The 144,179-nt window shown below is 38.7% G+C and overlaps 2 protein-coding genes across 8 annotated transcripts in view; both read right to left on the bottom strand.

Moving 5' to 3' along the window:
- Positions 1 to 72,427: 72,427 nt before the first annotated feature.
- On the bottom strand, positions 72,428 to 113,021 carry EPM2A (EPM2A, laforin glucan phosphatase). Of its 3 annotated transcripts, none has more exons than XM_027634296.1 (4): positions 112,720 to 113,021; positions 97,640 to 97,814; positions 75,764 to 76,005; positions 72,428 to 74,362 (listed from the first exon to the last, which is right to left on the bottom strand). In XM_027634296.1, exons 1-4 carry the CDS (start codon positions 112,979 to 112,981, stop codon positions 74,082 to 74,084), a joined length of 960 nt encoding a protein of 319 aa, XP_027490097.1. In that variant the 5' UTR covers positions 112,982 to 113,021; the 3' UTR covers positions 72,428 to 74,081. The 3 variants fall into 3 exon arrangements, with proteins under 3 accessions (XP_027490097.1, XP_027490098.1, XP_027490099.1); XM_027634297.1 differs by lacking the exon at positions 112,720 to 113,021 and adding an exon at positions 112,349 to 112,614; XM_027634298.1 differs by lacking the exon at positions 112,720 to 113,021 and adding an exon at positions 101,466 to 104,846.
- A 17,204-nt stretch (positions 113,022 to 130,225) lies between these two features.
- Positions 130,226 to 144,179, bottom strand: part of FBXO30 (F-box protein 30) — a 16,025-nt gene continuing 2,071 nt past the window's right edge. For all 5 annotated transcript variants that reach the window (XM_027634292.1, XM_027634293.1, XM_027634294.1 and 2 more), the window contains 3 exons: positions 142,041 to 142,145; positions 133,995 to 136,089; positions 130,226 to 133,152 (listed from right to left, as the gene is read on the bottom strand). In XM_027634292.1, coding sequence (XP_027490093.1) covers positions 132,949 to 133,152; positions 133,995 to 136,073 — 2,283 coding nt within the window. In that variant the 5' untranslated portion in view covers positions 136,074 to 136,089; positions 142,041 to 142,145 and the 3' untranslated portion in view covers positions 130,226 to 132,948. The remainder of the gene's footprint in view (positions 133,153 to 133,994; positions 136,090 to 142,040; positions 142,146 to 144,179) is intronic.

Genomic DNA, 144,179 nt, shown 5'->3' with positions numbered 1-144,179 from the left:
TTTCCTTACCTGCTAAAAATAACACTCTTCAAGACAAATTTCAAATGTGATTTTAGAGATAGATTACTCCACGGGTAATTCCCCAAAGGGCAGGATGGGCAGGACTGCAGAGGATAGCAAGTCTGTCTCTTTCTGCCCAACATAATATTCCAAAATCATCTCCTTAGCCTTTGCACCCATTTCCTCCTGCTTTCATTCCTCTGCATACAACATGACTTACCTTGCTGTTACAAAAATGCCAGCTCTAAATGTTTCTATTGTTAGCTTAGAGAGTTCTCAAAGCAAATGCACATAGCTCCATGAAACTTAATACTGATGAAACTTTGCTACTAAAATAAGGTCTGCTACTTTAGGTCTCGTCTGTGTCATGGGAAACACTGAACGTTTTGAAGGAAGAATCTTGGGGGAAAGTTCCTGAGAAGACTATCAGTTTAATATAATGACAAAAGTTGTGTGGAGATATGATAGCTTAAAGTAATTCAGTGGAAAGATGTCCTTAGAACAAGGATGTGCCTGCTCAACTTGCTCTTTTGGTTTAACAGCATAGAGCACCTCAGAAATGCCCTAAAACTTAGTTTCAGCAAAACCCCTTCTTGACCCAAGAAGTTTGAGATGTTCTGAAGGGCTGAGGCAGCGAAGAGAACTCTGGACTGAACAAATGTAAAGGGTAAAAGAGTAGAACCTAGACTCACAAGTCCAATGATTTAAATGTAGATGGAAGACACTGAGGTTACTTAGAAAAAGGCTAACCCAAAAATGTGACCTTCATAACTTCCCTAAATACTTCTGCCTGAGGAAACAAATTCTGGCATTAGCAATACCAAGGTCATTGAAAGACTAGTGAAATTCAGATGGATGCTTGAGGTATTTTTCAGTGTGTGATCCTCTTTCTACTTGTCTCAGCTGCATGAGATATGGAACTCACATAGGTACAGCTACAAAAAAGGTGTCCCAGTAGCATTAGTTACAAAAACATCACCATTTATAAATGCATTGTGCCCATAATTGAAATACCCCATATTTAAAGTAAAATTTAATTTTTTCACGATAAATACTCCATGAAATGGGTCCTCAAATTCTGTTTCACCTGACTACAAATTATCTTTATTGTACTGTACATAGAAAATGAGCAGAGCTGTTCTTTGTCTGTGTGTTGAATTAAAAAGAGCCAGAGAGTGTTTATCAGACGGTCACCCATTTCATCACTCCACTACTCTTTCTTACAGTGAAAACTCTCTGAACCACAAGTACTGGCTGTATATCTAGTACTGTACACCAAGACGCTCTACAGGGGGAGAAACTTCTAATTTTGTTGTGATACCGAACAGCACCTCTAACACAATTTAGTGATGGCAGTAGTGGTTACCCAGGGGGTTGATGAAGGGAATGCATTTTTCAGCCTCTTGAAAGTTAATCTCAAACTGCTGCATTTGCATGTTATGGAAATTTGTTATTGTCAGATGACTGTAGGCTGTTGGTACAATATGTGGCAAAGGTTGGTTTAATCATTTTCTGTTACATTGAATTCTCTGCTATGGTTAGCAGAGCAGCAGAAATGCCAAGGGCCAAAGAATTATTGAGGAGAATGCCTAGAACCCAGATTGTAGCTCTTCAGTATCAAAGCTGAGCTTCAAAGGAAGGAGCAAAATGAAGACTCTTCCACTGTCAGGTCCTACAGGATGGAGGTTCTGCAACTCACTAGAGTATTATGATGGCATAAGGCATTAATTTGTGCTCTTTGTGCATGGATTTTACAATGCATTTGCAGGTGTCTATGTTCACAAATATGAACAGTTATCCTAGTTCTGTGAATATGCTACTGGAGCTGTATCCTTTAAGCCTTCATTGCCCATATACATGGCTAGATGGCTACCCAGCTTTGTGGATAAGCAGGATGGAAAGAAATCTGTGTGTATGTAGTCCATACCTAACAAGCAAAATAAGAACATTTTTATGATTTAGTAATAGGCTGAGCAGTACCTTTTGCACTCATCTGAAACCTTCAGAAATGCTGAGCAAGGTGTCTAGCTCTCTAGACCATTTTATGCATTATGAAAACAGTAAAACACCCACCTGCTTGCAACTGTCTGCATGTCAGTGTGGAAAGTTCATTTCTGTTGCAGAATCAATAAAGGTTTTAAACACCTAGCTCAGGATTTTTGAGATGCACTGAGAAGATTCAATAAGCGAAACATATTTTCCTCTTTTTTTCTAAATGGAGGAGACATTTTGCAGCCTTCGTTACTGCAGCTGCACTACCACTACTACATGTGGCGGCTATAGTCACCCAATAGAGGATTCTCCAGAGAAACATTTCCATTGCCCTTGTGGCAGCTCCCATTTCATTCTGCATTGCAGAAGAGGTGTGTATCCATGGGGTTCCCCCTGCTTCTCTCCCTGGTGTGTTATTTTTCTGGGGCAATATCTGCCTGGCACAAATAGGAATTCTGAATATCATTACAGCCATTCTGAAGCATCTGCTAAATAATGCAAGGTCTCAGTGTTAACATATTTCCACATGCAGACACAAAAGAGTCTACTACACATATCCATTTTTACCTACTCAGCTGCTTAGAGCCCTTTTTACCTCAGCTCTGTTTGCTCCTCTTTTTCCTGCTTTTCCTTTTCTATTCTTTCCTGTTGCCTTCCTTCCCTTTTCCACCTCCCCAGCCTGGGAAGCATTTCTTTTTGCTCCCTTCACCACACTCTCCATTGTGAATGTCTCTGACTTCTTAAGTTATTGATACAAACATCCCCAATTCACATATTAAATTGTATGTTGACTGCCTTGAAAATTAAGTCCATTCTAAAACTCTTCATAATTTCTGATTTTGCTGTAATTAAATGTATTCATAATGTGAATGTTATTCCCACCATGTTACTTATTTAACATTTTTCCTTCCACCTATTATTTTCCTTCCACTATTATTTTAAGAGGCAGAATGCATACAACTTTAATATAATTAAACATCTAGTTTAATCTGATCTATTTAACTCATGAAAACCCTCCGTTTTCCAGCAAATTGATTATTAGTTATGAAGGTCTCTCTTAAATATTTTCCTTAATAATGCTAGATTGCTCTCTTGAAGCTATTTCAAATCTATCTTTATTCTCACTCTTTGTCGTTCAACATTCATCTTCTACTCTGCTTACAAACATTTTTTTCTGTTGTTGAGACTTGTCAGTGTGAGACAGCTGAGAGTTACAGAAAATACACTGACCTTCTAAATATTACTCCTTGAATTACCTTTCTGCAAATGAACAGTTTTTTATCAAAATTCAGCCAATGCCTTAGCTTCTTACTTTTCTTCTGGTCATGGGGGAAGGGCAGAGACCAAAACCTGTGTCATCTTCTTCATATGTGAGACACAGTCATTAGGTTAGTGGGAAATCCTATCCTACAGACTTCTCACCCTAGGTCCTGACCCCAAAGTTCCTCGACTAGACACAAAAGTAATCCATCTTCAACCAGTTCAGCTGCTCTTCTTCAGGGGAAGAGCAGAGTTTGGCCATGAGACCCTCTAGGCAGACGTGGGATAAGAACTTCAGTCTCCTGTTTCCTACAGAAATTATTACTATCCTATTCAATGCCGGTGGGGGTTTGAAAGAGTCTGTTTCTCTTCTTTAAAGCTGTGTTTTTTAAAACAGCCTTGGCTGTTACTGGTTGCAGTGGGATTGCAGTCCTATCAGTGCATTTCACATCACTTTGAAGATATATTGTGAGAACACGTTTCTCAGGAGATGAAAAATGTTGCTTTTCTTTTAACTCCAGTTCAGATGTAACTGGATGGCATCTCTGATGAGATCTAAAGAGATCATAATCTACACTGGTTACAAGAGACTTAAAAACATGACACAGTTAAGCTGAGTTTCAGGAACAACCTGGGATGTTTCCAAAAGTGTTCTTCTATGTTTATTTGCAAGTAGCAATGAAACCAAACCAAACCAAAATGAAACAAGGTAATAGCAAATCCAAAACTCAGCTCTTTCCTAATTATCAGCCTGTCTTCCATTTTAGGATGCCTGCTTGCAGGAAATTTCTTTCCGTCCTGTTCAAGTTTTCTTCTCCTTGCTGCAATGGACCACTGGTTTGAACATTATTCTGCAAATCAAGAAGAGTTTACAGACATTTTTATAGTAGTTAAAACAAGCAAGAAAAATCACTTTATGAGTTGTACCTTAAATTAAGGAGATACCCCAGAAATTTCTAATTTCCTTTATTAAAGAAGAATAGTATTTTACCATATGGAACAATGAGGAATGATGTAATTAAAGGTATTTATTTCAAATCAATAGGAAAAATACTTCCATAATCATAGAGCAGAAAATAATTTGCAATTATAATAGTTATAGAAACAACAGTTGTAAAATTATACATAAGTTTCCAGCAGTGCATAAACCCATAACCTGGGAATTTACCAGCTGCAGGAGACACTTGTTAAAACTTTCATGTATTGGTATGATACACCATAATTACTTTCAGAAGAACAGTATCTCATTACAGATAATTTCTCACACTGCAAGTAGCTTTAGGCTATTGAAACTAGCAAGAAGAACTCTGTGGGTGCTGAGTGTAACCTGGTGATACTCAGGTTTCGTCACTAACCATGAGGATCTCCTTGGCACGAATGACCTTATGGTCTTTGGTACTCACTACTCAAAGAAACTGATGACAGAAGGTTTGGTGAGCATCACTCACACCAGTTTTTCAGCATGTCAGTTGGTGTTATGCAAACATCTGAACAGTCAGCTTTTGTAACTATATGTTTGTGACAAAAGTGTTGAATTATCTGTAAGCATCTTGTTCAACTAATTGTACTCATAGAGAAAAACAGTCTCTGGAAGCTGTTTTCCATGCATGTGCCATTAATAAGCTATGTCTGGAAGTGCATTATTTGGTTTCATACCATGCAGTCATTCTAAGCCATGTTCTACAAGCATGCCAATGTAAGCAATTAGGTCTTTAAGTCTCTTGTAACCAGTTGCAGACTATGGTCTCTTTCAATCTCATAAGGTTCCAGTTACATCTGAACATCTGACCACAGAAAGCAAATATAAGCATACGGTGCCAAATGTAACAATCCATGAAACTTACCTCAGAGAAGCAGGCAATGCACTGCCACATGTATGCTTGCTGTCACCCTCGGGAGCCCAAAATCCCCCGCCACCTGTGTGGGCTAGGAGGGCTGCTGCCTACAAGAACTCTTTCCAGAGACCAATTTCTGGGAGAGTTGTTACAGCATATTTAAAGAAAAAATTAGATTATGTGCATGGATAGAGTACAGAGAGCTATTCCCTTAGGAATCCTGATTTGTCTGTGTTCATAAAGAATCTGAAAATCCTCTGAGAAAAATTGTAAGAAGCAGTGCAAGATAATCCTTGTAAGCATCAGTGGGGGAAGCAGAGTCACATTGCCCTGATTTCTGTTAGAGTCCAATAGCTTCAGCTCATGTGTCAGAATATTCTGATTACTTACACTTATTTCTGTGTTGTATTATAACAACATAACACTTGGATTATTAAATCTTTTTTTTTCCCTCAGTGTACACCTAGACACATTTCGACAGACTTTAATTCAATGCTTAGTTTTCTGTCTCTGAAAGGAAAGCTTGCTGTATCTTTTAACACATTTAGTATGCTATGTTTAAGAAAGTATACAAAGGGCAGAGAGGTGTCAGATTCATCAATGCAGTAGGCAATAAAAGTACAGAATAAAATGCCTAGTGGAGCAGCTGTCTTACTCTGAGCTAAGGGTGGCTAAATAGGGTGTTGGCAGGTAGTGATAAACTGAAACTGGAACTTGATTTTGTGTTATTATTATCTACAGAAAAAAAACCAACCAACCAAACACCAAAAAAGTGAATCATTGAGACTTCTGAGTCTTGCTGCACTCATTAACTAATCCTGACTGCTTGCTTACCTACAGAAAGAAATGTAGTCCCTGGGAGACTGGGTCTGATCACAGTTTGAGTGCATTTCTATATACCCACTTCCTCTAGGAGAAGCAAAAGTAATATAATTATCACAAAATGTGCTGAAAGCGTTCCTGCAATAGGATAATAGTAAGTGTAGTTTAATTCTACTTCAGTCTGGTTTTACTTGCTATCCAATTCAGATTATATTTCCTCAGAAAAAAAAAAAATGGTTTCCCTGGCAGATCTATTAGAATGGGACACCATTAGGGACAACTTCTTCCTCTCCAGCTGACCAAAATGTGGTCATTTCTCTGGAGCCACAGACCATATTCTGCACCTACTCCCTCCCTTCTAGAGGAATAGAGAAATACATTAAAAAAAAAAAGTTTATTATCATCTGAAATCAGGTGTGTTGTAAAGAATTCTACAGAATGTACATGTTTGACATACACATCCAAAACTGACAAGAAAGCAAACTAAAAAAGAGCAGGAAACAAAGAAACCATGAAGGAAAGAGAGGCGCACCTTCACTTTTCTTTCTGAATTTCAAATTACTGAAGTTATTTGAGATCACAGACTGGAAAACATACTTGCTTCTTTTCCTACTATAATTAAAATTATCAAATTGTAAATAAAACAAAATTACTACTGAACAATTGGAAAACAGTATATTATATTTTAACAACCTAGTCAGTCTGTGTGCTTAATATTTCTCCAGAACAACTATATCACACTGTTATTGGCAATGGAAGGATATCTTTGTAGGGAGCCTAAAATTATAATTTCTCAAGATAATCTTGTATGAACTCATTGTACTCCAAAGAGAAAACTTCATTTTTCGGGGTTAATCAATGAGTTCAGAGAAAGTACACAGATTTTGACAAGCAAAAAGAAAAAATGTGCCGCACACAGAAGAAGAGACTCAAATCAGACAAAAAGTAGAAAAATCAGTTTTGATTTCTCCTTTAATTTGATTGTAGAATTTTGACAGGAAGTTCTTGAGACCTGCGAAGAATATAGTTCAGTTCTGCCAGAAAGCAATGAGTTTTTGCTTTGCTAGCAAAATACTTGTGAATGGTTCAGCTGAAATGACACATTCTCGTGCAAAAGTCCGGGGTTGCAAGAACTACAGTTTCTGCCCCTCAAAAACCTGAAAGAAGTGACAATGCTTGGTCTTTTGTCTAAAAGTGTATTAGGCACCATTGTAACAATTTTACAACATGTCTGACTGAATTACAGGCTCTATTAATCTTCCTTTTTCAATTACTGGTATAGATTTAGCCAAAATGTGCAAGGGTAGAGCAAATTTAAGCTCAGTGTTCTGCAAAGGCAGGCTACAGTTATTACAAGGCTGACTTGGTCTGCTAGTATACTGCAGTGAACTCATTTGAGTTCAACACATCTCTGTTTCTCTTAGTAAACAGTATCAGCAAACTACTAAAGCTGCATAATCCCACTCATGGTAAAAAAAAAATTACTTGCTCAAAATCAGACTCCCTTCCTTTCTCAGACACATACGTAGTTTAAAAAAGTCACGATTTGTTCCCAATCCTCTTTTACATACTGAGACAAGACTTGCTCTGGGTGATTTTTCTGGAATAACAGATTCTGACATTCTAATATCCCGAACTGTGAAATATTACATGTTAACATTCATCTAAGTCTTGAAGAATTTTATCCCATTCATTTTAGATGGGCACTGTTTGAATCGCTCTTCAAGTAGTACAGTGTTTATAATCTTCAAACACTTGGTCTTGCTTCCTTCTAGTAACTGATTTGGTGTTTGCTTATATGAAAGTCTCTTACCCTGCCACTATAAAAGAATGATTTTGTTGCTCCTCTCCAAAACTGAAATGCCTCTGACCTATTGAAATATTTCTCGTGTTAATCTAAAGGTGGAGACTAGGCTTAGATATCTGAAAGAAAAAAAGTAATTTTCATGGGCAATGAAAAAAATGTTTCTGGAGACACTGATATTACACAATTGTGGTTTGGATAAAGTTTAGCAAAATAGCTTTTTCTTACCTAGGTTTATTTTTTCCTCCATTCTATTTCACAAGACTGTTATCTAAGATTTAAAATAAAAACACAGCCATCTGTAAAAGAGAAGCAAAAGGTAATGATACCTTTTCAGAACACCTTTTTCCTTTTCTTCTTCTTCTCTCTATGTGTGGGCTTTATTGACAGGTACCTTTTTCATTCCTGACTATCCCACAAGGAGGAATAACTCTGAGAACAGCAAACTAATTTTACAGTACCTGAAGGTGAGAACTTCCCTCCACATCTCATCTGACCTTTAGCAGGCTATTTCTGTCAAAGAGAGCAACTCAGTCTTCCTTAATTCTAGTGCACAGCAGCCAGAACACTGGTGTTCAATGGGAAGGTCCAGCCATCCCACTGTGTCAATGAAACGGAAGAGACTGAACTCAGTTGTACAATTAGACAAAAAAACTGATGTGAAGGGCAGAGAGAACAAACAGCAACAAAAACTGGTGCCATTCCCCCTTGTTGCAATTCCCCCATTCCCTCAAACCTTCTAAGTTCCTCAGGTTGCTCTGAAGAAGTAACTAAGGGGTAGCTGGCAACCCAGCTGCAACATGTCAAGTGGGGAGTGAGAAGGCAGAAGAGCTGTCAGATATGTAAACAGTGTGCTTATACTTCCTGAGATGTAAATATCATTTATAAAACTTGCTGTCCAGAAGTTGAAAACCTAGCAAAGGACAGTAATGAGTATCTTCAACACTGAACCAGTAAATTAAATATGACATTAATAAGAACCCTTTAATGTATTTCAGATCTGCTTTGATGGTGATTTTAATTAGATTGTTGATGTGCTGCTGACAACCTCAGAAAACCAAGGTTTGAAATACAGAACCTCATAAGATATTGCTGGATCCCAATTTGCATGCATAATTAATGAGATAAGTCTCTCTCTAGACACCTCTTGGAGGAGTGTAATCTGATTCACATGTTGGGCATATGGGTATTCACTGTCAACTCTCTGGACTGTGACCTGAGTACAACGGCCTTTTCCTCTGGGGGGCTCCAGTGGTGTGATTCTGCGACTGCAATTACAGTCTCTCTCTCTGATTATGGGGCTAATAGGTAACTGTTCTCATTTAAAAGTCTGTTGTTTGTCACGGTATATGCAGACAAGGAGGTGAGATGAATTTTAATGGCAAAAAGGGGAAAGTTTACACATACCTCTCATAAGCAATCAAAATTCCAGCTGAACTAAAATCTTCTGTGATAAATATTATCCCACCCAATTTTTTGATTTCACATGTAGGAGGCCATTCTTTCTCTAACTTTTGAGAGAACTAAAGATGTTAAAGTTCAGACGTTTTTGAACTCAAAAGAAAAAAAAGGAAGGAGAGTAATTCTTCTATGATTGCATTACATGGATACTTTTGAATGGCTTTGAAATGTAGAAAAATAAGACTTAAAAGGCTTAATACTTCAAACAGAAAACCACACCATAATCTCCCCATTTCATGTCTGTTCACTAACACTTTAGAAATATACACACATATTGCAACTTACCATGTAATATTTGTCTATCAAAAAGTTTTGAAGTCAACCTGTCTGCAAAAGTTGAGGCATTGAAAAGAAATAATTTTTGCCACTATCTTCTGTTACCCAGAAAATTCTGGCATTGGCAGTCTAATGGCTTTTACTATAAAGCCCCACAACTGCAATAGGCATGATTTAAGGAACTCTATCTTCCTTCAAACATAGCAGACCAAAGATCAGCTCAGTAATAAATGAGACTGAAAATAAAATGAGTAATTTCAAAGGGTCATTGTACCTGTGCTGTGCCTTGTACTTGTCATCCAGCCTCCATAAAGGTTCAGTAGGAATTACGAGCAAAGACTTTTGGAGAATAAAGCTTTCCATGAAGTGGAGGTATTCAAAAAATGTCCTGAATTCTATTTCATGAAAAAGATCAATGAAAATATGGCACAATCCATTCATTCAAATAAGAATCAAGTTCATATCAAATTCAATATAAAGAGTAAGTATTTCTAACTTCTCTTCAATACTATGGAACACAGTGGATAAAATGTCCAAAATCCATAGCAACATAGACTAAAAAAATTCATCTAAAAAATTCCATTAAATCTGTCTCATAAAACAGAAACACAGGCTCATGGAATTGAAAAGCTGGAAAAGAGAGACAATGCGAAAAAGTTGTTGACTTGTTTTTTTAAATAAAATTCTTAAGTTATGGAACTCCTTGTCATAAGATACAAAGAACTACTTAGGATTCAGTTAAATGAATTGAGCTTTTGTAATTAGTAAGTCCTTTAAGTCACATGACATAAATCATATTATCATGCCACACGTAAGGAAAAGGGAAAAAGTAGAATATATGTAAAATCAAATGTGATCTGTACAATTTATAGGTCTGAGTGACTATTGCTCCTTGCTCTTTGGTAAGGTTCACAGCCTGTAATATTATCTTTGTTCTATCCTGCATAATCCTGCATTCAGTGATTGTTTTTATATTGTTTAGTGTTTTATTTCAGACCTGGACTGCATTATGAAGAAAATTCCCACTTCATCTCCAGAACACCTTTGCACACCTCCTTCTGTGACTAGTGACACCAAGATCCCCTCCATTTTTACAGAGTGTACTTGACAGCACTTGTCTGTGGCTATGCACCTATTATACCAAGTTCTCCTATCATGTCAACAGACTTCAGATGATTGGATAATACATGATGAGGGTCTTCAGAGCAGATGGCAGTGGGGTCCAGTGAGATGAAGTGCTTGGCATGCTACAGGCAGCAGGTTAAACACATCCATAGTGGGTTAAGAAAAATAACAATCCTTTGGAGATGCACTGAGGCAAGAGCTCCAGCTTTTTCAAATCCCACATCAAAGATTCTCTGTATAAAAGGCAACACTGTCCTCTTGTTAATACAAGGTACCACAAGTATGGCTATTTAGTCTATTCACCATTCTCATCTACTCTTCTTTCTTCTCCTTCCCCATTCATTGCATTTTTTCTTGCTCATTTTCACACCTCTCTGCCAGAAGACTCCCTCTTTCTGATTTTCTTGCCGCTTTACCACTCATTGGACTTCTGCAGAGGATGCAGAGATGAAGGAGATGTGTGATATACACAGGTCACTACAATGTGACTCTCAGAAAGAAAGGGAAAGAAGTAGTTGTTCACTTCAAGAAGAGAGCAGAAATGATTACGCTATGAGTAAAAATGAAGGTCTTGAATTGCCTTGTAATCTTTAGGATTAAAGAATTTGTGCCCAGCAATTGATATTTTCTTCAGATAAAACCCTAGGTTCTCCATTTATATGTTTTTGCTTTATTTCTTCATCTTCCCAAGTCTCTCCCATTTGAATTCGCCTGACTTCAGATGTGTTGGATAAATAAAACATCTATATGAAGTGCATTATAAGCCCCACTAAATAGGACCTGAATTACTGAAAAGAGTAAGTGGTGTGTGATCATCAGACTAGCAGCTGAAATCAACATTCAGTTAAAAGCTGTGTACATTATTCTATTGATGTAATTTACTTGAACAGTAAGATCCACATTTTGACGTGCATCTCATCCTGGAGGAGGGATTGCTGAAAGACATGAAACAGCATGAGAGCATATTGCATAAATACTTACATTATTGCAATAAACTATTTTAGATCTTAAATAATCTGCCAACAATATTTTAAAAAAGGCAGAGGAAAATGAAACATCAGGCTGCCACACTTCAGCTTTTTCAATGCATAAGTTCGTTACCTAAACTAAAACTTTATTATTATTTAATTTGCTTTGTATGTTTTAAATGACAGTCTTTGCGTGTAAGGGGTAACCCATATCAGTGTTTCAGAAGAAGATTTTTGCACCTCTTCCACCTCCTTTTTCCTGAAAGGATTTCCCTCTGTAGACTGTCTTGGCTATATAACTTGAATTAACCCTATTAGCAACTAAAGGGACAGGTGACAACAAGGTAAATGATGAGACAAGTACACTTGACTAATGCTAAAGAAGGTCAGATAGTATTAATCTAAATAAGTAAAATGACTGACAGCACTGAAGTGTTAATCCTAAAGAAAACAATTCACAACCCTGCATGAGCATGTAGTTAAAAAACAGGGACAAGTGCACTTTCCATGTCTGGAGGAGAATGGAGGATAACAATGTGAACTACTAGAAGAGTTTTTTGTAGCCTGAAGAAACAAACCAAAGATTTCAGAGGAAGCAGGCTGTAAAACAACACAGTTATGATCTGGATGACCCCCTGCAAAAAGCTCAGCAATCGTCCCTGTCAGTGCCAGTCCTGTTTGCAGACAGATATTCCTGCAAAGAGGACTGAAAATTCACGTCAGGAGAAGACGTCCACTTCTCAGCTACCTTTCTTAGCAAGTGCTGATGTGCTATAAACTGTACTCCAATGTTTCCTGAAGAAATACAACAGTAGGTGGCAACTGTTTGTGGGATTTGCACTTTTAGTTTAGTTGGGTCAATTTTGGAGTATTTGCAATAAAAAAGGAAAAGTATCTACATTTGGATCTAATCATCAAACTTTTGCCAGGAGATTGATCAATATATAAATATTTTATATGGCTCAAGGCACGTTTTGGTAAGCTGTTTTGTCACATTGATATAATTAGAGGAATCTGTAAAAGCCTTGAGCTAGGAAATGTCTATCTTCTATATATGCTGCAAATCTGTGCAAAAATCATAGACTTTCCAGCTAATTACGGTGAATTATGAGCATTTCACATCTGGAAAATGCCCTTTAAGCTGAACTGTTATGTAACAATTTCCATCCAAACTATACATTTTTTCTGACCAGTGTTAGCAGACTGGTAAATTTAATGTCCAAAATTGCAAGTAACAGAGAACCATAAACACAGATGTAAACTGTATCCGTGGCCCTGATTACACTTTTCGAGTAACAGCATTGTCATATGAAGTATAATGATAAATAAATATATTCTTTTCATGTACGTTCAACACTGGTTCCAATGGAAGGTCATATCAAAAAACCTCAAAAAATCCTATTAGTTATGAGTACCTAGAAATAATTGCATGTATGGGTACCGAGAGCTTTAGCAAAGGAGAAAGATTGAATAATGCCTGTCATTGGTTCACTACAGCTGATCAAGCACTAAGAGCAAAAAAACATCCTTCAGTTGGATGAATTTCTCTTTGTTCTTCATTCTCTTCTTTGCACATACCTTACACTCCCAGTGGGCTCCTGCCCACAGTGAGGGCATTCCAGTTTGAAGTTTCTATTTCCTCACGCTGCTGTCTTGTACAAAACCAGTGAGAGAGAAGGCAAATCTTCATATTGGGTTGATGGCATCTCAGCAAACAACCAGAAAATCCAGTTTTGGCAAAGCAGGAAGACCACTGAAGCCCTGCAGGTCAGTGTCAGACCATGCTTTCTACACTGTTTGCATTTGTTACAAAACCAAATGAATGGGAAAAACTGGGCAGTGATTGTCTCTACTCACGCATGCAGTCAGTAGCGGGCAAAGGTTAGTAAATTAAACAAATATGTAGCTTATGATCTCTACTCTCTACCTCAGGATAAACCTTACAGAAGGTTTTGGTTGATAGGGTATACGTACACTGGAATGAACTGTCCATTTTGACGTTTCCTTTGAACATCTCAGAGGAACCTACAGATATTGATTAAACCTCATAACTCCCTAAAGTATCCCAGATTTCTGTTCTTTTATCGTAACAGATAAGTAGCTAAAGGGTAGAGAGAAGTTTTGTCCAAGGTCATAAAATGAGACATTGACAGGATTAGAAATAGGTCTCAGGAATGATGGTATGAGTCTTGCTCAAATACAGTGCCTCTCAAGAGCAAAAGCACGTATACAGCAATCATGGTTTACATTTTCCAAAGCTTTCCTGTATGAAATACACTATAACAACTGACAGAATGCAGTAGAAAATGTGCAGTATAATACAGAGACATTTTATGAGATTGTGAGAGAGTTTCCAGCCCAATTGTTTTTATTCCTTTTAAATAAGAGGGAAAGATCAGAAAAGAAAAAAAAAAATAAAAGAAAAACCATCAAGCAGTTCTGCTCCAGCTAATAAATGACAGCAAGAATTGGGAAAGGACATGTCGCTTTCATCTGCCACAATTTTTCTCTTTATTTGCCAAACATCATACCTAGGGAAACATGAACAATATGAGGATATCTATCTTCTGTTCATGATAGAATTACCTTAGGTAATTTCCACCTAGACTGTTAGAGCTGGCTGAAATGTTTTCCATAAAGAAAATGAAAATGTTTGCAGAATATTTTTATATCTGAAGAGAATTAAAGTGGGTGTACTGTTTTTTCCCTTGTCCCTTATACCATTTCCTCCTCCTCTCTCCCCTTTCTACTTGCAAGTTGGATGAGATAAAATGGATGAAAAAAGTGAGGAAAAAGAAAACTAAGCAGATTTGGATAAAAAAGGGGCACAGGATTTTGAACATTATAACAAGCAGTCAGAAAAGAAAAACCTCCAGAAATTAAATATTCCAGAAATTAATGTCTTGACATAATGTTTTTCGTTGCATTTATACCTAAATACGGCAGAAAATGCCAGGCTATATTAATCTCAAGCAAGAAATGTAATTCAGTAATGTTACAAGTTTTTTTTTTCTTGCTATACAATGTTTCCAGAAAAATATTATTTTGATAATACAATAGTACAGTGGAAATTTTGTTATTACACCCTTCAATATTACAGGATGTTTTTCAATTCTTAAATTTAAAAGTAAATTCTTATCCTAAAACATATATTAAAGCTTAATTGAATTGCTAGAAGTTCTACCAATACTTCTAAGTTTTTGAAAAATATGAATATAATAAAACGAGCCATTAAATATCTATAAGTAAGTGGTGGATCAGGCCTGGTGTTTAAAAATGAGATGCTGTTTCTGGAAACTGCAAGTAACTTGTGCAGCTCAGGTAAGTCCAGTGACTTCCATTAGTTTTAGGACAGCCCAGCTTGCAGACTCCTGTGAGGCTGGATGCTGCCCTTTAGGAGGGACTGAATCCTGCTGGGGTCATCTTGCCGTATCTCTTGCTGAACATCAGCTAGAATCAGTGGTCTACTTCTTCCACTGCTTTCCAGCTGTGTTTAGGGTATTAAAAAAAAAGCAAAACGCAATGAATCTGCAGTGCAATATTATGTTTATGGCTTTGTCAGGGATAGTGTAGGTGATCAGAACTTAAAGACTAGTGGGACATAGCGAATACTCCTGCTTCCTCCTTGTATTTTCATGCCCAATTCCATTATTTGTGTTGTTTTCTATTCAAGCTTGCACAAAAGCACTGCAAAAACCATTATCTCTTTATCTTACTCCAACTGGAATGCAACAAAGAATTCCAGTTTGCAATACATACTTATTGTTGTTCCTTGTGATAAATTTTGTAAGTACCTCGAAGAGAGACTACAGATTGGAGCCCACGATGCAGGATCAAAGACTGGAACAGTTGGCCTTGCTTATGTTGGAGAAGAGAAGACAAAGGGAGATCTAATTGCTATCCTCCATATCCTCTAATTGCTAGGATATGGAGGGTCAGACTCTTCACAGAAGTGCACAATGAAAAGAAGAGGTAACAGTCACAAGTTGCAGGGAATTTTCAATTGGGTATGAGGAAAAAAATCACAATGAGGGTGGTTCAATGCAAGAACAGATTGCACAGAGAGTCTGGGTATCTCTGTCCTTGGAGGTTTTCGATTTCCAACTGGGAATGGCTCTGTGCAACCTGTTCTGACATTGAAATTAGCCCTACTTTGAGCAGGGACTGGACAAGATGACCTACAAAGAAATCCTTCAATGTAGACTATAAATAGTCTATGAGAGTGCACTTGAGCATCATTCTGAACCTGAAAATAAGTAAAGGGAAATATTCTTTCTAAGTATGTTTTCCACTTATACCATGAATATTATCTCTTGCAAAGAGTACAGTAGTAAGAGAAGTTATTTTTAAAGAGTTAGAAGGAACAATGAAGGCTTTATAACTTCTGCATTTACTAAGCCCAAGTATTACCTACATGGTTTTTAAAATAGAGACTCACAAAGCAAACACACTGCCACTTTGAAGCTTCCCTAGACTACTATCACCTTTTGCTTCTAATCAACATAAGAAGCTTATCAAAATTTATCAGCAAAACAGGTAATGAACCCCTGTGCAACGTATAATGCAAGTAGGGGTTAATTAGAAAAGGAAAAGGTGAAGTTGCAAAGCTATCCTTATGGAAATCCACATCTCTGACTGTAAATGAGGGCTTTGGAAGCATCACCTGCAATTCTGGCTATCAGCTAAGGCTGTACACTGATTTTCAATTATTGCAAAATGCATAGTCAGAAAGGTTTGAAAGGCAGTGTTCAGCAAGACTTTCTGGAGGAAGAATATTTTAGAATTGTGCAGGCTAGGAGGAAAATTGGGATTTGGATAACTGAGCAACCACCTGTCCCAAAAAAACACCCCAAGGGGCATCCACCACAGCCTTTATCTGGATTTTACTCTGAGTGCTCAGAGTGAAACATTTATTCTGCTGAAGGATTTTTATTGCTATTGCTGGTATCATTCCTGTAGCCAGGAGGAGACAGGGGATATAGGATATTGACAGGGAATAATTGGAATGTGAGTAAACTCAGGAAAATGTGACATTAACTTCAGGTGGGTAATGAGCATGAGATAAACTAAAATCTTTGACAGGCAACTCTGTCAGAATTATTACTTTATATTATTCCTAATCTTAAATAACTTCTAAATGACAGCCAGTGTAGCACAAACTACCCTCATGTGACAAATTCCTAGGCTCTAAAAGCATGAGAAAGTAAGATTCAGTAAGCAATTTTCTAGCTCTAACTGGAGGATTCCAACACTCCTTTCTTTCATTATACAGCAAGCTCGTCTGTTGTACTAGCTAGGACATAAACAGGAATGTCAACCCTGGCTCAGGCTTTTATGTAAAATGATTTATAGGGTGGAATTGGTTGGGACTATTATCAGAAGAAGTCCCAGACTCCTTCTCAGGCCCACTAGAAATACATAAAATTGGGCAGCCCCAAGGGTATATACGTAACCTTAAGTGACCCAGTGTCTGTGATGCTTCTCACTGACATTATCCTACATTAATATAAATCCATAAATGCGGATTCATGATGTGAATTCATTGGTTACATTTACTGCTGTTTATGTAAAGAGGAAGGTCCCCAGCTAGACTTAAATTGCCTCTAGGAGCTCCTTATTGCCTCCTCTGCTACAGGGCCAACAGAGTGAGACTTGACAGCACCTGTATCACCTTCGAGGGTCAGTAAAAGTTAGGGGAATGTATGAACTCACTTTGTAGTCCAAGTGCTTGTTCTTCTGGGTTAAGGACAGAAAACTGTAGCCTGTAACTCTTAGGTTACCTAGGGCTTTCCATACCCATTCAATCTAAAGGCAAGGTTTCAACATGGGAGTCATTTCAATGGGATGTTTCACTACTTGCAGCAACACTGAAATTGTACTAACTGGAATTTTGTTGTGAGTCTTTCCAGCAATTCTACTTATTCAGGTGTATTATCAATGTTTGTTGTTGGCCTTGTTCCAGACACAGCACACCAGTGAGATGAGCTGTTGGCAAAAGAAAGTAAAAATGACAGTTTGAGAAAGACCTGTGTCTCAGAGATATCACAATCTAGGGAACTATGATTTAAAATTAGTATTTTTATGCCATATAAAGTGTTCTATTCCATATATTTGCTTATAAGTACATGAATGTGCAGACATAATGCTTTTTCATTAAAATCGTCCTCATTTAAAAGTCCTATCCCTGTAAAATCCTGCCTCTATGCAGTTTTACTCTTTTTCTGTTCCTCCAGATGACAAAACAAATAGGATTTTTCTAGGCTGATACATGTCACTTTTCAATCACCTGCATGCAGTTGTCTCCATTTCGTGCAAGATAAATAAAGGACTTTGGACTTGTCTTAAGCATCATCAATCACAGGCCTATTCGATTCAGTGCTTTACACATCACAGTCCTCACTTTTTCTGCCCTGGACTGCAAAGTGTTTCTTTCCTAAGGAGAAGCCAATGTTGCCTCTGTTATAATGGAAAGATTGTATGGCGAGTCTACGCCTTGCACTTTAGATAAGTTTTTCCAGAGGATTTAACCTCTTTTCATGTACTTCAGTCTGCCTTTTTCTGTGGTAAACAGCGGTTCAGTTTATCAATTTCCCACTGTTTTTAGGATTTCAGGTGATTTCAAAGGTGATTTTTATTGATTTCAAAGCAAAGGTGTCTTTGTAAGACTGTGTACTCAATACACATAGATACTACCTATGTTTAAAAAATTACAGCTGTCATTGGAAGACAAGCTTTCAATCAATGTTTGTCAGCATAATGTGACAAAACAAGTCTGCAGACATTTATCATTCTAATTACTGCTCAGTAGTATATTATTCTCTGCTCAGTCCTTTTGTACAAGGAAAAATAAGCATTGTATAGTGTGTCTTTCCTTGGGAAATTTAAAACTATTATTGATGGCATATTATTAGAACATGTTAATGGATTTTTCTTTTTTCATACAAATCTTGATTTTGAATACAGATTTCCATAATGAGAGTGTCAGACAAAAATAAGAGTAACATTTCTGCTACCATTTTCTATCATATTGTTGTGACAAAACCATTAGGTTCCTTAGACTTTCTGGGCTAAACTTACAGCATCTTTTCTAAAACTGACTTTGTCCTGGTTGTGCGCTGATTTTAATATAACATTGAACCATTCAGTTCTGGTGTCTCTAGTGGAATTGCATAATTTTACATCAATGGTAAAAGATAAGTCTTTCACTCAAAAAAGGACTTGTATTTAAAAATATGGACATGTTAAAAAATTATTAATAGGAGAAAAAAAAAGAGAGAGAGTTTAAAAACCAGACTAAAACATATAAATCATTGTGTCCGTATGGAAATTTTTGCTTGGACTCCTTTCCCTTTCAAGGCCTCAGTCTCTGCAGAATAAAAGCCTTCCAGAGTAGTCTGTGCTTGTTTCTGTACTGAGTGCACTTAGGGAAGTAATGCAATGCTTGTATTAATGATTACAAAGGTTTGCATTAATTCTACACAGTGCATCCAGCAACACCAAGACAATAAGGAGTCTTCCCGGCTCTAAAGGCCTTTGTATGGGATTTGCAGCACTGTCTTGGAGTTTCGTTTAATAACAATCAACAAAATCTGTTATGAAGAAAGCTCACATTAAGTTTGATTTGATTTTTTTTTTTTACAATGTAGTGCTTCATATTTTAAATAGGTTCACTTTTTCACAAAGATTTTTGGATCTTTATGAATGGAGGGGCTTTTGGTCTATTCCAGGGAAGACTGAATCTGTTTGCTGTTCGAGAGTGATCTTATATAACCCTTTGTTAATATTCTAGGAAAGGTTTTGAGTGTTTATCAAGTTATGCTCATCAGTCTAAAGGTCTCCTTTTTTCCTCCTTTTGAATTAACATAACTAATGACAGGTAGCAATAAAGCTTTGAAGATGGAAGCCACTTCAATCCTTTATAGTTGGTAATACTTCTCCTTTCATATGTTTATGCAGGAAGTTCAAAGAAAATCAGAGCACAAAAAATGTTGGCATCCAAGAGGTGTGATTCATCTGCTTCTGGCTCCTCCACTCATCTACTGTCAGGCTCAGAAGACATTTTCAGCTGCAACTTTCAAGACACAAATTAGCTGCAAACTCTTTACCAAAGACTCCCAGATGAGAGACCAGAAGAGGTGGAGGGGCTGGATAGAGCGTATGGAGAGAGGATCTGGAGAGGTAGGGGAAACCTATCAAGAGACTGGTGGCTTTTAAATATCGCAGCTGATTGGGGGAAATTGTAGATAACAAAACCCTTTTAGATAGTTCCACTGTTCGCTCCAGCAAGCTATTGCTATAAATTTCTCATTTGAAAGGGATGAAAAAAATTTTTTTAAAATTTGTATCTGTTAATAAACAATATCATGTATGTGTATGAACTCTTCAGAGTTGTGCTAGATAGTCTTAATAAGATATGTTTCTCAGTGCCTCTTTTGCAGTAAACATGAGTTATTGACACCAAATATATCCAATATGGAAAGAACTACATAAATTGTCGCTTAAAAAAAAAAGGAACCTCATCTAAGAAATTCAAAGAAGTGGTTTGGAGAAGGATTCTGTAACAGAACAAAGACTTAGATGCTGACTGCATCCTCCTTTGCCAAGCTCTCTGATAAGCTGGGGACACCAGGCAACCTCTGTGACTGACTGCAGAAATATCTTCTGTCACAAGGCTCCCTGGGGCCCACCTTGCTCTGAGACATCATCACGTTTCATCACAGTGCAGTGCCTGGGTAGACAGGGCTGATAGATGCATCAGCTGAGCAAAATTGCTCTAGCACCAGTCTCCTCATAATGCATTTACAAGTTATTTCTCATTGCCCTCAGACACCCACCCCAAGAAGGGGCCTTATGCTTCTTGTCCATGTAGGCTGTATATCTATAACAAAATACACGTCTACACAAGAAAAAGAAATTATTTTGTCTTTTTTTTAAACTCCTTTCTCCCTCCCTGACTCATTTTTCTCTTAGTTGCCTTCCAATTCTTCCTTTACCTTTGATTATTTCTCCAAAAATTCCCATTAATCAAGTATTCAGCATGTGGCTAGTGTTGCCCTCAAAATCCCAAACACCCACACATCAGCAACCAGGTGAAATCAAACGAGGGCTGGCAAGAAAAATGCAGAAAGTTTTAAACAGTGAATGCTTATAGGGAATGCTTGTGCAGAGACATGGACATATTCAGTCTAAAGAAAACATAAAGCACAGAGTTTATGAACAAGTAAATGGGTATTGTTAAAGGAAGTAGAATCTATTAGTCAAATCAGCAGAACTGAAGTTGCAACCTACATCATCACAAAGGAAATGGCTGTCAATATTTCCTCAAAGGCAAAAAATATTCAGGAAAATCATGTTCAGAGCAAACCATTTACCAGAATCTGCCTCATTTCTTAGTGCAACACCTTTTCCCGTGTCTGTTCATGGACTTCTGACACTGACACTAATTCTATGACTAACTTCCACAGTATCAAGATTGGACCCACTTGCAAGTCCTTAATTAGTTTCCTCCTCTCTGTGTCAATCTGCTCTGTCCGAGCAGTAAGGTAGAGCTCACCGCTAATGTTTTCCATCAGAAAGGCTCCCCCATCAGTAAAACCCACTGCTTGGAAAGTTCACTTGGGCAATCAGAAACCCAACCAAACCCTTTCTGTTTGGAAGCTGCTCCTTCAGAAAGAAAGTATTGTTATACCTTTGGAAGGCATCATTAAATATCTATGCTTGTTGCCCTCATAAGGAGCTTTAATAAAGCTTCTAAAAGGTTAGCAGAAAGCATTGACTGCAATTCCAGACTCAGATAAACAGTTCATAGAAGCTTTTATTATGAGTAGTATGCCATAGTTAGACAGATAAGGCAGCCTTGCTGCTTTCAGGATCTGGAAGTTACCACCTAACCACTTGTGTCCCTACATCTCTTAACTTATAAAAAGGGATATAATCCCCAAAACTGACTGGTAATCAAAAATGTTGTACTATGCCACTGTTGAGAAGGAGAGTCCCATGACTACATCTCAACAGATCAAGGACGGAACCCTAATTTCTTTTTATTTTAACACTTATAGATACGGGTCATCTGTAGAAGAATCTTATACAAAGCATGAAAAGAGAAAGGATTTACTATATATAGTGAATATATATTAATATATGTAAATATGTATGTATATATATCCCCTATAGTTTAGGCTTCGTACCATGCATGTTTGAAATCCAAAGCGTGCCACTGGAGGAAGATGAGTTTTCAATGATAGATGGGGAAACAGCTCAGGGACTGACTGAACTTTAATATCAGCACATATGCAGCCTCAGTTACTTGTCTTTCTTTGGATGCTTTCCATTTTCTCACAAGCTGTATGAAGAACTAATTTGATTTCTCTTTCATTGTTCTGGTGCAGACACTTAGGTTTCTGAAAATCCGTTAATTACATAAAGACTTCCTTTTAAATTCTACCAGTTCAAATCACCATGGATGTGTGCAGACAAAGGACAAGAGGCACAAAAGAACTGGCACATCGTACACTGTGAACATATCGTTAGGTGGTATCAACCCGAGGAAAGAACCATTTTGTTCCACAGAGACACTTTAAAAAAAAATTAATTCTCTAACTCTCTGTTTTTTAATAAACTTCATTTCCAGTGCACTACTTACGGTATGCTGTTTCAAATTCATTCTTTCTCTTTTATTTTCACAACCCTAATGTGGATGTTGCTTTCTTCATAAAACTTTTTCCACTGGATTAATTCATCCTCTTTCTTATCTGTCAGAGTTCATTGTAAAAGGTGTTTGAAATATTTAGTCTACTGAAAAATTGGGTGTACAGACACAGCTGATCTCTGCTGCCCCTTTTAGTGCAGAAATTCTTAGGTCCTAGGGGGAAAGGAAAGATGTCATGGATTTGCAGCATTTTCTCAGTGTAACCCTGGAAGCTACTAATGAGGTAGCATCACTACTAAATTTCTAAAAGTGGTCTCTCTGCACTGTTCTCATGTAGTATGGTAGTTGTCTGAGTATCTTACAGAGGACACTGTTGTGTCTTGGTTTGTTGTTTCTCTTTATCTAAAATAAGGGAGTGCAGGCTGAAATTATGTAACTATATAATTATATAATATATATACATAATAAATGAATATAGAATATAGAAACGTATAAAGAGAAGAAACTTCAAGGAAGAGATAAGTTGTTGTTAAGCATACAGATTAGCAAAGTGGAACTGCTGGAAATAGAGGAGGGCAAGAAGTTTAGGAGGAAAAAAAAAGGAAAAAAAGAGGGTTTGGTGGGTTTTTAAGTAGAGCAAGCAGCTGCACAACTAACTCTGGTTGAGACTACACTGTGAAAATGTGTCAAGCAAGACCTTGACCACCCACCATCCCATGCCACAATACCAAAACTTAGGTCACTTTCCCTGTCACGTGGACTTGTACAAACAATTTATCCAGGAATATTATGTAGATAAATGAGCCACTAAACTCTCATATGGAACTTTGGGGTGCACGTGGGATGAGTGAGTGAACCTGGAATGCACCAATGTGGCCGAACTACTAGAAGTGGAAGAAAAATTTAGAAATATATACATGTGCGCAGTTTGTATGTCAGGAGAAAAGGGATGATTGGTGTTCTTTTTCCACTCATATTTTTAAATCATGATAAAGAAATACTGAGAAGATTACATTCAGCTTGAAAAGGAAAGAATCTGTTACTGGGCAGCTGATCAGAGATACTGAGAAGTGACAGTTCTCAAGGATTGAGGAACCAAGTTGCACATCACACTAAATGCAGCAGCTCCACAGGAGAAAAATACCATCCAGAGAGAAAAATGGAAAGTGTGTAAGAGTTGATAGAAAACATTCAAAGGCTTCTACAGATCATTGCATTCAGGAAAAGAAAATAAAAATAAAAACTTGGAGGCTTTCTGAAAACTCCAGAAGTAAAAAGTGTTTGACTTATTGTTATAATGGTGAAAGACAGTGTAACTCATCTTAATCACTTAAGAAAAAGTAACTCTCAGGGATCTAGTGAAGAATTAGTGTAAATATCTAAATGTGCTTATGTGTGTGAGAGAAAAAATTGAAAGAAAAAGAGACTATTTTAAAGGATTATATTAAAGGATCATTTTAAGATCCTTAAAGCAACTTTAGTTTTATTAAAAGAAATTTCTCTCAATGGACCTGACATTTCAGCTTCCAGGTCTGGCATCTCCTGATAAGAGGTACATCTGGGAACATACTTAAGGGGAAGGGGGAGGTACAGGAAGCACCCAGCACAGAAAACAAAAGAACTTCTAAAGTTAAATACCAGCCACACACAATGCTGAAGGAGAAAAAATAATGCCATGGGATGTAAAAGTTTGGTTTTTGTAAGAAGGCACCAGCAAGTTTCCTAATGGAAGTTTCTCCACTTTTCCATGTTACAGGGATGGCTGGTATTTTGTTCTATCTGTACTGGCTCTTGGATAAAACTCTCGCCACTGTGCAGTCACTAGCTAATTCAATCTGCTTTACAAGCATTTATAAGGCTGCCCTTGGGACATTCTGTGGCCCTACTCTGAGAAGGAGGGACTGTGTAGCTGCATGGGCGTGCATTCTTGCTCTAATCACTACGATCCCATGCACAGCAGCAGGCAGCCCTGGAGGTAAGGAGACAGCAGCCTCCTACCCTTACAGGTACGGTAGTTGGTGGTTTTGTGGTTTTCTCTCAAAGGCGTGCCTGAGTGGCAGCTGCACCAGCAGCAGCACCAGCAGCATAGACATGGCAGGCAGAGACCATGTTGGTGACTCACAGCATGGTCCCTCTGCTCTTTGGTAGCAGAGTTCTGCTCCTGCTTGACTCCTAATGAGTTCCCATGAACAGGGCATGTGAAAAAGAACAACAATTTCTGCAAACGCTATTCTCTCACACCTAAGGTATGTTACCTTGGAGGTCTTGGCAGAGCTGTCCTCTGAAGTAACATGTCTTGAAAAAGAGTCTTGAAAAGACATCCCACTCGGGGGTGACTGGCTTTAATTCCGTATTACAGCTGCAATTGTTTAGTGTGCAAGGATGCATACCAGGGTGTGAGAGAGACCCAGGTGCTGGTGTTAGGGGGAGCATGGTAGTATCGGGGCAGGGAGAGCTGAAGCCAAAAGCCAAGGAACTGGAAAGATGTATCATGAAAGGTTCACAATGAGGACCTTGGTAAGAGCGTTCTTATGGCCACAGACAAGGGATCACAGAGTTTGGCATAAAAGGGCAAGGAGAGAGCATGGTCACAGGCAGGGGTGTGAAGCCAGAGGGGTCAATTCTGCCCAGGGGTGGGGGGGCATCTGGCAGGGGGTGTCCAGACCTGGGTGCAATCCTGCACCTCGCTGCTCTTGGGGATGCAGTCAGCAGCTGTGGACAAGTTGCATTCCTTTCCTATACCACTGCTGGGGAGAAAGGAGGGAAAGGCTCGAGATATCAACAGAAGAGCAGGAACCATCATCTGAATTTTATTGTGTTGTCTTCAGAAAGTCACTTCATTCCTCAGTGTCCTGACCTGTGGACTTGCAATGATGCTGCTTACCTTCCTCACTGGAGCGCTGCAAATCTTGATTCATTAGTGTTTGTAGTGTATTTTAAAACCCTTAACTGAAATGTGCTAGAGAAATGAAACACATTAGATGCAAAGCATGTGGATAATATTGATGCTCATAAAAATATGCTTCAATAAAAGCTTAATAACTTACTGAGAGGCAATAAACCTGAGTGTTACCTCAAATGTATTATGCATGGCTCGTTTACAATTCGTGGCATGTTTCTACCTTGGAGAGACAATCAGCACACGCTATTTCAGAAAAGGTCTTTACAGATAAGCAAAATGAATATAGTAGTCTCCTTAGCTGGCAAAACATAAGCATCACTTCTGTGACCACTGAGTCAGTTACTACTACACCTGGGCCCATTTTGCTCAGTGTGACCAAAATGACTGATTTTGCTCACCTCCTGGAATTTTTGGGCATTGGGGCTCAGAGATGGAGCTGCTGGAGGACTGCAGTTCCCCAGACAAATTTACATACTCAATTTCAGTCAGAAAAATTATGTCACGTTTGTAATCTCTTTCTGAATTAAAAGAAATTCTTGGAATGACCCTTAGGAATTGAGGGCACAGTGATATTGTAATCATTTGGAAAACTGCCATAATTACTTTTTCTATAAAAAGAATATCCATATCATACATTGTGCAGGATAGAATTTTTAAAGAGATGAGAAAAACTGACCTGAGTGGATTAAAGCTGAGGTACAGACTTTTAACAGAATGAGGTAGAATTGAATAAAATGATTTTACTTTTGTTGCACTGAAATAATCATTGTAGGCAGCCCTTGTTCATGCAGTGAGTTGAAGACTCTGGGTCCCAATTGTAGAGGTAGTTTCCAAGTCTCTAACTGCTTCTTAATGAGAAAAAATGATGAAAATACTTTTTGGCACGTTCTTGCATGGTAAAATGTCATAAATAATTACAAGTGTATTTTGTGAAGTATTTTCAGCTAATCAGCAGGAAGACATCCTGAAAATTTTTTAACTTGCTTGAGCTAAAAAAACCCACCCAAACAAAAAAAAAGAAAAAACAAACCAAAGACAATTGTGTCAATTACCTCTAAAGATTTTTTTATATTTTTATATTCTTATATTATTTGAGGAAATATGGAAAATTGTAATTTTTTAGGTTTTTTTTATTTTTTTTTTTACTTTTTCGTTACTTTATATTGTCCTGGTTATTGTTAAACTACAATTGAAATAGAGTTAAGCAAGAGAACTTAGAAAATTGTTCCTACACAGAATTTTATATATGTTCTTAATTTTTTGTGCTCTGAGCAAACCTCATGATCTGGTTGAAAGTTAAGCTCATAGGTGTGCTAAGGCCAAGAACTCTCATCCCCCCTTGTCTTTCTCTCATCCCAGCAAGAAATCCTTCCTATACCTTTATAAAACCTCTTTTGAATAGCTGCTTTTCCATACACAAGGATGCCCAAATTCCGCTTACCACAAGCACTTGTTCCAGTGTCCTTGTTTTTTGCTGTCCTGCTCACTTCCCACTCCCAGCAGCTCAGTCTCATGCCCAGTCTATTCACTCCTCGCAGCAATTTTCAGTCATACTGTGAAGTTGCTCAGAAAACTAATGTGGCTGAGAGCAAGACATTTCTTGAGCCATTTTTCAGTGATTTCAGTCGAGTGGCTAGTTCACTGAATGATGGTATAAATTATTTGTCAACCCTAAAGGAAAGGTTGTTGGGAAGTGACTGAGTGGTACAATCTCTTCAGTAGCAGCACTGAATTATGCCATCCTAAGGTGGTTTTCCAGATACCCATGATACCAGTATCAAGGTATTTTTATCTTGTCTACCTATCCAGACTGCCCGGTTTTCAAGGAAGATGAATTCTTATCCAAATTATTGCTCCTGCAATACTGAACAGCTTGGTCCTGGCACATATAGCGGGCTGCACAGGAAAGGGACCATCACCATACCCCCATGATGGGCCTTATTCCCCATTCCCAACTTTCTATTAGATCTAGAAATCTAATATGCCATCTGATGATGGAGACTTACTTTTCAGTCAAATCAGCAAACTATGTATACTGTGTGTTTCAACTGAGGAAAGCTCAGAAATGGAAAGACTGGGCTCAGACTGCACAAAGAAGTCCATTGAAGTCACTTTGGCAAGTGTAAACTGAGGTTCATCAGTGTTACGAGCCAAGAGTATCCAAATGCTACATACTCCTCTCCAAATTCTTCAGCTTTTCCAGAAGAACATATTTTAATCACCATAATTGGTAAAATGCAAGAACACACTACAAAAAGGAAAAAATATTGCCCTCTGAATGTCATATCCCAGCAGGCAAATGAGTAGGATGATATTTAAACTGTGAAGTAATGTGCTCACCTACAGTACAAATGTTCTTTACTGAGCATCATACCATCATGAAGCTGATGGCAGGCAAAATATGTTGTATAATTTCTGACAAGAAGTGAGACACAAATCCCAATACAAGGAAACAAAAGGATAAGAATTATTTTCCCTCAGGGCTGATTTTCTGCTCTTTCCCAAGTGGAAGAAAAGTTCAATCGAAAGTTAAAGAAAACTTGTGGGAAGTTAGAAAAAGTACCACCAAATTAAACAACCAATTTAACTTGGTATCCTAGTCCATTAATAAATATGAACACCATCAGCAGATGCTGGAAAGCAGTAGCGAACTGTTGTGTGGCAAATTGTGTCCTTATATCCCCCTTTATAATGGGGATATATTTACTTTTCACATTGCTTAAATTTTATTCAGGTTGTTTTTTTCAATTCATAGACAAGAAAGACCACAGGTAATAAAATTGGTGACATTATTCACCACCTTCCAGATAAGGGGAGTTCTATTACTATTCATATTACTATTATTATTATTATTATTTGCTATTATAATTACTGTTTATTACTCACCACAGATGTACCAGAAGAACAAGGGCAGTAATTGTTGGTATGCTTATGTGTGATGTCCTCCTAAAAATTAAACTTTATTACATTTTGGGTCATTTAGTTACACTAATAACTTTGTATATAATAACTAAACATGTAAAAAAGATTAAAAAAAAAAGAATAAAAAATTAATTTGATGTGTTTTGTTACAGGTAGAAAAACCAGTTATTAGAGTTACCCAAAAGTCAGTAAGTCAAAATAAAATCATCATGCAAATTCATCACAGTGTGAAGTTCCTCATGACATTGGTGAGCAAGCTCAATAACTTGTTTAATGAACTCAGTCACAGATGGAGACTACACTGGAGACTTTTCGGAAGCAACACTAAGGCTTTCTCAAAAAGTAACTGTGTCAGGCATTTGAGGACTAAAATTCTCACAAGAACCTACTTTGAGAGGACACAGAACTGATTGCACATATCCGTGCCTCATACAGCTGTTTGTCAAAGCGGTGGCAGCAGGGAGGGGGAAACTGGTTTGTACCTGAAAAGGCACTGCTTGTTAATTCCTGCTGGTGTCATTCTGGGGGGGGAGAAAAAGCAATCACCTCTCAGGCAGTGTCCTAAACAGTGAGACAAAGGCAGTAAATAGACAGTGCTATGGTGGTTTTTTGTCAATAATCTAATTTTTTCTCTATAAACCACTTTCAAAATGGAATTGTGGGGAGATGCCCACACTGAGCTTCCATCCCTATGTCAAGCACTTGCCCCAGGGGCCTCTGTTTTCCATCGTGCCCCAGCACAGACAGCATGCTGCTTGCAGTGGAGTGGACATTTTCTGGACTCTTCACTCTAATTCAGGTTTAAGATCCTCTGCAATATATAAGGCACTCCATCACTGGCTGGAAAAGGTGTTCTGGAGTGCTCTCAAAGTGCTCCTATTGCTGGCTAAGCTGCATGAACAGTAATGGAAACAAGCCATCAGCTGTATTTCCTGCATTAGCTAGTCCCATTTAGTGACACATTTTCAGCCACTCCCTGAGCTGCACCCTCATGGGATTCCTGTGCTCCATGCCCTGGTCCTGGCTTGCACAGAGATTTTGGCAGAATCCAGACCAGCACCCTGCTGTCCCCACTGCACAGCTGCTACTGGATCTAAACTCCCAAAGTCAACTGACATCTCAGTTCAGGTTCTCCTGCCTGATACAGTGTTCTGAGCCCAGATTTTCTGACTCCTAGTTCAGCTGTTCTTTCTAATAAATTTTAAACCAACATTTTTATTTTTGTTGTAATTATTTAGAAGGTATCATAGCTCCTCACAGTTCTCCCAGAGACTTCCACATCAATCAATCTTTGAGCTGTTTTTTGGCAGGGAAATTGCAGGGCAATTGTTTTGTTTTTCTTCTTGGGTGAATGAGCTCTGCCTTTTTTTTTTTTATAGGACATTTTTTTTTTTTATAAGGACATTCTACATATCACTGGTGATACAGGCCTGAAGTCCTGATCCAGCACAGAAGAATGGCTCCAGTCCTTCATCCAAGAGGAGGCTTTGGGTGAAGGAACACTCCACCAAATCAAGATGCCCTGCTAAAATTTCTTTTTCTGTGATTTTGCTGCAGTGAAACAGTTTTCTCCCATTAAGAAAATATATGATGAGTGATCAGGTCATTTTTATTCTAAACTGTGTTTTATATCAGGCAGTCGTCAGAAAAGAGAGGATCCAAGAGGTTGGGTGTTTAAAGCCAGAAGGAATCATTAGACCATCCAGTCAGGCTTCTGAAATATCATAGGCCATTAAATTTCATGATGGTATCTTATATTAAATCCAAAGGCTTTAGAAAAACTAAAGATTTTCAGGCACTCACATCTTTTGAGGAGATTAAACTGCATGTTGCAGGCAGAATACCAGACAGACCAAGTCCGTGCTGGAAGAGTTGTGAATGGCAGAGAATTGATTAGGTGCAGGATGTTCCTGGAAAGCAAATAGTGCCCTCACCGCTGAGGAAAGTATAAAACATCTGTCAGTCTTCCTTGGGATTTAAACTGCATTTCTGACTCCCAGCCTGAGCATGTTGTGGACAAGGTAAGCAATGTCTATCAGCAAAATAAGGGATCACAGGTAATCTGGTCCCCCTGACTTGAGCAACAAGGGAGATTCCCTTGGTCAGTCTAACCACACTGCAGGGTCTGTAGCATTTTATTAAGAGGTAGCATTAAAGCCTCTCTTCTAAGAAAAGGTTTTAGATAATATTTTTTCTGTTGGGAAATCAAGTCTGCATGAAGAAAAGACTTGACTACGCTTCTTCAGTGGCACTGGCTGGTGGGCTGGGCCAGCTCCAGAGCTGACAGAGGCAAATGGATGAGTGCACAGTCCTCACTCAGGACCCAACAGTCCCACTACATCTTCCTCCAGCTACAGGTCTCCAAGAATGGTAAACATGGAGTTGAGATCATGCTTGAAAGAAAATCCTGCTTCACATTCACAGCTTTTATGGTATCTGGACTTCTTAAAGTTTAAGAAGTCTGACTATATTTAACAGTCAGCAACCATGAGCTTTGGAATAGAATAAGTGAATGGGAAAACATATAAGAGAATTATTCCCTAGGGAAAGTGGCAGAAGAATGAGCATATTGTTGAAGTGCCCGAAACTGCTACCAATTAAGGTAAATATTTATCAAATATTCACAGACTCCATCCTGCTATAGGCTTGAAATATTTAGCATGAAACTGTCCACTATTTTTAGTTATTCAGAAGGGATTGAAAATTTCCAAATCCAGAAGACCAGATAGACATGGTCGAATCTTCATTATAATCATCTCACAATGAGGTAGCTGCATTCAAGAAAATTGCTGAAGGGAAGAACTGTGAAGAGCTACTTTGTCATCTCACCACATCAAGATACATTTTCTGTGGTTACAACAAAAGTCTATGTGCTCAGCTGATTCAGGAGCTCTCAATGTATTTCTTAAGTGATTCTTTATTATTGAGCAAGGATAAAGTAAACAGCAAATGTTCTTGGAGTACAAAAGACACCATTCTGGATTATAGTTGAGCAGGAGTCACTAAAGTCTGGCGGGTACCCATAGGCTACTTAAAATGGAATATTCAATATTCTGAATATTTCCTTGCCTTCAAGGGATCCTCCTGCAGATTTGCAATGTGTTCTCAGCCACTTTGCTTGCTGTCTTGAAGTAGAGTAGTAACCCATAAAAAACCAAACTACAGCGGGATTTCAGTTCCTGAAAGAACAGAGAAGCAAAGTTTCTACCTGATATATTGAACATCCTGAGTCTTTACTCAATTAATTTCTCAAAGCTGTCAGGGCATCTTTTACGCTAGGAGAAAGTGACCTTAACACCTCTTATCAATACCTCTACAGAGATCAGCTCTTTATTCGTACCTCTGGCCTCGTGTGTCGGCTTTACGCATGTTAGAGGAAATGACTCTGGGCAGCTACATAAGTAGACTGTGGTATCATGTAAATTCAGTCTCCAAGTTCCTTGAGCAACATGGTGCAATGAAACAAGGATGTGAGTGGCATTTAGTTCAGCCTATAAATGAATATAAGTAAACTGTCATTCAGTGCTTCAGAATGAAAGAAAATAATTCCTTTAGACAGACTGATCTAGTTTTATCAGCATTGACTTAAGTGGCAGGCCAGGGTGAAAGTCTTTTGAAATTTCTGTGTTAAAGTAGGAGAGATTTGCCAGTCAACACAGAATAAACTCTACCTGGGATTTATCTTCTCTGACAGATTATTAGGCAATGGAATCCATAAGTGAAATTTCATGGCTTATTGTATCCAAGAGGTCAGAGTAGATGATGAAAATGGTCTCTTCAGAACCAAAAAAAAATATTCGTGGTTGTTATTACAGAGTGAGTCCTACTTTAAAATTGATTAAAAAATTGGTAAATTGAGTGAAGGAAAGAATGTTGCAGTAACAGGGGAATCTTTGGTATCACAGAATCAAAGAATATTCCGAGTTGGAAGGGATTCACAAGGATCATCGAGTCCAGCTCTTAAGTGAATGGCCCATACAGCGATTGAACCCACAACCTTGGTGTTATTAATGCCATGCTGTAACCAGTTGTAGTATTTCTCTATTCTTGCCAGATTTTGTCTGTGTTTTGCAAGAGAAGAAAAGATCACAGTCCATTCCTTTCTCTCACACTTGTTTTGTTTCAACACGAAGCAGAGTGACATCAGCTCTGCACAGCTGAATCCAGAGACTGGTTTATGAGGTTTTCAACCTCATAAAATAAAGCTATTATAGTTGTAACATACACCAAAAAAAAAACCACCAAAAAAAAACCACCAAAAAAAAGAATATATTTGAATAACTGTTAGCATTGTAAAACCTATTAAAACCCTAATCTATTTTTTCCCAGACTTGCTCTTTCATACCCTCCCCCTACCTACCAAAACCAAGTCCTGTGCTGTACATCTGGTTTGCCATGCATGAAAGTCTCCATTCTCTCTTACTGACTCCATCTGCCCTCAAATACAATTGGGGATCCCTTTAGCCTGAAGCATTGACAAAGCAGACTGATACCTTAGTAACAGAGCTGGTGTATATTATAGTTTCCTGAAAGTAAACTATTTTCATGTAAACTTTTTCAGAGTTTCTATTTTGTTAGCAAGCTACCTAAAACTTGAAAACTAACATTTTTTTTGTGTCAAGAAAAAAACAGTCATTGTTTTAAGAGATCCATCCTTCGTGTTCTCATGTGGCATTAAGAGCTAGGGTTATAACAGCATAGCTTGACTCACAGATCACCTCCTATTCTACAGATGATGAGTGAAAAAATAGTTACTAAAATAACAAGTGTAAAGCAATAGCGAGGCGTTAAGAAAATAAGACCAACTCTGTTATTCCCGGCAAATGCACAAGAGAGTTACAGCTTACAATGGTCCACAGTATCCCTCTACCACATATGTCATGCTGGGCACCTCAGAAAACCTCAACAAATTTTGGATCTGCAAGAACAGATCAGAAGCTACCAGGAGAGTGGGTCACAGGAAATCAAATCACCCTCACTGCTTTCATCTCCAAAAGCAAGCTATGCATCAAAGCACTCCTTCTCCCTCCCTCCAGGTGACCAGCAGAAGCCTTGAAGCAATGCAGACAGATGACAGACACTCCAGAGAACAGGTTGATCCAGCTAGAGCCTGAGGAATTCAAAGCCAATTCTATGAGCACAGCTCAGAAAGGCTCGCAGTGAACTTAATAAGAGGCCTTTCTTGATGAAAATTGGCAGCTGATGACAAGTTCAGTGATTTTGAATGGATGTATTGTGAGGGAGTATGCAGACAGGGTTTACAAAAGCCTACATTACTTGTGTCCCTGCCTACACAACAACCCAGATTAGGTAACAACAGATGTTTGTCTTTGAAGGTACACATCTCAGCTGTGGGCTTTATATCCTTGCAACAGCACAGAATAATTTTTTTATAAATTGATTGTCAGTGCTTTTTTTTTAAAGGCAGTATGATATAATACTGATATTACAACCTTAGGCTCCCACTCATTTCAAAGGATCCATTGACCTCATAAACTCAAAGACAAAAGTATCCTAACATACTTCATTTTAGCTAAAGTGAAAAAGCAGTTAAAAAAAGTGATGAATATTACATTCCTAAAATTGGAAATTGAGTCATTTGGACAAACTGTGACACTCTTGTCTCTCTCCCTGGCAATCAGAAGACAAAATGTCATTTATTTTCTCTAAAAAAAGGAACAACAGGCTAGATGTTAATTTTTGACCTCTATGATTCACCAGGGATTGTCTTACCGCATATCACTCACATGACAGACAACTATTATCAGTGCTGACTCTAAATTGTCTTTCAGCAGCATGTTTTTCAAGGACCATGATCAAAATCACACCCTTACTTCTTTTTTCGTCCCAAAGTTATTATGCATTTGCAATATCCTTGGAATAGCCTGCAAATGGTCCAAAGCAAGGTTTCAAAACCATCCAGGCAGAGCTCTCTGACAGTCCGGAGCTTGTTGCTCTCATCGTCTAGGGCAAAATGAATGATAAAGATTAGATAGATTTGATTACGCTGCACCATTTTTCCCAATGAACAGAACTCTCTCTGGTTCACCAGTTCTGCATCTGGAAAAAAAAAAATATATAAATAACTTCATTTGAAAACAAAGTCATGTGCTGCTTTATTCTTTTTTTCCCCCTTTCTATTAGTCATTTTACACTAATGCTGTGAATGTAGACAATTAGTCTAATTTATGTGCTTTATTTTGTGCAGCTAAAATAAGACAAGTGAATTCCACCACTTATTGCTCCTGTTTCCCACTAGCTGCTGTGTGAACAAAGTTAAAAGCCCTTGTATAAAAGTACCAGTCTGGGACCTTCCAAATTGTTGAGGTGATTAGGAGTATGTGTTCTGCTGATTTTCTGTTAGCGTTACACTTCCAGATTCCTTGGTGCTTGTGAAAATCCCACGTAGTTTCAAGCCTGTGCCTAGACTAGACTGATTCTGACAATTTTAAAGCATTTTGCAAACATTAAAAAAACTCCTCCAATTATTATGCTGCTGAGAAAGACTGAAAATTCCAGGTCCAATGTGGGTGACAATTCCAGCTATGTAAGCCAGTGGATTGACACTTGCCTAGCTGAGATCAGAATCTTCATTTTGTCAGAGATGCAATCCTGTTTGCCACCAATTCTCATAATGCCCTTGGTATTTTTTCCTTCATGTGATTACTTAGTATGTCTCACATACCAGAAAGAGAGGGCATTCTGCACTGCCCATAAAAATGTGCTACATTGTTCTGTTGTATTTTACATGTGCAAACTCCCAGAGGCAGAAGAACTTTGGTCAACCTCTTTCTTCTCAGTTTAAACATCATGTCTCCAGTTATCACAATGAGAAATCAAGCACTTATAGAAACTTTTCAATTTAATTACACTCAATAACTGTTCTAATTTCTTTACTATTAATCTTCTTCTAGGCATTAGTGGAAATTCAGATTCAGTGTTGTGACAAAAGTATGACATGAATAAACTCCACAGAAAGTTAAGACTGCAGAAGGCTAAAGTAATATTTTTTGACCTTTTTCTTTTTTTTTTTTTTTTGAAAAATACAAGCCTCAGGCCATTTTATATTTGGCTCTTTCACTAATTTCACCTAACACTCATTTTCTGCTCCTGAACCACAAACATTCCAGCTTTCAAACCATAAGTGTCCTGGCCAAGACTGAAAGCTTTATGGCCATTTCTACCATGTAAAATACACTTACATAAACAGAATTCCAACATCAAAGAAAACTTTACAAAGGTAGAAATGTGAAAGAAGAACAACAGGTGCTTTTCAAATAAAACTGGAAGCTGTTGATATGGCCAGATCATTCAAATCACTGTAACACTAGTCCTGCTGAATCAGGCAGTTGCCATCCTTGGAGAAATATCTTGAAGTGCTCCAGTGTTGTGACAACAGTTGCCTGAATATTTATTGTGAAGTGTTGATATAGAGGGTAACAAGGAGCAGTTATGTTATGAAATGAGCCTCACATGGCAGTATGAGATTTTTGGTCTACGCTACTGTGTAATCAAATCCTGTGGCTCAGTTTATCCAAGAAATGCCTGACATTTTGAACAAGGTTGTTTCTGTTCCAGAGGACCTCAACAGCATTGCTGAACTAGCAATGCTAGTGATCTTCAGGTACCAAGTGGATTTAAGGATGTAGAAGAGAGATAGCCAAAGACAAATTATTTTGAGCAAAAGAAAATTTCAAAAGTGCAACAAAAATAGCATATTTTGTAAAATTATTTTTTGCATTATTCCTCTTCCCTGACTGGCTTGCCATCAGTGATACTGGCCTCCTTATGTGTTTTCCTCATGTGGGAACACAAACACTGCTCCTATTGCCTCTACTTACTACACCAACCCAAAGAACCATAAGCTGCTTGGTGTAAGATCCTGCCACAGAGGAAAATACATGAAGGCCAGAATCCATCCTCTGGGAAAATGACCTTATATTAAAAAGCACAGATTGCCCTCTCTGAGTACCAGACTGCATCTTTGTCCTTTATAAGAAAGTACCGTTCTCTGAAGTGTTGCTTTTGTGCAGAATTGAAGCAATCTCTGTGAAGTAATCAAGAAGACCATGAAGAACTTGCCAAACTTGGGAAAGGTGAAGTGTTAATGTTAGAGACAGAAAAAACTCAGTTTCACATCTACTAACTAGTCAGATGACAGCAGCTGGATAATCAGTTGCAAGAATATGTTTATTGATACCAAGATGTTTTGTCAATTGATGTTCTCTGAGCTTTATCTAAGACTGGAGAATCTACAGAAGAAACTAACAGGAAGAAAAGGAAAGCCTCTCAGTCAGGCTAAGTACACCACTGGAAAGCTGATAATCTCACTGACACACAGAGAAACTTAACAGATCAACCTGTCTTTTTCTACCCAAACTGGAGTTAGGTGAACTGACATTAGCCATAATCACCAACTCCCACATTGGTTTTTAACTCTTCTTAACCTCTAGACTTAAGCAGTAGTCACTTGATGCTGGGTGGTTGCTGTTTGTGAAAACAAACATCAAGACCCCTACTGCCTCAGTGCTCCAGTTACGAAATGGATAACATTGATACTAGTGATGGAGAAGACTTTAGGGATCACACAGATTGTTCTCCCTCTCTGTGCAGATGGCCTCTGCATCATACTGTTTTTTATATCCCTCTCTTTTTCAGAGGAGTGCAAATAGTAGCACACCTGGAGCTGGACTTGCAGATGAAAAGGCAGTATGAGACACTGACATGCTTTGGAATATTTAGGTGAAATATTTTTACTGTATATTTTGGCTTTTGACTCTAACTATTGAAGTGTTTAGATGAAACGTATTCGCTGTTACTTGCTGGCTTGCTCTTCTAAATGAATCAGCTGTTATAGGGCCTCCAGGTCCAGGCACATTTTCCTTCTTGTGTGCAGTAGGTCAGTGCTTAGTTTTGCACTTGGTACTGGTTTAGCTTCCACGTCTTCCTTGCTTGAAGTACCTCTGCTAATTAAGTATCACGTGGTGAGCTGGTTGTAAAACACTTATTGTTACTTCCATGAACGTGTGCTGAATGTGTTCCCATGGCGTTACGTTCGTGTGTTTGGGCATTTCCACACCTGTTTGCTAATGACACAATTTAAGTGTTTTATTCCATTAGTCACTCTACAATGCTTTGAAAGGACAGGCTTTCAGTGCTCTTCCATGGGCATGGAGGGCATGGTGACAGGCACTAGATAATGGCTTTGACAGCTTTCAAACAGGAGTCACTCAGCAGTAACCAGTAAACCCAAACTTCTATGGTATGTCTCTTATTGCAAGATGTCACTACAGCTCTCCTGTACTAAGTAGCTTCCCTTGGGAATTCTCTTACACATTACCATTTTTCTACTATGAAATAATTTTTTTGGATGCTACTTGTCTCTTTTGTTGCAACAAAAATATGACGGAAGACTAATTTTTAGATGTAAAATTACTGCCCACAAAAATCAGAAGTTTCAAAATAAGAAGGCATAGAACAGCACAGTAGATCCATAACTAAATCACGGGAACTTTAACCCAGAATTTCTTGTATTGATGCAAAGTTCCCTTGCAAGTTTCTTCTCCAGTAAACATAGATACTCATGTAGAAAGGACTGGACAGGGCTCTAGTTTGGACACAAGCATCCTCCCTGTACCACATCTCAGTGCTGCTCTTGTTAGTTGTGCTGTATTGGTCCTATGACTATGATGGGAAAAGGGAAGAAAGATGCATGTGTAGGCTTAGGCAGAGCTTGATATTAATCTATGTAAGTATTACAGAGTTCATGCTAAATCCAGGACACCGACAAAATTATGTACCCACTATATAAATAATAAGTGACATGTTAAACCATCCTATAACCTAATGAAAGCTATAAATTTGTGGTGAAACTGTGGTCTGATTTTTTTTTAATGCTAGAAGCCAAGTGGAAAATGCTGATGAGAGAGGAGTTTTCTCTACTATTGTAGCTACTTACAGTACGTGTTTTAATTAATCTCTTCCCTCCATTACCCCATCTTTCATTGCAGAACTGATTTATTTTCTCATTTGACAAAACACAGCCCTCAAGCAGCTCACTGGCCTCTGTAAAAGGATTAAGCCATTTGAAGTCATCACTAGGGGCTTCAAGCAGGTGTCCAGAAGCAGATGTGAACTCCTCTCAGTAATTACTTTCAGCTCTCAATTTGTCTTTCCCTGTCTATTTAAACTCAAAAGAGTCAGATGGCACTTACCCCACATCATTTTCAAAGCATGTAAAACTCAAAGAAAGAAAGGTTACAACACAGTAATTCCTCCAGCTTCTCTTGATACCAAAAGACCTTGCAGATGCTCCTGAGATGTAAGAGATTAAGAGAGGTAGAAGTTTCACCTGAGATGTCAGAGTGCTCTTGAGAGAGGCTGTGACAACATGGGTCCATTTCAGGACCACAGCTGAGGAGGCTGTTCTTGGTCAGAATTTGGCAACAGGGCAACTAGCATCACCTGGCCACAGTAAGATCCAGATGAAAAGGACTTTCAGGCAAGTCATAATGAATCTGTATTTCCTTTCTGTCTCCAGTGGGAATATATCTCAAGTTACTATATTTTAACAATCATACTGCTACTTGTCAGTTACTTCATAATAGACTGTAAGCTCGGACACATTTGCTTACTTTGGCAAATACATTCACATAGTAAAAATTACAAGTTAAAAAAAGAAGAAATTACAGCTCTGAGCAAAGTGATTACATCAAAGATAGACAGGAATAGACCATCCAGAGAATGTAATTTTAAGCTTTAATGATCACAGGTTATATGTTGAAAAATGCCTATGACATTATGTTAATCACAACTTGGCTGCACACAAAGAGCATGGCTGTCTTATCCTCCTGGCCACAGCAGGGTTCTAAACTTTTTCCCACATTAGGATGGTACATTTTTGAGAATGCCTTGGTAATTGTTAAATGGTGTCTTGGGTCTGGATTTCCTTGTCTGATACATTTTTTAAGCATTTTTATTGAAGAAAATTATAAAATTCTCCCTGGAGCCACAAAACTAGTTTTATTGGGTTTCCAACATCCTGCTCTGAAGTCTTGCAGCTTATGTGACTTCTCCTACCTTAAAATGCATGAAATTTGTTTAAAAATCTATCTTTTGCATAGGAAAATGAGGCAGCCTTCATAAGCCTAAAAACACTTGACCAGGTTTCTAACTTAAGAGATCCTAATTCGTCACCATAAAAACCCCCCTGGAACTCTGAATTTTATGCTAAAAGGGTATCTCAAAATTCTTTTAGTTTCCTTACAACAGTGTACAATCCTAAAAAATATCCAGCTAAAATTGTCTTAAATTCAGATGCATTAAACTTTCAAGTTATCTCTTTCTGTGCCCTTTTTTAGAGTTACATTTTCTGAACAGCAATCTGATCAACTGAAAAACATTTGCTGAACAATTTGCTGTTCTGCTTTACCTTAAGTTGGTGACACAATGTCCTGCTCCACAATTAAATGCCCAAGGGGAATTTAAACCAAGCAGGACACAAGCAAACTATCTGACTTTATTGTGCAGTCACACATGTCCATGGCAATCCCCCACCACTGATGACCAAGGCCACGGTTCAGCCATGGGCTCTGCCTGGACCCAGTGTCCAAAAAGACCATCTGTAAAGCTTTAATGTCTCCCTCCTTCAGCAGGTTTTTGAGGAAGCAGTGTTTTATAGTTTTAATAACAGGAGAGTCAAGTTGTACAATATTTAGTACTACTGGGTGACATGTAGGTAAGGTCATTGGAAGTGGAACAGGTGTTTCTGGGGATATGGTGCTTCAGCAGTTAAGGGCAGGTGCTTGGTGGGTTTTGGTTAATTTTTGGATAAATGGAGAGGTTGCTCTTTCAAATTGTCCAAAATATTGTCTGAAAAATGAACGTTATCAATACTAGTAATGACAAGGTATTTGTGGATATATTAGCCAGCACATTTCTTCATCACAGTTACAAGCAGTCAATAGGATGTAATGTTGTGGGATTTCAGCGAGTGAAAAGGGCATTAAAAGAGAGATGGCTAATGGACAGAATAATAGAAAGTAACTGCAGAATGATCACAAATTGATTCAGCTTCTATTGAAAATAAAAGAACACACAGGAGTAGGATTTTAGCTAAGGATTTGGATTTCAGAAAAGTAAATTTAGACAAGCTAAGGAAACTGATTAGTAAAATCAATTGGACTGAGATGATACAGCACCTTGGCTGCAGAAGGAGAAAGGAATTTACTGCCATCTGAAGAGCTGAAAGTAAGAGAAATATTTACCCTCAGCCAGAAAAAAAATTAGAGAAGTGGATTCCACACTTACGTAAATAAATATCCACCTTTAAAGGAATATTTAAAAATATATTATACTCATTAAAAGTATAGAAGCGAAAAGCTTACAAGAAGTAGAAAGGCAAAAAGACAGATATGTAAGTAAAGCTACATTTCACATATTAAGACATACAGGGGTAAAAACAGCAACTGACAAAAAGGGATCTGATCTAGGTTCTGCAATGGATACAAAACCAAACAACAAAATGCCTTTTGGAAATATACAACATAAGGAAACAAGAAAAAAAATTGCCTGCTAGTCCTGATGATTGGGTAACCTGTAGATTAAAGCTCATATCAAGAATCATGACACCAAACAAAGCCAACATCTATCAGACACCTACTCTCTGAGTACAGCACAGTGCCCAAGGAAAAGCAACCTTCAGGCTATGCTGGCTACCATGCAGTCCCCTGGCAGGCCAAAAAATAGACATATAAAAGTAACTTGTGCACACTCTTCTCACTAAAGACATGTGCTCCCACCTGAGCACATAAAGGAACATGAGGAGCACTGCCTGTCTCCCCCCTGAAACTGCCCCGCTGTCCCTGCTTTAGAAAACAAGAAAAGAAAAGAAAAAAATCAAATAAATATCAGATCACAATCTCCTTGTCTCCTGGGATGATGTGTTACAACCAAACAAATGTGAAAGGACTGTTGCCGAAGTGTGTACCCCTGCCTGCTGCTTCTTCAAGTTGGCTGCAAGTGACCTCACAAGGTACTGAAAGCAGACATCCCTTGGGTCTGTGTAACTCCCCTGACAATCCAGCAGTGTACATTGCTTAGACAGATGCTGAAAGACAGCTGAAGAAGCACTACAATACACCCAAAGGTTTTTTTTAAAGAAAGAACATATTCTGAAAGAGACGGTAAATTCTGCTTCCTTCCTTAGAGAAAACTTCAGTGAGTACATTGAGTGAACGCATTCAATGAGAGGTTTCTTGGCTGCATTTCCAAGAATTGGGTGGTCTCCAAGATTTATAAGGTTCCCAGGATTCAGGAAAGAAACAAAGATTAAGATCTTTCTGATAAAGAAGTCCCTGACTGAGTATGCATTAGGGATCTGACTTCTGGCATAGCAAGTGTTTGTTTCTCTCTTGAGGGTTAAGCTGAAATATGGGCATCACTAAGAAAAGGTAACATGCTTCTTAATTGAGCAGGAAGAAAGATTCAAGCCAACTGCTTTTCCAATGACACATAGCTTCCACTGAGTTGAAAACTTCCCTAAGAAAATTCTGGGTTTGATTCACTATTTAATTTAAAATAAAAATAGTAAGTTTCAGTCTTCTACTAGAAGACCTAAATTAAATTACTTGCTTGCATGGCTTCAGCATTCGTTTCTGCGGATTTTTTTCAGCTCTTCCAAGCTTCCTAGCTGCTGTCGTTAGCTACCTGATGAACCCATGCACTCTACACATATTGCCTAAACTGTCTGTCTGATGGTACACACACTGTGATAGGACAACCAGAATCACTCTTTGCCCCAAAATGATTCAGTTCATTTCAGGAACGCCTGACGAGGGGAGAGCTGTAACCACCCTTAAGCAAGACCCAGAAGGACCACTCTGCATGCAAGTCACAGTGCAACACAAAATGGCCATTTATTGAACATGGACGCTGGCTTATAAAAGGAGAACAGGGACCTTTCTAGAATAAAGGGTGAAGACTGGGAGGAATATTCAAGGAGCGGCCAATCAGGGTAACAAGGGGCAGAACTTATCTAAATATGAACAAATGAGAAACTATCTCTAGGTGCTGCTGCAGGAGGGTTGGATGAATAAGGAGAGAGTTTACATAGAACCAATAGGAGAAGGGATAACAGGGGTACAGAGAAGGGAATCATACATTCTCATAATAGAATATATTGTGCCAACAATAGAACAAATGCACAACTAAGTAGAACACTAGAAACAGACACTCCTGTGGTTATGATGATCATATCTTGTGCATGACGGTGTAGGTGCACTCCGAGATGTTTTCTTCCTCTTTTTCTGATCTCTCCTCACTAAGTTTCTTCCACCACTCTTAGGACTCCATTGGGGCACCTCCAACAAACACCTTTGTGATAAACATTTCTATTTCACCCCAAAATACTGGAAATTCCTTCCAGTTAAAAAATCCATTTTCCCGTCATCTCTACCTTTCATCAGATAAACAGAAAATGAAAGTGTCTCTCATGCTGGTACAAAGGCAAGATTGAAGGTTTGTTCATTTTGAACTTATTTCATTCTTCTATGGAACCATACAAGACCCTCCAGCTTTCTTTACCCAGGGGGGCTTCTCATTGACCCAGTCAAGAAACATCTACAGCCACTGGGACAGCAGAGTCACCCATGACTGGTGGCAGCTGTTGGGAAGTCTGAAAGCATACAAACTGCTTAACAAAGTATCAGGTAAAAAAAAAGAATTTGCTTGGGACCATGCCAGCAGCCCAAAGCTCATCCCCACCCCCTCTGATTAAACTGTCAAAATATATTCTTTGTAGTGTCCCAGTACCATATTGTTTGTCTATGGCTCAGTGGCGCTGGGAGAAAAGGATTTAGCTGTCTGTAAAACAAACACAGAAACAAAATCACAAAGCAATGGTAGATGAGACCAAAGGCACAAAACTTCCTTTTCCAATTAACAGCTCTACAGTGCTCTACAGTGCTCGTAAATATGTCCCAGGAAACAGGCTATAAAAGCCACTTATGTTAGTAATGACACCTTGAGTGTGAGAATCATTCCCCTCTTGCCAACAAAAGGGTAAATCCACCCCACTGATATCCACAGAGGACATTCCTATTCATGCCACTGTTCATCAGGAAACAGGATCTTGCTGTGCCCTTGCGATCCTCAGTCCCTTGTCCTTCTCACTAAGTGTACCACAGCTATTCTCACAGGTAGAAGTGGTTTTTTTTGATGAGAAGAAATTTTGATTACAAGAAATTTAGTTAGAAGTACCTTTCTGACCCTTGGCATACACCCACCCTCTCCCTAGCCAAACAAGCACCCTGATCTTGGGGCTGGTGTTGGAGGACACAGCAGTGTTGCGGGCAGTCTCACTGTATCACAGAGCCACTGGGTTCAGGAAAGTGGTTGAAACTGTAGATCAGGATGGATTAACTGAAGCAGAGCCCAGACAGAACACAAACACTAAAACTAAGCCTGCAGGAAATGTCATCTGATCTTTAGTTATTAAAAGTGGGCAGTGTCTTTATCTCTTGTTGTTCTGAAAAGCAGATGACACATGTGTTCAGAGATGGTGGATATACCTCTGTACACAGTTCAGTTGCATTCACAATAAATTTTAAAACATTGTCATCCACCCACTATCATTCCCCTCTAGAGCCCCTGATTTTGTCAAGTTATCAGATTTAGAGAGGCCATTTGGCAATTATATTTCAAATTCAATCCTTATTTCTTTTTAAAATTTACAAGCTTACCTTAACATAAAAAAAATCCCTTTAGGGTTTCTTGGCAGAATTAGAAACATAAAAAGTGATTTCATAGCTGCAGAAGGCATGCTTTCTGAGATAATACTGGTTTATGTAAAGAGATTATTCAAATACAGTAGCAGTCTCTTTCAAAATACTGGAAGGTTACATTCAGAAAAAAAGATCCTAAGATTTCTTAACCCCTCTGTAGTGAAGAGTGTCACCACCTCTCTGAAACCCAGTGCTCCCTTCAGCCTTTTCAACAGTGTGCAGCTGCAGTGTGGAGGAAAGTGTCAATGAAGAGAGAAGGCAGCAAGAGAAGGAACTGTCTTTCATTTTTTGCTTTGAACCGTGTTCCCCAAAACTTGGCATAGCACAGGATAGTGTGGGTCAGTAAAGGTAAACAACATACAGGTGGGAGGAAAGTGGAGTATAGTTATAGTTAACCGTGACCTGCAGGCTGATATCAGTTGTTCTTGCCAAGTGATTTCTATATTGCTGTAAAATGAGGGTAGGAGACACTGTGCCCATGTGGGTCTACATTAGCCTCGCCTTCTTGGAGTGTGAATGACCGTAGAGACCACAGAGGAACTCAGTGCGCTGGTGGAGAAGAACTCATGTGCCTCAGGCTTGTCTCTCAAATTTGTACCCTATTCACACTTACCTGTTTTCTGAAACTTTCTCTATAAAATCAAATGTTGCAGTTGCCAAATGAGGTACATGGAGGTAGGAGACTCAGCTTTTGCACAGTAGATCTATATGATGCACACAAATGCTCACAACAATGAATTGAGTCTCTAAGTGTCCACAGTCAGCACTACCCACATTTCTGCCAACACAACTGACTCTACATTTGGGCATACCAGGGCAGCAATGCACTCTCCCACCTCTCTGTAGCTCTGCACCTCGATGTTGCTCCCTCCGTATCCCACATGTACACCCCAGCAGAGGAGACTTGTGGCTCTGCATGGGGTGCAAAGAAGGACCTGTGCTGGCTATACTGGCTGCACTGTGAGCTGGGATGGGAATGAGGGGTTGGAGAAGGAGAGTAGTGTGAGTCAGAGACAGGCTGCCAGTGGTGGTCTGAAAAACAAAACTAAACACGATTCCAGAGTGGGGTAAAACTGGAATGGTTTATTGAACGCGAGAACACAATTTTAAGGGCCTCGGGGGCTGGACATGCTAATGAAGGGAACAACCTATGGTAATTAGTGAGTTACACAAGTTTTTACTGCAATTTCCAAATAGTTAATTTTTCTTCAAGTAGGATTACATGTGGGATGGAGGAATTACAGGGGTTTAGACATGGTTTTAACAATCATCTCGAAAAGTCCTTTCTTAATTCTGCTTGGAGCCAGGTTTAAATCTCAGGGTTGCATATCAACAGGTTTTAGGACAAGGGTCCAAATTTCTTCAGATCACGAGATGTTTGTCAGGCTTGTTTTCCAAGGTTTGTGATTCAAATTTACCAAACTTTCTTTTGCTGAGAGCTGGGTTTGGGCTCCTACAGCTGCCTGATGGGATTAGATCTCCTCTGGAAAGGATTTCATATCCCCTGGCCAAAGGAATGACACTACGAATTTTAGCAGAGTCATTCAATAAAGACTTTAGTAAGTGATGATTCTGATTAGAAAGTAATTGAGCTAAGAGTGTAAAACTGTGGAATGGAGAAAATTTCAAAAAATCTCTGGATGCCGCAAAACCCACAGAAACACTTGCAGGGCAAGAGCCCAAGGTGATCATTATGGAACCAGGGTTAACCCACGGGGGCTATGTGACACTAATGCCAAACTGGTACAGCACACCTTGAGCAGGATTTGAGTTTTTAAAGCTCTTCACCAGGTGTGCTCCCTTACTCCATTTAGCAGAGCAAATCAGGCTGGACATTTATCAGATTCTTCCATGAACAAAGGGATAACGGGTCCATTTTCCCTCAGTGTTTGTTCTGTTGTTGGAAAACTACAGCATTTAAGGCAATGACATGAAGTCTTATTTAGTAGCAAAATAGAAAAGGTACAAATTTCTCTTGTTCGTGTCCTGAAAAGCTACCTTTTGTTTAAACAAAGGGGACAGTGCTTCAAGGGATGAAAGCTCGCTAAATCATTCTTGTGCTCTGTACCGCCCTGTCAATGGTTTTCTGTGTGACATCTGTTAACTGGTCCAAAGTTTTCCCCACCTGCTGACCTGGGATACATTCAAGCAAATTGGTCTCACCACTCCTGGTTCTGGTATGCAGTATCCTTAAATTAAAGGATGTCTCATTTTGCCCATCAGCTATTGTTTTGCAGCCATCTGTAGACTAACCACTAAACAAGACGGATTAAACAATAGAAGGCATTGCTTTAGATCTTGGAGAGAATCATAATGGAAGGTATCAAAATACAGTACGTCAGGCCCACCAGCGCCATTTTCCTTCTACAGAACCAGAGTTTGTCAACACCTCTGCTTAAGCAAGTGTTGTTTACAGCACATATATAGGAATATTAGTTTCTGCATCCCTGTTTTAAAGAAACTTTGACCCTTCTGCAGTCAGCAGCTTCCTGTCCTGATGTTCACAGCAAAAACATGCTCTTTCCAAGTTTTTTGAAAAGTCTGTATGGCCTACTCCAGAGCAGGCAAGCACAATGCTATCAGTACGGGTGCAAACCAGAGTGGAACAGTAGCAAACGGACCCATTATCATCCTTCAGCCCTTTGCTTCCTCTTACTTAAGTGATGCTTTGTACATGTTAAGTATGAAAATGAAGGATTGCAGATATTCTGATTCAATTTTATTAAGTATTAAGTACATATTTAAGGTAAGCCCTTGGGATGTTAAAACATCTTCAGACAGAGATCCTTTAATAACTGAGAATAGATTGAACAAGTCACTAAATGACTGAACTAAAAATTGTATGATTAAAAGGAAAAAGACATAGACTTATGTCTAATTTTAATGAAACCATAGTGCTTCTCATGGCTGTCATGCTTGAAAACACAAGGTTTTTCCTCCTGATCATCTTGCTTTCAAGATGATCAGGAGGAAAAACCTTGAAAGTAGGGGTTTTGTGACCCCTACAAAGTAGGGGTCACAAAAATGTGACCCCTACTTTGTATGTATGCACTGTTCATGCATGGGCTTCTTCAGCAGCCTTAGTGATATTCACTGTTGTCTCTTATTCCACACTGAGTTTGCAATTAGGATATGAAGTGTTGTTGTGGTGGAATGGGACTTTTAAATAAGTGATGGACTGTATGAAAAAACATGCTTAACCATACTGCCTAAAATATTTTATACACATTAAATTTATCATTATTTTTAGTAGATATTGAGGTGATTTTGTATTTATATCTGGGATTTTTAGAAGTATGAGAATAGCACCTTCCAGATATAAATAGATGCAGCAGTAAACATTATTGACTATATAGTATATCTGGAAGTAAACAATTAACCAGGGTGTTTTTCTTAATTAGAGATGTAAAAGTGATATGTTTTAAAGAGTGATGCTAGCCATCCATGTGACCTTAGAAAAGCAGATAGCTGTCTAATTCTGCATTTTTGTGAAGTCTCCCAGCAAAGTGAATTTCATGGAGTGCCAAGATCAAAGCTTATCTGAAAGCACTTAAGATTACAAAGATGCCAAGTACATCCACATCTTCCCTAAAGCAATTTCCACCAAAAAGCTGGCCTAGCATCCCCCTTTCTTGAGAGTGGAAGTATATCCAGATTGTTTATTCCTGGAGTGAAAAATATTTCTATAGCTTTAAGCAATATCAGGAGATATGAATATCTTGCTGCCAGCCCTGTGGACAGTTTAATAACCCTGTAACTGATCTACTCTGGCCTCAAATTGGGAGGCCTGGAGACACACCATCTATAACGCTGCTGTTTCCTTTGAAACACTCTTCCTTCTCCTCACTCTTGAGGAGAAAAGACAACGCAGAAAGAATCGTGTCTTGCAGAATATACCACCTAAGCAGTCTTTCTGCTGTGCCTTTTGTAATGGGACATGTCTATCTTGTATTGGCCTCATTAGCCACCAACGTGCTTGTAACAAACGTGGGTAGAGCCTTCTTAAATCTTCACTTGCGAAGCCCAGCCATGATGATGATGATGATACACTACTGCATGCCAGTGACTGGTGTTGACTTTGGATGGATAATCTTGTCTGCAAAGGGAAATGCAAGCTATCTTGCTTAGTGTATAGCAGAAAGATGGTGAACCCAGAGAGAGAACACCAACGCTTCAGTCTGGAAGTTGAATACGTCCGAAGAAAGTTAATAGGAGTGAGTCACCTGGAAGTAGTCAGGGATGTAGACTTAATCCCTGAATAGTTTTATTATAAACTACTAAACACGATAAAGTTCTACAGCAACTCTGCTTTATGTTCTCTTCAGGTGGCCACTCCTTGGATAAAATAACCTTTCTTCCCTGCTCCTGCCCCTCCTCTCATTTCCTCTTTCCAATCACTTTCTTTTTTCTTGAAAGTAGTAGGTTTTCTTCTCTGATTTGAATGTTGAGCTGTTTATCTATCTACATCTGTTTTTCAAAAAGGCGAATCACTATATTCGATCTGAGTGCAAACTCTCAGGCTGTATATATGTGCTGTATGTAATCCCGTTGATTACATACAGTACTCTTTACATAGGCAGTACAAAATGAAAACAGTAGGTCTTTTTGGAGTTGAAAATGCGGAAAGAAAAGGTTAGGATGCCTGATAAGAGCTCTCAAAATGCAGCCAAACCAAGTTTTTTATAGGGCTACCTGATGGGAAAGCAACAATAACAATTTTCACCTGGTATTGAGATATCTGAGTGACTGTTACTGAACAAGTTAGAAGGAGAGTTTTTCCTTTCCTGTGCTATAGAACATCAGATTAGATGGATATTCAGTACAGAAATTTGTCTCGATCACTGTGGTCATTAACCAAAGTTGTTAATGGAAAATCTATGTCCTAAAGCATGGGACAGATATTTCCTATTAAATTTTAACTCAATCATGCAAGTCTGAGGGGAAGTAAAACCCCTTTGGATGATTAAGGATCACTGTGGTATATAGATCTGCAACTACCCTGGCAGTGCCTTTTCACACTTCTTCTCAGAAGCAGAGACTCTAACATGGGATTTGAATAGGTTTGATAATATAGCCAAAAACTTTGGCTATAAACCAAGGGATAAGCTTTTGATTTAATATTTTTAATGTAACTGTAAAAAGACTGAAGCAGCTTTTGAGTTTAGGTTGGACTAAAAAGTGGGCACTGACTCTCCCTCCCTCCAAATACAATATAAAATTCAGAATTCACTCAGTGCACTATCCCAGCTCCAGTTGTGAAAGGTAGAAAATGCTTAGGGAAAACATAACAAATAGGGTAAATAAGGCATGGACCTTCCTCTTGCTGCTCTTTCAAGCTTCTGTCTCAGAGTTTGTATCCAAGCTCTCATTTAGGATGTAGCTGGTCAAGTAAGACACCAAAGTTTTATTGCTCTCCAGGTGTCATATTCAAACGGTAGCACAGCCCCGTTTTGGAAGGCTCCTCTTTGCAACTCAGTGCTGTTCATTATTCCCTTGTCATCTGCCCAGCTCAGCATACACAAACGACAAATAAATAATGTGACAAAAAGATGAATTCTGGGACCAAGAAATGCCTTATTTTTCCAGATCTTGTGAATTTAATCCAACAGTGAACTCTGAGGCTGCATGATCATTGTTTCCTTGAAACAGCAATGCACAGTTCTTCACTCCCTGCCTGATTCATTGCCCACAAATATGTCTGTGTGCAGATCTTGTCATCTTATACATTTATTTTAGTAGTCCATATAATATGAATTGACTACTAGAAAATGCATATTTATTTCACAGTCAAGATGCAATACCAAATGTATTTCCAGCTCCTTTATTTATTTCCTGTTTATTGATATATGAAGCCAAATGGTACTACTCTTACTGAGGTCAGTGGGATTACCTGCACTAAGGAATGCTTTCATTTACATGAGGTTATCAAACTGCACCTTTGCAACTAGACTAAATTTAGGAGGAAGATTTTAGCAGCAGCCAGAAAACAAAGCAAGATATGAAAGATGACAGGAGTGGGTGATGCTGCTTGGCAGCACAGCACAGGAGTGGTAGAAAGCAGGGTGTCATGGGAGAGCGGAAAGCTTAGACAAAGTTTTAAAAAGCAAAGCCTTGCCGGTGAGTCTCAAGGTGCAGGAAGGACTCTCTTGCTTTCTAAACTCCTTCTCAGGGAATGGTTTAGATGTGGCTGAATCCTATCTTAGCCTTGGACTGTCTTAATGGTCTAAATTTAAAGGAATTATAGACGTATTAAACCACTTTGTCCTGCAGATTTTAATGATGGCAAAATGAGAATATTTGTATAAAATGAATAATATAATGAGGATAACATAGCATAAAGTAGTATAGTGCACTGTAACAAAGCAATTATTGAAGCAGTTATATTAAAGCTAGCAAAAATAAATAATTATTAAGTAGGGATCTGGTGTAACTCACCAATACCAATGCTTGTGAGGAGATCTCTTTCTTGCAACCTTGAGGAGTAACCTTGGAGGCTGTTCCCAGCCGAGGGAGGAATCTCCACACACACACCACAGGAAGGGTTTTGTCAGAAGAATCTGACTGCATGAGAGGCGACTGAACTTTTTATAGTATAAAGTGATTGACTGCTAGTCACATCTTTACAGGCCAGCTTATATGTCAAATCTGACTTCAAAAAGCAGGGTGTGTATTCAAAGTTTGATGAACCGGGATGGCTTTAGCATAGTGAACACCAAAACAACACCCAGCAGTTGATCTTGCATGATAGCTTGATAATTAGCTTGATTGGATCTTGGGTCTGATCAGGGTGGGACTATCCTGCCACACAGAGGGAGTTAGAGACTGTTGGAAACCAGTTTCCAGGTGCCTACCTAGGGTCCCTCATCATTCAGGCTTTAATGATTACCAGCTATTCTTCAACTAACTTTTGCTTCAGTATCCCAGCTGTAAATCATGCATGACAACAGCAGTCAATTTTACCTGATTGCCATGACATTAAATATATGATGCATTCAAATGCTAAGGTGAGCAATCCAAGAAGTCCATCAGGAAAGCAATATTTCTGCATTTAGTCTAGTGCTTATGCAGGGTGAAGGAAACAACAGGAGAAACATACTAAGTAATTTCCTTTGGAAAACAGAGTTGGAGACTACAAAAGTAAATCCATCATCACAAATACAGACAAGGAGGCAGCTTTGCACACTTGTACTGCCTCACAGTGTCTTAATTATTGTGGCCTTGTTCTTTAATTTCATGTCATGTTTTGGGCAAAATATTCAACTATACTTCCATGGTTTCACAGTGATTTAGGAGAATGTTGTGTCTCAGGAAAACAGACCTTCAAAGGAACCAGCATACCATGGTTGTCAGAAAAGGTCTTAAAGTATCTGCCAAGGACTGCTCAGAGCTTGGGAGCAAACTGTCTCCCTTTACAGAGACAGGTTCCCAGGGCACCAGCACAGTCCACCTAGTGAACAGGGCTAAGTGCACATTTGTTCTCTCTGGGGAAAAGTATCTGTCTCAGCAATCAGGAAAGATCTGTTCCAAGATATGTTTAAAGACATAGTTGGGTTGTGGGGTTGTTTTTTTTGTTTGTTTGGTTTTGTTTTTGTTTTTAAATGCCAGATATCACTGACAAAATAGCAAATAAGAGAAGGAGACTCCTGCTTGACTTTGGTCTTCTCAAACATCTTTGTTTCAGGAGAGTAGAGGAACCATTTTATCTCCAGGGGCCCTGTGCCCTGGCACATATCGTTCTAGTGAGTGCAGTTTAGTACCTTAGTGATGCGGGACAACTTATTGTGCTGGTTTGAACAAATAAATAGAGAAAAACTTAAAATACTTGCAAGGTATTCTTCCTAAGGGAATTATTGCATAAAGTAAGGAATTATACCATCCACTAGCAACAAGTAAAAAATTAAATGTAAATATATAGGAAATACCATTTTGAATATATACACATATTTATATTTAACAAGGCAAGTGTTATATATCTAGCAGAGAAATTAAGCTACTTTTTCTCCATTAAGAGAACCAAGCTCAGAGCCAACAGGAAGTTTATTTTGCATAGAGCTCACATACTGTTAAAATATTGTGAGAATAGAAGAACAGTCAAATTTCACAGGGGGGGTCTTAGCCAGGAGGTTGATTATTTGTTTACACTACATAAGACTCTATAGTTGAGGCTTGCAAATGCTATAAAAATTTGCTAGAGTTTTAAATGCCTTGCTGAATGAAAATGAAAAAAGCAACAGAAAATCAAGCTCAATCTGCAAATGTTTCCCATAAACTTGTTGAGAAAAGCCATTTGCTGGCAATGATGAAAAAAATGCTTCTTCCTGATTTAGGCTATCTAGGGAGAATTCAGTGGTGAAACTGAACTCCAGGTATTCACTTGGGGTACTGATTTAACACAGAAGTAGGGAGAGAAAATCTTTGAATTGCAAATTATGTTTGAAGTACCTAAAGTGCTGTCTTAATCCGTAGGTGACTGACATAGCTGTGACTGTGGTCAGCCAGGAGTGATGAGGGACAATGTCCTTCTCTGACATTGCAATGGCAAGGGTCAGGGTGATCACTTTTAGGACAAGGACTGAGAGCCAGGGAGCTTGGGGAATTAGGTTTTCTTACAGAGGTGCTGGCATCATCCTTCATTGCACCCACAAAGCAATCTGACTGCAAGGATGCCCAAACTATTAACATTCAGGTAGCTTTTAAAACCTCAGGTTTGCCATCATCCCCTCTCTTGCATTTTATTTCTATTCAATTAAATTTTTTTCTTTCTTTCCTAGTAATTTGTTTGTGATTTTATGATTTCAAACTTAACAAAGACAGGCCAGTTATTCATGATACCTGATTAATACAAGTATTCACTGGGAGAGACCTAGCTGCAGCCTGATGGAGAAGGTTTGATGAATGAACCGCCAACCCTTTGAAAAACTTCACTGAATCTGAAACAAAAGGAAGGGGAGAACTTTTCTAGAAAAATGTTATTTTTTTTATTTGTCTGTTTAACTTTCACCAATATTTATAAAGATCTCTGACAACAAAGGAGGAGGAGAGGTGGTTATGCCTCTGCAGCAGAATGCCCCGATCCATGAGCACCCTTTGGGTCTGATCGTGCCTTAATCAAACTGATTCCCTTTTGAGGTAAGGGGACAGAATTTTATTTTGTGTTCTATTTTCCTTTTTTTCCTTTCCTTATTTTCCGGTGTAAAAAATACGATCTAATATTTTCCCACTCCTGACATGTTTCCTTCTTTCTATGTGTTTCCATCTGCTCCAGCATTATGTACTTACCTATGGCATCTCACAATACCATTTTAAATTGTGGTTTCAGTTCAATGAAATGCTCAAGCGTTGAACTGCTTTTCCATACAGCAATACCTTAATACACTAATAGCCAAGCACTTGTGTTAGAACTTCCTTCAGTGAACACTAGAAGCCAAACCAACCAACCCAGAAAAACAGTTTTTGCTTGGGCAACAAATTGCTTTTCACCATGCTATCAAAATACAGCTAAAGAGCAGTAGTTAAGAATTGTAATAAAATTATATTTTCCACAGTATTCAGGAGATTTACAATGATAAATTTTAACTCCGAAATTTCAAAATGCCTGAAAGTTTTCCTTAAAAGCCAGAAGACTGTCAGTACCATTGTTTCAGCTTGGAATGGCTAAAATCAGAAAATGTTTCTGAAAGGTACTATGTAATTTATTTTCTTGTATTCTAAAATTCCAGGTATTCTCATTTCTATGGAGGGAACTTCAATTAAAAGTCTATCTTCTTTCCTAAATATAAAAATAATATAGCTAAGAGCATAGAAAAAAATGCAGCTGTGACCACTCTTGCTCAGTGGCGAGATATGTGATTTGTATTCACTAATATTCTCAGCATGAATTGGCTGGAATCATTTAAAGATGCTGATCAGTGATATACTGCTATCCACTTGGTATTGGAGGGAATTAGAAGGTGAAAATTAAAATTCAGAAGAAATTTAGAACAACAGCAATAATGAAACCAAGTAAATTCTGCAGTTTTTTATCTCAAACTCACAAACCCACTCTGAAAGAAAAGCATTCACAAAGATATTTTCATGCGAAGTCACATCATCTTGGATTTACTCTGTGACACTGGGAAAAACAATTGTTCTCTCTCGCCAACACACTTCCTCTCTTTCTAAATTGTCCCTTCTTCAGTCAGTATCTCTTCCTAGGTGCCACCCGAATAACATCCTCCATCTTCTTTAGCAAGTTCCTCCATGAAATTAAAATAGCTCATAAATTAAATACTAAAATCAAACACTGCTTAAAGGATTTTGGGGCCACACGGGACATGAAATTACTCCCCTTTCACTTGTGTGAGTGATGCTTAAGAAATCAGTAGCACTCCACCAGAGTAAAATAGATACCATGGAAGAAGACATTTACATTAATCTCCCTTATCCTGCTCTTGCTCTTCATCAGCTTGTGACACAATCCCTGGCCCCAATTTGTCTGCATCTTTGATGCTCTTGAGAGATCTTACTAGCTCTACTTTAAAAGAAATGCAGGAGAGTTGAATATTTTGTGTAGTTCTTGTTTGATTTATTAAATTGTTCAATTTTTTCTTACATTGAATTTTTGTTGAAGGGTGCAAAAAGCATATGCTGTCATTCACTCCCGACTCCAAGCAGAGCACTGAATTCATTCACAGTCCACTCACTTGAAGCATAAAGCCAGGTTCTTTTTGTAGTTCTTTGTCTTGTTTCAAAGCCAATTGTTTGCTTCTGCCAACTTGTAATTGCACAGAAAGCTTGACGTCTGTGAGTGTGAAAGAAGGTTTTCTATCATTATATCTAATGGCTGTTCTGCTCTGTTGGTGATTATTCATTTACCTCTGATGTTTGCAGCTCTTGGCAGTGTCTGTTGGAAGACTTGTAGCAGTCTGGTGTTATTTCCTATTTGCTGTTCACAGAATCATTTGTTTTCTCTTCCAGGAAAACATCAACATCTTAATGCAATTTATTCTTCTGATTAATGAGAGAAGTAAACCCATACATTTGTCTAGTTTACACTCCTTTTATTCAATAAGCTACAGTTGTAGGTATTCAAGAGTATTTGAAATGAAAGCACACCATGAAATTTTAATCCTCATGTGGAAAACAAAACATTTTAGCTGATTAGTCTCACTTTATCCTATCACCTGGTACAGAAAACAGAGATATTAGGGAAAAGAATTTTGCAGTAATCAAGTGAGATTTTGTTTTCATGTGCTCACTGTGACACATGAGGAGCCAGCTGGCTTTTGTCTGCCATGAGCAATAGGTCTATTTTTGGGGAATATAAATCATGACACCCTCTTTGTGAATCCCAGGACCATGCCCAAAACGCCATCATCCACTTCAGAGAGTAAAATTCACATTTCCTAATTAGTCCACTTAAAAAGTTCATTTAGTGAAATAGTCTTTTTCTATAAAGGCTGTAGAATTAAATTGTTACTTAGTAAGTGTGAAACAGGTCAGAATCAGTCCTGGTATTTACTGGGGCACTGCCATGGACATCAGTGGAGAGATACGTATTTACAGAATATACATGTGATCCAATCAGTACTGGTGCAAGGTATGAGAAAGGTATTTTAACTGGTGTCCTGAAATCCTATCAACTTGGATGATGGTCTGAAAAAGGCACCCATCCCCTCACCTTTGGTTTTAGCAGAGAGTTTTTCACTTAAAAGGAATATAATTTCTTTAGGCCTTAAAGACAAAGTTTTTTGCTTGAATTTTTAGCAGGAACAACTTAACTGCCTCTCACTGAATAAGTAATGATTCAATACATCTTAATCAGAGTATATGTCCTTCAGAGACTGAAGGTCTTGTGAAATTTCACCTGCAGCCCACTTGTAACATCAGTTTGACAAAGTTCAGCACTTGTTTGATACCATAAAAAAATGCAGATCCATGTCATCATTGTCACCCTTATGCTTCCTGTGAAGGACATAAAGTTACTAGCCCAAACATCTTTTCTGGTATAAATAGGTATCAAATGTATAATTTCTCACAGCAGTTACATTCATTATTTACTACTTCCTTTCTTGCATGGTCTGATATGGTACAGGAATGAGAATGGGTTTATACTGTCTTCCTATGCAATTTATATAGAGTTTGGCATCTTTGCCCCATTTTTCCATGACAATGGAAATACCCATTCAAGGGTAAGCTCTAGTACAAAGTTTTTTAGAAGAGAGTTGTTGAAAGATAATTCAGTTTTCAATGTTTTGTTTTGCTGGGAGTCTGGTGAGTGGTAGAAGATGTCAAGGTACCGTGGATATGGTCACCATCACCTTCTGAATCCAAAGTGCTGCAAAAGAAGCTGAGAGTTCAGCAGCCCAAAACCTTCTCCAAAAAATAGCCAGTACTGTACAGCAAACAAAAATCCTGGAGCTTCAGTAGGGGAGACTAACAGATTTGCTTCTAGATGAAAATTCTCATCCTGTAAAATGTCCCTGAGGACTGATTCTGTGGGTATGAATAAGAGGCTCAAAAAGTCATATTTGTCCATGCAAATGAGTAATCTGTAACTTGCCTTCCCTTATTTTACTGCTGCTAGTGGGCCTCATCTGGGTCTTGCTGATATTCAATGTAAGGTTCTGGTAACTTTGAGTAGATTTTCCTAAGAGGCTAGATAATTTCATGCAATCATTAACCACCTCTTGCTGCTTGGCATGCTGAAATAATAAGGCTAATCGAATATCATGCTTCTGGGTATACATTAATTGCCTGCAGGGCTCTGGAAGGATGTTTCCTCCCTGTACAGCACATAGCATAATTGGATAGGTAATAGGCATTATGGGAGCCTTCCACCTTACTCAAGAATATCAGTGCAGAAGGCAAAATGTCAAGTTAGATGAACAAATGATTTAATCCAGTATGGCAAGACCTCTGCTCCTACAGTACCTTGGTGAGCGACTGGCTGGATCACAGATAGGCACCTGCCATTGTGTAATGAGGTCCTGAGTATCCTGGGTCACTATTTTTAACCTGAAATGCCAGGAAAAGGCCCAAACTTCTCAAAATTCTCATTTCTATGGCAACCTCCATATAAAGTATTGCTCAGTTGTGAATTAAAATGTATTTATGCTTAAATGAGATCCAGGAGTGACTGTTCCTGGTTTTATAAGGCCACCATCCCCTGAATCCCTTTTATCTTCTCTGTGTGCTGCTGAATGTCAGGTAATGGAGAGGCACAGTGTGAGCTCAATTAGTTTAAAATCTTATCAGTGTAATTGGGCAGGATGAGCTGTATTAGCTTGCCAAATAGGACTCAACACTTTGAAGTTATTTACTCGTTTTTATATTCTTCCAAATGCAATTAATTGCATAACCATTAGAAAATATTATTAATTAATTAATGGGGTTCCAACATAATTGTATGTGATAGACATCCCCAAATGAGTCCTTCAAGATGACTGAAAGGTAGGGAAGGGGATTGCCACCATGAATACCAAATCTCCTTGGCAGACTGACTCACCTATAAATCATGTTCAGGAACGATTAGGAAAATGGCCCATGCTAAAGATAACTCCAGAGCATGCACTGCTACACACATAGTCTCAGCATGGAGATGCAGCGTGTCATTAAATCAGAATAACCTTGGTGAAAACAGGACTTTCAAAAAGCTATCTACAAATAATGACCTTAGTACTTTCATCAGCCTTAAACAGCATTTCACCAACTTCAACAAATTTCTGTCCTTCAAATTCTTTTTTGCTAGCTAAACATTCTTCGGTATAATTTCAGCTAACTGGGGCCAAAAACTTTCCATGTAACAAGCCATTCCTCTGGGGTTGTTCACCAAGAACCCCTGTCTGTGCTTGTCAGCACACTGTTGCTCTGTTTTCTTCCCTTCACCACCAGAATAGCCTCCTTCCAGGAAAAGTAAGGACATCGAAGATGTGCTCTGGGCTGCTGTGCTGGCTGTCCTGTTTTCTTGCAGGCAGCAAGGTGGAAGCCACACAAAATTATATCATTGACCATCCATTTTCTGAATTAAAGTCCAAGAGCACAGTTGTTACTCTGCCATTAGAAGTGCCATTGTTTATAGCAGCTGTAAACCCCTGAAAACCTGTGCTTATCTCCCTGAACTACCTTACTAGCTAGAGCAGGCTGTTATGACCCTGACCAGTTTCCTGACATGTGCCCACTGAGCATTAGCAGGGTACTGCTGTTGTGATGAACATCATCTGGAGCAAGCATTCATTGGACATTCATGAGCTGGGCTGTCTAGAGAGCCTGTGTTTCAGCAGCATGAGTACGTGAACTGGGCCCCATCAACAGCCATTGTTTTTTTGCAAGGACACTGAGCACACCTGAGACTCAGAAATTGTACCCTAGCTAGGCAAATCCAGAAGAAACTAGAAATTTGAGAGGTTTGATCAAAATGCAAGCTACAGAGTGTGACAGGCAAATCAGATACCTTCCACATGACACCTGTAATACAAATAGGTTTAAGCCAGGTAAAGGATGAGATGAAGTGAAATTTATTTTCAGAAAATTATAGTAGTGGAATATTCATTTTAGTTACACTTTTAAGTGAAAGTCCCCTGCTGTTTCTGCTGCATTCTGTCCTTCAATATGGGACAGTGTTGTTATACACAATTAAACACATTTCCAATTTGTGCTCCTGAGACTGTGGCAGCTGTACCTCAACAGAGGGTGAAGACAGACCAGATGGATAGAAGGTGAAGTGCTGTCAGTCCTTTGAGATTGAACATGCCACAGAAATGCAAACAGAACCTATAGTTTATAAGAGAAAATAATGTCCTGGCAGCCTTATGAAAGACTAACTCAGAAACCCTTCATCTTCGCAAAACTTAAGACTGGCTAAGATTGATAAAGCTGCATTGTCAAGTGCTTCATTTTTTTTCCTTTTTTATCTTTTTTTTTTTTTTTAAATGAGAAACCAGACCAATCTAATCTGAATGAGGAAAGTCACCTTCACTGGTGCTCCATTTCAATTTCCTCAAGCAACAGAAATGAAAAAGAAAATTCCATTTTAAAAACATGAAAAGAGGAATATTCTCATGAAGGTAGAAAAAAAATCTTCAACAAGAAAAACTCTTTAAAACTGTCACTCATATCCCTAAAAAATGAAGCCATACAAAGTAGGATGTTCAAAGCCATATGTGGGTGCTGCTTTTTTTTTTTCAGCAAAGACCAGTAGAAACTGCCATGACTTAAAAATTCAAGAAATGCATAGCAAGGGAACTCTTGAGAAGGGAAGGAGAAGGGGGAGAGAGAAATGAAGTCAAGTTAATTTTGAAGACACTTTCAGAAAAGAATAAGAACTCTGTTCCTCTGGAACTCCCAGTTCTCCACATTAGTCAGTAACAAAAGAAGGTGCTGACGTGTGGATCAACATTTAAATCCATAATACTTTTGGCAAAGCACTGCTATTAGCTTTATCCTTTACTTCTCACTTTTTACACTGTACCTATTTCACATGCACGTGTTCCTATTTCTTATAGGCCAGATGTTGCATATTCTAAGCAGTGCAAAGTCCTGAAACTTTAAACATAAACAAAAAAGCAGGATATTGGTATGCTTCCATGTGTTAATCTTTATGATCCTGAGCAAGACATTCAGCTCGGGCAGTAGGAATCCCCTGATTCCAGTGGTAAAAAACTCTTCACCTCACCAGTTCTAGCCCAGCCAAAAGCAATGAGTTGTGTGCGTATCTGCTCCCCTGTCAGATTTACAGATCTGCCCTTTGTGTGTGTGTTACAGTAAAGATTTCCACTCAGCCAATTTGACTTTTTTCTATGAATTGACTATGAAATGAAACAGATAAAGGGCAGTATGCCAAGGAAAGACCAATTCAATTGTAGTAAATATTGACTGAAACAGAATATTTCAGATTTTGAGGAGCTTGCTTGGATTTTTCCATAAGCACCTGAGACATACTCAGTATTTGCATTTCCAGCATTCCCACCTGCTTTACAGCCATGCCTCTAGATGCAGTAGGAAGATGAGCTTATTGCACTGTCTGCTCTCTAGACAGCTGAAAAAATTGCCGTTGCCCAAAACCATACAAGCAAATTTGTGTTTCTACAGGTTCAGGTTTTTCTCCAGTTACAGAGAAATAAAAGGATGAATGGAAATAAATCCTGCATTGATGAGGTCAGTGACGTGAAATATCCAGGGAGAGACAATGAGCAAGGACAGAGGAAGCCTGCTCTCAACACCACTAAGTGCCATGAGGACGCATCGCACTGGCACTTGTCTGCACTGTCAAGTGAGATCAAGACAAAGGTGCTTTTAGGTGGGGCTCTCAGGAACTTGCCCCTTCCATAACAAAATGTTTTCCCTGCAAAATGTTGTCAGAGCTCCCTAAGGTCTCTTGTCAAGATGTACCCATTAGAGGGTTAATCACAGAAATTATGTGATTCATGGAGGGGACGTTTGCCATTCTTCCGTTTCATAGTAACTTACACATATTATAATCTGAAATACTATGATAAGAGAACACATTTTTCCCTTGGGAGTATCTTGCGGGGAAGTAGAAGAGACTACAATTTAAGGAAATTTGCCAGTTACGATATGGCTACTTGCAGGGTAAATGTCTGCTCTTCACCAAGTGCAAAAGCATTACGATACAGTATAGAAGGACAGGCACATGGCAAAGGCAAACTGTAATCTCCACAGAAGGTATTCTTAAAAAAAGGATCTTTTGTGGATTTCTGTATTTCCCCTATGTCATGCATGTTTTTCATTCAGCAAGACACAGAACAACATAAAACCCCAAGAAACAGCAATTTCTGTTTGGGCCTATACATGGACAGCAGATTTTGATGAGTATGTGGGTGACAGACTTTTTTATTAGGATCCCATAAACATTAGGATCTGTAAATCTAGAACCCTATTCCCTCCATTTTCTTGGGGATGCTGGGAACATTTTGACAGACTTGCTAAACCACTCACACACATCTGGGTATTCTCATAGTTTCTTCCCCTGGTATGTTTTGTCTCATTTTTAAGGTCTCTCATTTACTTTTCAACCTGGTTTCTCCAGCTATCCCATTTTTATACTATTAAATAGCAGTTTTATTTTGTGTTTCTCTTTGCCTGCCTGCCCAGACAGGCAATGGGTCAGCATGGCAGGCAGGTAGGAGGCCTTGGCTCTCCACTGCCCTGTGAAACATGTTGGCTGAGCAGGATCTCATCACAATATTCCAGATACACTTTGTGACGACTCTCAAAACCTTGCTCATATAAGGAGACTACTGTGGCTTTTTTTTAAGCATGAGTCTGTCTCCGGTTTTGTGCCTGACCGCAACAGCTGACATTTCTATAAACTCTGCCAAAGGCTAATCTCCACAAGCAGTGGCAGGGGCTTCCTGTCGTGCGCCAGGGGCTCCCTACAGTGGCTTTGCTCTCGTTCTCTCTCTTCTGCTCTCCCTGAGGGGAAGAGGTGCCCCAGGCAAGGAGTCTGGACTGTTAGTGCTCACATCACCACTGCAACGAGCTCTCACCAGCTTGGGCCCAAGGTACTTAAAAATCGTCCGTATCTCTGAGGTGAGAGGCCAGTCTCTGCTGTGAGGCTGCCCTCAAATCTTCATCTCTCACACACAGGAACTACCCAGCATGAGGCCACAGCCTGTCTGTGCACAATGCAGGTCTTCCAGACTACAATGAACTCCCACAGCATCTGAAAAATCATCCCTCAGCTTGATATCCACTTTCAGGTCATGATTTCATATGTCCTGTTTTTCATGAATGTATTTCCTGAGGAACTTCAGCCTAATTCAGAATTCCCCCACAGCAGGACAAGCTGAGGGTGGCTGGTGAAGAGTGTTGGAATGGCTGCAAAAGCACATGTCCTTTCTCTTTCCCTTTCCCTTTCACTTTCCCCCATTAGCTACCATTGTTAGAAAACCACCAGTAAACAGTTTTCTGTGACTGCTCTCTAACTTAAAATATAGTTTTTCTGTTTAATTTTTTATTTCTCAATAATTTGGTTTGGTCATTGGGGAAAAAAGAAGAAAAAAAACAACAGGAAAATAAAATTCTTTACATTATAAAGCTATAGAGTTTCTCCATTCTGAATTACAGCTTTTGCTGGCAGTACTTGGGTATCTTATATGGGCTAAGAACAGGAAAGAAGGAAATATTTCTCATGTGATGTGGCAGCACCCAACCTTTCCTCTTCTGTTTTTTCCACTAGCAAATTTTCCCAAGTTGTTGAATAAAACAGGGATTGCACATCATACCTATTTTTTGCCTCTCACAACAAATGACAGCCTCAAAAGGAGCCGAGATCCAAAATCCCCCTTAGGTTCTGGGGTGACAGTGGTGCCAGTATGGAGCACTTTCACACCTTGTATACATCAGTCACCAGGGATGGGATTTACAATGTTGCAGATTCCTTAGAGAGTTTAGGCTTCAGAGGACAAATATCACTTACCAGCTGTGGGTATCTTAAATGCTGATGTGAACTTATGCTAATACTTCTCTCATTTTTTCTGAAATACCAGACATTACTGTGATCTCTTTGGCATAATAACCTTCTTGTAAGAATGTTTGCTTTGGAAATGAGCATAAAATATGCAAGTTCCTTTACCAAAAAGCTCTAGGTTAGGCTGCAGCATGGTGGGATCAAGTCACCCAATTTCCTCCCAGCCCCAGCATTACGCCAGAACTGTGCCAGTGTGCTGAAGAGAATTCAAGTTTCATTGGGCCAGAGAGAAGGAAAGCACAATACAGATGTTCATAGTAGGAACTGGAGATTACGATACTCATGGTTGACAAGGAGCTTGGTGGCGTCTCTCCTGCTGTCCAGGATGTTTCTGCTTTGTTGAGGATCTTTAACACAAATTTCCTTCAGACGCTATATGGTTCAGTGTCTAGGGCCACATCCTGGGAGAAACAGTCTTGAAACATTTTGGGCAGAAGAGTGACCTAGAAGCCTGGGGCCCCATTTTCTAGGCCAGTATTTTAAGCCCTGAATAATTACAATGAGTATTACAAACTATCTCCCCTGCCCCACTATCCTGAAAAACAAGGGTGAGTCAGTAACTTCACTACAAAGGAGAGATGTCTCCTCTAGGGATGATGCTGTGCCCTATATCCCAGGCAGGTTGAGGTGCTTGTCTCAAGTAAGTTCTCTAGTAAGGGGGGCAGGCATCACATTTGCCTCTGATCTCTGATTTTCTATTAGGTATCTCCAGGTGACTCCTTAGTTGTTATGAAGGCAGTATGTGGGAGCTGGGACATCCAAAAATATAGCCTCATCTCCTCCCTAAAAACCCTAAAACTTATGTAGTTCGATCAAGTTTTTAGCTGCTAATTAAAAAAGCTTATTAAGAAATTTCTTACTGTCTGCTTTGTAGCTGGGCTATTACAACTGCAGGTCACATACTCAGAAATAAAGCTCTGGGGAAAGGGATGGGGACTGGGACAAGGACCTTAGAAGGCATTAGTCATAAACATGACCCTTATTCCTTTAAGTTATCCTCCATTACTTCTAGGTCTTTTATCTGTGCATATATGCAGCAGAATTTTTACAAATAAAATAAAATTCAGCAGAATTATATTAGTGCAAGCACCAGAGGAGACATGCAAGCAATGCTAATGTGATGATTGCTTTCACTTGGTTGCTTAATCACCCAGAAGCAGCATTTGGTGCCTGCAGGATTTTTGCATCTCCAGGCCTCTGTGAGATGGCCAGATGAGTGTAGCTGATCACTTCCCTCTTTGTCTTGGTGGCCTCTGACCACGGGCAGTGAACAAATGGAAATCAAAGGTAAGCAAGAGTTAAAAGAATGAAAGTTATGTGGGAATGGCATCCAGGCTTCATTTAATAACTTAATAAACCAGAAGGTTTTTGAGGCAGCAGAGGGATAGACGAAAAGAGATTGTCTCAAGGAAAGCAGAAGTTTAGAAGTCACATTTTGAACCTCTACACCCAAATGAAGGCTTGGAAAAGGCTTTAAAACAGAACAAAATTTGTTTAGCTCCACAGCAATGCTGTTGAAACCCCCATGCTCAGCAAAGTATTTGCAGGTGAGCTAGTGTTTAGCTTTGGGCTCAGGTTTTGTTTATTCCCAGTGGAGTTCATCAAGTGCTTAATATTCTGTTATGTGTGTGCTTAATAGAGCATGTGTTCTCTAACAGAGAAGGTAGACAACAGATTAATTACACTCTGACTCTTCCAGTACAAAAACTTAAGGATATGAAATTCACTGCAAAACAAACAAAATAATGTGGTTATTCCTCCAGCACACAGCAGACTTGTGGAGTTTCTTGCCAGAGGCTACTGTGAATGCTTGAAGCTTATGCCTACATGAGACAGATAGGACAAGCACTTGAATTAGATTACTGAACAGGGAAATTACACCAGCTCTGGAAATCCCTTGAGCTACAAACGGTCAGAGAGTGAGGACAGCACAGTACCCTTGATATTTGCCCTGGTCTCACTCTGCACTTGGCTTTTGCTGTCATCCACCATCCAAGTGGAGTATTGGGCTGGGGGAACCTCAGTGTGACCTCACGCCATCGCTCTGTTAGTGAACCACTCTGTGTAGCTATGGCCTATGGGAAAACAACATTATAAGCCTCACTTTAGAAGGACTGATGGAAAAATCATGCTCAGCTGTAGAATCCAGATTCTTCAGTAGGGAGATTCCTGTCCATCTATTTGCTATGATTTCTGCACATCTCTTGGAGATGATTCAGAGCCATGCAGAATTGTCACCTGGTTTTGTGCTTCTCCCCACTGAGTTAAAGAACTATGAAGAAACAGGTAAAAAGAAGAAGCTGTGGCACTGAATTAGGTAGAGTGTTGATCTTATTTTTGGCAAGTCTAGAATTAGTAGTTACTAAGATAGGGTATAGAAGCCCACAGAGAATAAAAATACCACAAGTACTATTTGACTCTGTTTTAAATAGGAGGAGTAACAGAGACAGAAAGCAAGCAGAAAAGTACAAGAGTAAATGTGTACAGACTGGAGAAAAATCACGCTCATGCATAACACAATAGAAATATTGCTAAAAACTGCAGGCTCTCTCCAAGACACTGCAGAGCTCATTTGCGTTTTTTCCAACCACTACGTATCTGACACATACACCTTCATTCTTTTAGTGTGCAGTCTTGAAAACTCTGATCTTTGATAGGTTTGCTCTTAATTCTGTTTGTTTTCCAGGGAGCCATGTGGCACATGAACACAGACGCTCAGACAACTCTGCTGGTGTGCACAACACAGTTGTCAGATATTGTTTGTGTAAAGAAGTTCCAACACCTATTATCATCCAATTGCTTGAAAAACAAAGTGATTTCACTTTACCACCTTGCACATCTTCTTTGAGTCACAGAGTCACATAACAAGAAAGTGTCCTTATTCTTTTCTAATGGCTCACAATTTGTGGCATTTGCTGGGGACATTTCAGTTGCAGCAAAGCACCGATTTAGAACTTGTCTCATCAAAAATCATAGTGGAGAATGCAGCCAAGTACTTAGGCGTCAAGTGTAAAGTTTTCAACTTGAAGTCCCCAGGACTATTCTGGAACTTAAATTTCCAGAAACGGTGTGTGTTTTGTTAGATCCATTTACGTCTAAAGGAAGTGTGCCCTGAGCAGAGCCTTTCAGAGCACAGGAGGAGAATCAGCCGATCACCTGCCCAAGTCCACTGCTAAAAAAAGGGAGGAAAGGTACACTGATGTGTATAAGCACGTTTTCTGTTTGACTTTAACAAGTTTTTCAAAATCATTGTCTCTCCTGTCTTGTTAAATGAAAAGCAGGTAACAGCAGGATAAACATTCTGGTAACTACTGCATTTCTCATCAATGCCCGTTTTACAGGTGTGGGGGTTTTAACAAAACTTTTAACACAAAGAACCTCGGATCTTCACAGCAACACAAAAACATAACAGTTTAAGAAACAGTTTCAAACCTAGCTATTTTTTATATTATCTGTGATATCCAAGAATATATTTTAGTCAGGAATATAAGGCAATAGTTGAGTAAAAAGAAGATAACTGCACATTCTAAGTTTAGTAATACTCCAATAAACCTGACTTAAAAGCACAGAAATTATCCTATATATATCATTTGCATCAATTTCTGATATGATTCTTTGGGGGGTTGGTTTTTTTTTTCTTTTTAAATCAGAGTGCCACTGAAAGACACCTTGAAATTACAGCTGCTCAGGAAAGAAAAAAAAAACCATGTTTATAGCTAAAATTAAGTTATTGATTTCAGCTCCATAAGCAGAAATACACAAATGGTAGAGCTCAGCATTTTCTGAAGTGTACTCAAGTCATGTTCCCAGCAATCAAGAGAGACCTAATCAAATTTTTTCCTCTCAAAAATAATGATCTTGGCGGATTTTGTTAAATAGCTTGCCAGGTCTTGCTGTTCCCAAGGGTGTTGTGTGCTCTTGGTGATTGCTGGGTGCTGAGAGGTATTTGTGCCTCACTGCCGCATTTCCTCAGTTCCTGTGTCTGCTAACTGCTGAATGAGATGTTTCCAAGTGCACTGAAATAACAGCGATGATGTGACTGCGGCTGTTGTTCCACTGCCCCCAGGGAGTAGGCTTTGCTTGCACCTCATCCCTGAGCCTCTGCCCAGGTTCGTGGCTATTTCCCACCCATTCTTGGTTCACACAGCTCTCCCTGCACTATCTTTCCTCCCTGTCCTCAGCCTGTGTCACCAGCCCTCACTCTATTTATTCTCAGGTAACATGACAGCTCAGGAAGGCAGGGCACCTGGCCACTTGCTCTGCTTTATCTCAGTAGACCCCTCATTTCCTCAGTTCACATATTTTCCTACTTCTGTTTCCACATCTTCTTCTGATGGTCCAGTATATCTAGTTATTGCCTTACAAAACATTTTGCAGTCCTTTGCATGAAAATTGCTCCAAAGTAATGCATTTATTTTACCACTTAGGAAGAGTGGAAGACATAAAAAATTTTAGTTGCCCATAGTTGTGTATCTAAATAAAGCTTAAGTAAAAAACCAAAAAAAACAAATGAACAAACAAAAACCAAAAACAATAAAAAAAAACAAACCCAACCAAACAAACAAAAATCTAAAACCACCTCACAAATGAGATCTTCAGTGATGCTAAGAATGTCCTATCATGACTGCTTTCACCGTTCTTTTGAAGGGAGTGCTTGGATGGAAAGTGCCACATAAGGCACCAAGAAAACGACACTGAGTAAAGATGACATGCATCGTTATTCCAAGTGAGTAAGATGCCTCAGGTGGGAAGAAGGCATGTGTAGTGGGTTGGCTTTTGGATTTTTTTTTTAGGCCTTCCTTAGCAACGGGGGTCAGAAACCTAAGGAAGTATTCCATATCATCCTTTAGTGTAACACAAAATATAAATAAGGCACAGATAAGAGAGCTCTTCTCTCTTCTGGTGGCTGAAGATGACAGGTCTCTCCACAGACGGTTTTTGCTTGTATAGGCCAAGGCCTGTCTGCTTGGACCTGCTGTTATCTCCAATCCCTCTGGGAGGCATGGGGGAGTTGGTTGGTGCTTTGCACAGTTCTGCTGTCTTGTTCAGGGAAGTATTTAATTCAGTTTTTTTATTTATTCACACTCTATTAACAGTGTATATTTGGAGGATATTTGTTTTCGTTTTCTTTTTATCCCTCTTTTCCCCCCTCCCTTTTCCCTTTTTCCCCCCAGGAGCTCCCTACTGTATGTACAATATATTCGAATTGTATATGTAATTGTAAATATATGTAAATATATATTTTTTTATATAATCCCGTTTTGTTTGGGTTTCTTTCAGTTTTTCTGTGGTTCGTTTTTCTTCCTCGCTTGAAAGAGCGGGAGGGAGGAGGGAACAGCTTGGACTTGGCAAGAAAGCCAGGCCAAACTGACACAGCATGATCAGAGTCCTGGTTCTTATTGCTAGACTGTGTGTTGCCCGTGAGTGCCATTGAACTGCAATACTCACATGTGTGCCAGGAAAGTATGCTGGGGGCATGAACAAGTAACTCTCAGTGAAATTTAAGATCATCATTTAGACCATATTAACATGGAATTCCAAAGTACCTGAAATATTGTCTGATCAAGAGCTCTCAAGCACCCCACAGCCACTGTGAGTGGAGGCACTGGGAAAAGCAGTTGGAAAGCAGTTGTCCATTTAGTTACTGTTATGGGACTGAGGTTAAGCATCCTTTGTGTCATTTTAGGAAACAGAATAACTCAAGTATAGACATTAACTAATCCATTTCACCTGCAGAGTCTAGCTGGTGTCAGGGCCACTGCTACTGTGTTATGATTTCGCATTCTGGCACCCTGGTTATAAGCACAGGTGTAGGGGGGTAAAAGACCTCTAAGAGGCTTTCCTGTTTCACTGGGACTGATGTGAAGAGAAAGACTCCAACAAGACGTGTGCTTGTTTAGACTTCCATCTGGAGCTATAATTTAAGCATAATTTAAGTGGTACCCTTCCTATTAGCTCTTCTAAAGCATAGCCTTATCGATCCTCTTTCAGAACCACACATCTCTAAACAAGGGATTTATGTGACTGCCAAACCACAGGGCACCAGCCACCACTTTTGTGCTCATGAAGCTTCAGCAAATTAAGTACACTCCATGAGTAAGCCCAAGAGAGGGTTTCCAACCGGTCTGTGTTCTTGAGAGCTTTAGCCTTCCACATCTTTCTTTATGCAGCTAAATGTTGCAACTGCATTTTAAGTCTATATAATTTGATGGTACCCCTTTAACTGGTTAGGGAACTTTAAATACCAGCTATACTTTTATCTAACACATTGATTATATTTTCAAGTGAGTAGTGATATTTGCTATCCCAATACAAAATATTTTTGCCTTTGACATTAGCTAGGATCACGCTTTTTATGGTTTTGCCTTTCTCTGAATATAATCTTTATATTAATTTTTTAACTCTGTGTTTATGTATTTTATTGAATTTTGAAGATTGAATTAGTTTTCAGCATCTGATTTGTTGCAGTGACTTTGGGCTGGCTGCCCAACTTAACCATGGCTGATACCCTTGGATGATGGCCTGATCGTTAATTATTTCCCTGCTGAAACTGCATTACAACAAAATAAATTTTGTTATAATGGCATTAAGTAAAGACCACAGAAACCTGCCCAGCATTATAAATTTCTTCTTGGCAGCTGTTTTATGCTTTTTCATCACGTCCCCTAAATCAAGAATGAGATATTATTTAATATTTTATCAGTTCATGAATAAACAGGCCTTCTATTTTCCTTGATGTAAATTTAACAACATCAGCATTGAAGTAATTATCAAATCACACTCATTATGCTGCAATCTTTATAAATTCAATCTCCCAAATAAGACAACATATTTAAGCACAAAAAGATTGAATCATACTGGGCTAAGTTAGTTACGAATCCTAGTTTACTGGGTATAACAGTTCTTACTTCATAAGACAATATGTAAAAAGGGTTTAATACAATACTCATTACTCATCCTTAGAAATGCAGCAATTTTTAGCCAAAACTGTTTGTAAACCAGTTATGACTGGAATGAAAGACCTTGAGGTGAAAGGGGGCAGCAAGAGGAAAATATGTCTAATTAAGAATGAACACTCCATAGGTTCACTGTTAGCACAACTGAAGTGCCAACAACATGTATTTCAGTTGCTTATATCACAACCATACAATTATGCTAATATATGATAATGTCACTGCCCTTGAAAATATTGCTTTCCTCTACTAATTTAGGAAGGAGATCAATTATGAAGTCATGTGGTTTGGTCTTCCTGTTGGTGATTTCACTTTGTTGTTAAGATATAGAAAAAGGATTAATTCCTTTCTACTTCCACCATTCCAGAAGTCTGCTCCCTCACAGCATCCCCTTTCCCTTGAAGCTATATTCATGTGGAAAATAAAACACAAATTTTTTCTAGCAGAATGTTTTTAAAGAAATAACTGCAGAGGTGATTTACCACTGAGAATGTAAACAGAGCTGGAGACAGTCAGCTATATCCTATCCTTTGCTACCTTAATCCAATTCCATTTTAGCTAAGGGTAGCCTGATGTTCATTATCCTTCAAAAAGGTAGCTCTTGCTTGCCAAATATATGCTTTTCCAGTAGTTATCATCCTTCTAAATAGTTCTTCATTGTTTTCTGCTGTAGAGTGTATTTTCATAAGAATAATTCTTTTATAACTTCATCACTGGTTTGAAACATCTCACTGCAATTTAATGATGAAGAATAAAAGGAGCAACAGGGTAATACAGTAATGGCACATGCCTTTGGCTATTTAAAATCAATTTTTTTTTCTCAATTACAGACCAGTCAAGTCAGTGGATTTTATAAATTAGAGCTCAAAAAGGCCATCAAGATAGGTAATGGAGTAAGTCTGACTTTTTGCATTCTTGTTTTAAGTAAGGATTTTATTACCCATCCCTGCACAACCTACAGCCTATCTTTTTCCTTTGCAATTACCCAAGCAGGCTTGACTGGCAGTCAAATTTTAATTCCATTCCAGAGCAGAAACACTGTTTTGCACATCGTTTTGTGCAGCACACACAACTGACTTGCCAGGTGTGAGACTTTCCAGCTACTTTGGAGTACAGCCTGGTATCAAACCTGCAGCCAAAGCTTCATTGTGCTTGATGCTGTACAGAGAGGGAAGATCATAAACTTACAACCAAAGCAAGTGCCAAAGGGACCCAAGTTCAAAGTGTGAAATAGGAAGAAGTGAGGGAGAAAGGAAGGTATTCAACAGTCACACCAGACAGACCAGTTCCCTTTCATCAGGTTGCCTTACCTAGCTAAAAATGTCATGGATGATTGTCACTAGTACATTTCTGATGTCAAAAGGAAAAATATTAACAATATTATACCACTTAAATCCCAATCCATCCCTCAAGGGGCTGTGCTTGTTACAAAATCACTTGTAAGAGCTAGAATTGCTTAGCTCCTTTATGTACATAGCCCTGGCAAAGAACATATACTACTGTTTGGCCTAATAATGACATTGAGATACTCTAAGTACCTGGAGTTATAAATGTTCCTATTTCATTCAGCAAATTCTATTTTCTTCTTTAATTTAACAGAGGTAAAAATATGGCTTAATGGAGGTAAAAACAGAGCAAATACTGATGCTCATAGCATCAGAGAACCATTTTCCCTGACTGATGCTCTTCAGTGAGCATATCAAAATATTTCTACCTGATTTCCATTATTGTTTGTGTGTTAGTTTGACTTTGTGGGCCCACTCCAAAATATCCATTCCTGTCTATCTGTTTCTAATTCTTTCTTTAGGAGCTGTTCTTTAAATTTTGTAGCACTTTATTACTAAAGTAGCAAGGAAATATACAAGTATATAAACAACAGCCTGTCTTCATCCTTTCATCCAAATTACATCAAGAGGCTAATCTGTGGAAAGAGCTAATGATCCAATCAGCATAAGAATATATCACAAATTGGAATTCTAATAGATAATCTCTAGAAGCAGATTTATTCTGTACTTACACATTTGGAGAAATTGGATATTTTTATATGATTGCTTTTGCTGTGCTTTAGTCTCTTGTAATGATTCCTTCAGCATTTAAGTTCCTAGTTGCATTCAACAGAAATGGGTTTGAATGAATGTTGCTTGACAGAGTAGCCTTCAATGAGGAAGGCAGGATGGTGGCAGTGAGGAAAAATAGGATGCTACAAATAGATACCAAGGGACTGCAAGCCCCTGAGGTCCCCCTGGGATCTTTTTGCATTCTTTGTTAATGTGATGCTATCAAGTTGCTTTTATGCAGTTCACCAGCCAATGTAATGTGTATATGATATGTGTTCCCAAGTAGTTCAGCATATAAGCAATGAATCAACAACCCTTTGCTGAAATGACAATAAACAATGAATTAGCAGCCCCTTGCTAGGGCTTCCTTGAATCTGTGACTCCTGTATCATTTGAATTCCTGCCCTACAAATGAAGCACCAGTCTGCTTCCATTGTCTATAAAATCAGAACTAGGAAACAGCCAACAGAGAGTGGCTGTACTTACCTAGTCATATACTTACTTGTTTGTGCCATGTTATGCACTGATCAGTCACAAGAGCCCTAAAAAGAAATATAATTAGCTGTGAAACAAGAACCAAATCCACAAGTACTTGTCCCAACATCTATTACAAGTTGCATCTGGTGGAAGAGTCTGTCTGTCAGGGATGCTCGGAAACACACTTGAAGATTGAGGTTTCAAACATATCTCAACAGAAATGTAAAACTTAAGCAAGTTGTACTCTCTGCTTATGCCATTCTCCTCCTCTCAGTGTTTGATTTTGAGAGGCACACAGTAGCAAAACCTCACCATTTTTGCTTTAAACTTAGTCCAAATGAGGTAGCTCCTGGGTAGGCAGCTGTAGCTCTGCTATTTGCACATGAGCCCAACAGCCAGACAGCATCACTAACACACTTGCTCTGCTCTCTGCATGGGGCTAGGAGAAGAAACACCTTTTTTTGTCTTTGGAGATACGAGAGGTGCCATATCATCCACACACCTTTGCTGTGTTGTCTGTTTGAGATTTCCCACCAAAACTGACACAACACAGCAGACAAGACATCACTGTGACCCTTAAAGAGGCTGGTTCCAGTTCTATACAGAAATATAAGTCATGACCCTTTTTGCTACTTGTGAAATTGGGAGACAAAGACATATGACAAAACGGGCTACTGGAATTGTCATCATGTCTTTATTTAATAGAGAACTTTCTCATCCATTTTCTAAACAGGCAGCATTATTTCAATAAACCAGAAACAAAGTCATGACCAAAACCAAACGTAGAATAACTTAAAGAAACATTTTTTTCCTTTGAAGATGATTGAAGTATAGGATAAATAAAATGTATTATATTATTTTGGAGTTTCTCCATAAGCAGTTCATATCTAATAGTTTCTCCATTAAGTATTCAGAAAATCAATATATATCAGCTAAACTACTCTGGCACTGACTGCATCTTTAGAGGAACAAGTTGGCTGGAAAAAAATGAGATTTCACTGAAGAATAAACCTATAGAAATTAGGTTTCTTAATGTTTTTGCATCCTTAATCCTCTCCTCCTTAGGAAATACATTCTCTCCCTTCTCTCTTGAACTCAAACTACAGCAAATTGGTTTTACCTGAGCAGGGCTGGAAGCTGTTGGTGCCACTGCTTAGTTTAGCTAAGTGACCAGACAGCACTGGAAAACATTAGGGATCATCCACAAAACAAACATTAGCCTACTGAGGCTAAGATCCTGAGCAACTCTTCGCAGAGTTGCTCTTTGCTCCTTTAGAGGAATGTATCCACTTTATTTACCCCAGAAGTAGCCCAGCATTAGCTTCAATCAGCTAAACCTAACATCCATGAAGATCCACACACTGCTTGCACAAGGAGAGGCTTTTGCTATAGTGAAGATTCAAATCCAGGTCAACAGTCCAGAGGCTGTGATGTCAGTCATGCACAGAAGCTTATCACACAATTCCAACAGGTCCTGTCTTACCCCAGTGCTTAGATTGACTTGGCACCTAGGGAGCCCATTGTACAGCACTGCACGGACCAGAAAAGCAAAATGTAGCTTCAACTCAGAGAACTCACAGCCTAGGATAATATAATAAATAGTGGTCCTTCCCCATAACAGAGCAAGACTGAAGCAGGTGGAGCTGTTTCCTCTCTTTGTGTCACATTCCAGCACAATCCCAACGTCATAAAAGCATAGCTGTAGCTTATAATATTTAATATTAACTAGAAAGACAAAGAGAGGAAATTTTAGTTCACTGCATTAGACATTAGCTTTTTGCTTAAGAAACTGAGTTGAAAAAACAATTTCCTTATGGTCTTTCTCATTAATACCACTTGTCTACAAAATTACTACAAAACACTGCAACAATCTACACTGCCTAAAATAGCTGAGCAGCTTTGATGATGATCTGCTCCACCCTAACCTGAAGATTAATTCAGTCAACCTTTATATTGGTTTTTTTTTGAGAATGCCTTTGCTTTCTTGTCACTGAAATATTGTCAACTCTATTTCACCTCACATCTTGTTTAGTGTCTACCCTAAAATCTCAGTTCCTATAGGCAAGAGGTTAGAAGAAAATCTTAGTTTTGTTTTGTAGAGTTTCTAGGTCTCATACTTGCACCAAAAGGCTTGAAAACATGCATTGTATCAGCTTAAAGAAAGTAAATAAAAAATACTGCAAGGCACTGTTTAAACAAAATTCTCATGACTTTTATGACAAGCTTATAATCTGAAGAGGTGAAGTTGTCGCCGGAGTCATGATTTCTAAGTCCTTGGGATTCAAACGTAAGGGTTCCTCTTCACCTTCCTTTTTCTCTTCTACTTTTCTACTCTTGTATTTGGTATGAGGAACGAAGATGCCCAAATTTCTGGTAGAAATCATCTTCAGCACGATTCAGAGCTTCCTCATCTATGTAGACAGCTGGTCTCCGGGAAGTCAAAAAGTACTGGACTTTCCGCAGGCTCCATCCCATCACGTACTTCAGCCAGCCACTGACAGCAGCTGTTGACCGGCCGACACCAGCATTGCAATGAACATAGACAGTGTGTCCATTCTTCAGTAGCCCGTGCAAGAGGCAGACAGCTTGTGGCAACATCTGTATTCTTCCTAAGTTTAAAAACAAGGCACATTCATTTGCACTGGAGAAAGCTAGGTTCATGGCTGAGATTTTGTCTGTAGAGCCCCCTGAACTGTGAATAATAATGGCAAACCTGATGTATTTGAGGTTTTTCCTTTCTTTTCTCAAATGACCTTCTACACTAACTTGTTTTTTTCTTGCAACATAGAATCAGATAACACAAAACTGTAAAATGCTCCAAGTCTTCTCTAAATATACATTCTGATTAACATTGGATGTGCATAGCATACTTGTTTTCACAGGAACTGAGGTAAGGCAGCAAATTACATAGACCAGGACATCTTACATAGCCTTAAAGTTAGCAAGCCAAAAATGAAATGTTTTTTAGTACCAGAGGTTTGTGAAGCTACCTACATACTGCTGCTTTCCAAAACATTGTAATGAAGGCCATCAAGTGAATAGTGAGGGAAGGAAAGCAGAGGATTTAATACTGTTATGATTTTTTGCTGTACAACTTAATACTGTTATGATTTAACTGTGCACTAAGCATACGGTTAAACAACACAGAACAGCCTTTCTCAGTCCCAAAGGGATGAATACACTATATTTCCAGACACCTTTCTCCCTGCTATCCCAGGAACTGAAGCCGCAAACAGCAGAGCCCAACTTTTCCTCATGGCACAGATGAGCAGTTTTAAGGTCCCCTGTCTTCCCTGATGTCCTATTACTGATATGACTGTTCTCTGTTTGAGGCAGCGGTATTTCACCGTGTTGAAAACAGTCTCTTCTGCTGGTAGGTTGCTCACTCGAAAACATGCTCACTTCCTAACCTATTGGCTGGAAATAAGATTTTGAACTGAGTATTCCAACCAAGGACTTAAAAATACTAGTAATTTATGTTACAGCTCAGGTGCTATGAACATTCTAATTTAATTAGAAATTATTATAAAATGTCTATGGAGATTATTGATTAGGCTGGGATACTAAAGTAAAAATATTTGCTGGGGAAGGGAACAGCAGAGCACAGCTGTCTGACAGACAGCACCGTCTCTCCATTTTTAATCTGAAAGGGTGGCAAGCCATCCTGCTGTGCAAGCTTGCGGTCTTCCACCTACACAGTGTATTTTCATTATATGGTCTGAATTCAAGCTGAAAGCAAAAACGGTCAAGCATTTTTTGATGTCGGATGGCTTTAAACTCAAATACATAATAATGCCAGACACAAAGTATTTTAGATGGCCTCTCTGCTTACAAGAAAATATGAATAATTTGTTAAAGACAGCACACAAAGAAATTATAACTTATGTGCTAAGTATATTTTTATGCAAAATTTACACAGAAGAAAAAAACAAACTGTCATGAAAATGGCAGATTAGTAACTCAAAGGGTTTGTTGCTACTAATTTACTGCAAGAGTGACCCAAACATTACCTTCAGTGCTCATGTCTGCAGTTGGCAGCCAGACATAGGCAAGACCTTCCTCTTTATACAGTTTCATGAGGATTTCAGGGCTCATGGGTTCTGGGTAGCGGTTGCAGCCCCAGGAATTCTGAACAATATCCCATTCAGTCTGGAAGTTCATCACAGCCGTAACACCCAGCTCGTGCTTCAGCTTGATGGTCACATGCTCCAGCTGCCGAGGGCAACTTCCCAGCCAGATGTTTGGCAGAATCCTAGCATTGAGAAAATACTGCAGTGAGATTGATCAAAATATCTTAAAATGGAAACTGCCAAGTTCAGTGGTGTTCCAGTTCCAAACCTGCTTAACGTCATCATACAAACACTGCTAAGCACAGCCTTTTCAGGTCATGCAACTTCTCATTTCATTACAACCTCTTATTTCATTGCTGTCGATTTGCTAATGTTTGAAGCTGGGGATCAAGTTCCTAACATACCACAAACGGCCAAATGATCTGAGAAAAGAATTCAGAGCATAGTTAGTAGCACAGGTCTCCAAGGCATCCATCATTAAGCTTGCAGTAGAAGCTTAGTAACACCACAGATTAGAATTAGGAAACTCTGAAGATTCGTGCAATTTGTACATACACACACACACAAAAAGAGACCTAAAGGAGTCACATGATCCAGATTTGAATTACTTTAGTAATAAGTCAAACACATAAAACTCTTCCAACTTTGTAGGTACCACTGTAATAAGGAAAGTAGAAAAATAAAATCAATTTGAACTATTCTTCTGTAATGAAACTCAAAAATTAATCAGTAATTTTCTTTTAATTTTTCTCTGATCTTGTGGAGTCTAGTGGGAATCAAATGCAGAATTACAACACATGTCTAGCTTCCCTCAAGGCCTGAAGAACCCCAAATTTTTCAAGAAAACTCAAGAGGTTTGTGTAGGATGGATAAACAACCATATTTCTGGTACTTGTCTAAAACAAGCTTCAAGACTTCTGTGGTTTTCCCATTGTTAATTATCATAAAACTATTGTATATCTCAACAGATTTTGACATTATAAACTGAATACTAAGAGGTTTTTAATCTCGTTAATAGAGTTTTAACTTGCACATGCAATTAAATTGATGGTGTCTACAAAGGATTATTTATATGCTCAAACTATTAGTGATCTCCTTTAATTTATTTTGCTTCCATAAACTTTGACTTTGAACACGCAACCCACAAACTAAACAAAATATCCCTGCACTTGAACATGCAACTTTGCAAACATTATTAACTGCAAACTGCAACAAAAGCAAGATCCTCAAACATAAAATGTCTTTCATCTATTTCTCATGGTCCTTTTAAATTTTAATCTCAGAAACAATAAGGAAAGTTTTATGTTTATTCAGGAACCTATAAACCACCCTTAAATCAACAGGTAGCTATTCCCATTTCACTATCAAAGCAATAAGTGCTTACTAGCATTTAATTAAGACTTGTAATTGACTGAAATGATTAAATACTGCTATATTAGTACTGAATATGGCCAAAAGAAAAAATTCAGATCCAGGAAGCACTAATTATTACTGTTTCCTGCACGTCAGCTGCATCCACAGTGAGTTGCATAATAGCCACACAAATGCAGTCTTTGGCTTTAGTCCCTGTTTCAGTGAGACAACACACTTATCTCAGCATATGGTAACTGAGACCAATTTAAACAAATATATTGCATAGCAAATAACCATTTCAACCCTGTTTCAACAGAGGCTGTTTGAAGAGATTTGACTTAGTTGTTTCACATACATGTTCTGGTCTAGATTGCTTTGAGGGTATTTCCCACTGCTAATAGAAAATGCATTTGTTCGTAAGAAAAAATAAATTCAATAAATCTGAAATTTCAAAAATTAAGATTTACATTCTTCATCACTTTTCTCACAGTCCTGAACACTACCTTTATAAAGGAGAGAAGACTTGGAAAGAAAGAAATCTTAATACACAGTCTTTCTTAAGATACAAATTAAATTCAGATAATCTAATAAGTACTCAGACAGCAGTGGACTCCACAGTCCTGAAAGAAAGGAAATAAATACACAAATTGTATAGTCCCATTATGTTCAAGGCACAATTCCACATACCAGTACAAGAAGGGAGCTTCTCAAAATTTCCCCAAATCCAGCACAAGCAGTTCAAGGATTCCCACTGATCAGAGGGCTGAGCAGAGGTCCAGTGCAACAACTGCTGCACTGACCCACTTTCCACATGCCAGCCCCACAGCAAATCTCATCCTAACCTGAATGAGTGACCACTGTCAGGATTCTGCCGCAGGAATTCACCACAATGATTAGAGCATTTCAAGGTGATGAATGTAAGTTAAAGTGCCCTAACAGATAGTGACAAATGGTTGGAGATGACCAATGCCCACAACACTCCATCACTGAGCAAGAAAAATGGCAGTATCACTAACATCTCATGACAATATGAGGATATCATTTCAAGAACAAGAACATTAGTATCCTTCCTTCAAAAGCTTTCCTGGAGGCTCATATATATGTAATTCAACTGACATTTTGGGAAATATCTAATATGCTAAATTACCTTGATAGGAGAGCAAAAGTGTGTTTTCTTGGATTTGATTGAATCAGGAGTGACTAAAGCATTTTTGAGATGAATAAAATTCTGGGTAGTACTCTTGCTTCCAGAAAAATCAATGCTTTATTTTTTTTTTCCCCAATGATTGTTTACTGGGTGAACATCACAGCTGTGCTATTTGCAAGACTCCTGGAATATACACTATTTGTTTATTTTGTTCTTGCAGCCTAACAGGTAAGACTTCTCTATTGCACAACAGTAATTGCATTTACTGAAAAATCTGATGAATTTACCAAGTTTTTATCCCTGTCTTCCCTGTAATTAACTAAACTAGCAGCAGCCTTCAGAGACTGACCAAAAAAAATATTTAGGAGAGCTAATTCTTGTGAATTATTTTTATGATCAGGTTCTAGAGTTTAGCCTTTGAGAGGACCAAGATGTAGCCTTGACCTTAGTCTTCAAGGTCCTTATTTACCCACTTACAAATAACTGTAAAGTGGGTCTTGCTGGAGAAGGCTTAGGCCTGACCATGCAGAAAACAGTAATGAAAAGCTGTCCTATGAGTTCATTTATGTAAAAGTTCTCAGATAATCCTACTGCATGGTACCTATATTTCTATTTGGCTTTATCTGGTTCATACCTTACCTTTGTCTGACATCAGAAGGAAGGAATAAAAGGGTCAGTGCACATGTGAGTACAGAGGTTGACGGAGAGTTTAGCAGCTGTATTTTATAAATATTTCCTAAAGGTGTAGCATGCAACTACAGCAACACATAACTTACAGTAAAACTTATTCTGCATTCCCGAAAGAGTAACATTTATAATTCAGTCAATTTACCCCCAGCATTTTGTGTTGCTTGTAGGCATACAGAGTGGGTTTTTTTGTACCAATGTAGTGTTATTACCCTGACACCACTACAAGCAAGCAGCCCAAAGGGAATGTAGGCCTGAAGTACAACTCAGTTAGAAATGGTTTTTTGCAGCACTTGAACTACTAGAGACTCTTTCCAATTACAGCACATTCTTATTTCCTCCCCTGATGGCACTGGAGTAGGAACTCGTTCAGAATGAAAAATTATGACCTGTTTGTACCAAAAGCTTCATAGAAACTTTCAACTTTTAACTGAATTTAAACTAGTTTTTAAGAGCAAATATCTGTTCTCTGTCTCATTTAACACAAGCACAAAAAGAGATTTCCAAAAGTATTGCTTTGAGCATATTCAAAATGAGAATACAGGAAATCCTATCAGCTGTAGCTGAGATGCTCTTTCATCTTTTCTCTGCTCTCTGCCTTGTGACAAGGCACGTCACTTTAAATGGGGATACCACTGGATTATGATGATCCAGAACTATCATCCTGCCTGTTCTCCTTCTTTTGCCAGTGGCAAACAACATAGAGCAGCTTATTCTTAGGTTTGTGTGTGCCTTCCCTGAAATACCAAAGTAGACATCTCTTTTCTAGGCCTTTCTTGTTCTTTTCTGCTGAACTTGTGACAGTGAAAACACTAAGAGCACTTGGTAGAAAACAGAGAGGTTCCTGTACTTTTGTCAGAGAAATCTAGAAACATCACTTAGATTGCTGTGTAATGCCCTGAAATTTATTCAGAGAGAAGGATTTTCAAATCACCAAATTCTACTCTCTAGTGGAAGATCTGAACACTTTCAAATATTGTTTGATATGTAGAAAGCACACTGATTATTATCCTTGCCTTCAGAAATACTTTTCTAATGTCCAATATGAATAGTGCAGGCACAAGTCATAGAGACACCTTCTTTTCTCCATAATGGACAAAAAGAATAGATTATTCCCTTCCACTCTGCAAAATCCTTTTACTTCTCTGCAAGTTACTAACACACACTGACACAGCTTTGTATTCTTCACACATACACATACACGCACACCCACTTGTCACATATTCAAAGCATCTGATCATTGTTGTTTCCCTTTGGCCTTTCTCTCTTTCTTAATATGTTATGCCCAGTACTGAAAAGAGTATATTTCTGAGAAGACCCAAAGATTACTTACTTCTTATGCTTCAAAGGCTTTATCCCTCTTTATACTTCCCTGGCTGTCTTTCTACAGTATGTCATTGCTGACCTATATTCAACATGGAATTCGCTTTTCAAGTTAAGATCTCTCAAAACATATGAACCTACTCAAGGAGAGACCAAAATTTGCCCCAAACAGAATTATTTAAGATTTTATCAGTTACAACTGCCAGTGGTGTCAAATAAAGCTAAATGAATATGCAGATGAGATTAACAGTTGATGAATGCATCTTAATAATATGTCTTGGAATAAATAATCTCACATACACATTGCTGTGTTTTGAGTTAATTATAATCATATAGAAAGGGAACTAGTATATGCTTGCAGTGGTGCTAGGTGAAAATGTTGATTTATAAAGATTTCAAAGTGGTAATGTAAGCCTATACAAAGTAGTGAACTGAAAGGAACAGAAAATTTATAGTAACCTAAAAATCAGTGATCCCATTCTATGCACTCAAACTTTGAACTTTCTACTATTTTACTGCATAAAGATACAGAAAAATGGAAGCATTCAAAATACAGTACATTACAGATATTTTTTGTGAAAATACTTTCATATGAGGGCAGACTAAGAATTTAGCGTTTTTAAGAGGGAATTAGACAACTGCTTAAAGATAAAACACATGGGAGAGGCAATCAACTGGTTTTAACTACATAAAAGAGGCAAAGAATATAAAATTCCATGTAGTTTCATCTATAAAGCAACTACCAAGAGATGAGAAAAATGGCAACATTGTTTTAATAATTTTTTTTAGTTCTACATTTTCCTCCAAAATACTGAAAACATAGGCAGATATCAAAACAGAGGAGTCCCTGGTTTGGTCTTGTACAAGAATTTCCTTAGTTTCCTTACATTCTCTTTAAATAAAGGAAAAAGAGATCTCTCAGTAAAATGCCTTCTTATCAATGAAATAATAATGTAGAATAATAATGTAGAAGGATTATGACACTGACATTTCATTGCACAGAGCACACGAGTAAATGGTTGTGGTCTTAATTCCTTCTCCTCTTGACTTACTGATAAAGTCTCCTTGCAGAAGACAAGCCAGTGGATGTTTTGTGATGAGAGGCTTGGCTTCAGCAGGATTGACTGAGCACAGTCTGATGCACTCAACTGCCCAGCATGCAGTCAAGCAGTACTGGCCAGAGTAGGAAAGCAAGGTTTTATGAGGCTATGGTCTAACTGATGGAACACCAAGATGATATAGACAGGCTTAATAAGGTCACTCTTATCAAGAAAGATGGAATAAATGGCCATAATCTTAGCAGAAGTCATCTGAGAAAAGTGTTGATTAATGATAAAACTATACCTTACTGAAACAACACAGCTGCAGACCTTGTAAAAACTACATATATTCTTGAACAAAAAATTGCTTTTACCTAAATGCCAGATGCAGAAGGAGCACAAGTAATCGCTTATAAATTTGTTCTGCTTTACCACTGAGAGAGTGCAGTTTGTTGTGAAGTTAAGGATTCTACCCCAGGGCTTTAAATGAGGAGAATTAAAAAGACTATAATGTAGTTTCAAGGTGGGTTTTTTTTTTATCCTTCTTATTTGGCACTCTGATGAAAAGCAATTAAGGTCTGGCAAATTTTCTTCTTAGGTGTAATTTGAACTACTTATCTAGCCTCTCACATGGGAGCAGTCTTGGAATCTACAAAGAAACACCTGCTTTTATCACTTTAGAGCAACAATTTGTCAGCTTAGCAATAGGCAAAGTTTCTCAAGCCCTTGAATTCTGAGTGTTATACTTAACAGTATCTTATTTATTCCATATTCACAAATTTGTGGCATAAAATTACCTCATTTGCTGATATGCCAAGCAAATAAGCCATTAAGATTTGACCTCAAGCTGACAATGTGCTAAAATGAAAGCAGGTAAGAATAATATCAAACCTGCAATTGAAACACAGGGTTACCCAGACATGTATGAGACACCGAGCAACTGTGCTAATGCCTAAGCTCAGCACAGCTAGCTTCATTCATAACCTTCTGGTGACTTCTGATTCTGGAGAGGCCTGTATGCTATGTATGCTTTATGGATTGTCCTAGCTTTTAATTCACCAGAGATACAGGGTCAGAAGGATCCACATGAGTAGAATTAAAGTCAGTCCCATAAGAGAAGTTTAGTCTAGATGGAACCACAAAGTTTTCTCTTTATGGCCCATTTTCCCCTTCCACAGCCACCCTAGACGTTCCCTTAACAAGGAGCATAAGAGTTTTATTAGAAGAAAGTCACCTCTCATAAGGACAGCTGCAAACACCAAGAGCATTTCTAACATCCTATACCCTGCCACAGCAGGTGTATTGGGTCTGGCTGAGATGGAGTTAATTTTCCCATAGCAGCCCTCACAGTGCCATGCTTTGCATTGGTAGCTAGAAAGGAAGAATGGGGGCAGGGAGGGGATGGGGGGGCATTTGTTAGTTAAAGTGGTTGCCTTCTGAGCAACCACTACACATGCTGAAGCCCTGCTTCCCGGGAAGTGACCAAATATAGCTTGCTAATGGAAAGAGAGCAAACATAGTTTTTTTTCTCTTTGCTTGGGTGTGCACAAACTTTCGCTTTTGTTTCAGTAAACTGCTTTATCTCAACCTACAAGTCATTTTCCATCTTATTTTCTCTCCCCTGTCCAGCTGGGAATGGGAAGTGATAGAGCAGCTTGGTGGGCACCTGGTGTCTAGCCAAGGTCAACCCACCACAGCAGGGAAGCTATTTCATGAAAATACCTAAGCAACTGGGAAGTAAACCACATTCCCCACTGCAAAAAATTACAACAATATTTGGATAAATAAGCAGTATCACTATTGTACTCAGTAATCATAGACCACCATCAGGAGAAATGAGAAGAAGGAAGAGAAACACCTGGACAGCCCAGCAGAGAGTGCCAGAACAATCAGAGTTCTAGGAGACAAGTTTTAAGAGAAAAGACTTAAAGGTCCAAGGGTTAATATCAGAATGAACATAACAGAGATATTCCAGCCTCAACCACTCTGTGATTCTGGTAAAAGAAGAACAGGAGTTGCCAAGCAAATACGAAATGGCTATAAAGGGGCAGGATATTAATTTGTTCTTCAAGCCTGCTGTGGAGAGAACAAGAAGAAATGAACTTAAATTGCACTAGGAAGACTTAAACTGAGATTAGTAAAGCTTTTTAATGGTAGGAATAGTGAGGTAATTGAATGGAAGAGTAACAGGCCTGTCGAGTCTCATCACTGAGATGAGATCATATTTTAGATCAGGCTGGATAAACCTGGAATGATTTAAATGTAATTGAGATTGAGTTGGGGCAGGGAAATGGACTGGATGCTTTCTGAGGTCTCTCTGAGCCTATGATCTATGATACTATAATCATAAACTTTAATTTCCATTTCTGTAATCACTACTTATATTAATTTATCAAGCTCCATCTTGAAATAATTTAGGTTCCTTGTCCTTTCTGCCCTATTTGAAAGGTCATGCCAGAATTCAGACATCATTCCTTTGATGACAGAAACCTTGTTCTAATTTACACTCTAAATTCATTCAGAGGCAATTAATATCCATTTGATCTTAAGGCAGGTTCAATTTCAATAATTCTTCTTTCTCCTTTGTACTAATTCCTGAATGTCTTTTACAAATAGTAATAGATCCCCTTTCTCAGTCTTCATTAAATGTGCTGTCTATCCCAGGCACCAGAAGTAGTCAAAATACGGTAGCACAGAGTTCCTTTCAAGCCAATTTATTTATTTTGAAGGAGCACACTGTATGCAGTAGGACTTGCCTTTGTAGGGAATGACTCTTCTTGTACTTTCATTGGTATAAACATTCTATGAAAACAGTATGACAGTTACAAACATACAGCTTGAGAAGAGAATCAGGTTGCAAGGCTTGTACTGAACAACCCGAAAAGGGCTCCTCAATTGGCTTGTGCAGATCAATGTTGAAATGCTCCAATTATAGAATCTTGTCTCATGCAACCATAGTTGCCAATAGTTACTTCCTACATATGTCTCTGTGAGATTGCCAACATTCCCATTTGTTTTGAATTAGAACAAATACCCGGAAACGCAAGAACAACAGGCTGCTAAACTCAGCCAGATCACAATGAGCCATGAATCTCTTGGCATTAGGAATGAGAATTTCTAACATTAATGCTTAGCAATGGGAATGATGCCACTGCTGGCACCTGTAAGTTAGCTAAAGCATCATAACAAAATTGACTTACACTGCTACAGATGAACTTTAAGTTAGTGCCTGAGAAATTTCAGGAATCGTTGGTAAAAATATATTCTGACTTCTTTCAGAGTTTATTTTTTAGCAGTTGCTTAGAAATCTAGACTGTGAAAATAATAAAAGATAAAATCACTTTTCCAAATGCAGCATTTCAGATCCAATGGAAATGCATTCCAATGCTTCAGAAACAAGCATATATTAATGAAAATGACATAATTTCAAAGCACAGTTTATTGCAAAGTGGCCTTGTGATCCACATGGCAGCATATGTACACATACAAAATAACGGAATCCCCTCAGAACTGCAACAATCAGAGGAAGATGCACATCCATCCCTTGTGGTACCATCCAAATACAGTCCTGATGAGTTCTGTATCTGTGTTCATTCCAGCTATTTATCCAGTTTCTAAATTCACATCAGCTAATTTCTATGAATTTTTAAGAGGGACAGACATATTCTAGAGTCTGCAGGCTGGGGGACAATGTCTTAGGAATATGGAGAAAAACTGAATCCATGCATCACCACAGTCAGACACATAAATATCTAAAATAATGTGTTTCCACAATAAAGTCAAATCAAAGGAACAACAGCTGTATACTGCTATCATAATAAAATTGTCAGAAAGCTTCATTTTAGCTAATGTACGTGGTTAATAGATTATAGACATAAGATTAATAACCCTGGTGGATAAGTTGCCAAAATCAAAGGTTGGGGCTGGAATGGTAATGGAACTATTGAGAGGCCTCAGAACAACCTGTGTATGCCTTTTTAATGCAAAACTGCAAAGTATACTGGAATCTCTTGAAGTCTGGGATGACACAAGGGAAAAAAAGTCATGAGAGTTAAATTTATGAACAAGCAATGCTTCAGGTTTTATTGGACCCCAAACACTGACAATTACTAGTTTTTTGAAGTGCCTCTTTTTTTTTTTTTCAGATTTCTTTCTTTTCCTAGCAATATCACTTCACCTGCCTGGAAACTGAAATTGCCAGCATTTGAACAAATATATTAAAGTGGTCTACTGTTACTAAAGTTTATTTAAATGCATTTACATTCTCAGCTGAAGCTTGACTTTGTAAATTTGTAAAATATACCAGATAGCCTTATTACCAAGACTGTCAATACATTTGAGTAGCTTTTTCCTAATTTTACCTTATCAGATTGAAGCAACTCAGTACTACACGGAAGCCAAGAAATTCAGTCTTCTGCAGTGAAAGCAGTAGTTAACATTGTTTAGGAATGGTCTGCACACAGCCAACCTTCAAGCTGGCAGCCGGACTGCAGAAAGAAGGAACATTAAAGAAATTATTTTATTAGGGCAGCTGCATAGCATTCTTATCAGATCTTCACTTTGGGAAAATGAAGGCCCTGGTTATAACTGTTTCAAAGAGTTTTTAAAAAGCAGTCCTAGAGAAGTTAGTTAAACAAAAAAAATTGAAAAAAAAATTAAAAAAAAGAAAAGAAAAGGCTCTACAAGCCCACAAACATCCACACACATATCCTAGTGCCCAGCATCCAGCCCCAGAACTGAGTGACAGTCATGGAGAGTCTTGCTGCTAGCCCACAGCTGATGGACGGTCTTTCAGGAGTGGAGGGGAGGGGAAGGGAGAGAAGTGAGGAGATGGGAGAAAGAAAGGGAGAAAATAAACAAGCCTCTATTTCATTATTGATTTTATATATATTCTACATTTTCTTGTCTCTGTATTAAAACTGAAATACATATTTCCCCTCTATCCTCTTCTGGTTACTTAAAATCTTCTACCTGAAAGTCAGTGTGGTTTCAGAGCCAACAGGAGCACCACAGACATGGTATTTGTCCTCAGACAACTGCAAGAGAAGTGTAGGGAACAGAACAAAGGTCTCTATGTAACCTTTGTCGACCTCACCAAGGCTTTTGATACTGTGAGCCGAAAACGTCTGTGGCAGATTTTGGAACGTTTAGGTTGTCCCCCCAAGTTCCTTAAAATGATCATCTCACTCCATGAGGATCAGCACGGCCAAGTCAGATATGGCAACACACTTTCTGAGCCCTTCTTAATTAAGAATGGTGTGAAACAAGGCTGCGTTCTCGCTCCTACCCTATTCACCGTCTTCTTTAGCATGACGCTCCAAAGGGCCACAGCAGACCTCGATGGTCAGGACGGTATCTACATTCGATACCGTACTGATGGAAGTCTATTCAATCTAAGGCGACTGAAGGCCCACACCAAGACATTAAACTACCTTGTCCGGGAGCTGCTCTATGCTGATGACGCCGCCCTTGTTGCCCGCACAGAAGCAGCCCTGCAGCGTTTAACATCCTGCTTTGTAGATGCTGCTGAGCTCTTTGGGCTGGAAGTCAGCTTAAAGAAGACAGAGGTCCTCCATCAACCTGCACCTCAGGAAGTCCCCCATCATCCCCACATCACCATTGGCCAATCAGAGCTCAAATCAGTCCAACAGTTTAATTACCTTGGTAGCCTCATCTCCTCAGATGGTAAGATCGACGGAGAGATAGACAACAGGTTAGCAAAGGCATACAGTGCTTTTGGAAAACTCCACAAAAGAGTATGGCGTAATAAACACTTGAAGAAAAACACCAAGATTAGTGTTTACAAAGCCATAGTGCTGTCTACTCTCTTATATGGTTCCGAATCATGGGTCATCTACCGCCACCACCTGCGTCTCCTAGAACGCTTCCATCAACACTGCCTCCGTACAATCCTTAACATCCGCTGGTCAGATTATGTGACCAATACATCTGTACTAGAACAAGCTGCTGTCACAAGTATTGAGGCCATGTTACTGAGAACACAGCTGCAATGGGCTGGGCATGTCTCAAGGATGAAGGACCACCGCCTCCCTAAGATCCTGCTCTATGGTGAACTTGCCACTGGCTGCTGCATGAGAGGAGCCCCGAAGAAAAGATACAAGGACTCCCTGAAACAACATCTCAGCCTTGACCATATTGATCACCATAACTGGTCTACTCTGGCCTCAAATCGGGAGGTCTGGAGACACGCCATCTATAACGCAGCTGTCTCCTTTGAGAACACACGCAGGATCACTCTCGAGGAAAAAAGGCAACGCAGAAAGAACCATGCCTTGCAGAATACACCATCTAAGGAGTCTTTCTGCTGTGCCTTTTGCAATCGGATATGTCTGTCACGTATTGGCCTCAAAAGCCACCAGCGTGCCTGTAGCAAATGTGGATAGTGCCTTCCCAAATCTTCGTTCGCGAAGCCTAGCCGTGATACTTAAAATCATATATTCTGTTACTAGGTTTTTCATATCAAAGAAAAAAGACATTTCATTTAAACTTACAAATCATGATGTCTACTGAACCAATAGAGAAGAAATCCATATTTCTTATAACTTGGTAATGTCTATGACATTTGACTCAATTTTTATCATAGTTCACAGGAGGACACACATTAAACTTCTGAATAACAGCAGGGATTATGTACCTGACTCCCTGAAATTAAATTTCTCAAAGTACAAGCATTAAAGGAGGGAACAAGAGATTTTACATTTGGCCTCTTAATAAGTTCCCTGGGAAGACAAACACAGTTCATTTCTTTGTTGTGTTTGTTTTCTTGCAGAGAGAAAATTATAAATGGGAAAATAAAGCAGCAATTTGATAATCTCTGTTTACTCTTGGGAAATAAAATACTTATGTTTCTGAGACACACTTCAAAGGAACTAGAGCTACATTCAAGTTTCCTTTCTAATAAATAATTTTTTATCCTTTAAATAGAAATCTCCATATTTTTATATGGAGGTGCATTATTTGAATTATCTTGTAACTATCTAAAGCATTTAAGCTTGAAAACTTGCATTTGTATGTCTCAGCATTTATAAAAATTATTGAAGGTGCAGGTAGAATTTATAACTTAATAGCTGCAGCTTACTGCTGTTTTAAATGAAGTATCTTAAACACTTTCCCCATTTCATTTGAAACAACTTTGTGGCTTTTTATGTCAGATTTTTTTGACTTACAGTTACCTCTTTCAGAAATACAGTATACACTGACCAAGCAAACACAAAAGCAGCTGGTGGTAAGAAACTATCTGATGGTGTCACCTTTCACATTTGGGGACTGAAAACTCTCTTGTTCTGATGCTTTTTTCTGTAAGAGTCAGCTTCAGTCTGGCTGGGCTAATCTGCCCTAGGAGCCATGCGTGCAAAAATCACAGGACAGGGAGGCAGAGTGGACTATGCTGCAAACACACCATCCTGGTTCACCAGGTTCATCAGGTGTAAATGATGGAGTTGTCTTAGTGAAGTTTTTCTGACAACAACCACATATCTGAATTTGCTCCCTCCTGGTATTGCTATTAGCTCCTGGTAATAGCAATAAGAACGACTACACAATCTCTGCTTTTGAAAAACAGCTTCTGCTATCTTTAGATAAACTGTATTAAGAAATGCCAGCAATTACAGGGCACCTCATAAATACATGTAAAAGCTAAGAGGAAATAAATATCTGCATGACAAGTGGAACATCATCTTCAGTGAGAGAGTGATGCTGCCCCTTCCTCATCATCCCAGCTGTGAGTTAAATTGCCCAGGATTTCACAATCTCAGTCAATTTCATTCACAGCCAGCAACACCAGCAAATTGCTTTCCAATGGAAACAGGACTTTACTACCTCACTCACAGCCTGAATGTTAAAGAGTGAAGAGGCAGGAAAAAGGGCTGAAAACCTCCAGAAGAAATACAGACAAGTGACAGGGAGACACAATAAAACACACAGAGAAATTAGAAGCAACAATAGTTTCTGCTCCCTAGCAGTGATACCCCACATAAAATTCATACTAACTGGGCTACAACATTTTTCTGTTATATCCCACAGAGAAAAACAGAAGTATGGTTACTCCTCCAGGTTTTTGGATGGAGAGTTTCCAATCTTCCTTCTGTTTTTATCGCCCAGAATGACAGAGAATTGTAAGTTTTTCTTAAGAAGTAAGGAAATAATTTTGTGCAGAGGCACACCTATGAAAAGATCCATTCTAAAGAGCAATAGTGGTTTTAAGTAAGTTATCCACTACCAGGCTGCTGATGAAAGGCTTCATCTTCCCATCAACAGCCAGTCTCTGCCTGCTGCCATTTTATTAAAGAAACACTCATTCCTGAACCATGCATCCCTCTAAATAAATAATTCTCAATCAAACACCCATTGCAAAAGCCAGATATGAATCACAGAATGTTAAAGAAAAATACAGAAAAACAAGTCCAGAAAAAACTCACAAGACTAAGCAGACACCATGCTAAGATCCCCTTTAACTTGTTGGGTTTAGAAATTACTCGGTTAAATTGCAAGTTCCGTGGAGTTGAACCCTTATTTCAGGTTTTCTTCTAAAGTACCTTGCAAGCCTCATGCTTGTGGCATGTGAATAAAAGCAAGTTGATTACACAAAGCAGCAGCCAATCTTTGCAGCTTTCTCTCCCTCTGCCATCTCACAACTGGACCCAGCTCAGCCACGCACATCCTACCAGTTTTTTTAAATGATTTTCAAAAGTTTTTAACATTTGTCCAATTCACTGAGCTGTCTAGAACCACATGAAGCCATGCTCAATGTACTTTATATGTATCATTCATACATAAAAATGTTTTGGTTACCAGAGGAATGGCACATCTAGCAATCGCTGCCTTGTGCTGATGGGGTATTACAAGTCCCTGGGCTTTAGCTGTGGTCCCATTCCTCCTCCTGCTACCAAGCATGCTGGCAGCCCCACGGTGGCCCTGCACATACCCTGTAAAGTCCAGTCCAGCCCTGCCACAGATAAAATAATATTAACTTCTGAAACAAAAGTACATAAAGAGCTTTGTTGTTGCAAAAGTTCTCTTTTGCCTCAGGGGCGTTACTGCTCAGGGTTTCTGGCAATACTCTCAGGAAGTATACTCATACCACTTCCTTAGCCATCAGAGATGCTACCTGGTTCCTCCTCATCTGAGCCACAGGACAGTTTGAAGGGCCTTGATATTACTTCTCAATGTGGTTCAGAACGTGACTAGGAAGAAAGCAACTCTTTCAGATGCGTAACATCAAAAGGATTTCCTTTATCTTTCTTGGTAGGGATAAGGAATGGAAAGAACTTCAGAACTTTGATCTCCCTCATGAGGAGTGTAACAGAGTTAAGCAAAAGAAGGCAAATGATGTAATGAAGGTGCTGTGGAAGTAATTTCTTTCTAGTACAGATGAGTGTTAGGCATTATGAAGGGATTGAGTGCACTCTCAGCAAATCTGCAGATGACACAGAGCTGAGTGGTCCTGTTGACACTCCTGAAGAATGGGATGCCATCAAGAGGGACTTGGACAAGCTCGAGAGTGGGCCCATGGGAACTTTATGAAGTTTAAAAAGACCAAGTGCAAGGTGCTGCCCTGGGTTAGGGTAACCCCCAGTATCCATAAAGACTGCCAAGAAGGACTTGTGGGTGCTGGTGGATGAGAGACTGGATATGAGCCAGCAATGAGCTTGCAACCCAGAAAGCCACTTGTATCCTGGATTGCACCAAAAGCAGTGTGGCCAGCATGTTGGGGGAGGTGAGTCTGTCCCTCTACTCTGCTCTTGTGAGACCCCACCTGGAGTCCTGCATCCAGCTCTGGGGCATCCAATATAAGAAGGACATAGACCTACTGAAACAGGTCCAGAGGAGGGCCACAAAGATAACCTGAGGCTCAAGCCTCTCTCCTGTGAAGACAGGGAGACAGAGTTGGGGTTTTTCAGCCTGAAGAAGTCTCCAGAGAGACCTAATTGCAGCCTTCCAGACCTGAAGGGAGCCCACAAGAAAGATGGAGACTATTTACAAGGGTATATAGTGATAGGACAAGGGGTAAAGGCTTCAAACTGAAAGAGGGTAGGTTTAAATTAGATATTAGGAAAAAATTCATGACTGTGAGGGTGGTGAGCTACTGAAACAGGTTGCCCAGAGAAGCTGTGGATGCCCCAACCCTGGCAGTATTCAAGGCCCAAGTTGACAGAGCTCTGAAAAACCTGACCTAGTGGAAGGTGTCCCTGCCTATGGTAGGGGTGTTAGAACTAGATAATATTTAAGGTCCCTTCAAACCAAAACTATTCTATGATTCTTTGATTACTTCAGAGGATTCAGTGATTTCTGAACCATGAAAACATTCTGTGTTTCATTACAAATACATTGTTTTTCATCAAAAGTGAGATCCCCACATCAGTGTGATGTGCCATTATTGTGCTATTAAGAATTATTCTAATTGTTCTAATAACCTAAAGCAACATAAAATACCACACTAAATAATTTATAAAATTTTATGCTATTTAGACTATATATATGAACTGTTAAAAATTATTAATTTATCAATAATGCTGACAACATACATTGAAGCTTTATAGAAAGAACAGTAAACACTCAGGAAAGATTAATACTAATGATGCCTGCCATTTGAAAAATCACTGACATAAAAATACTAATAGTTCACAAGTTTGCTAGTCTTCAGACCTGTTTGCTGCCAAAGTCATTCCCTCCCACAATTCTATCCTATTCACATAGGTAATGTACTGTTCATTAGACATTACTTCAATAGCGTCATCTGAAAGTCTAGACAATATTTTGTATCCCTCAGCCACTGCAGTAGACAACAATCCTGGCAGCCTGCTGGCTAATAGCCATTCATCAGGTTTAATAGGCTGGTCACTGTAGGTGAAAGTAATACGGGGAATTCACACACTGATGAAAGTCATACAAAAATCTTTAATCTAAGAGCTCTGAGATCTTTTTCTTCTGGCAAAATTTACGTCACCCATTCTAAAGCCAACTTTTGCTTGCTAATATGGCACTTGCAAGAAACACAATTAGAAATTATTAAGAAACATCCAGGATTTCCCATTTCAAGCTCCTTTTGACTGCTCAAGTGGTAGGTCACAGCAAGAGAATCAGAGCTGCGCAGGCAACAGCTATTTACTAATACTCAGAAAAACTAAATTACTGAAAAGTGAGTTTCTGCAATCTAGTTCATCCACAGTATTTGACAGGCATCATGGCTTGTGACTGCACTGCTGGTATGCCCTAACTCTATTTCTGTTCACAGGATTGAGACTTGTATATAAATTGCCAACAGCCTGGTTTAGGCTATCCCAAGTCAGGTGCCATCCTGACCATGCAAAATCGAATCAGTTTTCAAGTTTTTAGCCACTGTTATGAAGGGTAAAGTGTGGGGATTTCATGAAAGGAGAAGCTTCTTGTTTGCATGAGCAACAAATGTGGAAGAAAAATGCATTTGTTACCCAATACAGAGATCACCCAAATTAAATTAATGGAAATAAATAAGGACTTTAAAAACTGATCAAATTCTAGCCATATAATTTGTCTTCTCATTCTTGCTCCTATTTCTTCACACTCCCTCTTAATTTTCAAGAACTTAAATAAAAAATTGCTTAAATGTCACTTCTTACACTAATTTGAAACCCATTTTCTTCAAAGCAGAGACTAGTAAAAGCATTTCACAGCTATAGTTGAGGGTGATGTAGAAAAAAAGTGAAGATATACAAGAAACAAAAAATAGAATTACCCGTTAAGCTGTTCTATAAAAGGTGTTTCCCATTGGTAAGTAAAAAATGGCTCTAATTTAGACTAGTTTCAGACTATATCTCAGTATAATAAAAAAATATTCAAAGAGTAGTCAGATATCCTAGTTCATGGGATAAACATATCACAAAATGTGCCTTGGAATATTTTCATTATTTAGTGTATAATACGGTCAGATAACTTTACAGTTAGAGCCCCAAGTACTGAAATCAAAGGCTGAACTCCTATTGATGTTAAGTCTTTTTGATCAGGACTATTTTACCAGAATAAAATCGACAACTTTTGTTCCAGAGCTCATTATTTCTTAGTCTTTTCTCTAATATCACAAGCATTCTTTAGGCACAGGGGATAGCTAACTCTCCTCTTTTAATGTTAATTACGGTAATCTTTGTAGACATCATCACCTCTTCTCTTAATTCATAATGTAGGCATAAAATATCAGTGCAGCTTTCTGTTACAGTAGCATAGGTCACAGCACTCCAGGGTTTTTTGTGACAGCTTACTCTTTAAAGCCTTTTTTTATAATTCGGTAATTAAAAAAAATACTTCAAAATTACATTTAAAACAGAAGGATATTTTATTTTGTGAATGAATTAAAACCAGTAAGAAGAAAAATTAAAGAGTAAAAACAAATAAAAGCACTGTTGCTTATATTCTTTTTCAGTTGCACAATTCAAAGGTAATTCTGATTTCATACTGAACCAAATATACTCAGCCAGATTCTTGTCTTCCACCCCAATTAAAGATGCTCTGTGCTCTATCAGCAGAATACTGCTCTAGTGCCTTCAAAAGGCAAATAAGAAGCATCTGCATTTTGCCCTGGATCATTCTTCATTCACTCACCTATATACATTAACACTTAGCACAAATCAGGAACACACATTTAATGTGATGCTCCTGACCATTCCCACTTAACACTTAGCTCAGGTTATAACCTCCATTACTATTACTGCAGCAGTGTTGAAGGAAACATCTTACCCACAAGCCGCAAAGCATTTGTAAAGACTACATCATAAATTAAGTTTCATTTGCAACCATCAAGAAACAAAAACAGTATTTCCAGGCATGAGAGTCAATTTTCTTCTATCTTTAGCTTTGTTTTGTCTTAGGGGAAAAAAATTAGGGACACAAACAATGATAGCAACACACTTGCCAGCTTCGTGATTTCTTGGATTATATCCACTTACAGGAACCAAATAACTCCATAAACATTAAATATTAGTGTTTGGTAGCCTTAATATTTAAATGCAAAAAAAACTACTATAAAAAATGTACCTCCAAAAGTTGTTGTCAGGACCCATGGCTACTCATGCAGTGACTCCCCTGTTACAGATTGTGTATTTTCCTCTAAAACGTTTAGCAGCCATACAATGCTTCAGTTACAGGTTAGCTATCATTGTTGTCTGAGGAATTCACTTATAGAATCCAGGTTAGCTGCATTTTACATGCAAAGCATGTAAAAATTATTTTTCTTCCTCAGATTTGAGAAATATGACTCACAAAAAGCACATACCTAAAATTAATCTGAAAATAGAAAACTGTAAGTATAAGGCTTTTACTACTGGAGATATTCATTTCCATAGCACCTAATTCTGCCATCAAGCATCGTCTCCAACATATTATTGAAGTATTCTGTAATTTCAGTTGTCACTCCCTCTCTTGTTCTTATGCAATTCCTTTCTTCTGAGAATTGCAGAGGCTTTTATATTAATAATAAGGTATATAACATCTACGAATTAGGAATTTCCACCTTTCACAGATGGAACTGAAATAGAGACAACATGCCCCAGATTTACAAGTTTTCTGAAGTTATCTTCTCCCAGAAAAGATTACAATAACTCTAATTTACTTTGGAAAACTACTGTGTCCTAAGTGAACTCTCCTGCAATTTGAAGGCACCTTATTGCAGTAATATCTAACACAAAAGAAAAACTGAATGCTATTTTTTTTTTCTGAATCTAGTTTTGGTTATATGTGTCATTAAATGTCCAAAATAAGTGAATACTAACACCATGGAGGTGTCAGTCATGACTCTTAAGCTGTAGGAAAACTCCATTTCACACTTACAAAAAATTAATTCATCTCTTACTATGCTTAAAAGCCACACCATATGCTCTCCTACCTGACCAAAACAAAGTGAGTTCTCTAAATATAAGCTCAAACATAAATTCACTGACTTATGAGCGATATATCTGTATCAAATAAGAAAAATCTGATTCCTCAAAGCACTGTCGACAGCCTCAGCATGATTCAAAATTATTTTTGGCACTAGTCAGCACACTCTTCTCATCCTGTTGCAGCCCCTTTAAAGTAGAAGCTCATGTTTTATGAAGCAGCAAGGTGGCAGCAAAACTCAGAGCAACTGTTTCTAATTGCTGTGATCAAGCAGAGGAGAAGTAAAATCAGTCCCAGGGCTCAGGTGAGAGGCCTCTTTGACAGAGAAAAACTTTTCTCTCCAGCTAATTCACACATGGTAATCCTATTAAGTGGAGCAAGGTAGAGGCAGGGCTCACATCAAAAGTTTTCTTTGATAAATCACTTCTTTCCAGCCTCTACCATTCTGTAAAAATCCTACAACTGGTGACAGGACTCAGAATTGTTGGTCATAAAGCTCCTCGCAGTACCACAGCCTCCACTACAGTGAAGCCTCTAAGCTTTTAACTTTTACAGGCACAGGGACTGGCTTTTTGCTTCTGTTTGGGTTTTTGGTTGCTTGGGGGAGGGGGAGGGGGAGAGGTGGTATGTCGATGATTTTTTTCTTTTTTTTTTATTACATTGATCTTCATATAAATCTATTACAAAATAAAGGCATTTTCATCAGCTCACTTCAGCTGCTATGCCAAATATAAATTACTCAGTATTTTTTGACTGCTTTATTATAAGAGCAGAATTGTGAATCTGCCCCCAATTGTTAATAATTTAAAAAGACATTTAAGGCTGCATATCTTCAAAGTATTAAAAGTATTTATGCAACAAGACTGTTACAGGGTATGCTAACTTAACACAGCTCAAAGAAATCAGATAAGAATTACTAAGATGCACATACAAAGTTGCTTTTCAATGAAGGTATGTGTATATGAGAGGGGAATGGAGGAGGAGCTTCTCATCTGGAGAAGACTAAACAGCTCAGAAAATTTTCTTCAAATATTCTTTAGCAGAATTTGCAGCTTTTTACCTAATTTTTGAAATACACAGTCATTCAGATAAAGCAGCAACAAATGGATCACTGCTGCCTCTGGAAGGAAAGATAAGTTAGCCTTTGGGACTTAGATATTCACTTTCTGACAGTTGTTCTTTCTCAAAAAAATTCTCTGCCAAACAAAGATTATTTGGGATTGACAAGTCTGTGCTTTGGAATAAACATGATTTTTCTCTGATAGGATGTTGGAAACAGATGCTCAAGATCTAGATAACACTTTAGTCTGTCACGTGAGGGGGTCTCATGGAAAAAGTAACAAGTCACACAAATACCTACATATGCATGACAGTGTTTGTGAATCCATGATATTCCATAAGATACAAGAGAAATAAGTCTTTCCCTCACACACTTCAATTCTAATCAGAAAAAGACAATTCTACTTCCTACCCTATGAGATTGTGGAGACAAAGAGTTCAAAGAGAAGACAAGATCTGGAGAAATTCACACAAAGTAATGCTAAGACCTAATGAACATATGAGGTGGTTTGATTTCTTAAAAAAATACATATCCCTTTGCGATCACTAACTGCTCTGTAACCAGTACCAGCTGTATGCAATGTAACAAGGTGGCCAGCATTTATAGAACCATTATCAATCCACAAACTTGCTGCCAGATCCATTGAGTGGAGATGGGGAAAGAGGTTAAAAGGCTCCAAAATTCCTCAGTACTCTGTTAATCACCAGTGCTAAGGCTGCTGCTCTAAATACAGCTTGTGCTTCATCTGCAGTCCTAAAGGGTGAATGCCCTCTTTGAGCTTTACATCTCCTAATTCAAGCCAGGATGCTTCACCGCAGGGACAGTGGACTCGGGTGAACACTATGGAAGTACAAACATTTTAAGACGTGTCTAAATTTTAGTATTTTGTTAAATACATGCCAAGAAGCAGAAGTCATCTACAGTGGCTGTCACTAACTGCAGTTGCTGGCACAACTAAATTCCTGGTGCTGGAATTTATTCTTTTTGTTTCCCAGATGTTCTTCACTAAAATAATCCCAAACAAAACACATAACATACATGCAATTTTACATGTGTATATAGACAAGCTTTTGAAAATTACTATCCATAAATTACCACAAAATGTTTTCAGATATGACACAACACACCTGTACAGGGTGCAGGTATCCTTGAACTCAGGATCTCTCCCTTTTATTAACAAAAGTGACATTTAATTGCAAAGAGGTGCTGAATCTTTCTCAAATTTTACTGACACTTACACACAAACAAATATTCATTACTTCAAATGCAGTTTTCTGACATGCCAGTTCAGATTTTCTGTTTGAATATTTGACACCAGCCAAACTGCACTTTTCTTTTACCTGGAGTAATGGATAGCTTGATGTCCTGCAATATTAAAATAGAAGTCAGTTGTATGTTTCATCTCATCAGTATGTCCAGAGACTTCAATCCAGTGTGCTATTGGGAGGCAGTAAACTCCATCTACTATATTGCTCTGGTTGTAAACACAACTTCGATCATGATGGGGCCCATTACCTAAAATAGAAGAAAGGACAATTGCAGACTGTGTATCTGGATAATCTTCCAAAAGATTTGCTGGGAGGTTTGAACTGAGCATTTAAGGCCAGGAGTCACGTTTGCTGCCTCTTCAAACTGCATTTCTCATAACATATTATTAACACCCGAAATAGTGGTAACAGAAGCACTGCCACAAAGCAAATGTTCAGCATTAAAACAAGTTTTTTGCAAATTATTAAAACAAAAAACCCCTTTAAAGGTGCATAAGACTCCCAAAGACTTCAAATTTCAGGAATAATTAATTTAATTTAAGTTCCTCATTTGATGTTTGCTAATATGTGACCTCAGCATTTAATGTTCTTACTGTGTGACCTCCCTCTGGGGGGTCCATCTTGCTGTGGCCCAAGGTCTAGCTCTGACATGCCACAGCAGTCTCACCTTGCCTTAGGCTGACTTCTACAGAGTGGCAAAGATATGGGAAAGACCTCAGGGAAAGCTCAGAGGATGACTGTGCAAGGTCAGAAAGGTGAAACCAGAAACAGAAGTAGGACTGGTGACATGAGACTTGTTACCAGCTTAAGGATTCTAGAGGAAAAACATCAACGCGGAAAGGCATCAAATCCCAAAGAAGGTGGCAGACAGCAACCTAGTGATGAAGATTTGTTTCAGGGAGTAGAGAAGGGTGGCCCCTCTACCTCATTCACATCTGCCTGGCCAGCAAAGACTCTTCAGAGTCCTGTCACAGACCAGATACATACGGATGCTTAGTCTAGGAGCTCATTAAAACCTACCTGACTTTTATGTTTGCTGACTGACAAACAATCTGTTGTCTTCAGATGCAAATCTCACTTTCAGAGTCTGTTCATACACACTAAAAGTTGCCTAAAGTGACCCTTAGAGAGATGGTCACATCTGCAAGGGTGAATGATCACAATTACCTAAAACAGCCTTGTTTAAAATAAGAATTTTTTCTTATAGTTTTCCACTAATATTCATTACCCCTTCCTCTTCTCTTACAGAAATAGTGCGAGCTTTAGTCAGAAAACCAATTTTTAACACCACGCCAGAGTAAGCAACTTGAATTGAACTGGGTTGTGTCATCAATCAAAAGGTTATCTAGCCTCCAAAAATATAGTATATGTATATTCTCCTGCCCCATTCTTACATACTTACTGTAATACTAATTGCACGTAGGAATAATTATTGTGCAGATCAGAAGTGACCTAGTCTATGGCTTGCTTAAGTCTGTTACACATATACATTATTAATGATGTTAAAACATTTCTGAGTAAAATTATGCCCACAGGAATATCTTCAATTTCACATTGCACGTAAATGCACAACCAGTTTCCAAACATCACATTTAGGGAAATTTGCTAGAGCAAGAGCATTTGGGGAGATGTATTAATGCATTGATCAGAGAGTAAGACTAATATTTAATACTAAAGCTCAAACCATCTTCTTTTTTCCAGATGATATGCACGTTTTATCATAATTGTGAAACATTATTATTTACCAAAAAGAAAAATAAAATCCTAGGCAGAAAGCTGAACCATTTTGCATCACACAGCTTTTGATAAATAAGGTGAGGAAGATCATTACCTAGCTACAGAAGCTAAAATATTACCACTATATTTTTATCTCACATTTCTAATTATTTGCATATTCTTACCACTTTTAAACAATACGTAAAGACAGCAGTATATATGAACAAATACCACAGTGTAACAAAATCTATGGATGTTTATGACATTTAACTGACTTCATGTATTCGAGAAAATACAACCACATCTTGCCTTCCCCATTTTACTTTCTGACAACTGTCTGCAGAGATGCACATCACCGTGGCCCTTCCCCGCATCACAAAGCTGTGTCTGATCCTGACCCCCACCTGCCCACAGGCCCATGTCCTGTCCCACCCTCAGCCCTGTCCCAAGGGAGGTGCCCAATGCTCAGGGCTGGGGTTGCCCTGGTGTCCCTGGCTGCCAATCCTAGTCCACTGGGAGCCGCCAGACCTCACTGCACCCTAAGTTTTGACTCTGGCTGACCCACTTTTGATCTCTGGCTTTTATGCTACTCCCAGCTCTGTTTTTCCTTGTACATGAATGCCCGTGTACCCACTCTGGCTCCCTCACATACTTCCCCTTCCATTGCTCACTGCCGTTGCTCCTCTTGCACCAGGGTTTCTGCGTGAATTTTTGCAAGCACAATCTATGGTCTCTCCCTCCTGCTTAATTATTCCTTTCCTCAAGCTGCTAGTCAGTCCTCCAGGCAATAAACCCTCACTCTTGTCTTCATGATCTCAATTGTACCACCACGTGCTTTCTACTGCAGTCTGCCAGTTTTGCTGTCCATCCTACTTCTCCTCCTTCTCCAGCTTTAATTCTTGTTTCTTTTTTTGCCTTTCTTCTCTGTGATCTGCTTTCTTAAATGGTAATAACCTCCTTGCTTGGTAACCTTAACACCTTCATCATTATTAATTCCCTTACAAAGCCTACAGGCACCTATGGAAGTAAGGACAAGAGTAAATTGCCATGAGACATTTGTTTTATTTGTTCCCTCAAAGAGGTTTTGTCAAACCTCATTCTGAAAAGCTTTCTTCTGTAATCATCATTTATCACTGCACCACTCAATCTCACCTTCCCACTGTGGCCTACAGTCAAACAGAAATCTCAAAAGGTATGTTTCTATTTTGCCTTTAATAATCAGGTAAACAGTAACAATTGCATTTATAGCATATTTCATGAGAATTGCCTAGCTCTTTACTACTCCTGACATTATATACTGATCTATGAATTAACAACCTTCTTACTGAAATAAGATGTCTGTGCAACAGAACGTATATGAACACATATTCAACATATATTCATATGTGATATTATTTCAGACAGGAAGGAGAGAGTGCTACCATCTTCAAGAAAGACCAATTTAGGGAACAGTATGACCACAGCAGACTGCATTCAGGGAGCTGAAATCACTATATTTCTTAAAAGAGTTATGAAAATAGGCAATAAGCACAAAAGATGAGGATCTCACTACCCAGGTAATACCCACATGATTACACAAGCGCTTCTCACCACAGTTTGCTTCACAAGATGCATTTAACAAATAAGTTTCAAAAAAAACCCACATTGTTGTATTAGCTCACATTGTGCTTCTGCTAGCACAATTTGTCACAGGAAGACCATGATATTTTGGATTCCATAAAACAACAATGCAGGGAAACAGTTCCAGAAGTAGAGCCAGGTGACAAGTTTTGAAGATTATTGCAGAACTCATCAATAATTTAGAGCTGCTATAAAAGACTGAAGATTGAATTCTCTCAACTTTTATCTTCCAGAGTCATTTAATACAAAAATAAAAGTCAGCCAATTAAGTCAGTTCTTGTTCAAGGTAATTGATCATAAGCTGTGTTTTAAACAGAAAACAATAAGCATCACTTAAATGTTCTGTTTTATATTTGCAGAATGTATACAGCTAGGAAAACAGGCACAGATGGGGCAATAAGCAGAAATGGTTAGCAGGATAACTCTCAGTTCTTCCGTTTCCACTCCTGCTTTCTTAAATATCTTCTCATGAGTTTCCTCTGCCTGAAGCAAGGTGCCATCACCTCATGTTGAGAGGTACGTCCACGAAAAACATTCTTTAATCTCATCTTAGCCCCCTTACCTCTGCTGATGGAGCAGAGTCCTTACAGGACCTTTGTGGTACTCTGTCACATAAATGTTTCCATCAGACTCAGGCTTAGAAGAGCCAGCCCAAGACTTCTCGCAGGCACTATAAGAGCTCATGCCAAGAACAAAACAGCTTTCAGAGGCAGGATAAATATCTAGACATTTATTCTCCCCTCCCTCAACCCAGTAGGTCATGCAAAGTCTATTCTGAATGTGAATTCCTGGAACGTGAGGACTTTCTCAAGCCTAGGACAGCAAGTTGGGCAGAGGGTGTTAGCTCCAGGCAGCAACAAACAGCATCACAGATCAAAGACCATCACTTCTTCTCTTGCTCTCTACTCCAGGGCTGCTGGTGTGGTTGGTTAGCTTGGGAGGAAACTGCGTGTGTGATGAAGGTAGTAGGACTAAGGTCAGCACAATCTGACTCAGTGCATCAGAAAGGTGTTGCTGCCCTTTCTAATTTCTTACCTTCTGCTCAGGCACCAGAAAGAAAAGACAGTGGCCAGTGCAGACAGAAGTGCCTGTATGCAGTCTGAACATGCCTGGTTGTGACTGGAGCTGGTCATACACACACCAACTTCTTAATCCACTTAAGGTTAAAGTTCGTCCTACCCCACAGGTCCCATTATCTGCTTTATCTGAAATTTTCTCTGGATTTTCTAAGTGACTTCTCTAAGAAGTCAGACACAGCAGCCCTTTCTGACAGAAAATTCACTAAGCTTCATTGCTCATTTCTCAAATACACAAAGTTTTTCATAAAGTTACCAAAACTGAAGGCCTAGTGCTGAAGTTTAGTTTCTGTACCTGAAGATGGGAAAGACCCCACCTACAAGCTGCAAAGGCTATCCTGAGTGTGCTGGGCAACCACATCTGTCAGAAGGCTCCTACATCAGTGGCTGGCACAGCACAAACAGAGAAGGCCCAGGGTACAATTTGCTACAATCCAATATGCTCCCTGGACCCCAAATGTACGTCACATCTTTACCAGCACCTTTTTGGTGCATAGGTAAATACATCTGTCCCCCTAACTAGTTTCCCCAAGCTTACCCAAACTTTGTACAAAGACTTGAACATACTTTGAATAAATCCACCATGATTCCACCAGTCTCCACAGTGGGAATTCATCACGATTCCCATTTAAACACTCTGGTCAGGCACAGCACCTGTGTGTCTCCTCATCAGTGTTTGCAAGACAAGAACTCTAGTCTCAGAACACACACGTTGCTCACAGCACGTAACACTAGACCACTGGGTAGGCTTCCAGGTACTTTTAATAGGAAATAAACAATCATTTGGGTGATTTATTTTTTTTTATAGTTAAGAAAACATTGTGCAGCCTAAAAGATTTGGGGGAATTTTAACAGCATTTCAACTTTTCAGTTCCTATAGCCAAGAGTAAAGCAAAGAAAATCAAATGTTTTCCATTCACCTGCTTGTCTTCGCAAAAAAGAGAGCACAAATGGCCTTTGAGTGAAGGACCTACCTAACAGCAAATATATGTTCTTACAGCTAAACCCATTTCTATATCAGTATTTTTATTTATCTTTTTTTTATTTATATTGTTCTAAGTAGCAAAACATAGGTTTAATTATTTATTGTTGGGAGGCAAATACACAATCATTTGAAAACACATAAAATTCAACCATAAAAAAGGGTAAGTCAAATATATGAACAGTAGTGATCCTCCTGTTAATTGATCATGTTGGCTTTCCTAATTAAAGAACAAAATAATTTTGGAAGAGTTTATTAAAAGAACATGTTCTAGTTTAACTGATAGGATAGCACTTTTTTTCCTTCAAAAAGGTCCATATTTTTTTTATTTAAAATCCATCTTTCTGATTCTTCACAGTGAAAATGCTTATCTGAAAGAGAAACATAACAAGTTTCTAGGCATTAAATTATAAAGTTTTGCACTGCTTTTGCAACCCACTTGTTGCTCTCTACTGCAAATGCTTGTGCAGCAGAATCCACTGATGCAGGGAACTGATGGAGAGCAAAACAACCAAGTAGCCCCACCTGGAGCACAAGTCTCACAGAGGGCTCTTTCAAAATCTGCATGATTGCAGGTATGGCTCCTTGTTTAATGCATATGAAGGATGATCCAAGTGGCATAAGAAGTGGCTGTACAAACAAATAAACAAAAGAATAAAACCAAAGATGTCCATATAACTGATAAATGGCACTAGCAAAAGACAAAGACCAGAACAAAACAAAGGAAAACTTTGATTTTGAGCCTGCTTGCGCAGGATGTTGGAGCAGGTGACTCGTGGTCCCTTCCAACCTCATTGATTCTGTGAAAAACAGATGAAGATACAGTAATACAAGATGTCTACAAATATAGGACTGGAAGAAGGTAAGCAGAGACTGGAAGAGGATGTTCTGAAACTTGATCTAATGATGAACAACAACAGAATGCAAAGGAAAACCTGCCATTACTATTCTATTACAGCTCTGCAGTTACTATTCTATTACAGCTCTACTGCAGAGATGAAAAAAGTATAATCTAACAGTCTGCCAACAGCACAGACTCTTCTTGACATAGAAGAGAACTCCACACAGATTGCACAAAATAGTCAGTGTAGAGAAATTACCAGCTTGATCTTAAAAGATACAAAGCAAAATCTGGGTCAATGAAATTTCTCATCACTACTAAGAGTGGTGAACAAAAAACCACATGAATGAATGAATATCATAAGATTGCCTCTCCAACTGCCTCTGCAGAGCTCTTTGCAGCAAAGGCATTGCTCAGCCGCTCTCTTCCAGCTACCAGCTTTTTGCACACCTTGCTGGAGTACGGTCTTTTTTCTGTTCTCTGCAGTGTAAGAGAAGGTACCTAGGAACTCCAAGGCACAACAGCAGACATAAAGGTGCTGTGTATCTCATCCCTACCTTAGCCAGACCCTAAAACACAGGTATAAGACTTCCAAACCTCTAAACTCCAGCAAGGTGCGTTTCTCAGTTCACTGCTACCTTTGAAAAAACTACAGGGCTACTTAGATACACACGTTAGCTTCAATGGCAACTAACCAACCCAAACGCAAACACCCAGGCAATTTTCAGATCACCTACTCACAAATCAGTAAGAGCAAAGACTAACTCCTATAATCTTTGTCATAAATTTTGCATGAACCAGCACAGTTTACATGCAAATTCAAAATTTTACCTACGCCGAAATATTTTAAGTAATTCCATTTGCTATATTAAATGAGGTCCTTTAACAAGGTAAACAAATATCTTAAGTTCATGTCTAGAAATTCCCCTGGAAGAGTTTAATATTATAAGCACTATCAACACTCTGGGGACAGAGAAACAGAGAAGGACAGAGGAATGAAAGATTCCTTTTTAAAAAGAGGAATAAAGCAACAGAAAGTAAAGGAAACATACAAAAAAAAAATCTCCAAAATAAAGCATTTAAAAGATTAAGTTTTTGCTAGTTTCCTTACCTTTCATACCAACACTACAATGAAGAAAAGCCTCAAGCCCTATTTTGGACACAATTCTCAGTTATCTGAATGTGCTACTGCATGTGTCGTTATCACACATCACTGTAACTGAACTTACTTCAGTATACTCACAATATGCAAATTTACTTACCCTTTACACCAGATTCTGTCACAAAAGTCTCCCTGCTGCCTGTCTGAACAAAATTCACTCTCTGATGTTTTGAAATAGGATCTGTTTTAGTCCTGCCAAGGCTGAATTGCTATTGATTGAACTGAGTGAGGTCAAGTATTTTGCCAGTTTGAGTCTGCCACAGGCTCTGGAGTCCCACCTTCCTCAAGTCTCAGCCAAGCCCCTGAGTAGTTGCCCTGACAAACAGCACCAATTTGGTGTGGCATGTACCAAACCCTACTTGTATGCTTAATAAATACTTCCTCTGATTACAAGGCTACTTTTTCTGCTGCCAATAAACTTCCTTTTAGTAAAGAGGAGATGAATTTATTGTATATTTATACTTCTATATATTGTACACTTAAATACCTAGTGTTAATGTAAGACAAAATTGTTAGTTTGCCACACCTCATTCGGGAACTCCTTCACAATTGGTTTGATTTCCAGAAGTGTTTCCTTGCATTTGCCAGGCCAAATAGATACCTCGAAACCAGAAAACCATTTGTATCATACCCTGTATGTTTATTTTTTACCAAACTTAAATCAACTTTCAACTTCTCATTTGGTAGAGCTGATATATATAACCAGTGAAATAAGTTTTAATTCTCTTAAAATCCAGGCTGAATTTGAAATTTTTTAGTCTATTAGTATACCCCTAAGAGAATTCTTTTTATAATTTTTAATTATGCCATTATTAGAACTAAACGGTTTATAAGAAAGCCCTTTTCAGCACTTCATGCTGTTAATCACCAAGGCTTTCTTCTTTTTCAAATTAGATATAAGAAAATAAGAATTTTCAAAGGCAACTTTCAAAAATATATGCTTTATTTCTCTCTCTAGGTCTGCTTAGGTACAGGTGTTTCTCAGTGGAAGCTTCTACCATACTAAGAGTTTTTAACCAAATGCCCAGTCTAATGATGTAGATTAAGTCAGAGAAAAGAAACTAACAGGAAATCCACGTCATGTAAAGAAGAGGCTCTTCTCTGACAGATAGTGGAAATAAGACTAAAGGAAATACAGATGATAGAATAACGGTTGAAAGCAACAAAATGTATAACGTAATAGAGTCTTTCTAACTGCTTTGAAAAATCTCTATGGCATTGTATTTTCTAATACTGATTGCTACTTTCTACCATACCAGAAGAGATAACTGAAGTACAGGTAGGAAACAAGCCACATCAAAATAGTGACCATGGCAATATCTTAACCAAAGTATTATCCCAGTTATTGTCACTTTTCAGTGCTTCTTGCCACTGACAATAAATTCTTGACCTCTATTATGTGCTGCTGTCACTTGGTGATGGGGAAAATGGTAAATAAAGTATTTGCATAAACAATGCATTTATTGTAACTTTGCCATTATAACCACAAATGTTTTAATAAGGCTTTAACAGCAGTCAGAACTGGACGCTGATTATCTCTGTGTGTACGAAGAGACACATACCTGCCAAATCCAGAGGAATGCAAGTATACATATCTATTTTTATTCTTCTGATGTTGCAATTTCATGGGCAACTCTCTGTTATTGTATTGATCTCTGGTAGTCTACTCAGTATAAGCTGGTTAATGCTGACACACAGACAGAAAGTAATGAGAAACTCGCTACCATTTAATTGCAATCATGCATGCTAAGTATATGTCTAGAGGGGGCTGAAGAACAAAACATCAGGAGCTATTGCACTTGGTAAACAGAAGTTTCTTTCCATTCCTTACAGAGGTAGTGAGTAGTAGATTTCGAAGTTCTCCACTTTTACTCATTAAGCTTCCTCATATCTGAAAGGTGTTAAGGCATCTAGCATTGTCCAGAAAGCAACAGCCTCGCAGGAACAAAATGCCTATGATGTGCATTCAACTATCAACATCCAGTTGTGCTTTGTGTCCCTTCATAGTCACCACCTACTTCAGAACAAGACTGCAATGGGAGAAACAAGTAAAATCCCAGATAATTTTCAAAAGTGGAACACAAATTACACTAAATACTGATGAAATGTGCAAGTAGCTGCCAGGCACTGGCTATACACAGGGAAAATGGCACCACCCAGTGGGAACAACACTACATGAAATATCTGCATTAAAAGGTTCGAAGAAATGTTATTCTTAAGGGTTTGGGTTTTTTTTGTTTGGTTGACTTTTTATTTTTTTAATAATAGAACTGCTCCCCATTTTGGGGATCTGTAGATTAGCTTTGGGGGAAAAAAAAGATGTATCTCAGTTACAGAAAAACAACCCTCTATGTGGTTGTATTCCTCTAATATCTAACCTGAACCTCCCCTGACACAACTTCAGGCCATTCAGGAGGTCCTGTCACTGGTCACCACAGAGAAGAGATCAGCGCCTACCCCTCCTCTTCCCCTCATGAGGGGAATGAGGGGAACTCAATGAGGCCTCCCCTCAGTGTCCTCTTCTCCAGGCTGAACAGACGACCGAATGACCTCAGCCACTCCTCATACGGGTTCCCCTCAAGGCCCTTCATCATCTTTGTTGCCCTCCTTTGGACACTCTCTAATAGCTGAATATCTTTCTTATATTGTGGTGCCCTAAACTGCCACAGTATTCAAGCTGAGGCCACACCACTGCAGAGCAGAGCAGGACAATCCCCTCCCTCGACTGGCTGGCGATGCTTTGCCTGATGTCCCCCAGGACACAGTTGGCCCTCCTGGCTGCCAGGGTACTGCTGACTCATTCAACTTGCCATAGACCAGGACCCCCAGGTCCCTTTCTGTGGCACTGCTTTCCAGTATCTCATTCCCCAGTCTGTACGAACATCCAGGGTTGTCCCATCCCAGGTGCAGAATCCGGCACTTTCCCTTGTTGAACTTCATATGGTCGGTGATTGCCCAGCCCTCTAGTTTGTCAGGGTCTCTCTTCAGGGCCCCCCTGCCTTCGAGGGAGTCAGCAGCTCCTCCCAGTTTTGTATCATCTCCATACTTGCTTAGTATCCCTTCTAGTCCTGTTTCCAAGTCATTTATGAAAATGTTGAAGAGCAAGGGCCTAAGATGGAGCCCTGTGGAACTCCACTACTGACAGGTCACCAATCTGATGTTACTCCATTCACTATTACCCTCTGTGCTTGACCTGTGAGCCAACTGCTCACCCACCACATGATGTGTTTATCCAGCTGTGTGCTGGACATTTTGTTCAGAAGGACCCTGTGAGAGACAGTACTGAAGGCTTTACTGAAATTCAAAAAGATTACATCAACTGGCTTCCCTTGATCAACTAAATGGTTTACCTTGTCATAGAAGGAAATCAGGTTTGGTAAGCAGGACTTTCCTCTCATGAAGCTGTGCTGGCTGCGACCAATGACTGTGTTGTCTTTTGTGTGTTTTTCAGTACTTCCCAGAATAATCTTCTCCATAACTTTACCAGGCACTGAAGTGAGACTGACAGGCTTGGAGTTCCAGGGTCCTCCTTCTTGCCCGTCTTGAAAATCATGACAACATTCGCTGGCTTCCAGTTATCTGGATTCCCAAGACTGCTCAAAAATCATTTAGAGGTTTTGCGATAACATCAGCCAGCTCTTTGAGGATTCTGGGATCAATCCCATCAGGCCCCATAGATTTGCAGGGATCCAGCTGGAGCAGCAGATCCCACACACTTTCAGGATCAATTGTTCTTGCAGTCATGATCCTCCAGCTCAGGCACTGAGACCCCCCTGGTCCTTCATCATGTTGAAGACAGAGGCAAAGAAAGCACTAAACACCTCTGCCTTGTCTCTGTCCCTGTTTGTGAGGTGACCATCCTCATCCTGTAACAGGTCAATGATATTTCTATACTGCCTATTGTCATTAATGTATTTGAAAAAACTTTTTATTGCCTCCCACCTTTCTGACCAGCTTCATCTCCAGCTGAGCTTTGGCTGCACCAATTTTCTCCCTGCAGTGGCAAGCAGCATCTCTGAATTCTTCCCATATCACTTAACCTTGCTTTCACTGGGTGTATGCCTTCCTTTTTTGCCCTATATCCAAGAGAAGGTCCCTGTTTAGCCCATGTACCGGTCTTTCTGAACTATCACAAGTGTATGTTGTCCAACATATGGCTTAAACTGCAACAAACAACCTCACAGGAGTATGAGCTGGAAATGCTGGAAAGCCAACATAGCAAGCCACAGGCTGAGTAATATAACTCTTTATGAATCAAACTGTATTGCATTATTTGGTTTGGGCCTCCAAGAAGCCACCAAGAACAGTAACAGCACCTATGTGCGAACAAGACATCTCTTTTCTCTCCTCCCCTCTCTCCAAAACTAGAAAAAGAGGGTTTTTTGGAAGGAATAAGGTCCTGCTCACCTGAACAAATTCCTAAAATGTAGGCTGACCGTGCTCTTGAGCTTTAACAAGCAAGATTGTATCTGTCAAACTTCAAGCAAGCACCAACTACTTCAAACTAACTAGTTGGGTAAAAATCATAGAATGCTCAGGGTCCCATCCAACCTGGCCTTGAGCACTTCCAGGAACGCGGCATCCTCAGCTTCCCTGGGCAGCAACAGATCAACATTTTACAATACAAGCTCATGTTTTTTATTTATATTTTTACCCTTTTCAAAACATAAGGTGTCAATACACTGTATTCCATCATCTCAAAATACAGTTTGGGGCATACCCTTAGTAACTCCTCTGTCCTTTTATGGAGTATGTTTCTTGATTAGTACCTACAGTTTATTTAGATGAGAGTAAAGGGGATAAAGGCACAGATAAGTGTTCAATGATTTACTCAAAAAAAAAATTCAAGTGTAAGTTTCAACTTGTATTTATTTAGTTTTGACAGTAGGCACAAAATGCTTTTACTTTCCAAGCTGAGAGACCTTAAATCCATCAGAAAAAAAGTCCACAGACAGACACAGGTGCAGCTGGGAAGAACAAAGTATATATTATTATTTTTTTCTAAACCTATTGCCAGATTCTAAAGCTCAGTATAACCAACCTGTTTTCCACAGATACCACAGCAAAGTTAAAAATCCTCCTGAATACCAGGCCTCAGCTTTCAAGACAGTTAAGCAAGTACCAACCCTGAAGAAACCTCAGACAGCTCATGTGATTTGAGCCAGAAATGCTCAATGGCTTCAAGTACAGGTCCTGGTTGCAGATCAGCAACATTACCCTGGGACAGCAAAGGTAAGCATCTGATCCTTCAGGAGCAAATTGAGTTTCCTCTTCCACCTCCTCCTCCTAGAGAGAGGAAATAGTTCCCTCCCAACACAAGCAGCAACCCAGAGATTCTCACATAGACCAAGCCTTGCCTGAAAACTTCCTACCAGACCACCTGGCAGAACCCAGAAGCCACAAAACACTGGCCTGTTACTTTGACTCTTCTAGCCCACAGAAACAAATACCCTCACTTCATCTTTCAGTTTCCCCAGTGCATTGGAATGGTTGTAATTTATACTCAAAACATGTGATACAACATGTACTGTAGTATTATGAACACACTATGTGTTACCAGTGGAATTCTCACAGGTATGTAGTAATAAAAAACTGGGAGTAAATACAGCACATTATTTCAACATCCAATATATGTAAACATCTGAGACATCCATAACTTGACTGGAGTTTCTGTGGTTACAGATGAATGCCACAACTCATAAACTTAGAGCAAGTATCATTCTGCACTTCCTCTATCTCCCATAACCATGTCTTCAAAACTGCAGATGTTCTGTAAATGCTAAATGTCTCCCAAAGCACATTTTAATTCTAAACACATGCTAAAGAGGATAGTAAAGAGACAAGGCACAGCACTTGCTTATTACAAAAAAAAAATATTCTTTTCTTAAAAATGAGAGTTGTCTTTTCAAATTGTGATCTTTACAAGAATACGCAGGTGACAGCCAAAACTTTTATTGATACAGTCAAAAAAAACCCCAACACATTAAAACAAATTAGGTAAAAAAAAGTGCAAGATTGCTTAAGTATCAGATAGCAAATCATCCTTAGGCTCCCTGCACGTAATAAACGAAGAACAATAATTTCAAGGTTTAAGCAAATTTAGTTCTTTCCGTAAATACTAACTTACGAAAAAAGCTGTTGATATGAATGCCTAATTAAAAAACTCTTCTGCATTTGGATGATATGCCCATTTGCTTTCCATCATTCCAGCCAAGCAGTGAGCTAACTGCTGAGCATTTACAATAACAAGACCAAATGCCACACAGGTTAAACCTAAAACTGAAAATCTGACAAACCAGAGTATGTTTATTACTCTGACTACAGAAGTAGTATTCCTGAACGTGCCTCCAGGAACAGACAATATCTTGAGCTATCACTACTTCCAAACTAAACAGTAACCATCAACCTTACATTGCTGATTCTCTATAGTCTGGAACACTCGATATTATTTCTGTATTCTATATAGCAAGGATCTCTTTATATACCAATATCATTGGCATACTATGTACAACTTTGCACTTTCAAAAGAGACACAATTCTGCTTCCTTGGATAGATGTAAAGATGTTTATTCCATAAATTCACTTTTCCTGCAATTCTGCAAAAGAAAAACATGGTTAAAAGAGGCGAAATACACTATTTGTTTTAGCTGCTAAATAAAATGATTACTACTGCATGATGTACATAGTATTTCATGACATAACCTTGTGTGAATGTAGCATTAACATGCAGCCTTTTATTAGCATAAAGAAGAAAAAACAAATGCAACAGTGATGACAACATGCATGTTTTAGTCTACATGACAGAATGGCAGTTTAGAAGTGTGGTATGTATTCTTAAAATGGTTGTAGAGCAACTGCTCTACAATGTGTTATTTTGGTATACGGATTATAAAACTATGAGTTAAAAAAAACCCTCACAAATCACCTAGTCATCTGTCTTCCTTTCACAGGGTCAGATCCATTCCTCAGTAACAAAAGGTATATTTAGAGCTTTATTTGACTCAGCAGACAATTGTATGAGCGTTCTCAGAACAGCACATGTAAACTGACCAGTTATTCAACATTTCACAACACAGCACAGGAGAAAGCCATGGTGAAAATACTACTGAAACTGCAAAAGGAAAAGCTGTGATAGAACTTCTTGTTGTTTTGTGTTTGTTTTTTTAGAAATTCCAACAGTAAAATTTGCCAGCCTGAAAATGGCACCATGACATTTCAGCTTAGCAAAATAAAGTAACAGCCCACACCTTACTGCCTAAGTAGAAAATTCTAAGTTCTTTACTTCTGGGAAAAGAAAAAACAAAACAAAGCATCATGACAATGGATGTGTAAAGTAAGGGGGTAAAAAAAAAGAATTAAACTGTTTCGAAGGGCTTTTACCAACCTAGAAGAGCTGCTTCCTTCTGCATTCACTCTCCTCCATCACATAGTTAAAAAATGTTTTTGTTAGTGAGAACTCATGTCACGTCACGACAGCCTGGGCAGTTCTACCTGCAAGCACAGTTCGGGGCACCCCTGCACAAGAGCAGCGGCAGGATCAAACTCGAGCTGCGGCCAGTCTGACAGGGACACTCTCCCGGACCCGGGAGGAGAAAGGCGGAGCTGCGGGAGCCGAGGGCAGGGAATGCCCTCCTTCAAGGAGAAGCGCCGGCTCCGCTGCTCCCCCCTCCGGGCCGACCCGGCGGGCGGGCGCGTCCTGGCGGCCCGGGCAGTGCTGGGGGTGCGGGGGGCGGCGCAGCGGGGCCCCTCCGTTACCTTCCCAGAGGAGGCGGCCGCCCTCCCGCCGCAGGAACTTGTACCAGAAGGGGCTGGCAGCGTCCTCGTCCGGCAGCTCCACCTCCGCCAGCCACAGCGCGGGCTCCTGCGCGGGTAGCGGGGCGTTCGGCCGCGCCGACCTCATGGGCACGGCGCGCTGCGGGTCCCACTGGCCCAGCTCCGGCCGCGACCCGGCCACCAGCAGCTCCGCGCCGCCCTCCATCACCCGGGCGGGCAGCACCACCCCGAAGCGGAACAGCATGGCCGGGAACCGGGCCGCGACCGCCACCGCTGGGGGAGCCGCCGCTGTGGGTTCGCAGCGGGCCCACCCTTCCGCCGGGGACCCGACACCGCCCCTGCCCCCGCCCCGGTCACCGCTGCTGTGGCTGTGCTTTGGCTCGGTGGCGTCCGGGTAGTAACTCGTTGAGTAAGGGCTTTTTCTGGTGCGGTTGGTTTTGCCCTAGCGCACGTAGCCGAAGGAACTCCCCTCCGAAAGTACCGCCTGGGAGTCAAAAGAACACCGACCCCCGGTCGCCTCCTAAAGCGGGGACTGGGATGGAGAATTCTCTCTGCAGCTCAATAGTAGCTTTGCAGGTTGCAAAAGGCTACGCGTTATGCGTACTGACTTTAACAAGGATTATTGCTTCATTAAAGGAAGCCAGAGCAATTACTCCCAAGAGCCCAGGCTTAATTTAGCGCAGAAAACACATCATTAAAAACTGCCGTACGTGCAGCGCTACAAACAAGGACTAGCCGCAAATAACCCTTCCGTGTTCACGATGTTTGTGTCTTTTCCCACTGACAGGCAGACAGTGGTGGTGAGAGCAGAAATGTGAAATGCTGGGGGAATTTAGAAAGCTTTCTAAAAAATTCCATAGCTCCCAACTGCACCCGTTCTGTTTACAGCCAGAAAGGGAAAATTTGGCAGCTCCTACATGTAACAATATTCAGGACTTACAAAGAATGACTGAGGAAGAGGATGCAATCCAACCATTTATAGAGCGGTCTTTGAATACACCCATTTCAGAAACAGGAGGGGTAACTTTATTTAGGTCAAGTTCTGGGAACAGGATGAAGGCCTTTCAATGAGTCAAAAGAAATCCTGCCCTAGAAGATGGCTGTTTGTTTCCTGTGTTCAGGGGTGACTACATGCCAAAGTGTATATGTTGCCAAATTTATTTTTAAGAGTGCTGTAGCTAATTTTCACTGATCCTCATTGAACTTGTGTAAGTGATATGCCACCATTTTTCCAGATGTAACCAAAGCTACTGAAATTCTTACTCACCTCCATGCATTTCTTCTAGCACCAGGCTTCACTGTAGCGCTGCTGCCTTTGTGGAACAGTGCCTTACATTTTAATCTTTGCTTTTGCTCAACCTTACAGTCAAGTTACCCATAACCTATCTCATAATTGTCTTTCAAATATCTACCTCTTTACCATATGCCTTCATTTTAGCATCATGGGCAAAACACAGTGTAACGACTTTGGGGTTTTATCCTAAAGCTCAAGCTTGAAAGGAGTCCTAAAACAATCCCAGCATATTGTGTCTATGTAAAATCATGTGCTTCTGTTCATTCCAGTCACAGTCTCAGCTAAGAAACTGTGGGATCCAATAGTACATCTGACTGACAGTTTAGTTCCTGGCTGTTGTCTAAGCCTCAATGTAAAGAGAAACCATCAGCTTGCACCTTCAGACAGACCTGAGTTTGTACTGAGTACTCATTCATCTTACACCTGTAAGCCATGTGGAACAATAAAAAAATTGTTCTTTAGACTCTGCTGTGTCAAATACTATCTTTAAAAATAATTCACTTAATTTCTTCTCCAGGATCTGCCTTAATGTGTTTTGTGCCAGTCAGTATTGGGTGTTAGATGAAGGCTAAAGATGACAGGAAGCAACCAGCTTGACTGCCTGCTTTTTCCTTAAAAAAAACCCCTAGTTCAGATTAGGGTTAGGTTGAGAGATCAAACAGTGAAGGCTGAAAAACTGGGTCTATTGATGGATCCTGCAAGACTGAGATAAAAACTAGAAATGTAGATTGGCTTCGGACTTAAGTGTCACCCTAAGCCTCCTAAGGAATTAACAATAAACTAGTTTCCTTTGCCAAAATGACCTCTTATTTTAGTACTGCCTGGCCAGTGCTCTTCCCCTGCAGTCCTCAACACTATTCTGAAACCTAAAAGCCTTCCCTGTAATCCAGTCATCTTTTACAATCACAAATTAAACATGACCATTTTCTTTTTTTTCCCTTATATTAAGTCCTCATTCCAACTTGGCAAGCCTTACAGTTCCCATCAAAAAGCTTTGGCATAAAGGGGCCAAACCCCTAATAATCAAGTTGCTTTTAACTGTCCCAGAAACTACTGTTAATTGTTCATTCCTATGGGAACGAACTACCATCTCAGTGGTCTGTCTGAATTGTAATTAAATAAACGTCGTGCCTTTGTGTCCTTCACATCTGTTTAGGATCTAGCAGTATACTTACCCTATGGTATCTACTTACTGAGTGGAAGCCTTGATTGACCTCAAATCGAACATTAAACTAGCAACACAGTGAGGCTTAGTGCCAAGTTTATTTTAAAGCTTTCAATTTATTGTCACTGCTACTATTCCAGGTCTTTGCCAAAGCTGACTGTGTTCTAACTGGCAAAATGGGAAGAATTGCATGGAAAAAAACCCCAGCTTATTTTTCCACAGCATTAGTATCCAAGAAGGGGCTCTAGAGATTGCAATCTCTGCAAAAATAAATTGCTTTGTGGGATTTCTGCTAATTAGGTCTGGCCTTACGTAATTTCCAGCAAATTAGCCTTTATGTTTGGTTTATTATCCAAAATTTGTGCAGGTGGTAGAGGTTTTGCAGGAGGACTCACCAAGGCTGTGTACCAACTTAAAATCAACCAACAGTTATGCCTTCAGTTTCTGCCTAATTGCTGTAGGTAAAAGTATTCTAAGGAAAAGTTTGAATGTCCAGAGATTGGAGCTCTGATTATATTTATGGACATGTAAAACACATTTAAAGGCATTTTCACTTGCTGTGCACTAAGCTTTTGCAGAATCACAAATCTAACTTTCTACATAGGGTCCTACTGAAGTTCTAATGCTGAGATTGTGTGTTCATACCAATCCTATTGCTGTGGATGATTTACCAGTCAGGAAAGATATGTTTATGGTTTTCTTATGCTACAGAAGTCCCTCTAATTTCTTATACTGTCTCTTCCTGGCATAAAATAGTCCTGGTATTTTTGTGAATGCAAGAGTTTTGAACTGTTTGTTACTGTCAGGAAACTTGGGCAAAGTATTGTTGGCTGAAATTTTAGTAAAGACAGTAGTTAAGAAGTTTGACAGTTCAAAATTCAGCTTTCCAAGTGGAAAGTCATATTTTTCCTCACAATTTTCTTATTTGATAAGTGTCAACTAGGTGTAGAGACAGCACACAATTACCTGAACAACGTGAACACTACTAAAATGACAGATGAACTTAATACTTCCACGTTGGGGTAGCCTGTGTCTGCAGTATACGTGTCCTTTACTGATTACAGACTTTTATCCCATGGGCTGGTTTGCAGCTTGGCACAGCTTTATCTGTTGTTGCTGTACACTGATCTCAAATGATAATATTTCCAAGTAGGGAAATCTGTAGTGAAGAGAGAGAGTTTGAATAACAAAAACAAAACACAAACACTGAAGGGATCTGCTTGGAGAAGGGAGGAGGTGTCCCTGATTGCAAGTTGTGGGTGATGTTTAGATTAGCTCTGCTCCTTCCTAGACTTGCCTTTCTTCCCTTTTTAGGTCATTTTCTTTCTTGTAAAGATACAGAGAAAATGTTATTGAAATTTCCAAATGTTTCTTCTAATTATAGAAAAGGGAAAGGCAGTACATGGTACAGAGTCTTGCTTGTAAAAGAGCAAACATTTATATTACATGGTAAGCTGATTTAGATGTATTAGCGATTTGGGTAAAAGGCACATTGCTGAAAAATTTAGACAGCCTATGTTTCCTCAAAGAGATTGAACTAAATATATATATAAAGAAAACTAGTCTAATGCAAATAATTTAAGACCACTGTTTTAAGTGAAAGTTGATCGTGTTGATTAATCTAAACTAATAGATCTATGGACCAAGACCTTCTAATTGAATTCTAACTGTCCTTCTCATGATAATTCTGATAGAACTATGAACTAATGCTTTCACTGTTTGTTCTTATTTCACAGTACAGCAGCTAAGAAATACCTTTATAGTCTGAAGACTAAAAGAAGACTAAGCAATTTAAGAACCTGATAAGCACTGCTATTCATAATTTTTAGTTTTAAGTGCTGTGTCAGAGCAACACTTAATACAGTGATAACTGCATTAACTGTTTTAGCTGCTTATTGTTAGGAGCAGCCTTTTATGCAGACTAAGCTACAGAACTTCTGGAATGACTGACCATTTTAAGAATTGTGTTGTACAATTATGCTGTAGGTAGGATACTACATGAGACAATTTCCACTTTGGCATGGGGGTTTGTGTGGCATATTTAAAAAAAAAATTGTTATTCTTAGAAGTAACTAGGCAGCATAAATATGCAATAACATTACAGTAAACATTACAGAAACACATGCAGGAATAACTGTTCCGGTAAGTTTCTTTTTTCAACATCCAATAAAGCCATCTCTGCATCCTCCTCAGCCTCAAATGTCTTAGGAGCTGGAGAAAGTCCCAACATATTTCAGCACAGGGCTCTTTCAGCCTCATCAATGCCCAGATAGCAACACATATCGCAGACTTGTCCAGCGTATGGCTCCTTTCCTGCTTCAGAATGAGCCACACAGTTCTTGGAGGGATGCTCCAGACCAGCCTCACATATCTGTGGTGCATCTGCACTGGGGTAATATGTCCCAAGCAAGTCTGGAGTTCTGGTAGCCCTAGCAAGAACGCACAAAAGGACAAGAGAGGCCAATGTTTACTCAAAGTGCCTTGAGCTTCTTCAGTGAAAACCAGTATGTAACAGTAAAGCATTACAATGCCAATTCATTATAAGGTACTTTTTTTGAAACTAGCCTTTTGTCAACAATGTTATATCAAGTTTCTTATTAAAATTCCTACATGAGGGTGAAAAGGCGTGTTTCAGCCCTTTTGAAACAAGACAGCACCGAACACTTGACTGTATGGAATAGCAAAACTTTATTCCATTAATTAGGAAAGCGCAATCTGATCCAAATTTTATGTGCAGTATGACAGATTAGTTTTTAAGTAGAAAAATGTGCCTTTTTGTGGAGACTTACATAATCCTTCCACTTTCAAAAGCAGATGCTCACAGACCCTAGTAACTGTGCTCCAGTCTAATGTAGCCTCTGTAGATTGCAGAGTTTCAGTGTTCTTAGGACCTCCAACAAACTACTGACTGATAAAAAGTTCCTGTATGTTGTACTCCTGTGACCATTTTAATAAAAAATTACTGTTTATTTGTCATTGTGCAGACTTTTTTATTGCAATTGTTTTATGTATGACCAACAGCATTTCAGAAAGACACACAGCACTAGATGGCAAAACATTTGGCACAGTCTTTAAGATTATAGTATCATTTAAGTATTTAAAGTTTATGCATAATTTGCTATCTTCAGAATATAAATTACTAAATTACAAATCATGAATTCAGGAAAAAACAAAAATCCAGTTCCTGTTATGTAAAAGGTGAGAGAAGCAACTATGGGAAAGTTCAATAAGTTTCTTCTCAATATATACTTAAGCAATACATTTCTAACTCCAAAGCTGACTGGAACTTAATATGTAGCCAAAAAAAAAAAAATTGAAGTCTTGCAGAAAAGTCTAACTAGATTTTATGTAATACGGACCTACATATCCAAAGCCCTCTACTCAGCGCAGATGGTCAAATGCTTCTCACAGATAAAATCTCCATTCTGAATCGATGCTCTGAACACTTTCAGACTCTTTTCAGTACTAGCCATGTAGTTCAAGACTCAACAATTCAGTCCATCACACAACAGTGAAGAATGAATTGGATATTGCCCCTACTATGGGAGAAACTCTTAAGGCCATACAGCAGGTGAAAACTGGCAAGGCAGCTGGGGTTGATGGAATTCCACCTGAAGTCTGGAAGCATGGGGGCCAAGCACTCCATGCTAAATTTCACGAGTTTGTGGTGCGCTGTTGGGAACTAGGCGAATATCAGACCTTCGCCTTTATCTTAGACTGAATCTGGATCAAAAAATAAATCCAAAAGTTATCTTTAGAGCAGCAACTTATCTTTAAGGTCTAGGAGAAATGGCAGCAGAAATAAAAAAAATAAATTCAGAAACCACCCTGCTTCTTACCTGACAGTCCCACCACATACAAAAAATAATAAGTTATATCGTCAACCAAATCTGATAAAGATGAGATTTAATGCTCAAGTGTATAATAATGTACAGAATATCTACTTCATTATCTTCTTTCCTGTATGAATCCTTTGCTGTATCAGTGTATCAATCCAATACATTGCTGCTGCTTATCTTCTTGGTTTCATGTATTTACCAAGTTTTCAATTGTACATTTCTTGTTTTTCTTTTAAAGAAACTTTATTTCAGCTGATTGGGCAAGCTTCACTAAATTCACTTACCTGGCACACAAATAATCCTTGCTGAGGAACAAATACTATTTTCATCCAGCTATAAAGAAACTCTTGGAAATACGAATTGCTGTCTAGAATGAGAGTGTAAACAGCCTGCAACTCAGCAACCTTCCACAGGCCATGGCAACAGCTTGCAGCCAAAAACCAGAAGATGTGTATGACATACTTTGGAGACTAGATCATAGACAGGGGACTCCTGCTACTTAATTTGGTGTGTGTATGTTGCTGTGTACCATAGTGACCTGTTTCCACTTGAGCTCAAGTTCTCACACAAATGCCTCCCCATTAGCACAGCCAGTCCTTCAAGGTAATCCCAACACAGAAGCCAGAGCTGGCTCCTCAAGAGCTGTACCTGACCCCTAAGTCAGCAGCTGACCACTTGTTCTTTATTTCACCTGTTTTGAAGGAATAATGGAATAAATTCTGATCTGATCTCTCACTTTTCAGGTTTTCCTGCCCATAAAACAATGGAGTTTTTATATAGGAATTGCTGGAACTAGTTCCACACAAACTTCAGAAACTTGCTCTTTTGAGTTCCTGTCTGCCAACCAACCGTTCTTTGTAACATCTAGTAGTTTTTTAATTAACATATGTTGTAGAATATCATGTTCCAAGTTCTCAAGAGCTTAATCTTAAGAACAGGTTTTTACACTGCAAATGAGTATTTTATGAGTACTTTTAATTTAATAATTAATTAATTTATTAAAAAACACAGCAATCTCAGTGATTAAAATATTTCTAAGGAGGAAAAGGCAAAGGGAATAGAGCTATTAGATTGGCATAATGGCCAGTCTGCACTGATAGGAGCAGCACAATGAGGCATTTGATGTGCTGTTATTATATTTCCTTTGGAAGCATCCACATTTTACATTATTTAAACTGAAAGTAACAATTAAGCTCTGCATTTTTAATTTGATTGTAAGAATGAATATGCAATAAAAGTAACTTTTTTTACCTTAGTGATCAATGGTACTAATATTGTAAATATTCACTACCCTGACTGCATTAAATGACACACAAAATAAAATACCTTTCAGCATTTCTCAAAGACTGGGGTGTGATAACTCAATCTCTTGCTTCCATAATCAGAACCTCCAAGAGTATCACTCCTGGCCTAGTGAATATGATGGGTGTTACTGCACAGTTCCTCCTCAGCAGGAACAAGAGTGTATTATGTGAGTTACTGACTGCATGTTCCACTTATCCACCACAGCTCACTTCTCTTACCTTTGCTTTCTGAATCACCTCATGTTCAGCTGTACACACACGTCTTTCAAACTACATGGATTCTGTCAATATAAAATAATAAGCTAAAATAATTGACATAGTTTTCTTCAACTCTATTTCTAAGGAGTGATTATACACAGAAAAGGCACATTTAGTATTTGCACATAGATCTGCATGCTCCTTTAGTAACTGCTACATTTGCCATCCTGCTGTGGGTTGGACTTAAACAGTTTGGCACATTATCAACATCAATACCTTTAAAAAAAATCAAGCCTGTTGCCACATGTGTCCAGTGGAATAATCCATGCTACAGCATGCTCAAAGCCAAGCACTGCAGGCAAGATGGCAATCACAGCCCTATCTGCATCTGTATACAACCACCTGCAGCAGAACAACATCAATATTAATTCAGAAAGATCCTATGCTGAACCAGCATGAGACATATCTTTTTAGACTTAACACTGAAAAAGCTGAGCCCATCGTCACTTGCCTCCAAAAGTAATTGAGTCAAGGTGGTATATTAGGTTGTAACAACTAAATTAGATGTACCTCCTAGTTTTTAAGGACAGAGCACAAAACAGTATTCATATCATTCTGGTCTCCATGTTTTTGCAGGGAAGGTTAAACCAACCTGTCTTACTCAAATGAGGTTCTCTGACACTGTTAAACACTAAACCTCAGAAGGCAGGTTTTTCTTCATATTTAAAAAGCATGAAATAAAAAACACTGTTAGTGTCTTCACTTACTAGTAGAAAGATTCAAAGTGACTCTAGCAAAACCATTCTCATTTGGAAGTTTAAAGCTAAGACTTTATTGGAGATAACAGAGAGATCAGTATCTATTGGTTCTATCAGCACATAAAGGATTATATCCCTCTGGAAATATATCTTTCATTTTCTGTGCTTTTAAGAAATCTAGTTTAAGCCATGGGTATTTAACATAGGTGCAAGTTTTAATTCAAGACTTTATGAAAATAAAACTAATTGTTGTTTGTAAAGCTATGCAAAATGGTCTTTTACATATGTAATTTAGGCTAGTATGACTGCAAATTAAAAGATTCGGTGGGGGCAGCCAGTGGGATATTACTTTTCAAACAATGCCAAGAAAACAACAGAAATTAAGAAAAAGGGGAATAGTGCAAAGAAGCTGTTCACTGTCTGAACTATGCAGATACCAAGAGAGACTAATCCTTTTTCTGACGCTCCCCTCAATCATGCTTTTTGTAAAGCTCTATGTATTTCATTAAAGTTCACAAACAATCAGCTTAAAATATAAAGGGGCTAATTAAACTTCAACTACTGATTTGGATATTGTATAATATTTTTTTTTAATTGCAATTCTTCTCTGCTATTCAGAAATGCTTGCAAATATAACAGCTTTTTCTTTAGACACATGTCATCCACTAGAGAACTAAAAAAGGAAAACTACTGAATTGTTATTTGGCAACTGACTACAGTGATGGATGAATGGCACATTATCACCTAGAAGGGCTTATTTCAGCCTTCAGAGTTAGTACTTTGGTTTAGAACTGAGACATATTTTTTTTAAGCAGCAAACCATATGACCTGGATTAGAACAGCCTGAAAATTGCATGGAAGTCAAATGAATGCACTCGTTTCCCCCCAAAACACCTCTTTATGTAAATTTAGTAATAGTGTTATCATATGCCAGAATATGAATATGTACAACACATCTATGCCATGAATATATATAACACATAAGCTAAAAAACTTCAGACTGTTCTACTGAGACCAAAAATACTCAAAAATCTGTGAAAAGTTGTTATTTACAGAACAAATGCAGCTAGTATCACTTTTCACAGGAGTGCTTCTAAGTAAGGTAAACAAGTTACTGGTAGTCTTTCCTAAGAAAACAAATTCTGTTAAGGTTTGTGTCCATACCATTTTGGATGAGTTCATCAGAACATCCCCTTGAAGCTTAAGAGCAACTTTAAAGGCTTCTAATATCGGTGTCAAACAGTGCTTTTAAAAAAATAATTACTTCTATTGTTAATCCCATTTACACCAATATTAAAAAAACTCAGCAGACTAGCATTTAATACAACAGAGGGAAACACAAGTGACAATAAATCTGCTGGAAGAGTGCATTTGGCAATGGTGGGATCACTGACAGTACAGTGTGATTTTGACTCCTAGCATATCTCATGGCAATTCCGCAAATTATTTGTGGAGTTATAATAAAAGACCGGATAAATTCTCTCCATCTGCTCCAGCTGCAAAGTGTAACACATTTGCTAACACTACATGATGTCTCAGCTGATTAATGGGTAACTCATTACCCTGCAGTAGCTTGCAGTTATAAATTATGTGGTTGCATGGGTCTAGGGGCAGGTAACTCCTTTAGTATGGCAGAGACCCCAGATAATGATCCTCATGTTAGTTTCAGCTTGAGCACAATTCCAAAATTTTGCCTCCAGGGATGCAAGTAGTCACTCTAACTTGGTCAAACTTTAGAAGAAAAACATGCTCATATGATCTTGACACAACCATCAGGTACTTGCACAAGTTCTGAAGTAGCACAGTATGCATCAGTTGACCACTTGTTAACTTTTCCCTGAGCTCTGTTAGGTCACCACAGCTGCCAGGTGTGTTGTTCTTACTAAGTACCATTCACTTTGTGTGTTGTTCTTACTAAGTACCATTGTTAACATTAAGTTGTTTGATTTCTGTCAATCAAGAGTGGCTTAAAGTTCAAATAAAATATTCCAAAGGCAGACTGTGCCCTAAGTTTCTATAGAGTAGCGGTTCCCAAATCCACTTTTGCTGAGAGCATACCTGTGGTCAGAGCAAAATTATAGATCAGTTATTATTTATCTTGACTAACTGTCAAAGCACAAATTATTCCATATTCTCCACCTATTTTGATGATTTCTTACTTACATTTTGTTTCACCTATGGATGTTTGGCCAACCTTGTTTAACATATCTCTGTACAAAGTAACTAATTCATACAGGTTCTTGTGTGTTATTCTTGGAACTATTTAATGTAGCAGAATAATTTAACATCATTAATTTTATGAGAGAAAGGTGAAAGCAAGAGAGAACTCAGAAGCAGCTCTCACTGTAATTATCACGTGAGAAACAGTGCCTCATTATTGAATGTTCCTTCTCTGCTCTATTTGGAGACAAGACAAACTGGATCTTCCACATATGAAATGCCCTAACCATTCAGCTGGTACTCCGAATGAACACTGGTGTCTTGCTTCCTTTCTTGACATAAACTATATCAAGCTTTTGTTTCATTCAAAGCAGAGGGAAAATATAGATAAAACCACTTTTTTCCCTGCAAAACAGAATTACAGCTTTACAATTGAATGATATTGCTGAGTGACATTAAACCACACAACCCACTTTACTCCATCTTTAACACTACAACCCTGATGGCAAATCCAGTTAAGGCTTCAACACCTACTCTGGATCAAAACCTCAAGTCAAAACTTTTCAACCACCTAAGTAAGAGAAAACAAGAAAGTTGGCTATTAGGAAATGGCATTTTTTGAGTGGTGCTGTTGATGTTAATTCTTATCACGAGAAAATTTAATAATGTAAAACCAAGTACTTCTTAATCTGAGCTGGGACTCCCACGACATACTCAAGCCCTTCCCTCTCACATCTAGCAGGGATGGTGCCCACCTTACTTGCTGAGTCACAGGACTCCCTCATCTCATATATGGTGCAGATCAACACAGTAAGCCTTGTACCTCAGCCTCACAAGCCCTTCCACATTCCTTCCAGCTTTCAAGCCCCATTGGAAATAGCATAAGCAAGCATATGGATGATACATCTGAAGTAACCTTCCAGTGACTACAGAACAGTCCTTCTACATGATTTCTCCTTTTGAGTGGAGGCAACACCACCTGAGAAACAAATTGTCACAAACACAAAAAATATGAAGTTACCTGCATTAAAAAAACCCAAACACTAGTGATGTTCCCCCATGCTCAATACTGCAGCCAGTTCTGTTTAATATCTTTATCAATGATCTGGATGAGGTGATCAAGTGCACCCTCCAGTCAGCTTGCAGACAACACTAAGTTGGGTGGGAATGTTGATCTGCTGGAGGGTAGGAAGGCTCTGCAGAGCAATCTGGACAGGCTGGATTTATGGACCAAGGCCAGTTGTATGAGGTTCAATAAGGCAAAGCGCCAGGTCCTGTAGTTGGGTCACAACAACCCCATGCAGTGTTACAGGCTGGGGAATGAGTGGCTGGAAAGTTGCCCAGGGGAAAAGAACGTGGGGGTGCTGGTTGACAGCTGCTGAACATGAGCCAGCAGTGTGCCCAGGTGGCCTCCTGGCCTGTATCAGAAATAGTGTGGCCAGCAGGACCAGGGCAGTGATCATCCCCCTGTACTCGGCCCTGGTGAGGCCACACCTCAAGTATTATGTGCAGTTCTGGGCTCCGCACTACAAGAAAGACATTGAGGTGCTGGAGTGTGTCCAGAGAAGGGCAACAGAGCTGGTGGAGGCTCTAGAGGAGCAGCTGAGGGAGCTGGGGTTGTTTAGTCTGGTGAAAAAAAGGAGGCTCGGGGTAACCTCATCACTCTCTACAACCACCGGAGATTGTTGCCAGGTGGGGGGCAGTCTCTTCCCCCAGACAACCAGAGACAGAATGAGAGTATGTGGCCTCAAGCTGCGCCAGGGGAGGTTCAGATTGGACGCGAGGAAGAATTTTTTCACTGAAAGGGAAGCTAAACATTGGAACAGGCTGCCCAGGGAAGGGTTGTAGTCACCATGCCTGGAAGTGTTCAAGATATGACTGGATATGGCACTTACTGCTATAGTCTAGTTGACAAAGTGGTGTTTGGTTAAAGGTTGGACTCTATGATCGTAAAGATCTTTTTTCCAACCTTAATGACTCTATGATTCTATGTGCTTTCTAATGGATTTTGTCCTTGGGTTTGATCTTGGATGGCTGCCAGACACTGAACCTGCCACTTTAACTCCCCCTCTTCAACAGGATGGGGAGAAAGTAAAATGGAAAAGCTCATAGGCTGGTTGAGATAAGGATGCTCACCAATTACTATCACAGGCAAAAAAGAAAAGCATTGGCTTAAGGAAAATTAAATTTATTGCAAATAAAAAATTGAGCAGGATAGTTAGAAACAAAGACAAAACTAAATACACCTTTCCCTTCACCCTCTCTTCCCAGGCTCAACTTCACTTCCAACTCTTCTATCTCCTTTTTCCCCTTGCAACCAGCACAGGCGGATGGATAATGGGGGTTGCAGTCAGTTTATAACAGTTTTTCCCTGCTTCTCCCATCTCCTTGCACTTTTCCCCTGTTCCAGAGTGAGGCCCCTGCCACAGGATACAGTCCTTTACAAACTGGTCAAACACGAGTCCTTCCCACGCACTGTAGTTCTTCAAGACCTGCTACAGCATGGGTTCATTCCACAGGGTCCCGTTCTTCAGTAACAGACTGCTCCAGAATGGTTCCCCCACAGGGTCACAGGTCCTGCCATAAAACCTTTCCATGGAGCATGGGCGGCATCTGCTGCCAAGAGCCTGGTCCTGTGGGGGTTCTCCACAGACTGCAGCTTCCCTCAGGGTAGATCCACCTGCTCTGACATGGGGTCCTTCATGGGCTGCAGAGCTCATACCTGCTCCTGTGCAGTCCTCTGTGGGCTACAGATGGATAACCTGAGTTACCATGGTCTTCTCCACAGGTTGCAGGGGAATCTCTGTTCCCACACTTGGAGGACCTCCTCCCCCTCCTTCTTCCCTGATCTTTGGTGTATGCAGGACTGTTTCTCACATTTTTGTCACTCTTTTCTCACATCTGCTGCACAGTGGTTTTTACCCCTCCTTAATTATGTTCTCACAGAGGCACCACCTGGATGGCTTAGCTTTTGCTGGCCACTGCAGAGCCATCTAGAACCAACTGTATTCAGCATGGGACAGTCCCTAGTCTCTTCTCATAGAGGTCCCTCCCTCCCAGCCCCCCACTACCAGACTCTTCCCACATAAACCCAGCACAGTCCTGTTCATACTTTATACCCTCAAGAAGGCAGGCCTTTGGTTAATGTAGTTTGTGATACCCACCTGGCACAATACTCAGGCATAGAGACAACTAAGTGTTCTGGTTTTTTTTTATGTCAACTCTCCTAAGTAAAAATCAAGGTGAGACTCTTGTAGGTTCAACGTGACTCTAGAAAACTGAAGAGTTAGGATCACAGCTATACATGAAAACTGCCCTTCTCCCTGATCTTCAATATAGGCTTGAAAAGACAATCTTACTGCATCTGAGGTACACAATAACCACTAACATCTTGCCAAAGAACCCCTACAATCATGACAAAGATCAGGGGTAAAATCTTGTATTTTAAACTGTCTCAGCCTGTTAAACACCTATAATAGCCTTGAGACTTTTTTCAGCTATTTACATACTTGAACTAGTCAAAGAGAATACAAAAATCTAGATGGTAAAATTAGCAAATCTGGGATCATTTAAGTTTCACCTGAAGATCAAAAGGACAGTAGAAAGGTGATATTGCCAATCATACAGTTTTTGTAAATGCATTTTGTTTTGGCTTTTTCTTATCTATATGCAGTAGATTTTATTTGAACAAAATATAGAAACTGAGTTTTCTAATTACTTGCCAGGCTCTCCTAACAAACACTAATGAACACTGTTTACATATTTAAAAAATACATCAGTGAGAATTTTTCTATTTGTTGGCGTAATTTTTTGGGGTGTGGATTTTCTTTCTTGGTTGTTTCGATTTGTTTTTTTTTTAAACCTTTAATATAATGCCTCTGTGTGTATCCAAAATGGCATCAGCTGAAAAATATGACTACGAGTTGCATTTAACTGATGTCAAAGATGTAGATCACTTAGACTGAACCTGTTTTGTCACAAAATATGGAAGCAATTTTTGTTGTGTGCAATCCCATCTGCTCAGTAGTCTTACTGCCTTGTTAATTCAAGAACATCTTACCCATCTGTATATTAAAAACCACATGCACAGTGCAATACCATTTAACATGCTTATAAGTAAAGCCACCTTGCTTAGGCAACCAGGCATCCAGCCATCCCTTTCTCTTGAAATACACAATGACGTGAAACTCCAGACATCTGATGCTCATAAACAGCTGTCACAGTTCATAACACTCACATTATACCTTAACCAAGGTTCAAATCTCCTTAAGCAGCACATTATTTCCTGTTTGCTGCAAAGGCCTCCAGAAGCACATGTGGAACACAACTACACAATTACAATATTAAAGAGTACACAATATTCACAAGATTACACAACACATAACGATCAAACATTAACACTTCTGAACAAAGTCCAGCATAGATTCATGCCAGGTTGATTGTTCACTTGCTAACCAGTCACATAATCAGATTAGTTTTGTTCTGCAGCCCACCCCTTTGCTGGGAAATACTAATGCAACCCAACTTTCATTTTACTAGCAGAACTTTCTCCATTAAATCACAATAACCTTGAAGACAGCTCTTTTGTTACATACTTGAAAACATACTATAGGAATAAAAAGACAAATCTTGAGTGAAAAGCATATATCACAATCTATTGCTTGTGTTCCTTTTATATTGTAAAATTCTCAGTTCAGTACTACTTTATGACACTGTCAAACTGAACTGATTTTGTAAAGTCATTTCATCTTTTCCTACTACTATTTTTCTGCAGTTCATTCATTTTATGATTTAAGATAAATAAACATCAGCACAGTTTAGGATGAAACTAAGCACCAGAACACTGAAACGTCCTCAAGGCAGAAATCACATTTTCCTGATTCATTCTACAAATCTAGCCTTATGTGAATTCACACCTGATGAAATTCTAGTTTTCACATATTTTGCAGTGAAAATCACACGTGCTTATTTTGTATTCATTTTTTCTACTACCTGATGCTGTAATGAGTCTGTATATCTAAATGGCAGAACTGTGGACTTTTGCCATCACATTTCATACTGCATCTAATGACAATTTATAATATTTTCTTAACTATCAGCCCATTGGCAAGCTATAGTGAATGCTATCAGTCTTGCTCTTTGCGTTCCCTAACACACTTTTCTTCCCATTTTTTTGGCAAATACTGATAGAAGCCAAGTAGATGATTCCTCTGTCTCCAAAGGACCTTATTTTTCTATTATTTTACCAAATATTGCCTCTAACACCAATAGCATTGGTAGAACCAACATTGAATACATACCTTGCATTCAGTAGAGAGGTCTGCGTTCAACTTAAGTAACATTGATTCAGGAATGCAGGCAGTATTTGGAGGCAGTTTATAACTAAAGCCCATTTGAGCTCAAGCAGCAGGATAACTCCTACTATCATCAAAAGACTGATAAATGGTCAGTGAAACACAGTTGCAGCATGCACAAGTCGAAGTCAAACTCCCAGCATTCTCACACAGTCTCTCAGAAGAGTCTCTATATGCTGGGACTGGATGCTATCCTTATTTAAAGTCTACTTCTTCATTCAGTTTTCCTCTCTTGTTTGGATTATTGCTTCAATATTCACCACATGCCAGTCACAGTGTGAGAATCCTATTCTTCAAACTCTGCTTTACATGCCATAACTTTTTATAAACAGTATCTGATTACGACTTTTTTTCCTCAGCACTGGAAGCAACTGGTAGGTTTTGCTCTTCTGAAAACGATCAAAGCTGCCTGAACAGACATTCTGAGTCAAAGAATTTAAATCTGGTATTACAGCAAGCATTGAATTCTCCACTGAACTTAAATCTCATTTTAGGAAAGTACATGCAGCAGAGAAGAGCCATGACGATAGTTTTAGCAGTAGTATTCTCAGAAAAACAAGCTAAAAATCCTCTAAAATACTTAAAGCATCAAGAAAGTTAAAGTGAGACACAAAATACTTTCTTACAAGCAGAATATCTAACCCAATTATAGAGATATAAAACCAAAATGTAGCCTGTCTAAAAAGTAAAATAGTCACAAGTTTGTACCAGCTGAACTTAAACCATGCAACACATTATTTTATTCAGCACAGTTTAGATTATTATAAAATTTATGTATGTGGGTATCACTTTTATTTCTAAAGACTATTAGCATCCCATATTAGCAAATCTCAGAGCAAAAGGTCAATTTCTGGGCAGTCTTCTATTTTAATGAGGTTTTGTTTTATGTTTTGCCATTCTATAAACTGCCTGAACTACAACTATTATCTAAAAACTACCCTAAATTTTTCTCTCTGTATCATTCTCACCAACAACTTTCTACAGTAAACTTTACTCATGAGACAACACACTGAAAATGTTCTTTGCAAACCAGCAGCATATCACATTGATCAGATCTTTCCAATTTATTATTCAGAAAAATCAATTAGAACAAACCTACAAGGTACAATATGTGTCTTCAATGTTATATAGTTAAATCTTTAATTGTGGAAGGCAATTTCTGCTGCGTAAGAGACCAAAGCAATAGAAATGGGTAGGTAAGTCTAAAAATAAATTACCAATCTTCACACTGAAATAAATGTGATAAATATTAATCATTTCCAAATTATGCAATGTTTGAATGTTTGTAAATAGTTTCCTTTATGTAAATTTCTTTCTTTTTGAGTATTTACTGGAATCCTACAGGCAGACACTGAGCAGCATGCTTGAACACTGGTAGGCTGGGGATAAGCTTTAAAGAAAGTACAATCATACTAGAAGTGAAACTCCAAAAGTTTTATTAGGATTTCAACAGACATTGCAAAAAAATATTGCATAATGATTGAAAACATAATATTTTAAACAAAGTAGCAATGTGGTATCAAGTAAAAGAAAGACTGGAACAGCTGTCTATATATGCTGTATGGAAGATGTACCACGAAAGGGATACAACATTTTTAAAATTCAAGGGCAAATGTGAACAAGTCACATTTTGACAGACTGACTATACACCATAAATGTTTTACAAACTGCATAGCAGTGTAAAAAAAAAAAAAAAGTTTTATCCTAACTATACTGTATTCCTGCATTTCGAGCAGTTTACAAGGCAGAGATGTTGTTTACAACAATGATATTTTAATAGCTCTGGATTCTCGTTAAAAAAAATAACTAATTTAACAAAAAAGCCTGTATCTACATTTGAAAATAAAAGTGCATGTACTGAGAAATAGTGTTATTTCTTAAGAAGAGTACTTAAAAAGTTCATTTGATTAGATCGACAACTGATGATACTTTAGATGCAGTTCTGCACTGTGCTACAAGCGAGGTTCTACCAACACTAACTGAACACCCTCTTTTCCATAAGTGACCAAGACATATGTCTGCCTACTGTACTTATCAGGGTTCTGGGTAGTTACAAAGAATTCAAGTACCAAAACCACCACATTGCTCACTAAAAAATACCAGTAACCCCCAGACAGATGTTTTAAAGTAGATTTAGCCATAAACACAAACATTATATCATTAACATTCAGAATCCTTCCAGTCACACAACTACTTTTAAAACACTGGAGAGCAGCAGCAAGGAGCCATTAGAGCTAAAAGACAAGAACTGATGAAAGTCTGTCTCCTGCCTTGTACTGAAGAATTTGTGAGTAATGAACATTTCAATGCATTCAGAGAACTAGGCCAGGGGTGTAAAATCCCTACCTAAAACCCAGTTGGTATAGTCAGCTCTGTACATCAATCTAGATTCTCCTTTCCAGATAACTGGGATAACAGCTAAAAATTACTGCAAATGTTGCTAACTTCTGTAGATGATTTACTCCTTTCTTCTCTTCCAATAAAAGGAAGATAAGTTGTTGGAACAAGAACACGTAGTTTGAAGATCCAGGCAGAACTTCTATTTGAGCTGTTATGATTTCAACTCATGGCACTGAAGAACTAGATTTATTTTTTTTTCTGGGCACCTGTAGCACTCTGAATAGAAAAAGGCAGTGAATGTTTAGCTGGACTGAACCCAGAATGGGAAATGCACAGATACCAAAGTTGTGAACTGCAGCCAGACTAGCCATAAACAAGTGTCCAGTACAGAAATTACAAGTAATAAATTTAGCCATTTTTGTAAACATCTCCTCCTTACTAATCTCTTATTTTTTTCCTATAATGGAAATACGCACTGTATTTCATTGTTCCAAGCTCTGGTCTGTTTCTGTTTTAGCTTTGTGGCACAGTTGCTAAGTGCAACAGGCTAGAGACACCAACATTATTACAAACAAGTTGGAAAGTCAATTCAAGTTATTACAGTTATGCTATACCAGGCCATTTTTCATAGCATGTATTCTCTGTTCATAAATGCTTTGTAAGATCTTTTCTTATGGAAGACTGGAAGCAAATGGGAGTTGTTTGTTTAAAAAATGTGGTTGAACATACATTTCTGATATGCCTTATGCAATTAACAAATCATGTCTCATCTTATGAAGATGATACATTTGCTATACATACCAGTAATTTAAAATGCTGCTTAAAAAAGCAGCATTTTTATAGACAAATTAACAGAAAGGGAGACAATACATCTCACAATACCATAGAACAAGTAAAGCCCTTTCATTAGCTGCATTATAAATTCGTAACTGTTCATCACATACTTAGAATTTCTGACTGCTCAAGCAATTTAACCCTCAGCCAACTGCAGGACAAGGAAAAATATTTTGAACATTTGATATCGATGTCATTGTAGGTGCGAGAGTAAAAACTAGTATTCTATGTTTTTAGCTCTTAAAGTTTTGCTCCCAGAAGTAAAATAACTGTTAAGAGTTCAGAAAAAAAATAGCAATCGTTGACATGTCAAAACAAAGTTGTGCTAAAAATTAAGCTGCTGTAAATCTAAGTTCACTTAGATCATTCCTAAAAAAAACCTTTTTTTAAAAAAAGCTGATCCTAGATCACCTGTTAACTAGGAAAAGCACTAGAACACCGATTTAATGAGAAAAGATGTGCTTAAAAGCTGTGTTCGAGACATCTGTTATAAAGTTTTGAATTCTTCCTTATCTTTCAAATATTTGGATTATAATTTGTTAAAAAAAAAAACAGACCAGATACGGAAAGGACATTTGGACAGGATTTTCTCTCACTACAATTCAGTGTTTCCTATCTAAATGTGCATATTGTTTAGAGGCTATTTTTGAAATATTATCAGTCATCAGCAACATGGGCACCAGTGAATCAGAAAACACATCTTAGGATTTTGTTCTTAAATTATATAAGTTAGATAAAACTACCCTGTCCAGCAAGTTCCGAATTTTTCAAACGTTAAGGCAACTTTCATTACTTTCCAGCTAAACAGTATTATAAAAAATAAATGTCACTTCAAACCTTATATACACAGTGACAGAGAAGATTTAGCTAGAAAGTATCTTTAGTACATTAATAAAGTGTCATGTAATATTACCGAGGTTATATCAGGTGCTTGAGTGTATGTGCAATTGGAGTGGTTGCAATACTTAAAGTACTGGTTTCAAAACAGAGCGCAGTGAACGTCCTTCTTTAGTGAGTTCTCGTGTTACACACATACATGGCAGCGGAACAGCCTCCTCTCTTCTCTCTACAGCATTATAGCTACATTTCTTCAAGTGGTCAGCCATGCTTACGATGTCAGCAAACTTCCACTCTTTCACAGTACAGAAGGCTGTACTGAAGCGCCAAACCTAGAAAATAAGTTGCACTTAGGCTCAAAATGTTTCAAGATACCTGAACTCAGAGCAGAAAATTACATATTTGTGCTATGAAACTTTCAGGCAATGTTGTGCGTCTGCTATAAATTATAATAAAAAACAACATAGCAAAAATATACAATTCTAAAATCTGTATAGTCAGTCCCAGGCTGACTCAGATTTCAAGACAACTCTCAACTGGGAAGAAACACAGGCAGTATTTTTTGCATCTACAAAATAGATGCAATCAGAAGTTAAATGACAAAGTATTGTAACACCAGTCATTATGATTTGGTTCTGAAATTATCAACTTATGCAATTTCAAATAAGTGCTGTAGATGCTCTTGGGGAGGATGGTGAAAACTGTACTACACAAAGGTCATCCAAAGGTTTTAAATTATTTCAGTATTTAAGGCACTCAATATCATGGCAATAGATAGGATTTCAACAGGTTAGAAAAAATAATTGCTGTAAACACTATAAAGGCAAGAAAAGTAAACTCTGTAGCAGCTTTCCTACTTCTGTGGAATACTGATATCAAAGCAAATCATGAAGTAATCTTTTAATATTTTAAAATATTGGAAAAAACAGAAGTTAATTTACTTACATCCAGTGAAAACTAGACAGACTACTTCAACTTCTACTTCTCCAACTGTGAAGAAGACTGAGCCAACCTGCTGGCAATTTTCACTTGTTCTAGACAACAATCTCTTTCTTGAAGGGTTATTATACCAAAAGCAAGTAGTATCAGAGATAATGTTAAGAGTAAAAGCAGAGACAGGACCAATTTAATACTTTCCCTTTCACCTTCAAAATAAAAAAACCAAAACACTTACCTTTTCTTTTACCTGCCAAGAACTTCCATCTGGGTACCTTCTCTTCTCCCACAGCAATATCACCATTCCACGTGCTTGAAGTAAGCTTCCACACACATCTCTCATTAAACGTGACACTCTTGAAAGCTGACATAAACTAAAGCCATCTAGAAAACTAGCAATATGCTGCAGCACCTCAAAAGGTAGGCTACTCAGATGGTCATTGTGCAGTCCAATTAAGCAGCTTTTTGCTGGTTCCACTAATACTGTGGATATACAAGGCTGAACTCCAAATGACCGTAAGTGGCGGTCATGAATAATTTTTGCCCCTTGTGTTGAAGGACAAAACCTTCGTTGAGAATATGTACACCCATAATATGCCAAAGGACACCTCTGCTCCATCCAGCCGTTAAGGCCAGCATGAATGTCTCCATGCACATTCTTAAAATGCGATGAAAATTCATTCCTTCTAAACAACTGTCCACAAACGAATGTAAACATTGAACGCTGTTTTGTTTGGTATCTAGCCACATATTCCAACACCAAATCCAGTCCAAGAGTCTGGAATGGACTTGGATTTGAGAGCTGTGGGTTGGCATGATCACATGCAGAAGCTGAAGCTATTTCCCCCACCATTGTATTTGTGGCCAATATCGCAGATGGGAGAGAAAATGTTTGGGTCCCAAAGTCAACGTGAAATGCATCAACAGCACGACTTTCGGATATCCCCCTACCTCCGGGAGAGTCTCCTAGGCAAAACAACAGAGCTGCAGTGATTAGATCAATCCCCTGAAGACCCATAGGATCTTCTGTTACCTCCAAATCTGATGTATCAACAGCTTTGTCTTCTTTTGGTGTTGACCAATAGTGGTTAACAAGAAATCTGTATGATCGATGCCGCAAAAGTGAAAATGCATCTATGTTTCTCAGTCTTTCTTGCTCCACTTGTTTCTCTAATATTTCTTCTTCATTAGCATTATGGGGAAGTAGTACATGATTAATATTGCCATTAACTAAGTGATCAGCTGATATTACTTCTTCTTTAAGTTGTGCTGTTACAGGGAAGGAGCTGCAAGACTGCAATGCTTCATCATCGTGAGATGCAGTACATTCACCATTTGCTACACTGGACGGTTTTGAATTAGATGCACTAAGATCTTCATTCTGGTCCAACACCTTTGAACATTCATTTTCTACATGAAAGCCATTACACAAAAGTGGGGAGTTACTGAGGTTTAGATTTAAGTCATGATTTTGCACTACATCATAACAAATATCACTAGAACCATTTTGCTCCATTTGTGAATTTTGACTCAAGCTATCAAAGTTAATTCCCCCAACTGCTCCTACATTATCTTCATCTGGATATTCATGGTCAGACTTCTTATCCTGAATAATGCCACTAGAAGCTTGTTCTTTAATCTCAGTATCTTCTTTCCTTTCATGTGGTGAAATGCAGATGTTTGAACTTAACATATTAATGTCCCGTGTAGCAGTGTTCAGAATATCCAGAGCAGCAGCTAAACTCCTCGTTGTTTCAACAGTAGCTTGATAAAGTGCACCATAGGACTCTTCATCTACAGGCATCAAACCATTTGTATGCACTGTATCTGGGGCACTTGATTTGACAGAGGTTTGCTCTCTGGATTCTGGTATTTGTTCACCTGCTTTTGACATCATAGTTGCTACTTTAAGGGATTCTAATAACATGCGCTGGTCTTGAAGGGCTAAAGCCATATCTAGCTGCTCCACTTCATCAACATCTTTACTCAGGTTTTCGTAAGATTTTCGGTCAGCATAACTGACTGGCCATCTATTCCACTCCATGGTACAACATACCACACTTGCAGGACAAACTTCTAGATGATCAGCAATTTTATTTCGGGCTACTATGAAGGGACATCCAAAGCCGCTATTCAAACAAGGCACTCTTTCAAGTGGACATAACATGCGATGTTCCTCAGCTTTACAGGAGTGAAAAACTGCACCACAAACCAAGGGGCAGCCAATCAAATCACAGGAAATGCCCGGCTCTGGTCTGGTCATACAACGACGGCTGACACAGTTCACACAGTGTATATGTTGCTGATGTTCCTCCATGATTGTAAATCCAATTCTGAGTAAAGAGAAAGGGGACAACAGCAGAGGATATTTACTCAATATTGTTAATATTTACTATTATTTGCAATTTTGCATCCTTGGTCAGTAGCCATTTTAGGAAAACAAGTATGTAAGATCTTATTTCAAAGAAATGGTGCTTAAAAGTTCATCTGAAAATTAAAAATACACATTTGCATCAGAGTCCAAAACATGGTCTATACATTTATTTACCGGCTCTACTATATGCAACTTAGGGAAAAATGTTGTATAATCCTTCCCTCTGGAATAGCCCTTTTCCCCTGCCCATTGCAAATAGATTATTCAATGAAAAACAAAGCATGATAATTGACTATATGGCCTACTACCTAAAATCATAAACCATACAACTGTACAGAGACAAAATAAAGGAAGCCAGATTCATCCTCATCTCCAGTTCTCTACATTAAACAGAGGTAACATATTCCCCATATTCTGCCTGGCTACCACCTAAGCTGCTGACACCCTCTTCATGCAGTTCTGTTTAACACAATCTGCAGCCTTCAGTGAGTATCTCAGTTCCTTGTTGTGTCCCATTCTCCCCTTCACTCCATGCCCCTGACAGACTGCAGTCCTTTACAACAGCTCTTCACTCTTTTTCTTCATCTATAGCTTATAGCTCCTCCCTTATTTCTTACAGTAGTTGTTGTACAAGGGTAGCAATTACACTACAAAATTACACTGCACATTAAATAAGTCCTTTTATTTCATTGAAAACTTTTACGTAAAACTTTAGTAACCAACACGGTCCTACCTATACATCCAGTTCAACCCGCAAAATGTAAATTTTTAATGCATCCTATAGCAGTGCTGATTACAATAGCAGCAGTTCAAAGTATAAGGGTATCACAACAACACTACATAAAACGGCTAAACAACAATAAAAATGCAAATACATATAAATCCATTGTGTAATCTATAATGACACACTGACACAAACAAAAAATTCAATTCTTTGTTGTGGCATGGAAAGAAAGAAAAAACGAAAAATGAAAGAAGGCAAAACAAAAGAAGGGGGAAAGGAAGGAAAAAGGGGGAAAGGAAGGAAAAAGGGGGAAAGGAAGGAAAAAGGGGGAAAGGAAAGAGAAGAGTAAACTTTGCATCTTTGTACAATACTTTGAGAAACTCTGAAACGACTCATTTGCTGGAGTGCAGGCCCACACAAGTGATCAAGCTCTCCTCTATGCTCCAACAAAGTCCCTCTCAGCAGTGATACCAGTAGGGATTAAAGTTCAGAAATATCAGAGAATGACTTGTGCAGAGCAGAATCTCAAAATACTGTTTCAAAAATCCATTGCTCAGTTTCATCTCTTCCTTATGCTCCCACCCTCTAGTAATTTTCTTGAGAAATAAAATGCTCAAATACTTTAAGATTGATAGAAATAGTTCCTTATTCTGCTAGCTAACAAATGCTCTCATGCATTGTCTTCAGACTGAATACTTGTATTTTAATGCATTAAGGCTTCTTACATTAAAATTACTCTAAACTGGAAAAAAACCCAAACTGTTTAGTATTATTCCTTCTGTTCAAACTGATGGTAAAAAGAAACAAGTGCCTTTTAGACACTCCACTTTAAATAAAGCATTTAAATACAAATCTATGTGACACTTCACTCACTTCTATTCTTTTATAATGCTTTGAAATTCATGCCAACTTTAAGTAGCAATCAGTCCTCACCCCCCATCCGTCACAATTTGGATGACTTAAATATTTTAGCCACCCACTCTCCTGAACACTTCTAACAAAGAAGCATATGTGCTACACTTAGCAGGCAAAACACAACTGAATTTCCCCCACCATACCTTAGCATTTATATACTGAGTAACAAGTGAGTTTCAAATAAATTGTTAAGTGCATCAGTCACTGGATTCAGTGACTGACTTGCTAAACATTTTCGCAAACCCTTCTGGCACACAACCTGCTTTCAACGTGCAAATTAAGTCAGATAGCATCTACTACAAAAAGCTGAAACACGTTTAATAAAGACTGAAAAGGAGAAAATTATTTAACTTCTCTGAAGATATTTTTAGTTCTTCCAGCAAAGCCCTCTCTAACTTAATTCTTGCCAAATACAGCAGCCTATTGCTAGACTAAAGAAAATCTCAGAACTTTGCATCAGTATTGAAACCACACTGTAGCCTTCTTCAAGTCAACAGGTGAGCAGAGATCAAAAGGAAGCTCTAAGGTTATGTGTGTATTTTAAAGTGCATAAGACAAAATGAAAACAGCATTGAAAAAGACAATTGCTAGTTTATAATGCAGGAGCCCCTAGAGACCCCAGCCCTTGTTTCATGTATCTAAACAGTCTTGCTCCCTTAAAGCAACAGCCTGGTAGTAGTAAAACTTAATTTAATCAATTAGCCACAATTATGATTTAAAATAAAAAATTAAAAAATATATATTGTTTACATACTTTGCAAAAAGCTCTGCACCCTGCTCACTTTAAGCTGGCCAGAAGTGAGCCACTTGCAGAGGAGTGGGCAGGTGTGTTAGGTAGCACACACACTGCTGCTAAGCCAGCACTATTCTACTGCTTCTAGGCCAAAGGTGGCCCACGTGCAGCAGCTCAGAACCCAGTCAAACTGAGCTCCTATTTGCCTGCACCATTGCTGTAGACGTACCCTAAATTAGTCAACCACCATTAAATACTATCTTTAAATAGCCTATGTGAGCTTACACAGAACATTCTATTAAGACAGTAAAACATCCTCCTCCCCAGCACACTATCTTGGTTTTTTACAAGTCAGATTGTAAAACCCCAGTTGCAGGATGATACTGGCTTTTCTCAGGCTCCTAAACTCCTTCACACAAAAGCTAATATTCATCAAAACTTAATGATTTCATACAAGCAAATGATAAGTGAAGTGTGCAAAAAGGAAACAAAATCTGGTGAAAACATGATGTATCAGTAACAGACGGGATATGAAAGCCAAAGCAGACACTAAAATATCAAGTCTTATCAATAGGTAGATGCTAACTTGTTCTATAACAAATGCTTCAGGTTGTTTTTATAAAGAGGCAGTTACAGACACAAATCAATTAAGTAGCTGAAGTGACCTATTCCCTCAGTTTCCATAAATAAGAATTTTACTGGTAAGTAGGAAGTTTGATGTTAGTTGCCATTTATCTTAAAATTCAAATCCTTTGGCTCCTTATCTAAATACATAATTTAGAATCTCTTCAGACATCAGTAGACCATCAGCAGAACATTCACTAAAATTCTGTGTTCTGCTTATAAGTGTTAACTCCACAGCACCTGCTGTAGAACTTCAATTTAGTCAGAATGTCACGTTTTACTTACAGGTTACTACAAAGTCTCTTTAAATATATTACATGTCCTTTTATGCATTGGGCTTCACACTCAACAGCTGTTTTGGGCAGTCATGAGTTCCTGGACTGCTTAAACTAGTTAAGGCTTCTGATATAATTCAATTATCAAATTGCAAATTAAGTCCAAAGGCAAAAAAAACCAAACAACCCTATCAAACTGGTGAAGTAAATGGATAAGACCTCGAGAATTAGCACATTCATTAATCAGCAAATGGCCATGACTCACTATTTTGTAAGCTAACTTTGTGAACCACAGAACTTAGCACCTCTTTGATTCATAGATTAAGAGCATCCACATATGAATAATTTTCCTTTAAATAACCATAACCAATATATCATTAGTACTACATGGAGAACAAGAACCACCCTCTTCCCAAATACTGCCTTGTAAAGGAAAAAACTGTTGGGTAAAGGGGAGATAAAGAAAATTCTTGCTGGAGGTAACAAAGTCCTTTCATTTTCTCTAATACAGCAAACTGAAAGGGCTAACAAAGAATATCATTGCTGACCTAAAAAAAAATATATGTCATTAAAACATGTACCAATAGTATTTACAGTGTTTATATCCCACTATGTTCCTTGTCACAATATGGTGAGAAGACAGTGTCAGATCAATGACTACAGCAAGGAGGAACAGCTGTCCTTTTCTAATAGTGTAGTGTCAGCAACTAACCAGTTCAGTTCAGTGTGCTTAAGTACATACACTTGACTGTTACTAGCAGAGAAACCTAAAAATACATCCCGTTCCAGTGAGGTGACCACTGCTGTCAGAATTTGTGCAATCACTTGATGTTATTGTACATACTATACAGTCAGCTGACCAAATCAGCCGGAACATGCTTTGAAAATCTGTCATAATTAAAAGGATTAAAATTCCAGCTGCTACTGCCACATGATTTTCAGTTGCTGTTATAACACAAACATTAAAATAGCATAATAAAAGTTTCAGACACTACACAGTGCTTCAGCTGCAAGAGCTCTCACTTTCTTCTACACCACAAGAGCTGTACTTAGTATTATCAAACCCAAAGCCTGCTTGCTTACTCTCCCCTACGTGAATTCTTTGGTGCCAATAAGGCAGGAAATCACACAACCATTATTGCTATTGGAACCCTCCATTACTCAGCCACCTTTTATTCGCCAACCTATAAAGCTCAGCTACCTTTGAGACTCTTCTATCAAATTCAAGTAAATAGGCAAACAGGTTCTTAAATTACTGGTTCAAGGAAGTAGAAGCATAGAGACACACAAGCTGTACTACAAGTTTAAACTCCCAGAAGCATCCAAATCCACCCACAAGCAAATATATGCAAACCATGCTAAAAAGTTCCCTTTTCTTCTGGACGCTGTAGAAGAGACTGCTGTACTTCTGAATCTTCCATCTTTTACCCAGGTTTCTCTCAGGAACTTCTCTTTCAGATGCCCAACTTTGACCTTACGGGATACTAATTGCCGCTCCCACCCCGGAGTTCATCAAGACAACCCTGATTTCTGTTACAAGTAGGGAGATCAGGGAAGCTAAAACTGTATTCAAAACAGTTGGACAGATAAGTGTTCACTAGATTCTCATACATAAATTCATCCACAACAAAGAGGAGAGCATCTTCCCTGGCTGGTAGTGACTGCATATACTGAACATATTAGAATGAGTCTACATTATCTTTTTGTTAAACACTGAAAACACGAGAAGAAGCTCCAATTACTAAAGCCCAAAATACTATATAAATAAGATGCTACTTGGACCATTATTATTTAGTCTACACTCTAATTTATTACACAAAAGAGGTAGAAAAAGTTCATGCTCAAAACATGGCTACTTATTGCAAGGAAAAAATTCAGGGGGACACATACTTCTGGAAAGATTCAAGTTTTATCAGTTTTATTGACGGAATATATACTAACTGCTTTTTTAAGCATAAATTAAAGTTACCTATCCCCCTCACAAACAAACCAGACCAAAACAAAAAGAAACCTCTAATTACAGCAAAAATAGTAACCATTAGAATTATAGGGAAGTTCAACCTTTTTTATATCAGTGTTATAAAGAAGAGCTTCTCTATGCCTGTCTATTTCTGCCCCAAATATCCTAGTCTAGGAACAAAAATCTATTTTGCATTCTTTGAGTAGCACTTTGGGAGTTCCTTTCTTCCTAGTGGCAAACCATCTTCCTACCATTCATAGATTTCAATTTCAGTGAGGTTATTTCCTCCAAAATCATTGCAGAAAAGAAAAAAAAAAAGGTAGAATTGAAGGGGAAAATGACCCAAAGCAAAACACTGATTTGACTGATGTGGACCCTCCACAGATGCCCTATGTGTCTGGCTTTGTTCCATTTTAGAATAGAAGCTCTGATGAAATGACAGAACACTCTCTTCTATCCCTGTGAAACTCAGTGAGTGTTAAAAATCAAAACCAAAACTACTAGGTTTTTCCTCAGAGTACTTTTGTGACAGATCTGCCATGCATTCTTGCTTCCTTGACACATTCCCCAGAGAGGAAACCCCAAGGCTTCAATGTGCCTTTGGCCACACACTGACACAGGACAACTGCATGAGGAACAGCTATGCTTGCTGCATGGCTCAGGCACAGAAGCACTCTACCTGTTGAGATGGTGACAGGGCAGAATCAGCCAGAGAACCAGAAGATTTCATGTGTAAAGCACTTCTGAACTTGAGCACAGTGTGACTCCTCAATTGCTGCAGACTCTGAAAGAAATGAGATCAGAAGTAAGATTTCATTTCAGGTGTAGAAATTGCTTTCCATATGTACAATGCCCTGGAAAGGTCATGTGCTTACACTACCTGGAGCTACAAATGCTGAAATTTTTTGCAGCCTTTATAGAAATATAAACAAGTTTTTAACAGCCTTCCCAGGGGCAACCTAAGTTCTGTCATTTTAGCTTACTGATAGCTGTTAGTCACCTCGTTACATTTAAGGCTATAAGGAATTATTAAAAGTTATTATTCTGACCTACCACACTTGATTCATTGCTCTGATCACTTCAGAAAAAAAAAACAAACTCGAATGAAAGATTACAACAGCTGGAGAACTAAAATAAATAAATAAATTTAAAGTTTGATTCTTTTACAAACTGCATTTTAGTCTAGTTATAATTCATCCATCTTCAGTCTTCACATGAGAACTTATTAAGCAGTTGCTTACTATTAAAAAGTTTTTTACTGTAATAAGCTGCTTCTTCCTTGTGTTCATACCCAAGGATCATCACTAAAACTTAACAGAGATGGAACTGAGGTGATATGCCCAAAGGAACAACGATAGTCTTATCCCCCAATTTCAACTCACAAATCCTTCAGGAAAACAGGAAAGAAAATAAGCCATTTCTCAGAAATCAGAAACAGAACTACTGTAAAAAATAATGCGTTCTGTTTTGCAGGAGGTAGTTTTAACCACCCAAAACAAAAAATAAATTCTTCTTATGTAATATTTTAATTCATACATGCTGCCAAAGAATTCCTGACCTCTGCATATTTACAGAAATTGGGCCAAGAATGTCATTAATACACTGTTTCGGGTCTTTCTACACAAGTTTAACCAGTTCCCATAGCAAAATAAGAAAAGAACTTTAAAGTAAATGGACCATGAATGCAACTTCTCTCCAACATACCAGACTGAAATGCAGATGTCATGTATTCTGTACATATAAAGTTATTTTTTCTATTAAAAATACATCCTTGTTAGTAGACAATGGCCTGACCAATATACAGCAAAATAGACAGTACACAAAACAATTTAACAGACATCCATACACACATACCTCATCAGATTACACTAAACTAGAAATGAGGGAGTTTGTCACAAAATATTTCGAAAAATTCAAAATAGAAGAAGATTATGAGAACAAGAGAGCCTGTTTTAACAACTTTAACCTATTCTATTTTCGGGTATTTCACTTTCTTATCAAATGGAAGACATTTTTTGCAGCAACTGTTAGGCTTTTCCCTCTTCCAAGCTACTTGGTTTAAAACACAAGAGAAACAGTAAAAAAAATAGTTTTAAAAAAACCCCCACTACTGTCTAAACAAAACCTCATGTATCTCAAATAGTTGATGACAGAAAGCTGGGAATATATTTCATAATGAGCATGTTATACCAGCTCTTTCAATATGTTTCTAACATAAATGAAGAACTGGAAAACACAAACATCTTCACTACAAGTTTATGCAGGGTTTTAGGACGTACAGTGAGTCATCAATTTATCTCTAATATAATTTAGACTGCATTTTCCAAATGCCAACAAGCTTGATGCTATTTCTTTTTCCCCAAAGACTCCAGCTGAACGTTCCTATCCAAACACATTCCTTATCTGATGACAATAGTGACTCAGCCAAAACAAGGTTTTGTAAAAGCATTACAGCTATGTCAGTAAAGTACACTCCTATAAAGAACCTATTTGTAATGAATCTATCACTTCAACAAATTTCTCTGTCAAATAGGACTTTCAGAAAACTGCAATTTCTAGTAGAGATGCTTCTAAATTGACAAATAAAAGCCTGAACTTCAACAAACAAAACACCACCCACCTTCCAGCATCTCCATAACCAAGTCTGAACCAGGTATCACAATCGGCCTGAACCACTACCTGAAGTTTTGTATGAAGAGCTGTAACTAAGTGTAGTGTAACCACTTAAAACTTTACCTCACCATGCCTCTCATTCTCATGACTTAAGTTTAAACCTATCATGGTTTCATCATGATTTCACATTAAGAGCTCAGATCAA

This window comes from Corapipo altera, unplaced genomic scaffold, assembly GCF_003945725.1.
Source record: "Corapipo altera isolate COAL_440 unplaced genomic scaffold, ASM394572v1 2b, whole genome shotgun sequence".
Taxonomy (NCBI): domain Eukaryota; kingdom Metazoa; phylum Chordata; class Aves; order Passeriformes; family Pipridae; genus Corapipo; species Corapipo altera.
This window is presented reverse-complemented; position numbering and strand designations above follow the sequence as displayed.

What these genes read in the sequence shown, in the direction of transcription:
- EPM2A (XM_027634296.1), bottom strand. Translation starts at nt 112,981, where the DNA reads ATGCTGTTCCGCTTCGGGGTGGTGCTGCCCGCCCGGGTGATGGAGGGC. An exon ending in CGGCCGCCTCCTCTGGGAAG is followed by an intron (nt 97,815 to 112,719) that starts GTAACGGAGGGG and finishes CTTCTATTTTAG; the next exon opens with GTAATGGGCCCCATCATGAT. An exon ending in TGCAGACATGAGCACTGAAG is followed by an intron (nt 74,363 to 75,763) that starts GTAATGTTTGGG and finishes TTTTAAACTTAG; the next exon opens with GAAGAATACAGATGTTGCCA.